The sequence below is a fragment of the Vanellus vanellus genome (assembly GCF_965231255.1).
Source record: "Vanellus vanellus genome assembly, chromosome: 14".
Classification (NCBI taxonomy): Eukaryota; Metazoa; Chordata; class Aves; order Charadriiformes; family Charadriidae; genus Vanellus; species Vanellus vanellus.
Genome location: NC_138919.1, coordinates 10765766 through 10873566, shown reverse-complemented (window position 1 = coordinate 10873566; position 107801 = coordinate 10765766). Strand labels below are relative to the sequence as shown.

Below are 107801 nucleotides of genomic sequence, written 5' to 3'. Positions count from 1 at the left end.
GTCGGTTTCATCATACTGGTGATGTCGCTTTGTAGACTTGAATATTAGATTGTCATCATTAATACAAGCTGTTGCGTAGGAAGCACGATGGCATGAATCACTTGTGTTAGGAAAATTTATGGACAGATTATGTAAGTTAGTCTCGCAAACTTTTTTTTTTTAACTTTAAATTGGGATTCCTAAAGTGAATTGGATTCATCTCTGTCCTTTATGCTGTGTATGGTTTCACTACTACCAGCTACTTTAGAGGAAAGTACTGTTCATTAATAGGCAGCTATTTTTTAATCTGCCCATAGGAAAAAGCTGTTCCCAGTCCCCAACATCTAATAATGGCTGTTATGCATTTGAGCAGGAATGAATCCTTTAAAATACAAATGAATAAGAAATTATTCTTGAATACATTAAATTGAACTTTACTTGCCTATACAAAGTTCATCTTTAAAGCAGTTTGAAAGGATGTGTTGGATGTTTGTTCCTTTTGCTGCTTAAAAATAGGTTTTTGTTAGTTTTAGTTGTGGGTTATGGGCTTAATAAGAAAGGGACTGGGGAGGGCAAGGGAAGGGAAGTCAGGTAGCTGAAACCAGCATCTTGGCTGTTGTAGTTGTACTGTTTCCTCATGAAACTGCGTTATGTGCTGTTTTGCCAAAATGGGTATAATGGCTGATTTATGTTTGTAATCCTGATTTCTGGAGAATTCATCTGCACTTGGTGCTGCTGCTCCAAGTTGGTTTACAGCTTAAAAGAGGGATTTGGTCTCAGAAGAGTTTTACCCAAGAAAGAATACAGAAAAACTGACATGACACTTATTCTATTTCTTAATTTTTCACTTTTATCTCTTTCTCTTGTTCTAATTCAGTAACCTGGAAGCAGTAAACAAAGACAGGGCAAACCCAATTTTTATGTTTGAGGCTTTTGCCTAACTGACAGTGGAGATTAAATGCAAGTAAGTGGGTAAACGGGGAATACGATAAGCAGTTGCTTTCTTGGAGTTGATGTTTCTGAGAAAAGGACTGTCCACGGCATGGCTGCATGCTGATAGGATAGTGTCACAGTGTTACTTTGGTTTTAATAGGGAAAATTTAAGAACTCTTTTCTGTGGGTAAAATATCTTTTCCCAATATGCAAGGCTTTAACATTGTGATTTATGAAAACAGGGTATGATGAAATCATTTTGGCATTTTAATTTTTAAAAAAAAAACTGAACTGGAATTACTACTACTTATCTGCATGTGTATCTGTCTGAAAAAGTTTCAATAAAAAGGCCCCCTCCCCCTGTCTGTCTTGTTACCTAAAGGTGGCACCCACTTGAAACAATGATTCCTAAACACCATCTTGCATGAAAAGTGAGTGTTGCCTGTATTCTGCAAACATGCTCTCTGTATGTTTTACGAACAAGAATCTAGATTCCAAACTCTGTTTAAAAAAACCAAACAAACAACAAACAAAAACCCAAACCAACACCTTCTCCATGCCCACCTTCACCCCCCCAAAAAACAAACAAACAAACAAAAAACAAACAAACAAAAAAAAAACCAAAAAACAAACCAAACAACCCAACCACCAAAACCACAACCAACCACTTTTGACCATTTGTTGAAGGTACAGTCTGAATCTACTGCTTCAGTCTGCCAGGCTGTCCCATCAGTGTCCCCACCCCCGCTGCTTTGTTTCAGTGTTTTATACTCTATATATAAAATGTGGGTATACTCTTAAAAACCATTTCCTTTAAAATATTTCTGGGTTAGAGTAGTCCGTCTTGATGAAGTCTGTACGTGAATCAACCTCTTTGTAACCTATGTTACAGTAAGAATTTTAGGAATTTCCTTTATTAGGACCCGTTAGTATACTGCAGCCACTGAGTGAGCTGCATTGATTTCTAGGTAAAACAGCCTGAAATTGCCTGAAATTTATGGCATATGCCAACCTTCTGTACACTACTCCTTTTCAGTATGCAAAGCTTAAATACCCTGAAGTTGGTCTCTTACTGGCAAATGTTATCCCACATTTAATATTTACAATATTCTTTGTGGAGAAACAGCAATTTGATTCTGAAACTGTTTTTCAGGTTAGTTGACTGCCGCTAATGGCATGGTGAGATGTGTTGAAGAGCAGCTGCGAGGGTGTCTGACGGCAAGGGGACTGCTCTAGAAGCTGGGCTTGCAACATCATGGGCCAGTGTGTCACAAAGTGCAAGAATCCTTCTTCTACCCTTGGCAGCAAAAATGGGGAAAGGGAATCCAGCAGCAAGTCGCATAGTAAGAGAAGTGCAGTCCACAAAGATGACCATGGTTCAGCTTGCGGGAAGTCTTCAGGAGATATACTTGTGAATGGGACGAAGAAAACAGATGCTGCTGTAGAGTCTAGTCAGCCTCCAACGTTCTCTGGAGATACAAAGAAAGACTCTGTTTCCAGCACAGAAGAATCTTCGCTCCAAAGGATTGGGGAGTTATTTAGGAGGTATAAGGATGAACGGGAAGATGCCATACTGGAAGAAGGAATGGAACGATTTTGCAATGACCTCTGTGTTGATCCCACTGAATTTAAAGTGCTAGTTTTGGCTTGGAAATTCCAGGCTGCTACCATGTGCAAATTTACAAGGTTAGTTCTTGTAGAACTTGTAATTATTTTCATATGTTAAAGTATATCCTGTCATCTGTATGTTGGATAGACAGCCTCATTAGCTTCACTTACTTATTTCTTCTAACGCTTGCATTTTGATCAAATTAATTCCTACCACTGCAGAAGGTAGCTCTGTATTGTCCTCGTTTCCCCTTCCCCTCACAGTGGGTTTCAGAACCAAAAAATGTGGTTTTGGACGTGATCTGCTAACGATGAACAGTGTAGTGAGATTCTGTAGACATTCATTTAGTCTTGATTTACCAAAAGCAGTTTTACTGTGTCCAGCATTATCTTGGTGATGAGATCAGACACTGAAATTAATTTTCGCTTTAAAGTAATGTTAGATTCCTTAGTAGTTGTTACCAACTCTGTTACCATTCTGTGAAAGAATGACAGACAGCTTCCTAAGAATTGTTCCTGCCCAACCAGTGTTACACTTAATGTCTTTTTCCAAGAGTAATCCTATTAAAGCGTAGAGAGGGAAGGAAATGCAAGGTTTTTTGACACTGGTAGCTGTTTCATATTGGTTGACAAGTGATTTGTGTTTAAAGTATTATCTGTCCTTCTGGACAAGGTGGTCAGTCAGCAGGCTTATAGCTTGTGTGATGCTACAGGAAAAGACAGAACAGCTAAAACTTACCAGAAAAAAAAAAAAAAAAACCTAAACAAAACGAAAAAACAACAACAAACCAAACAATCCAAAACTACAACAGCTTCCCCCAACTTGATTATCAATGTCCAGGTAAGAGCAAGTAAAGACTTCCTACAGGGACTTGCTGAGAGAGAATGAATTTTTTGTTCTTGTGGTCTATCTTGATTGGTTTGAGTAATGCTACCTGTTTCTACTCAGCTAATAACTTTCAAAATTACTTTGGTGTCCTGAGCCTTGAACCAAGCCTCTGCTGTGCACTGAACACAGGTAACTTTTCCAGCATCTTCAGAGTCTTTGTGGATTTGTGTCAAATGGATGGGTTATTCTGGAATGCAAATGTGGATTTATTGGAGGCTGATGGCGCAGGTATTTGCTAGTGTGGTGAAGGAATTGCAGGTAGTGTCTGTGAGTTGGCACAGCCACCATGAGTTTTAAGATCATTTTGATTTTCCTGGAAAGAGGGCAAATCTAGCGGTGAGAGGTTATATCTTTTTAACTGCATACTCCACGATATGAGTGCTGATCGACTTCTTCCATCAAGGAAAGCAGTGTGGTCTTCTGTTCTCCCGAGCGCTGCCCCATCTCCTGTCTTCCCTCCAGCCCGTCCCGCATCAGAGTCTGTTGGCTTTGGTTAATATTGGCTGGTTATAACACTTGCTCCATGAGCATTAGAGAAATCAGAGCTAACTATCTACCCACTTGGCCAGATTATTAGTATGCTAATTAGTATAGGACTAGTGCTTTGAGCAGTGTTTATATGTTGCATTGTAGCTTGTGTTACGTGATGCTGTGCTCTCTTCCGCTCTCTTGGCAGGTGCCTTCGCTGACCGTCGGTGTTGGCACCCTTTTTATTTTGCAGGCTGGAAGAGCAACCAAAAACCACAGGAAAGCCACTGGTGAACTGTTCTGTCCCTTGAGAACAGCTCGCCCAGAGCATGGGCGTTTAGACATGGGCAGTACTGAATCAAGCTGGTTTATATATGGCACTCCAGTGCATAAATGTGGTGTTTTCAAACATTTGGCATTTGTTCTGCGGTAAATTTTATTCACTGTCTGATGTGAAAGGTGCTGGATGTGGTATTATCGAGTAGTCAGAAAGCCAGACAGCAAAATCTCTTTTGAGTGCACCAGCAGATCTGAGTGGTGTCTGTGGTTCCCCAGGCCAGGAGAAATTTCTTGGAAATGTCTCCCCTTCCAGTAGCTCCCATTGCCAAGATCTTTGTGCCACCTGGGCTGAGAGCACACCTTGTCTCATCCGGATAACCCTCTTCCGATTCGGCATAGCTGAACAGAGATGGGAAGCATTCAGCACGTGAGGTCGGTGGGAAGCACTCAGACTAATTTCTTTTTCTTGCTTAATAGGAAGGAGTTTTTTGAAGGCTGCAAAGCAATAAACGCAGACAGCATTGACGGCATTTGTGCAAGGTTCCCCAGCCTCTTAAACGAAGCCAAGCAGGAAGACAAATTCAAGGATCTCTATCGTTTCACCTTCCAGTTCGGCCTGGACTCTGAAGAAGGACAGAGGTCGCTACATCGGGAAATAGCCATTGCCCTTTGGAAATTAGTCTTCACCCAAAACAAGCCCCCCATTTTGGACCAGTGGTTACACTTCCTAATCGAGAACCCCTCAGGAATCAAGGGAATCTCCCGGGACACGTGGAACATGTTCCTAAATTTTACTCAGGTGATTGGACCGGACCTTAGCAACTACAGCGAGGACGAGGCCTGGCCGAGTCTCTTCGATACCTTTGTGGAGTGGGAAATGGAGCGAAGGAAAAAGGAAGAGGAAACCAAATGTATTACATCTTCGGACACAGAGGGCCTGTGTGTGGAGGAACAGACTTAGCGGCATTGAAGCAGCAGTGACGGAAGCAACCTGTTGCCCTTCATGAAATGTAAACTCTGGATGTTTCTGGAAATTACCGAGGCTCCAGACTTTTCTACTTTACACCTTTTTCTGCCTTGTCTTTGAAAGGGCTCTAAAATGCTGTATCATGTTTTAGGCACTTTCTTAATTTTGGTTATTCCTTTTTCTCTTGCCCTGAAATATTTGACCCTGGCTACAAGTTAAGCGTTTTTGGGGTTGGTTTTTTTAAGACTTCAGATTAGTATAAGTAAGTCTGATATTTCTTGCACAATGTAGATCTTTTTAGTTAGGTTAAATTAACATCGCTAAATTATACAGTGCCAGATTAAGTTTTTCATACTACATCTGTCAGGGCAGGTCTGTACTGTGTGTAGTGCTGTTTACATTGTTGAAATTTTAGGCTGTAATAATTTTAAGGTTTTATACCAAGATGAACAGCAGTGTTAACTGTTAACTATAAATGCATTAATCCCCCCAGTAATAAGGCTCTCAAAACCAACGTAAGCAAAAGCTTTTTGTAATATGGCTAATTCCCATTTTAAAGCTAACTCTTAGTGAATGAGTCCAAATCATTCCTTTTTTTGGAGTTTCAAATTAAATGTTGGGATTGTTTTATAAAATTACTGTACCTGTCAGTCAACTGAGTGGTAGATGATGATTTGTATCTAAATCTCTTACACATCATGTAATAAAAGAGCAGTACTACCTCAGTTTTATTGAAAGTGGACTTCTTGATGGACTTCCATTTTCTCTGGAAGTTGTATTTTTGTGGTTACATGAAAATATTTTTACTTGACTAAAAGAACCAAAGGTTCTGCTTCTTAATTTTGTTAAACATTGACAGAAGCAACACACAGACCGTAAGTCTTCAAGGAAAACTGTGGTATAATTCTGCTTTAATTTGTTTGATTTATACCTAAAGTATTATCTTACTTGTCTGGCAAGCACAGTACTTCTATGTAAGGAACTATCTTTTGCATTAATATCAACAAACCAATTTTTTAAAACCTATGTTTAATTGCTAAATCGCAGTTAATACTCCACACTTTCTGGAGCAACAATATCGGCATCTGATGACAAAGTGAATTCTTAATGTGTTCTTAATGACAACAGTGTAGATGAGTCATTTTTTAGACTGATTTGATAATATTTGGGTAGGAGTCAATTTATTATTTTACAATGCCTGTATTGGGACTATTTGCCTGTTGAAACTGTTGTGACTTAAAGGGAGTTTTATTAACACTGGTTGAAACTTTTTTGGTTATTGATGCTACCTTTTTTAATTTTAGTATGTCAACTTTTTTACACCTTTTGGTAAAAGGGATGATTGCCAAGGCTTTCTATGGAGCTAAGTACTGGCTTAATGAATTTGATACACTTCCATTACACACCTTTTATTTTCAGAGCTGTTTCAGGATCATAAAACGCATTCAATTAAAAAAAAAAAAACCAAAACCCAACAAACAACAAACCGAAACAAAAAAAACCTGGACAGTCATCCACAGCATCTAACGACTTTTGTGATATAAGGGTTTTAAAGCTAAAGGGAAACAGATTTTAAGTGGCAAGCTTGGCACTGCATCCAGGATGGCATGCTTTGCACATCTGCTGTGCCCCAGAGGGGTTGGCAGAGAGAGGAGGAGGATCTGCCTGAATTCTGTCACTGGCTTTGCTGGTGCACAGCCTATGCAATAGCTTGGGTCTGAGATCATAAATCACTAACAAAATGTGGGTATTGAAAACTGTTTGAAAACAAACCCAGAAGCCACAGATAGCATCTCTTTCATCTAATAAAGAGAGTTTGGTCCATGCTGCTTCTGCAGGCTCTTGCTGGGAGACATATTAAGCTGTGGAAAACAACTGTAATTGTTCCAGAAGCAGCTGAGTCAGCCCCTTTGCAGGGGGGGAGCCCTGGACTTGCTGTATTATAGGGAAATATATCCAAAGCTTTGTCCTTGTTACTATAACCTTCCAAGCTACCATGGCACAAGCACTGTTTGGCAGCAAAATCTTATTCTGATTTGATGAGCAAAGCAGGCCAAAGCACTTGTGTTGGTATGTCTGAATTTATGGTGAGACTTTTGCTGGTGCTGTTATTTAAGAAAAAAAAAAAAAAAAGTCCCCAACAGAGGCTGCTTTGCTAGCAAAAGTTCCAAATGGAGACTTTTTTGATAGTAAACGAAGACTGTGTTTATGAGTTTGAGACTACTCATTCATTCAGCTATTAAATGCTTTTTCATCACTTAATTTTTTTTTTTTCCTAAAGGGAATTTAAAAGGTCCAGAGTGTGAAAACTAACTATTCAAATGGATAGCCAGTGCATGCACACAAAATCGTGACAGTGGCTGCTACTGATATATATGCTGAACCGCAGCAGCTCCAAAGGATGAGGGATAGAGCTCTTTAACGAAAGCGTTTATCTTGTGGTCTGAATGTGGATTGCAGTAAGGAAATCAGTTTGTAGCGAATCGAGGCTTAGCCCATTTTAGTGCATCAAATGATTATAATACAGCTTCTTTTTAAAGGTGGTGGTGGTGAATATACGGGAAGGGAAGAATCTTGTTGCCTTTTGGGGAAAGGACATACAGTTCTCGGTGGCTTAAGTCCTGTATGAGAGGAAAGCCTTGCTTTTGTTCTGCTGCTTTCAGCTGAGCAGGAACAACGCCACCCGTTGGGTAGAATACTCGCAAAAATAGCTAAATGATCTATCTAGCAAAGAACCATTTATTTTTAGCCTAACTTCGGTTTTTTAATTACCATTTACAGAATGCAAGCCAGACCTGTGTCAGTTTTAAACTCCTGAACCAGGAGCTGAAGGTGCAACTCTTTGGCAGTGGTGAAAGTGCGAGAGCGTGTCAGACCTTCCCTTGGATTGCCTGGGGATTTTATGATCCTAAACAAGACCAGACGGTACTCTGTATTGCTGATGTACCTGTGTGGGAGTGGGGGGTTGTACATGTTTCTGAGAAGTCTTTAACAATATTGGAGCCTCTGAAAATATGCTTGTTTAATGGTTAAACTGTGAATATCTGTGGAACAGGCCAAATACGTTAATTTTTCATTTTTAAATAATTTAAATCTTTATTGTATAGGGCACAGGACCGTAGTGAGCAGTGATGCTGATGGGATTCTTGAAACCATTGCAACTATGATTAGAGTATGCAGTAGAAAACTTGATGCATGTAGTGAATCTGCTGCAACTTGGGATAAATAACTATAGATAACAATATAGATAGTTTTAGTAATATACTGGAAAACTGGTCTGACATCCACAGTCTGTGGCATTTTGTTGCCGTCCCTTACATGCAGAGAAATACAACTCCTGTAAACTTTACTCCTGAGTAATAAAACGCTGACCACCTGCACCACATTTTAATTTGCAACACCTTTAAAATTTTGCTCCCAGATCAACTGGAGGTTCAGCTGTGCTAATTTTTACGTGTGTGGGTGCATTTCTGAGGTCAAAGACTATTTATTGATTCAAGCAAGGATTTGAAAGATTCCGCCCATAGCTGGCCATAAAACATGACCGAGGAAATTAGTTGAAATTGAACACTGAGTTGTGAGTTTACTTGCTGCTGGTGCTATTGTATATGGAGAATTATAGCTTTTTTAATACTGTGCAATTGCAATGAAAGAACCACAGGAAAAATAAGTGAAGGTGTGGCAGGTGGCATCAAATCAGAGAGCTGAAGCCTGTGGCAGTTCGGTCTGCCCCAGGAGGAGCGCTGGCTTCCCCCTGGCTGGTGGGGCAGATCTGCTGGTGAATCGGCCTCTGAACCTTTAGAGCTTTTCAGCCAACCACATATAAGAGCATGAAACGAGCTCACCCTGCTCTGCTGACGAGTGAGTGACACGGGGTCGGTTGCAAATAGATGCAGCCCCTCTTCCTGAGGGCAGGGTGGCTCTCAGGTGGGGGGTCAGAGTGCTGGGGACAGCAGCAGCTTTGCCTGGTGACTTTTATTTCATTCCTTGCGTGTCCGTCAGAGCCTGAAGAACCCAGAGATCCCAGGACAGGTACTAGCCTGTCACCTGTGATTCCCAGACATGGCCATGCACTGACTAGTGACCTTAGTATTTTCGTGACACTGTCAACATAAGTATCTTCCTTACAGTTCTAAGCCTTTTTTTCAAAAAAAAAAAAAAAAAAAAAAAAAAAAAACAAAAAACCAAAAAAATCAGCAAAGTTAAAGAAACACCATGTAGTTAATAGCCACCTCAGTCGTGATGTGTTTTGTTGGCTGAGGTTACATCATTCCCATTCATCAGAAAATAATAGTCATTGTGAGTTTCTGGGTCTTGGAGCCTTGTGTTCTGCAGTGTGATCCTTTTTTTAGAAGATCCTAAGTAAATTGGGCGCCCAGCTCTTCCCTTGAGCTCACTCTGCTCAAAATGTGTGCATGTGAATTTAGCCTTTCATATTAAAAAGGAAGATGCTTAGCCTGAAAGTCGAAGTTCTTCAGGGTAGCGTTTGAATAACAAATATTTTTTCAAATAAGTATTGAAAGCTAAGTGTCTGCTTAAATTTTTTTATATGCAAACAAAACCACCAGTGTTAAAAACCTTCTCTCTGGACTATTGAAGATCGAGTCTTTGGCTTTATATTGTTAACTGAAGTGAAATACATGAGACTGTAAACGGAAGGCTGTAACTCCTTCACCATGAAGTACATAGGTATCTCTACCTCTTGTTCTTAGACTTGAATAGTTTAAGGTTACCATCCTTTGCTCCCAGGATTTTATGCCTGGATGAGTAATCTTTTTTTTTTTTTTTTAATTGACCCGAGTTAAGTATTATCTATTTGTCGTACTTTTTGGTATATCGCTTTTAATCTGCATGCAGTTGACCCTTTGAAAGGGAGCCAAGTTAAGCTGCAAACAAAAGCGCCGGTCCTCCTGGGTGCTAGTTTTGGAGTGCAATAGAGTGACCAACTGGAGCTACATTGTGTGTGGCTCAGGGCCTTTTATCATCACGCATCTTCTTCCCCGGTCTGGCTACCTGTACTGACAATAAATTGAGGCTGAAGCAGCTGCTCCCCAGGAGGGAGCCATCAGCCTTTTTGTTTACCCTTAAGAAACTTTAGGAACCCAACTGATGCAGTGCCGTGAGTGTATGGTGGTGTCTCTTTTTCATACAACACGTGTGTCCCCTTGCGTTCCTCCTGCAAAGAAAACTGCCAGACAATTACTGTCATTGCAAATCCCAACTAGATGCTGTGCTGTAGCAACTGTTGCTACAAGATGATTCTTCCAGTTTGAGGGCTGCTTTTGGGGTGTGACCTCTTGCACTATCTGTACAGGCACATACCTCGAGAGAACGGCGGGGTGTGTGAGACAATAGGTACAAGGAGCATGAACGTACTAGTCCTGCTAACAGCTTGCCTTAAATCACGGAAATTACAGCGGTTCCTTGCTAATATTGCAATCCTCCATCTTTCTGTAGTTAGGTTTTAAAATCCAACAGGTTCTGGAGGTTATACAACTTTTATTTTTAAAGAGCTTCTATCTTTGCATAATTGCACTCTTCAGATAAGCCCTTTCTGGATGACATGCCACACAGACAGAAAAAACATCTGTCTCCGTTGTTCTTGCTGTAAAATTTTTTTGGTTGGGTTTTTCTTCCTCCCCCCTGTAAATTATATTTGGACTAAAGGTTGCCTACTGTTGAATCAGTGTGTTTACTTGAATGTTGCCATTTTATGCAGTTGCAGCTGCTGACTCTTGCTCTTCTCTGGGCCCATGAGAGAGGAGATCGTGTGACCAGAGATGGCAAACCCGCACAGAGGATCAGTGGAGCTGAAAGCTGGCTGCTGTTTTTATACTCCCATATGTATTACATATTAGAGGACTTAACCAAATAGTGCTTAATATTTTGAAGATGTGACTTTTTAAGTCACGCTAAACATAGTTATCTTAAAAATATGCTTGCTTTCTTATCGATAGATTTAAAACAGTCTTTAAATAAGGAGATGTGCTGGCAGGAGCGGTGGAGGGCCTGGTGCTGTTGGTTGTTGAGTAACTCCGGTTCCAAGAGACATGGATGCAACTGGCAGGATTAGGTCCTGACCCAACGCTACTGGGGTTTGTACTGGCTGGTCTTGAGGGCATGAAGCAACCGCAAGACCTTGAGAGGCTGCATGGAGGAGAAGGGTCAGCCTGGGAGAGCTACTTGATGCAGCTGGATTTCTTGGAGTACTTGCTTGTGGATCTCGGCCCCAATTTAGCCTCAAGTCACCCTCTATGGAAGGAATGCGTTCGAATAGCGTTTGCTCCCAGAGAAGTAACTAATTCTAAGGAAATAATGAGAGCACACCTTCGTGCAGCTTTCTTTGGCTCACACATGAATGCAGCTAGCTGATCAATCTCTCAGTCCCTCAGTAAACCAGCAAGGGTAGGTAGGATCAAATCTGCCGTTCTTCGTGTTGGGAGTGGTTTTTGCCTTTTCAGAATTACCCAAGAGATAACCATGTATGATCCAATTTTCTCGCTCTGGGAAACGATGAATGTATTGCGTGTCGTGGAGCAGACCCGTGCTTCCTCTTTTAGACAGCAGTATCAGAAGTGCTGTGTAACTGTAATGCTTGAAAATGGTTGGAGTAAATTCTGTTTCACGTAGGATCTTTTTTTAAAGGGATGTGGCCAAATTTGAAATGATGATCTAGAGGCAAAGTGGGAGAAGTTCAAGATGATGCATCTATTGAGTCCCATTTGGTTTGTAGTTTTACAGTTACTTTTCTTATATCAAATTTTGCTCACCGTTGTTGTCTGGAACAGAATGGAAACAGCATCTTACAGAATGTGCAATCTAAGGCACAATGCAAATAGGTTGTAATAAGAAGGTTGTCTTTACTTGATAGCAATCCTGAGTGCAATGTTTTTGTCGTGTCCCTTTTGGAAGAAGAGCATTAAGTGCAGTCTGAGGTTTTTCTTTTCTTATAAGCAAAGCGTTGGTTTGTCCATTACTGACTTCTTGTGGAATTTGTGCCAGATGTATATTAAATATTTTGGTGCTTTTTCTAATCCAAGCTGCCATTCATTTACCTGTGAGATTATTGTACTTCTGTATATTTAAATGACCAATCCCTTAAAGAAAAAAAAAAAACATCCTTTAGTCACAATGTAACCTGACTACTGTAGCTTTGTAAATGTTCCAAAGCTCCTGAGTTTCCTGTGTTCCAGTAAGGTCTGAGGGGAGGGAGGGGAACAGCTACAGAAATCTAATCCACTGGAAAGGGAACGTGCACACTGTTCTGTGCATTACTGAACAAATGAGTAACATTTGTGGTGTTTACATGACACGTTGGTGTTCACTTTTTTGTGCTTAAGCTTTGTACAAAATGTCTTATTTAAAGCTGAAGTCCTTTTTACATTTTGAATTAAAAGGGGACAAATTAATTATTTTTTCATGCCTATAAATAGGACTCTTGCTACTTTTATTTGTCATCTCCAGAGTTTCTCAAGCAGGAATCCTGGATGCCTACTGAATCCTGCGTAGTCCTTGCAGGGAGGTGACTGCATCATTTTTAAGCACATGGAATGAAAACTCGCTGTTTTGTTTTGTTTTTGTTTTTGTTTTTTTTTTACCTTTGTAGCGCCAGTATCTACAACAAGGAGACGCTGGATGTGACCAGTCTTAACAGGAGCATGTTATTTCAGAGGGATGAGTGCTGAGGTCAGTCTGCGATTCACCCCTTCCGCTGAGTCCCTGACCCCTGGTCTCTGCCGGGCTGGGGCCAGCAGTGGGGTCTGCCAGTGCTGGGCCAAGTGACCCACTCCCTGTTGCATTTTGTAGTAGCGCTGGCGTTGATGCTTATCCCAGTTTGCAAAAGCTACACCCAAAGGATGCCAGGCTCACTGGCAGTGGATTAAGTACCTTTTTAAAAGAAAAAAAAAAAACATGGCTGCATTCATCTTGCTTAATAATATATGTAATTTCAGGAGTTTTCGAGGCTTTTAATTCAGGCATGAAAGACACTGAGTGAGCATCTACTGCCTGCTCACTAGTGCTGCCTCTGGGCTAGTGATGCATTTGCCTTTCTCTCCCTTGCCTTTATTTTTGCCTGTTCCTCCACACAGCAACTCCCAATTTCTACTCTGTAAGATGCTCTTTGCTCAAGAGCCCAGTGCACTGAACTTGGGGTTGGAAACCAGGATGGTGTGAATATTCTGTCAGCTGTATTTAATAATTTCTGGAATAATAACTATTTCAACTTTTATGTCACCCTATTCTAATTCACATCAAGAAATTCTTTGTCTCACGTTCAAACCTTATAACAAACATTTCCTTTTAATTTTTCTTTTTTCCTGAGTGCCAAAAGCTTTCCTAGGCATCCTCGTGCTTGGAAATTTGTGATAACAGGACAGTCAAGCAGCCTTTATTTTAGATGACAATGGCTGCAAATCAGCTCACCCTGCTGCGGGTAGTGCACTGAGCGTTACTGCAACTCTGCGCTTCCAGCTCCCTGCTGTAAGCGATGCTGTGTGAAGTTCGCACAGACACGTGCTTGCCTTAAAATGGCCCTCGCCCCCCCCACAGCCACACTTCTTTTTTTCCCCTTTTTTGTGTGTGTGTGGGGGGGTGGTCAGGGAGGGAGGAGAAAGTGAAGCTTGTCCAAGAAGTATGAATCACCAATTCCTCTTTTCTATGGACTAAGTACAGTACTTTCCCAGAAAGGAGGCGGTGACTCTGCTTCAGAGCTGGCAGAGCGCATTTCCAGAAATCCACACAATTCCTGAGAATAGCTGTTAACCGCTGAGCAGCTGCTGCAGGTACATTAACTTGGCTTGCTGGTTTAGGGCTTGCAATGCTTCAGTGAAGACAACCCAGTTGGTCTGTCAGTCTCGGGCAATGAACAACTTGCTGAGTTACATCTTACAGGCCAATACCGATGGGCTTTTATGCAACACTCCCCCTGTCCTAAGCACTTGCCCAGCTCGCCCACCAAGGAAAATGGCCACAGCAAGAAGGTTTAATGGAAAAGGTTTTGTGCTTTAAGATGTTTTGAATACTTTTATTTTTAGACTTTGTAAAAGATACAGAGTGAAAGTCTATTGTTCTTATGGTAAGAGATCTTTACAAATACATCAATATTTTAAGTAATTAAAAATATCTTAACAAAAGACTTTGCTTAAAAACTTGGCAGTTTAACAAGCACTCCTCCCTCCGTCATCTTTTATTCCCATCAGACCAAGGCCGGATTGTAATCCATGCATGCTGCAACATAAACAAGAGGTGTGTTATTTCTGGTCAGGGCAGCCTTGATGCACACGCGCATGCTGGTCTGGTAGTGAGAAGTCTGCAACCCTCAGGGTCAGCAAGCTGAAAAAAATGTATTTTATTTTTTTTCACACAACGTTTTTTTGGTATTCTTCTTAATCAAGAAGCCTCCTCTGCGCTGTCAGCCCTCTGGGAAACAGTAATGCAGGAACGTCACTTGGCAAGAAACCTCTTCCAAGCCTGGGATGGAGCTGCCTTCCAACCCCCTCAGCAGCCTGAGAAACGTGAGCCCAGGCTCTGTGGGCGTCTACAGGCTCCTTATGGCTGCAAACTCCTGAATCCACCTGTTCTGCTAGTGGGCTTCAGACTCCTTGGTGATGCCAGATTAACAGGCATGCTTGTGCCAAGTGAGGCTATTTTGAGATGGCCCTTGAAAAGGAAATTTGGACCCGCTGAGCCAGTGAATCCACTGCAAAAGTCACACGGTGTGGACTGTAACTCCACAGCCATCCTCTCCTCAAACCTTTCTGGGGGCTAACAGGGTAGTATGCAAAGTAGCTGAGGTGACACACTGCAGCAGAGAAGAGGCAAATAATTGCTGAAAAATGTAAAAACTGACTCAGCTATGGCCCAGAAGGCAGCAGATGATCAAGGGACCATGTGCGTGACTGCCCGCAGAGGTTCACCCTCAGTCCAGGCCCTGGCCAATTTAAACTGAGGCAGTATTTGATACTGAGCTTGTGCAAGAAACCATTTACACACAGCTACATGCCATCAGCCCTTCTCTAATTAGGTAGCAGTTGCTGCTGTCTCATTTTCTATGCTATTATTCTTTGGTGCAGGGGGAAAACAGTTTAATGAGCTTTATTTAAGAAGACATTATTTTGAAAAAAAATTTTTTAAAAGTTATTAAAAACTGAACAATTAGAACAAATCACATCAAGAGTAGCCCTTGGCCTGCAACCTTGCTGAAATGGTTTGTCACTGGCATTAAGCTGAAGTATACTCTTGGCTTGGGCTGCAGCTCCCTTCTAGGGACACTGTTCAGTGCAGCATCATGATTCTTCTCAGGAAGCTCTGCAAGTAGGAGAGGGGAACCTGGGCTGGCTGCCTAGCCAGGCAGAAGAGATGCTGCTGAGCAGCTCTGTCTCCCTGCTTCTAGTTCAGGGTATGTCTTCTGTCTCCACAAGGAACGGTACCCCTTCTGTTGAAGGGAAACTGAAGAAAAGCAAGGATGGATGTGACCTTTACTTGCCTGTCTGAACAGTGACAGTGAGAGAATGGGAAGAAGACTGCTGAAGTAAGTATATACTCAGTAACTAGGGCCTTTCCTGGGAAAGATTTAACCTTTCTAGTTAATAATTAAGCAGTGAATGACTGTGGCAGTTCAGGCCCCAGGGTCTGAAATGCAGGAAGCCCACCCCATCTGGAAGTATCTCTAGTATTAGCACTGAAGCCCAATTCAACTCTAGGACTTGCCCCTTCCTATGAAAACTTAAGGACTCGAAGTCTTCTTTTTTCCCAATTTCCCTCACGTAAGAATGAGGACGTGAACCACCTCATTGATTGGCTATGGCTGAAGCACATATGTCAAGGGACCACAAGACAACAACTGGTAGATGGTGCCTTGGCTGCAGCAGTTACGTGGTTTTAAAAAATAAACCAACCCCCACTAAAACCACTTTAAAAACCTGGCTGCGGTGGAAACTTTGCTCGATGCTCCCATGGGCACATAAAACTTACCTTGTCAATAAGGATGAAACATCCAACAGGGGAAGGTAGATGAACTGAGAAGACCTGTATAATTAATCAACACTCTGTACTTCAGCCTTGCTAATCTGGACCATCAGCTACCTAAGTGCTTTCAGCACTTGTGCTTGTTCTGGATGAGGCATAGCTTATGGGCAGAACTTACTGTTCAGGTTTTATTGGCCTAACATGAAAGTCAGACTGAGTAAGTACAACAGCTTCTTCAGGCCTTCTCTCAGGCTTTCACTTCCTTGTGCAGGGTTTTAATTTTTAATAGATTTAAGATAAAAGTATTTGGCTATGTATTTTCCTTGGGCCTTTGCAAAATAGGTGGCAAGTTACCTGTTCACTCCAGGAAACAGGACAACGCACAGGGTGTTATTCTGCAGACTTCTATAAAGCTTTTTGATATGGTGGTCTAACTTCTTCACCTTTTTCCTTAGATCCTGCTCCTGCATAACAGAATATAAGCATTAAAATCCCTAATTCATCTGCAGAGCTGCAGCAATCACTTAAAAGTGCCTGTGGCGAGACTGACCCTCGGGCAGCGTCAGGGATCAAACAGTTGAGAAGAGCAGTGATTCTATTACTGGCTGGTGTTTGGCAGCGCTTGGGCTCAGCAGCAGGGAGAACCACATGCCCTACTCAAACGGCACTGCAGCTTCTGCCAGTAAAAAACGAGAGCTCTAACTAGAGCTCTTCTTCCCTGTACAGCTATACAAGCAGTCACCTCTCCCTCTGCCTCCTACACCACTTGCTACACCTGTACCTGGCTCTGTCTGCTCTCCAGGGGCAGGCTGCAGTTCCTGTGTAGCATCACTCACTGCCCTGAGCAGCTGTGCTGGTTTTAAGGTTAGATGGTACCCTGCAAACATCACATTATCTCCTGTGATATTACCTCTCCAAACTGCATTGTGGGAACTGATCCTTGGCAGCCTCTCTGCTCCAGCACAAGGAGACCCTTCTGTTACATGCAGCTCTGTGGCTAAGTCTGCTCAAAGTTACCACTCTTAGTTCCCAGGGCAGTACCTCCCCACTAACTGCAACAAACATCAGCATAGTCTTAAACTCACAAAGTCAGATAGTTGCTCCATTTTCTTAAATAAGATATTTCTTCCTTGCTTCCCATTGTTGTGATTCATTTGCGAAATCCATCTCCAAAGGTGACCTGAAGCAAGAGCATTCCTACTTCTTAGTTTGCTGCCCTTCATGGTCCAGCCATTTATAACTTCAAGGGCATCCACAGCACTCTGTGATTTCTGGAATTCTGAAACAGAAGGGGAACATGCTTTGGCAGTGATGTTGCTGCCCTGTCCCTTGGCACCTGTAAGACAGGGCTAAAGGTGTGGAGCAGGAGGGAAATGAGAAACTGAAATAATGGTGGCAAGCAGATCCTCCTCTTGCTACAGGTAAACATCAGACTAGTTACTTGCAACACCACTCACACAGTTTTCTCATCACCTTTTTAGAGGTGATTACTTGTCTGTGTAAAGCTGCACAGTAGCCAGCCCTCGCGTTGGAGTCAATGAACTATCCTGGAACTTTTCTAAGTAAAAACCATCTTTTTTTTTTTTAAGCAGGCTTTTTTTTTTTTCCTTTTAAATATTTAGCTGTAAACTGCTCCTCCAAACAATACATGCTTTCACTGGAGTATTTTAAATATCATCACTTAGAGCATACGTGAGTTTTAGTAGCTCTTGCTGTGTCTGTGCAAAGTCCCAAGGGCTGCTGAATGAGCTTATTTGAAGGAAATAAGGAGGCCGTAGTGAAGCTACTTACTGAGGAAACAGCAGTTCCTGTGCTTTCCACTCTGGCGATCCTTTGGCAGGAACAGTGTTTCCAGGTCTTTCAACTGGCTGAATTCTTCTTGCAAGTCAGTCTCTGTTAATGACTTCTTTAGACCCGCCACATAAATCACACCTTCGTTTTCTACATCCAGTTCTAATTCCTTTATCAAAACATCACAGTCCAGCATTCCTGCAGTGACAGGTCTCTGGACCTGGGGTGGATTCAGCAGGAACAAACACAGCACATCAGCACAAGCAGCTCTGTGTTCTAAGCCTCTATTTTAAATTATTTTCTCCCATTACCAAAAGTTGACAAGCTATTTTCCCTCCCTTGAAAAAAACATGACTAATGAAGGCTAACTTAATTAGTCATGAAAAAGGAAGAGAAATCATGTTTGTAATGCCGAAGCACTGTAAAATTAAGAATACCGTACTTTGTATAAGGTATTTTAACACCCTGTTACTTGGCTCTTCCTTTTAAAGCTGCAGTTGGAGGTCAGAATGCTTTCTAACCCGCTTCTGCTGACAGGCAGAAAGGAAAAAAAGAGGGCTATAACCTTTTCCTTTTTGCCAGTGGCTCTAAACTGTCCAGGGACAGGGAGGTGGTAACAGCAGAACCAGCCAGCATTTGCCCAGACGCTATGCTGTGAGTAGATGTTGAAAGAGACTCCTTGGATGCTGTTCCTACACCCGAGGTAACAGGCTTTTGCTATTTGCATTGTTTACCTTAATGCAGGATCCTGCTACCTCAGCTCCATTTAGGCTTTCCACAGCAAGCTGGGCAGCTTCCAGCACTTCGTATTGGATACAGACATAGGGCTTGAAACAGAACAGTAAGATACTTTAGCCTTATCAATAAGACACATTAACCCTACCTTTTTAAAAATCGGGTGTCAATAAAGTTGTGTTTTCTTTTAAAAACAGAATATAAAAAGGGTTGGGAGTAATATATGTAACACTCCATATACTGTAGCTGTTAAAAACAACCTTCAAGTAGCTCGTCAATTAATAACAACCTTTTTGCCATTACAGGCCTTAGCATATCAGTTCTCTTGAGAGGGACAAGAGCATCTCAGCTTCGCCAGTGCTCAAAGTCCTCTAGCTTGAACAGCACAGTTAAGCCGCGTGAGCTGTGCTTATTCTTGTCATTGTCCCTAGCAGCTTTTAGATACCCTGAATTGTTGTAGCTGATGACTAAACCACCACCGAAAAACAAAACAAAACAAAACAAACCCAAACAGAATAATTGGTATTTCAGTGGTTCTAATCCGTATCTTTCCAAGAGATTACTCGGGCCTTCCATGCCTGTCAGCAAGCTTAGTGCTTTGAGTGCTCCTCACCTGGTACGTTTCAGTTACCACTCTAAGAGACCGGATGGGTCCACACCTCCCAAATTCTTTTTTCACAGACTTCAGGCAAAAGCTTTCTTCAAAAGGACCTGCGTAAATTGTCAGCATGTCAGTCAGCTTGCTTCCCACCTGTAGGAACACAGATTAAAGAAGGAACTTCACAAAGCAAAGGAACTAACTACTTTGGTGCCTCCAGATAAATAACATCTCTTGCCAAGCCCAGCAATGAAGACTATTCTCAAAAAAATAGTACCTTTTCATGAAGTTCAGCAAGAAGGTGAGATGTAATGTTCTCTGGACCCAAACTGAACTGAATGATACTGAATGTGGACAGAGGAACATCTTCTAGGGCTTTCTGAAGAATCTGGAGGGATAAAGAGTGTAAAGGCTTAAAGAGGTACATGACAATTGTACTGCAAAGGATCAGAAACAAAGCTATTGAATTTAATTCCCGACTTTAATTTTCATTATTGTCCAAGGAAGCCCTCAGGCAGAGATTCTTCTTTAGTGAGTCATGAGAGGATGTAGAGGATCAAAGCTTATTTCCGAAATGTTAAAATGGATTTAGCTAACCTGGTATTAACACTATTGCTAACAGTACCGTCAGTCAGCTTTTTAAAATAGGAGTCATCTACCCACCCCCAGAACAAGAACTCTGAACTACTTTGATGCTTCCTTAGACAAACCCACTCGAAGTCTATTCACCTGTTTGTTTGAAGTGCTCAGGTTACTCTGACACAGGCCAGAAGAGTCTGGTTCCTGTCTGCCCAAAAGGAGGGGTTTTTGGCCAGTCACCTGCAAGCATTCTAAAAAACTAGCAGAGAGAAGAAAGCTATGAATCACAGTACTTATCAATATGGTGAATTAAAAGCTTTCAAGAAATGCTTGTCAGAGAAAAATGATACAGTTCACTAAAGAAATTTCAAAGAATATTCTTGTCCTCAACATCAAAAGCAGTCTAGAAAATGCTTTGTGAAATTTAAGATGCAACTTCTGAAAGTTCTTCACTGCTATGCTACAATTATTTGTGTCTCTCTCGGAAGATCCTGATGGCTTCTGAAAAACATAACATACTACGTTGATTTTATTGAGGATTAAACTGAAGAAAAAACATGCATATTTGAGAATCTTATTACCATGGTTTGGATAAATGTGGGGGCTCAGTCAATGGTTTCTGGACCCTACATCCTTGTGGCTGTAACGCAGCTTTTTTCTGTGAGACCTCAGCCAGTTTTTCAGTTGCCAGAAGCATCTCCAAGTTTAGTTCTGCTACCTTGGGGAACGAAGAAGATTAGTAGCTGGCTTTCATCTTAGGTAATTGTAGCTAACCAAAAAGCATGTGCTTTCTCTCTGAGTCACCTAGGCACATTCCGCAGTAGTGAAGAAACACAGGCATTAATTTCTTGCCTTATTATTTTCTGTTGTCATTTTCAAGCATGCAGCACTCACAGCATCAACCAGCAATCATCTCCGAAAAAGTTCTCTCAGAAATCAACGACACAAGCAAGAGACTCATAAAACCAGCTGAATCACTACCAAAACATACAAGGTCTCTCACTTCTTTCACCTGGAAAAACAACAGGCATTCCTGTAGGCTGGAAGTGTCTCAATCCTTTACCCAATGCTCCTCTTCAAGATCAGCAGTAATGCTGATTCACGTCAGTGTTTGAGTACTGAAACACTGGTAACGCTCAGGTTATTAAGATACCTGGATATATGCTGAAAGTAACAAGCCGTCAAAATTGAGGCCTCTATCACAGCTCCATCTTCTCTTTTAAATCAACAAGAGGATGGGCAGGAATGGTGGTTTTTTTTCCTTCATAAGCACAACAACTTGTATGTTCTGCGATTAAGGACAGAAATCTTAATTAGATATAGCTACCTTTGCTGGTCCTTGCTCAATAAAGAATTGAGCCAATTCCAAAGCAGCTCTAGCATCTTCTGCAGGATCATGCCCAATCTTCTGTTCACACTGAATCTCCTTCCTAGGGCATCAAAATTAGGTGTACAGGCAGGTTATCTGTTTTTCCACACTGACCAACATCCTGTCTTTTCTAAACCGGGTCCTTTTCAGGCAAAATAGCTTTCTGCTCTCCAAAAAGGATTTCAGTTCTGTGCAGCAGCATTCTTATGGAATATTCCCAAAAGTTACCGCGAGAAATGTTTTTGCAGTGTGGAGCAAAACACTGTTTACCAAGTTTGACAGAAGCAGTGCTAATACTTGGTACTCTGAAGCATGACTATTTTCAATTTTACTTCTTCCTTGACCAATGCCCCAACTCACAATTTGCACACAGACAGGGAGGTAACCTCCAGCTCAGTGAAGTTTGGTGCTGCAGAGTATTACTACTCACTATGTGAATGGTGAGAACTATATCGCTAAGATGTACTATCCAGTGGTAGCTAGTATGCTGAGGAATATGATTTAAGTCAGTAAATCATACTTTCATACATTAACCTTTCCTGCTTGCTAACTGCAACAGATCTCATTTGTGTGAGCTGGAGTGCCTTTGTTGCTCTACAATTCAATACACTGGTACTGCTACAGACCTGCAGAAAAGTTAGTGGTGCGAGGACTCAAATCTGGTTGGATCACAGCATCCCTGCTTGCTCAAAGACAAGCCAATTTATTATGCTGCCTGATGTTTCAAGCAGGCAGTAAATTCTTCATTACCATGTCTATTTGCTCAGCTTGCTTCTTTCTTTTGAATTTTAGTGAAAAAAATAATAATTCTGATGCTACTAGTGGAAGAGCAAGACCCTATGACCCACCATGACAGTTTCTAATATTTCCCATGACAACACAGTAATAAGCTTACCCTAAAACAGCTTTGGCTAGAAATTTTAGCTTAAATCTTCGACCTTCACTTCTGGCAAATAGCAATGAAGTATCAATAACACTGGGGTGGATCATCTGGAGGAGAGAAGCATCACCAGTTTAATTTATGAACAGCAGTCATATAGAATTGGGCAGTTGCTCCATTGTTATCTGTGCCTCTGCCTTTTCATTTCAGTTGCCAGTTTCTCACCAATACATAACTGGTCCACAACAAGTGAGCAGATGGGAATAATTAAACAAACCCAACTCTCCTTTTTAACACTCTATTGGGAAGATCTAGACCACGTTAGAAAGATTATTTGCTTCAAGCATTTTAGGTTGATTAAATTTAACACAGGAAGGATTTCAGTTCTTCCCGTGACAGAGCTATCAGAAGCAGCTGGCAGAGAGGTACAGCTTCTGTTGCAACTTTTATCTATGTCTGAACAGATTCCTCCCTTCCTTTGGGTTCTGAACAGCCCCTTGCAAGTTTTATAGATGTAAGGAGAGTCCTTCTCTTTTAAATCCTTACAGACATAAGACTAGTCATAATAAAAAGCAATTAACAAGTGTTCACTAATAAAAAGAGAAATTGTTTAGAGTTTTCAGGTCTGACGTAAGTATCACAGGCTTGGGGAAATTACTCTTAAAAGCATACTCACTTCCAAAGCCTGAAGATCAGCATTTAGAGAATGACCCACCAATACTGCATCACGGGGAAGCAGGTTTTTTAATCTGGTTTGGATGTCTGACAGTCTTGTTTTCACTGGAAGAAGCATTTTCGCTGTGATTCCTGAGAATCTTCAAAACAAAAGTTGGATGGGGTAAAAGCAACACATTAGCAACAGCGCCTACTGGAGAATATTAGAAGCAGAGCATGTAGAATATGATGAACTCAGTGTAACTAATGACAGAATGCTATTTACTGCTTTCTGTTCCAACTTTAGAGGATATACTGCAGGTATATTGAACTGCTCTGAGTGCTACCTCATCTGTTTCAAAAGTTTCTCTCTCTCAAGTATAACTTGCAGTTCTTCGCATCAGTTAGCACAGGTAAGGAAATACTGTAAGACTCATGGTGGAAGGAGATGCTTCCAAGTAACCTGAGGGGATTGGCATGTCACCTTCTGGATAAAGCCGGGAAAAGCTTTGGAGAAGACAAGGCTTGAGTTTTGCCTGCTTTTGTTATAATACTGAGCGCAGCCCTAGAGGTGGTACAAGCTGATGAGCTGCTCTATTCATTTTTTACAGATGAGCAAACTTAGCTATGGACCAGAGAGACTCAGACTCCTCAGTCCTGTACTCTTACCCTCCCTCTTATTTTATAGCCAGCAGCAAAGATAACTTGCACTGTGTAGCATTAATCTGTAACAGAACTTTTCCTAGAACACTGCAGAATGGTAATGGCTCTGCCTAGTAGCCACATGGGCACTATATAGCAGAGAGTGTATTCATAATGTTGGTTATTCTAATCACATAGCAAGGACTGTATTCTTAACACTGAGTGAAGCGCAGCAGGCATTTGTGCAAACCAAAGCCTTCTGAAAGCTCCTGTGTAACAAGCTTGGTTTGAAAGGGCTGCAGCTCTTAAAGACAAAGAGATAAGAAACTTATGTGCAAGTCACCTGGTGCGGTAGTGCACTACTGTGCTTTCAGGTTTGACTAGTTCATTCAAGAGGCATTGACCCTGTGCATCCACCAAAGAGACATGAGTGACTTCATTCCCTTTTGCAGTCAGGCACTGTCAGGAAGAAGCAGAGGCAGTTGTTGACTCAGGATGATGCTGCCACTCAAAAACCTTAGCTAACATCTGATTTGGCTGCAGCCAGCATCAATACTAAGGAGTTACTCTACTCGGAGACCTACGACTCACAACTGTTTTATACTGTAGCATGCTTCATTTTAATTGCCCACCATAAGCACAGCAAACACACAGGCAAGCACAACACAAAGAAAACCATTATAAAAAAGCACTGATTTCACAGAATCAGTCTGTGCTCCCCACTGCAGAGCTGTCGCTGAGAGCATCTTCACCAGAGAAGATGCACAATTTAAAAGCAGAGTCCAGGTTGTATCATTAGTTACGCAACGCTGATGCCAAACAGGTATCTCTGCAAGGTCAAAACTGCACTAAGGGAGGAATCTTCAGCACAGCATGCTGCCAGAACTGTGATGGCTAAAGGAAAGATGTGTGATAGGGAAGTATCTTCCCTCTCCCAAACCCTGGGGAGGGCCGGGAGGAGGAATTCCACAGCAGTCTCAGGGACTACTGCAGCGTAAGTTGATGGGCCTGGCAGATCCAGCTGCTGCTCGGACAGCCAACACACAACGGAGCTCTCTGCTGCACTGCTCAAGATAACATTTCTGTCTTGTCACCAGAACCACTTCCTGAGTCTTTCCCATGGCTGCATTTAGCACCGGTACCATCAAGGGGCTGGCAACACATATCAATGTATCAGAAGTGGTTTAGCAAATACACAAGGTGCTTGGCTTTGGAATAGCCAGTAGGAGTTTGGTTCCTTGACTATATTTTGTAAGGCCACACATTTATTTTTACCATTTCACAATCCAGACCAAAGAGGGGGCTCTTGTCCGTCCTCTGCTGATTGCACTCTGTATGTACATAGCCCTTGCATTTAGGGGAACCTAGAATGAAAAGATACCCATGAATAAGAAATGGACCTCTCACTTCTAAAACTCATCATATATCTTATATGACGAAACATATCACTAACTGTGAAAATTAAAAAAAAAACAAAACACAATGAAACAACCAAACAAATGCCCTCAAAAACTGACCTTTTATGGGATAGTCATTTTTTTTCTGCTCTGCTACTGTTAGAGTATAGCTAGTAAGGCCTTGTTTTTTTTCTCCGTATTTCCGAATGATGGGATCACATTGCAAGTCTGAGCTTTTAGGAATACATTCATTGCTAGCGGAAGTCAAACCTGTAAAATACAGAAGCATCTGTCAAGCTCAGATAGCAATCCCTACTTGCAGTCAGTTTTCTGCACTAGTATGCACACTAAGAGGCTACACCATTTCAAAGGAAAATACTACCTGGAACGATAAACTGGAGATAGATAGACAGATAGATAGATTGATAGATAGATAGACAGATATCTGCAGTTTATATTTCATTTATTGCATGTATACATATTTGCACACTATATAAATTATACACACATAATTATATATAAGCAATGCTATATATAATGTATATAGTGTATATACTACATATATAATATGATTGATATTCAGGATACTTGAACATTACTCCCAGTCCAACTACTGACACTGCTGGCTGATTCAGAAGCAAGTCACATCACAAGTCTCTGTCTCACATTCCTTTCAGAAATAGAGAGAACAAACTTGCCTCGTAAGCATGACAACATAATCATCTGTTACTTCGTGTAAGCTGTAAAAGAAGTTCTCTTTTCTTTTCTGCCTTCTCTGTGGAATTCTTTCCTGTAACTATTATCAGGAGAAAATGTGGTCTAAGTGTGGCTCAAAAAGAACCAGGCTCTGAACTGACATCAGAATTCACAACTGTATGAAGTTAAATTATCCTGTAGGTGATGCTCTGCAGATTACACTTAGAAAATACACCTGACATCTCAGATCTGTGACTGTGCACTGGGTTTACAGTCACGATGACAGAGGACTTCGTCAATACACTGAAAGTAACAACTGTTCATTCTCCCACTTAGGACTCGAATTCAAGATTCTTTGTTACACTTCAACAATTTCAGTGAAGTTGTAGTCTCTTGCAGGTTTTGTACAAGCCTGCTGGATTACAATCACTTCTATAAAGAGTACAAAAATAGGAAATCTGTTGTCAACACACCTTGATTTGCTGCTCAGTATAACAAAGAAAACCAAGAAGAAACGAGTAACTACTTAGCTTGAATCTAATTTATATTTCTGTATCTTTTATTAGATACATTTTAGAATAAAATAATCACAAAATGGGTAAAAAATCAGAATTCTGGATTAAAAATGCTAAAACCTTTCTCTCTGCTTTTTGCATTTACTTGTGATTATAAGACCAACTGAGAGTTACTGAACCAGTTCGGGTAACTAGTCTCATGGTTTAAGCCATTGTATGTTTTCCTTTGTAAACAAGTTTACCATAGCAGCATTGCAAAGGAGCAAAGTCATAATTTAATGTTGAAAGCAAATCACTGTGGTTGAAAGAAATGATGCAAAACCTCACAAGATACCTTGTGCAGTGTTTTGAGGCTTCAGGTTTGCTCCTTCTCCATACAGGCTGGCTAGGAAGTTGGCAGAAGGCGTTAATGTGAATCTCTGAAAAAAGAGATGTGTTACAGACTTTGAAACAGAAGCAGAAACATCAAGCAAATGAGATGTCTCTTGATCCCTAAACCAGCCAAATTTAGAGGAGGATGGATAGAGAAGTAGTGGAAATGTGTTTGGTGTTTTCCCAAGGAAGAATAGAAACCCAACACAAACCAAACCTGTTTTAATGACAGACAATATAGAATTCTTTGTATGACGGGACAGATTTGCCTTGTCTGGTACAATCAAGAAGGCAACTCTTAAGACTTTCCTTGATAGAAACTAAAGCAAGTTCCAGAGTTTCCAGTTAAGTTTGCATTTGCTGCAGTTCAGGGAGAATTTTCTGTCTGAATCAAAGTGCTTCTTTCTTTCTTCCTTCAAAAACTTTCCTTGTAACTCAGAAGATTAAAATAATTCTTTTAATAATCTTTTGGGGAAATGGGAGAAACTTGACATAAAGTGCAAATAGTAAAAGTGAGATTTTTCAACCAGTGGGAATAGCATAACTATTGAGAGTCTCCTCACTTACTCAAAGTAAATTCCAGATTAACGGAGATATTTTTAATCTCACTGGCATCCTGAAGGTGCAGGAAGTGTAACAGTCAGAGGACTGAAACATCAATACATGTTTCACCTGGTAAGGCTTCAAAGACATTAAGTCTTAAAAACCTGTTTCTAATATCAAAGCTTTAGACTTTGGTCTGAACTGACAAAGGCTACAAATAGATCCCCTCATTAGTTTGCTTTGAGAGTCAAAAATGGACACTTCCTATTGGAAAAGGCAGTAATTTCACTGCAGCGATTAATCCCTGGGACATAGTGTCAGGACTGGAAAAAGTTTAGAAGACCACAATACAGTTAGGGGACTTACATGCCGGAACACTTTTCTGAGATGTTTGAACTGCAAATAGAATTTGTAGAAATGAAGTTGGCTCATTTCATGTAGAACAATAACCACAACCCCAGCCAGGTGGCTTTGGTGATAAATACGGCACCAGCTGCAGTTAAAAAAAAAAAAGAAAAAAAAAGAAAAAAAGAAAAAAAATCAAAGCAAAACAATTATCAAGCAATCTTAAAAACAAACTTGGAACCAGGCCAGCTTTTAAGTCAGTGAATGGCAAAGTGCCAAATGACTTCAATGAAAAAAGACTTTATCGCTTATCTCAAACAACCATATATTCCTGGAAGCAACACAGTATGGGAGACAGAGAAAGAATGAGTTACAGCAGAATTCTGCTGTAGTACCATTTCAAGACATTTATACCTCATTTATATGCATCAGAATGAGTAACTTCAGTTGTAGTGAGGCAGTCTAGTGAATTAATGCATCAAAAGTTTCACAAAACCATTTTCTATTCACTACTGAGAATCTAAAGTAGGATCATTTTTGCCTTGAGTTTCATTGCAAGATTCATTACATTTCACCATATTTTTGCCATCTGATGTTATATACCCTCCTCAGCCTTTCCCTTCCATTGCTGAGAAGTTGCCCTGAAACAGGGCAAACACTCTATAATGCTCTGTTTCTATTATATCTAACATGAAATCTGTTAATATTTTTTGTGTTAATACTTTTAATGTGGTGTTTTGTTTCTCAGTGTGTGAAGCTTCTTCTGTACCATAAAATTGTTTAGTTTTTGATAACTGCATGAAACAAAACTATGAAATAGTAGAATTTTTGTCAGAAGAGGAATTCTGGTCTCTGGCGAAGTCTAACAACTTTATCTACATAATACAGGCTGTCATTATGGTAACTGTGTTGCACAGATTCCAAAACCAGCATGGCCAATATGCCTTTAGGTAGGTTTTCACAACACCTGAGGACGCAAGACAGGGTTGATTCCCAAATATGAATGTGTTATACCTGGGCTGTATTGCGTTGTGGCATTTTCCCAAAGCTGCATACTTTAACAACTCATACAGCTGGTCACGGCTGATTTCACAGTCTTCACCAAATAAAGCTGCTGACAAGCAAGATGACTTTTCCTGTAAAAAGGGAAACGTTAGTAAAGAAAGATTTTATGTAATCACACAAGTCCATGGAAAATAAAGTGAATTATACAGTAAAAGGAAACTATTTACTATTTGTATACATTTAAATTACTCTTCCAGTCATTACAGGCAAAAGTTTCCTTTCAGATCACACTTTAATATTAAATTTACTATCAATATTTCAGTAACCCAGATACTCTTAACTTCAAAGATTTATTTAATAAAGATTAATGTAAGCAGATGCACGTAGTAAGGAAACATAAAGTTATGTGATTTGCAAACATGATGTTCTGCTATCTCAACTAATTCAGCCAGTTGTTGCTGTAGAGCTTTGGACATTTATACAAGTGTTCTATGTACCCACTTCATGCAAGATTTTGCTGTAACCCATTTACTTAATTCACATTATGTGATCTGTTTTGGCAGATGGGTTTGCTGACCCCAGCAGGAAAAAAACCGTTTCATCCAAGGAAACTGCAGAAGAGAGGACATGGAGTGAAGACTGTACCACGCCATTTAACACAACAGTTCTTTAAGCCTAAATGTACAAATTCTTCTAAAAGCTAATCAGCAAGAAAATGCATGATTTTGGAGACCTCCACTAACCATATGGCCTGTTCCAATGGAGCTCCTTTGATCTGTAAAAATTTTAAAGATACTCTTTTTTTACGTGATGAAAAGACATCACAGCATACAGGGCAAAAAAGACCATAGAACACTACAGAGTATCAACTCCCATAGGATAAACAGGATGTCCCTGCTCATTGCTACGGAGTTGGACTAGATGACCTTTAAAGGCCCCTTCCAACCCAAACTGTTCCATGATTCTATGAAAAAACTACCAGAAGCTGTGTTTTCCCCACCACGCTAACAAGCCTTGTGCTCATTAATTTTGACAGAGCCTACCCACGTGGAGTTGAGCTGGTGCACTTTTAAAGCCATTTGTCATTGGGTAAGAAAACTAAACAGAGGTGACAACCTTTAAGGCTCAAATGGTTAAGAATCATCTGGTAGTAATAACACAGGGTGGTGTAATTGCTAGTCCTTCATCTCTCATGCTAAGTTAGACAAGTAACTAATGACACCATTGTTTTCAATACAGCCTAATTAAAGCTTTGCAAAAAAAAAACCCTCAACCAAACAGCAGGTGTTTCATCTCACCAAGCAAAGGCCACCTGCCAAGCATAGGGATTTCAGGCTCTGATCGGGTACAAATAAGCCGGACCTCACAGGTCAGACACGGTACTCTTGTCCCCTGCGGGGCACTGAGTAAGGCGTAACCCCGGCGACCGCGGCGTTACCGTGAGGTTGAAACTTTGGGTTCATTTGCATCCTTCAGGTGTGCATGTGCTGAGCAAACACGTGCTCCTTTCAAGATCTACTTTGTTTGGGAAAAAAAACGATATTAAAGATTTCATTCATGTTTTAACAAATTTCCTTAAATGTAAATGCTTAACACTCCAAATGAGCTAGTCTCCATATTTCTTGGAGCAGAAACTAGGCCATTATCTGTAGGTATCACCTTCAGCCAACCCTCCAGCTAGGCTGCCAGTAAAACGCGTTTCTGCCGAGCTTCCAGCATCCCAAACGGTGATGCCACAAACCTAAAGAAGGGGCTGTAAGAGGGGAAGGCCGCACCCCCACGGGCCCGCGGCGCCTCCCTCACAGCGCCCGGGCGCGCTCTGCTGCTCACCTCAGGGCCCGGGCCCGGGCCGCCGCCGGCCGCCTTCCTCCTCTTCCGAGCTGCCTGCCGTTCCCCCGCGCCCTCGCTCGCTCCGGCGGGCCTTTTGCGCCCGTTTACGCAGACCGCCTTCGCCATGGCCTGGACGAAAGTACCGCGGGGTGAGGGCGGACCGGGGCGATGCCGCCACGGCCTCTCGCAGCGGGCTGACGGCCCCTCCGGGCCAGGCCCCAGCGTCTGCCCAACCGCCGGGGCTCACCGGGCAGCACCGGGAGGAGGGGATCGCCCGCAGCCCCGCCGCCGTGAGGCCGATCCCCTGCCGCCCCCTCCTTCAGCGGTCCTCCGAGGCGGATCCCACTTCAGCCACGCCGCGCTCCGCGGCCGCCGCGGAAGCACGCCGTCTCTCGGCACGCGGCTACCTGCGCCTGCCTGCGGGCAAGGCCAGAGCAGCCGATCCGCCGACAGCGCGGATAGGGGCGGGGCCGATGCCGCCAGCGGGAGGTTTGAAATGGCCGCCGCGGCGCCGAGGCTCCTCCGAGAGGGTGGTCGCTGCCCGCCCGCCCGCGGCTGAGGGCGGAGATGGCCACCAAACGCCTGGCCAGGTGCGGGCCGCGGGGCCAGGCATTGGGTGGGAATCCCTCCCGCTGAGGCCCCTACAGGGACTGGGGGGTGGGGGGTGTCCGGGCGGGCGAGGCCCTGAGGGGGGAGCGGCAGCGGGGCGGGGGCGTCCGCCCGTCCCGGGCGCGGAGGGGCAGGGGCAGCGCGGCCCCCTCAGCGCGGAGGGTGCTGAGGCGGCGCCGCTACCATCCGCAGGCAGCTGGGCCTGGCGCGGAGCAGCGGGCGGGCGCGGAGCGGCGGGCGGGCGGCGGCGGGGCAGCGCTTCGGGTACCTGATCGTCCTCGACTTCGAGGCCACCTGCTGGCGGGAGGCGGCGCGGCGGCCCCCCGAGATCGGTGAGTGCGGCGGGGCGGGGGCGGGGGCGAAGGCACCGGGGGGCGGCCGCGGGCCTGGCGTTCATTGGCGACAGCTCGGAACGCCGTGTCTTCGTTGCACGGTGTTCCTTCCAGTTCCTGACATTTCAACCCCGGTTTAAAGCAACTGGAATAATTTATGGAAACAGCTTTAACCTTTCTGGCCAGACACAACGTTTTGGGGTTTTGGGGTTTGGGTTGGGTTTTGGTTTTTTTTTTTTTGGTGTTCATTTTTCTCCTTTTTTTTTTGGCACAGTTGAATTTCCCGCGGTCCTGTTAAACACTTCAACAGGAGACATTGAATCTGAATTCCACACATACGTCCAGCCCCAGGAGCATCCTATTCTCTCTGAATTTTGTACAGAACTAACTGGCATAACACAGGTATAATTGCTATTTAGTATTATTTTACACTGTTATAATTGCTATTTACTATTTTTTTAAGCATGCCTTTAAAGGGCTAAAGAAAAACAGATCTCAGATGAATTTCAGTGCATACTAACACATACATACTTCTTGTTCTGTTTCATAAAGAATCAGGTTGATGAGGGTGTCCCTCTAAACATTTGTTTATCACAGTTTTTGAAATGGATTCAAAAAATACAAAAGGAGAAGAAAATTATATTCAGTTCAGATATTCCAAGTCATTCAACTTCAGAGGCAAAAACATGTACCTTTGTTACTTGGACAGGTAAATAAAATTTCCATTTGTTTTTTCCCCAGAATAGTACACATAGAAAATGAACATTTGGTGGTGCTAGTGAGATTGTGTCTACTTCTAGGGAGCCAAAATCCTGGTTTTAGGTGTTAAAGATGTGCAATATTGGGAGAAAACTGAAAATAGGAAATCCATTGAATCCTGATGCGTTCACGACATCTTTGTCTCCAGGGTCTGACATCGTTACGTTGGTCTGCTTTATATATAGTGAACTGCGTCACCATCCTTAATGTGTCTAAATGATGTAATGAGGTGTTTGAGATCTTTACCCATCATGAAGTCATTCTTTACTAACAACAGGCATTCATTTGCCCTTCTGTCCCATGGCAGCAACCCTAGTGCTTTTCATGTACAAAGGCTTTGTTGGCCTGTGCTAACGAAGCTTGTTAGCCTATGCTTCCTGTCCAGCAGTACAGGACACTACTAGTACGTCGATGGTATATCCCTTTATGTAGATTTTAAGTCATGTTTATGTAGATTTTAGGCCAATTCTTTAGTGATGGATTATTTGTGGGTTTTTTCCTGTGCAGACTGGGACCTGGGTGTGTGCTTGCAGTATGAGTGTAAAAGGAAACAGCTGCGAAAACCTGACATTTTAAATTCCTGGATTGATCTCAAAGCAACATACAGGGTGAGAAGATGGATAGACTGTGAAACATTTATACCCATATTATATTCTCAAAGGCTAACTCTATCTGAGGTTATAAGCCAATATCATATGTTCCAGTGACTAGAGTAACCCCTTTGTTTTCTTTTTATGTTGTTATTGCTCAATAACAAATTGCATGTCCTAGAACCATGTGAATTTTAATAGAAATCTTAATGCTAGGAAGACAACATGGTGTTATTGTTGATAAACAATAATCCTAGGAGAATTTTTTGAGCTGCTCTTCCTTTCCTGACATCTTTTGTTCTCCTTGCTTCCTAACTTCCCTAGTTTTGTGTGCTTTTATTGCTTCCTTACATTGCTGCGTAGAAAAGAGTCATCATCATCTGTTTAGAGGTACTTAGAGGTCTAGCATGTGAACCGCACTTGGACCAGCAAGTATATTCTGAATAGCATGAATAATATTGAAAAAATGAATGCATATTTTATTACACAGTCTACACTGCAGTAGAGTTCTAACCTGGGGGCTCACAGCACCTCAGTGTACCTTCCCCTCTGTAGTCAAGGAAACTTTCAGAGGATGATCCAAGAGTCTCCCTGTCCCAACACTTGGAGCTTGGGGCTCCATACCTAGGTAGCAGAATCAGGTCTCTAAACAGTGTGAACTATTCCCCCCTTTCTTGTGATCAAATGAGATACTGTGAGTGAGTAGCGATACTCACTTTTTCTCATTTAAAAAGAATTTATACATATGCCAAATATATTAATGCCCATGCCTTTGCAATACGCAACACTTGAAAACATCTCAAGATATTATTTATAGTTGTATTCTTCGATGCTGCACTGTTAAGGCCTTCATCAATGCAAGTTGTAAAGTGCAAATGAATGACTCCAGAGCTAAGACAGAATGGATTAGTTTAAGTTTGAGAGAAGGGATTCATGGTTCTTTCCATTCTAATTTGTTACAGGGTAAGTCACCTACGGTCTTATGCTTATTTATCCTGACTGTAAAATGAAGATACCTGACTTACACAATTGCCTTGTGAGATTTATTATTCATAAGGCAATATTTCTGAAATGGTTTTCACTTCACTATGGAGAGGTTTTGAAATGCTTTATGTTAAGCACCTGCATTTTTTTCCATAGGCCTTCTACAATAGGAAGCCTAAAGGGCTAAGTGGTGCTTTGCAGGATTTGGGGATAGCTTTTGCAGGACGGGAACATTCTGGTAAGTATGATACGATGATCCTCACTTTAATATATATATATCTTTTTATAAAACTAAATAGCTACTATTTAGCTTTATTTAGCTAAACTAAAGCAGCTAGTAATAGCTAGTCATTACTCTAAATAGTAAGTATTGTTTTCAGATTATGCAATATTCTGTCCAACAAATGCATCAAAACAAGAAAGGCTAGATGCTTCAAAGACCAGAATTTGTTATTTCTAACCTCATTTGCTATTTCTGAAATCTCTCCTAGTGCTATTGAGTGCATGTTCAACAAGGTCAATTGCTGAGGTGCAAAAGAAAAGAGGTGGAGGAAGGATAAGGAAACTTGATTTTACCTGATAGCTCTGGACAGCATATTAGTGTAAGAGAATACCAGCACAATGTGATTCTTTTTTGGACATGATTAATAAAACAGAGCAAGGATTTTAAAAATTGCAGATATATATTCAGCTCTATGGATTGGTCCTTCGGGTGTTTCAGCACCGGGAATTTTTTGTAATTGTTTACTTCTGCTTCCCTTTTTCGAACTAGGTAACTGTATGTCAGAGTTCTGTGAATCCCTGTCATTGATGTAAGGCTTACCTAGATTACATTTTTTCCTCTAATAAGAGCTAACCCCAGTAGTAGTTTAAAAAGAAGACATTAATATAACCATACTTTTGAAGGGTTGGATGATTCTCGGAATACTGCCCGTCTTGCTTGGAGGCTGATTTGCGACGGCTGTGTGCTGAAGGTTACTAAGTCTTTGGATAAGGTTAGTGACTACTTCATATCTTCCCTTCTACTTGCTTTAATCACAGAATGGTTTGGGTTGAAAGGGACCTTTAAGACCATCTAGTTCCAACCCCCCTGCCATGGGCAGGGACACCTGCTAGGCCAGGTTGCTCAAAGCCCCATCCCACCTGTCCTTTGTAGCCTGGAATACAGATGAAAAGTGAGCTATTCAAATAATAAACCCAGCATCTTGACTACAAATTGAACAGAACATCCCTAGGCTGATATGCTTATTAATTTTGTGCATTGATTCCTAAAACTTCTGGGTATTCACTTTCCAAAATATCCTTTTGTTTACGGACTCCCTAGGCACATCTGAAGAATAATTTAATTTCCGGAACATCGACTATAAACTTCACTGACAAGACTCCACTGGGAAGTAACAGCAGACCTGAAACATCTAGAGATGGAACTTGCAAAACAAACTCTCTGGCTGAGAAAAACCACAACAGTATTGCTGGAATTAAGATAAATTCTAATGTACAAACTGAAGAACAACAGACCGCTTGTATTGATTCCTCTGCAGATGTCCACGCTGTACCTAGCAGCAGCTCAAGGACTGAGTTACATGCTCAAGCCCAAAGCTCTTTAACAGCATCCACTGACAGATTTCCTGTTCCTCTTAAGCAGGCACAGCAATCTCACAGTACTGTATCAATAGGCATTCGGCAAGGACTGAGCAACGGGCAACCTCTGTGTACAGCCAGGTATAGCCCTCCAGTACAGGGATCGGGACTAGTGCTCGTCTCCACTACCATCTCCTCAGTTAATATCTCCAGTGAGGATATCAGTACTAGTTCTGATTGCTTATCTCTGCTGACTGACTGGGAAGATGTCGCCCTAATACCAGAATCTCAATACGAACAAAATTCAGACTCCATTCAAGTAAAAGATGACTCAAGTACGGATATTTTAACAGTGTTTGAAGAGAAAACAATTTCAAAATCAACTGTGGCGAATTCAGATAATCAAACTTTGGAGAAAACTGTGGTACCTATGGAACCTCTGAAATCTATCGTTTACAAAAGTCCTGATACTACTATCTATAATGTAGAAACAGTACAAAGGCAGACTTCAAATTTTTCAGTTTTTAAGTTACCATCTGCAAAGATAAATGCTATTTCAGTACAATCAGCATTAACTGCAAATTATTCTACTCCTTCAGAGGTTCATAAAAGAAAGCCAACTAGTCCAAGAATGTTCCCACCAGCAAAAAAACAGTCTTTTGCTATATATCAAGAGAAAACTGCATCTTTTGATCATTCCTTACCTTTAAGAAGTTCAAATTTGCCCAATGTGTCTCCTGCCATTCTGAACTCCACAGCCAATTTGAATCAGTTTGTAAGAGCTGTGAAAAATGGAAAACCAACTCCCCCTCTGTGTAACTGCGGTCGAAGAGCTAAAAAACTGTATGTGTCAAATGCTGGTCCAAATCATGGCAAAGCGTTTTTTTGTTGTCCTGTTGGGAAGCACGAAGATAATAAGAAAGGTTGTGGATACTTCAAGTGGGAATCTGCGCTTCTGAAAGAGAAATCTAATGGTGTCACCCTGAATGCAGATGCTTTGACCTCTCTTGGAACTTACGCTAATAATTTAGGAAATTCTTCCAACAAAAAATATTTGTGTCTTAGACCCTCTATGAGAACTTGAAAATTGATATTTTTTTTTGTCTGACTCTTAAACTCAGTAAGATGATCATGTTTAATATAATCAGGACAGTCAAATGATGTCAGATATATGTTCTGAGAGTGGGACAAAAATGACACTGCTTGGTTAACATAGGTAGAAATGGACATTGCTCAAGCATACAAAAATACCAATATATCATAAAGTATCTCGTTAATGAAGTGTGAGAGAACAGATAAAATCATTAAGTGCTAAAATTAAAGTATGAGCAGCTGTTGCAACAAATCTTAATTTCTGCTTTGTGTTTTAAATTCTTTACTAGTCCAGTCCTTAAAGACATTTATTTACACTTTTTTCTAAATATACTTGTAATGATTATAACTCAATTTTTAAAATTTATTTAGAAGTTGTCATCCTTCTCAAAAGTTATTCTTGGAGCAATAGTATTCTCTTAAACTCTTACTATTTTTTTTAATCTTTTAAATTAAATAACAATAAAGATAAAATGCTGGTGACAGTTCATTAGTTTATTTATGTAACACACATCACCTATTGCGCTCTTGACTACATGAGTTTCCTATTTCATTTGTATTGGTCTGCCTACTTTTGTAATATTAGCTAGCCGTGGGGAACCTGGGACAGCCAAATGCTGGGAATTAGCAAAGAATTTATTCAAACCTAACCTAAGAAGGACATAGTACAATGTCTTTTACTCTAAGTTACTGTGTAAATCTGCAATATCTTACTCTTGAAAAAAAATACTATAAAAAAGCACCAGGTACTTTTAATCTTTTCTCCACTCCTTCTGGCGCAGTTCATTTCTTCTGATCTTCCCACTAATAGTTTTTGGCAACTGTTGAACAAACTCCATCTATTGGGAAAGAGAGGAAATTGCAATGCAAAAATAAGATACAGTTTACTTTTTCTTAACTTCAGTGGCACAGCCTTGTGAGCCGCAGAACATTTAACATCCACTGTCTTATGGTAGTGAAAATTATTTGAGTATTTGAGCACTCACCTTCCTGGGATACTTGTATGGAGCAGTAACTTTCTTAACGTGGTCTTGTAGCTCTTTCATCATTTTTTCTGGATCATGTGAAGCATAGTCAGATGTTAAAACAACAAAGGCTTTCACTACCTAAAGAAGTTACAGCAGCAATGGTTTAAATGCCAGTGAAACAGTATTATGCAACAGTAAGATTTGAAATTTTAACCAAACATTTGCTGACAAACTGCAGAGTAATGTCTAGGGCAGATACAGAAAGCTTTGCTGAAGTCTGTGGGTGCTCACTATTAATCTGGACTGTGCAGGCCGTTTATATACATTTGATAAAGAAAAAACCCTAAGTATTGGAATGACAGGGAAAGCTTCAAAGAGTGCTTTTGTTATATTGGATTTGCGGCAATTGCCTTGGTCTGTTTTTTCCTGTGTGGGTTCTCCAGTGTCTGATAGAGTTGAAATGCTGACTTGAATTCATTTAGTTTTATTTTAAAAATAGAAAAACAAATCCCTGGATAGACAAATCCCGTGGAAGTTGGGCTTTATTAGCTCTGATATACACAAAGCTACTTAAATATATAAGCTTGCTTAACTTGTTTACCTCTCCTCTGATGGGGTCTGGACTGCTGACAACCGCTGCTTCTACCACTGCAGGATGCTCTACTAGGGCACTTTCTACTTCAAATGGTCCAATACGGTATCTTTGAAATGGAGGAAAGGGCTTTTAGTTGTATTTGATAACACATAAACATAACTTCACATCTGAATCATCTATGTTATTCAAGTTTAATGATTTATTGTTAATCAGGCTTAAATTACCCAGCAGAATTAATGACATCATCAGCTCTTCCAACAAACCAGAAGTATCCTTCCTCATCCATAATCCCCCTGTCTCCAGTGACATAAAAGTCCCCACGTATTGTTGCCTCTGTTTTCTCTGGATCATCCTAGGAAAGATTAAATTGCATTTTACATGTAAACTACCTGAAAAAAAAAACATGAAATTGCATTCTAATATATTTAGCATATACGTTATTGTGCAAATATTAAAAAATTTCAGCTTTTCAGACTGGTCCATGCTGTGGTCACGTACATCAGATTCAAGTGGAAGATTAAGAATAATTCACCATTCATTAATTCACGATTACTAAGCTACAAAACTAGATATAAAAATTCATAAATTGCAATAAATTGAAATTTTAATCTTATTATATTATGCCCCACAGCTTTAAGAACCACTGAAGGTTGCAAAAATATGTAGGCTTATGGAACTGAGACTTTGCTTTTAGGTGATTATCCTTTAATGATTTTTTTCATTTGTATTTCTAGCATCTCCTATCCTGAGATTATTTTTTTTCACCTCCAGAAAAGTTTTGGCTCAGCACAGCACAATTAATAAGAGCAACTGATAAGCCTTCTTTCTACAGCAAAAGCAACTGATTTCTGCAAGAATTTTTCTAGGCAGTATGCATGGTGTTCCCTTCCTGCATGCTCACTACTGCTCAGGAGACCTGATTATAGGCTGATACCATCCATAAAATTTAATGAGGTTTCCTGGTGTCAGAACTGAAAGCACTATTATCACTTGTACTGGTTGTTGGACTGAAAATTCTAACCAATGTGGGAAAAAGAAAAATTTTGTTGTGTGTGAAACATTGCACCAAGCTCAAATCTGCAGGGAAGGGATCTGAACAGTGTCCTGCTTCTCAGATGAGGGCTCTAGTCCTTAGGCCAAAGAGTATTTTGGGATTAGGGGGGTCTGTCAAATGTTTTCCTTTATATTAAGGAAATAACAATCAAAACAAAGTGGATTTTAACTTGCTAGGCAGGACAATCATCGAACACTTAATTGTTTATATAAGTAGACCAAGCAGGAAAAAAATATAAATCCCTCTTTCCTCCCCACAGGTTTTTAGACCAGTAAGCAGAGTATATGTAAATGAAATGGGCACCAGATTCCTAGTGACAGAGATTTAACAGGTTATCTACTTTAACTGCAGAAGTATTCTTACAGCATAACAAGTAAAAAGAAAAAGCGATCTCGTAGGTTTTACTCTGATGGCAATATCTCCTTCTTTTCCAGGAGGCAGAATATTACTGTTTTCATCTATAATCTAAAAATAAACAAAACAGTTTTATTATCTTAGAGTCAAATTAAAAAGCATTATAGAATCTTGGTGTGCATTTAAAATACATAATCAAAGAATTTTTTCAATTGGGAAATGATTTGGAGCACTAGGGCATCTTACTCTGACAAGTGAAGTGTAAGATTATTACTAATCCACTGTACTTTGCACTATGTCTTTTATCTGAGGAACGCCAAGTACCATGCAAACACGTAATGAAGTTAGTAAGAGCCCAGGCAGGATCATAAGTAACGGGGTGAGAAAATTTAAGAACTGAAAGATACCCAAAATCTTAACCCATATTGCAAATTGATCCGGTGCTAGAATCTGCTTCAGCAGTTTTGTTATCACCAGGAAACAACATTCACTCCAACTCTTCCTTAACTCTGCAATTTCATTTCTATCATTGCCTCAACGTTTGATATCTAACTGTCCGTGAACAGTGGGCTGCCATCTATGCTGGTGAGGATGGTGCAACAGGTCCAATTGCTTATTTTGCACACCCGGTTTAGGGCAGTAACATGAATTTCTTCACTCTTTCATTCATGCTGAATGATGGTACACAGTAGAACTCTGTGTTAGAGCTTTCTAACCTCTTTAATGGAGGTAATTATGCAAGAGAGAGAGACTGAGTCACCAGATGTACGGTACCTTGACATCATACCCTGGAGACGGCCTTCCCATAGAGCCAGGTTTGATTTTCATTCCTTTAAAATTTCCACAGATCAGCACCTGTAACAAGTGTTGTTGGGTTTGGGTCTGGTTTGTTGTGTTGGTTTGTTTTTTTTTAAATTAAACTGTGGCTCGTATATTCAGTCTTTAGCTTAGGTTTAAAATACTCAGCCAATATTTTGTATTTCTATGAGAAATAATAATTGTCTTCATTATAACGATATATCCAATGATTAAACTTCTCGAAATAAAATATGCCCTTGGAATCGTGTCCACAGCTCCAAATAATGTTAGTGAGTGCTCTAAAGATAGATTCTAAAGCAGAATTTGGAATGCACTAGTGAGGAATATACCCCTTTTGTGTTAGTTCTCAATGCAAAGCCTACAGAAATGAAAAACAGTCCTTGGATTTTGGGTGAAGCTGTTATGATTGTTCTATGACTTATAAAAACTACATTTTCCCAGTGTTGCTTATTGCAATTGACTTTTCCCCTGAAATTCATAACTGCATATAAATTATTTTAATCACTTTTTCTTGGCAACCTGAGTTGAATTTATTGCTGTATCTGTAAAGCATACATTTTCACATTTGTAAAGCAGAACATACTGTTTCTGTCTGTCCATAGCCTTCATGAATATCTAGCCCAGTCTGGGCTTTCCATTCTTCCATCACCTCAGGGTTGATTGGCTCCCCAGCACTCACACAGTGCCGCAAGCTTTTGAATGTATAGCTTAGCGGGAAAGAGAAAACAAATAATTGGCAGTCATCTATCTGCTATGTCCCATTCACTACTGTATTCCTGTATTGTGGGGTCCTTTCTACAGAAACCAAATTTTTTTACTTATTCTTATTCATTCCATTTGAACTGTGTAGTGTTAAGCAAAAACAAATCTGGAAAAAATGCAAATAAAAAAGAAAAAACTGCTGGTTTACTTCTGTATTATTTTAGAAAGCCTAATGATCAATGTACTGGTTCTAACCCTAGAATCTGAACTGGGGTCTAAACCGAAGAGGAATAAAAAAGTTCACCCTAATGACAATAAAAACTCACAGAAGAGTTAAATGAGGCCGAGCAGTCTTTCAGACATTTCACCAAGTTGTGCTGACGCACACATTTCTTGTAGCTTATAGTATTGGAGGGACAAGTAGAAAAACAAAAGGAGAGGGAATGTGATTATAAAAGCATTTCTGAAGATACATTAATTACGATATCATGGGTATCCTAGTACATCCTCAGCTAAATGGCTTTTCAAAGTCTTAAGCAAGTTCACTGTGATTTATGAAACCTGAGATGGTTAAGCCATCCCTAAATCTTTATTCTGACTTTGCTCCTAATACTTAAGATTCAAAATGTTGAGAAATACATGAGCTGTGTTACTGTTACGCCATTGTAAATTTGGAATAAAATCAAGGTGACATGAGCATTTGGTCTACTGTTTTGATCAAATGCATCAATAAGGATACTCTGCTTCTGCTTACCTGGACAGTTTATGTTGCACAAACATTCGATAGGCAGTTGGAGCAGAACAGAAGACGGTTATGGGAAATCTTGACAGACTCTAGAGAATTTAGAATTAAAAAAAAAGTAAATGTTGCAAATATACTGAAACCTGTGAGGTCTCATCTTCATTGTAAGAGATAATACAATGATCTCTGCATCCAGCTTATGAAACACACGAACAAAACTTTTAAGTGTCCTGAAAGCAGTTAGCAATATACTTGCCAACACCAACACACAGCAGTTATATTTAATTAGTTTCCTCTTCAAAACAGAATGTACATATTTTACAATCAGTTCCACGCACCAAAGTTTTTTGCTTTTGAAAGCTTTACAGTTTCTCTTGCAGAATTTCTTCATAACTGCAATTTAGGTTGAAAACAAGTGAAACCATAAGGCTACTTTTTTAGATGCTCTGTAGGTGTACAACTAGCAATTTCCAGCCACCTCATTAACATGGATATGATGATGATGAAGTCATTCCATTTAAAAAGAAACATGGTAGTCTTTTTTCAAATGATGAAGAGTTGTATGTGGAGGATGTAGGAGAATATAATACTGGTTTCTTAAAGAAATTCAACCTTGCTGCCTCTTCGCTCCTTAACTTTGAATTACATGGTGCAGGCAACTGAAATTCTCATTCATCTGTTATTGTCACTTATTTTAATAACACCACCAAAGTGCTCCACAAATCCCAGAACAATTTCTTGTGTACTTCACTTTTAGGCCAATAATGGACATTTGCAGGTTTGTGCAGTCAAATCCAAAGCAGAGTGTATGATGAAACTCTTTGGATGTCTAATATGCTCTTCTTTTGGGGTACATATTTGCAGCACTCACTACTTAACTAATCAGTTGGTTACCACCCGGTGAAAGTTATAACTATGCTGCGCGCTGCCCATGTGCAGCGCCAGGGGAAAGGAAAACCTGGGCAAGACCAGCCAGAGAGAACAGTGCTGTTTGTTGCTCTCCTCACTTACCTCAAAGACAATGCTTGGGTCAAAGTGTGGCATCTTATGTGCAAATACACATGCCCCTTGAATCCATGGTGAAAAAATGCTGCTCCAAGCTGACTTTGCCCAGCCTGTGTCTGACGTATTCCAAAATATATCTGAGGAAGTCAAGTCCAGCCAGTACCTGGTAACACAAGGAAATGGTCCACAGTCTCTATTTGGCAGGAAGAAGATAAATATTAAAATATCAACAAGAGATGTGCCAGTGAAGCAAATCCATCACTGGTTGTCTTGGGTAAATGGCAATTAGAAAAGGCGGAATTTCTGAGCAAGAGTAAGTCACAGCATAGTGAAGATGTCACCAGGATAGGCTGATGTTGCGTTTTTCTAAGGGAAAAATTATACTGGTGGACAAGCTAACACCACCTCAGAGTATAATGTTGTATAAGTATGTATGAGATTGCTGGGCTTTTGTTGAACTCATTTTTAGGTATGAGGATTTTTTTTGTTTAATTCTGGTTTGGTATTTTCTGATTTGTTATTCTTTGCCTGTTAGAGTGAAGTGGACTGCCATATCAATTTTATAAACAACATTGCTTTATAAATTTAAAGATTCTGAACTATTAGCATTTTGTTCCTGCAGGAGCTATGTCTAGTCCAGACACACATGAATTCAGAAGCGTAACAGACCCATTTTTTTTTTGTCCTGTTTATGGTACAGAGTTTATTTATCAAAAGTTAAAGAAAATGTTAAAAAGAAGTTAGTGACTATATATGACTGCTACATTCTCTATACACTAGGGCAGCTGGATTCAAACTGCCTAGTTTTATGAAAAAAACCTACCACTTTCTGGGATGTAAAACAACTGTTGTTGTTTAAACTATTGAAACAAAAGCTTCCAGTAAAAACCTTGTGGTTTTCTTCCTTCTGCTATGTGACCAGCTACAGAAATATGTCTGATTTAAAGTGATATCTGTACCTTCCACTTACTGTGAGGCCAATACCATAGCTGCTGTGGGAATGTTCAGTCATTTTTGGAGCTCCTGTAGTTCCACTGGTAAAATAGATGGCCATTGGATCTTGACACTTTGTGGTGACACAGTGGTGATCAGAAGGAGCATTTCTTAAAATAAGCAAAATGATGAATAAAGTGATTTGAAAGTGTAACTTGCATGTTTTTGAAAATATTTAACCAAAATAACTGTAGCAATCAAAAGTGTCATAAACATTGGTATTTTTCAACTGTGCAGTCCAAAAAGGGTGAAAATATATCGGTGTGTGCCAACATTCCCTATTGAAAACAAACCACTGTGCTTTTCTTTCATTACTGCTGTGGTGCTTTATTTACTCACTTCAGGAGATCTTTAAAGTTCAGCCATCCTTCTCTGTGGCCCTCTGACACAAGCAACTTGAATTTCAGAGACTGGCATTCAGTCCCAACTGAGTCTACAGCTGGTGCCACAGAATCATCAGTGATGATACACTTTGCCTTGGATTTCTGTAGTCGATGAAGAATGTCCTTTGCTGTCAATTGCTGCGTGCCAGGAATCAGGACAGTTCCTAAAGGGAAGGAAGGGGAATGGAAAAACAGTCTCAATGTTTAAGAACAACACTTGTACATACAGGCAGACTTCAGCTTACTTTGTTCTTTTGAGTGGGACAGGCAGGGTGTACTGAAAGAGGACTTGGCCTTACATTTGTAAATGTGCTGATTTCTTTGATGGATTAAATGCTACATGAGGATTAGCACAAGTTAGCAAACACTGAACCGATCATGGGACAGTAAAAGAAATCAACAGAATAACTTTTCTTGTTCTGAAAACACTGCCTCTGGAACATGCCACGTATCTGGACTTGACTTCTTTACTGGTAAACATAGCCATTGCCTCACGAGGTATACTGCTAGTGTTTGTGAGGCACCAAGACATTCTGGGTTGTAAATACTGGGAAACTGAGTATTTAACAGATCCCACAGGGGAATGTGTGAAACGCTTTAGTAAGTGTGGGCTAATTTCACTACAAGTTAGCAAGGGGGGAGTGCTGGAAAGAGAAGAATGACAGAGGCACTTGGACTACGAGTTCCTTAACAGCTAGAGCACGCGCAAAAGTTCTAAAAGCACCACAAAGAAAAAACTTGGCATAAAGAGTGGTTTTGACCAGCATGACACTAGTTCATCCTCATTAGCATGTTAGTAGTTCTGAGTGCATTAAATAGCAAGGATTGGTTTAAGTCACAATTTCTGTACCTATGTACCATTTCTATGCCTTTACTAACCTGTTCTCATGCAAGCCACATTCACCAGCCACCACTCTGGGATCCGGGGCAGAATCAGAATAACTCTGTCTCCCTGTTGCAGACCACAGGCATCAGAGAGTACATTTGCCACTTTCCTGGACAGCACTCCCAGCTCCTCAAAGCTCCACCTCACCTCTTCTCCGGCACCATCTACCCACCATAATGCAGGGTTTTTAGACTTTTTTCCCTCCTATAGAACAACAGGGTACAGTAAAAATGCTTCATTTTAGAAACACATTGCCTTTATCTTAAGTCTGAGGAAGAAAAGCATTCATCACTTGCTCAGTGCTCGAGAAACCTGGGGATGCAACGGAAATTTGCCACCAATTCCAAAAGAGACAGAGAACTCTCCCTTAGAAAGAACAGCCTATAAATGTAATTTAGGAAATTAAATTCATATTCCTTTCCCAAGTTCTTCATCTTACACTCTGAAGAGGTTTACAGTAATCGGCACAGAGAATGAAGAATCATTCTGGTTCAGGTCACACCGGCAAAGCAGCTGATGAATGCAGGTGCCTCTGGGTTGTGTCCCAGAGTTTCCTGAGCTGTCACACCTCATTTTCAACTTCATCTGGAATGGGCCTGTCTGATACTTCTAAAATTAAATCAAAGTTTCAAAAGCATAGGCCCACGCAGTGTGACCTTTAATCAATGTCACACCGAACCGATGTGTGAGGTGCTTTAAAATGTATGTATACAATGTATTTTAAAAGGGGCCAATGCATTTAGCAGTAGCAGTACAGTAAGTCACCTCCTGAGCAAAAAATTCACTGGAGCAGCAAGAACATGCCACCTTATTATCTATCTGAAAATACAATAACAGTAAGGTTCATTTTCAGGGGAGCAGATTTTATCTGTGCACTTCAGAGGGCAAAACCTCTTCTCCAGAGGCTATGCCTTGCTCCATTTACAGCCTGCCAAAACCCATTTTTCCTGCAAAAGGAACAATTATGTCAGACAGGTGATACCTCTGCTCTGTTCTTGCTGCCAGACTGGACATAACTGCATTTAGCCCCTCATTATGACCAGCCTGAGCCTGCAAAGCCAGTCCTACATCCATAGAGTTGAGACCTGCGTAGTAAGAAAAGTGATAGACCTCTACTCCACGGGTTTTTTCTATATTCCTGTTCCTTGCATAAAGCTCATGTCCGGTTTGGTGTTCAATGTTGTTCAGTTTTGTAGATTCCGAGTCTCCGGATGCAAAAGATTTCACATTTGGGATAGATGGGTGAGGTTTGACATTACACTGTATTTATGATTGATTTTACAGGCAGGCAATGAACACACAGAGGTCAAGTGATTTCCCTGGCACATCCAAGTAGGGTGGCATATCACGGCTGATAGGGGAATTGATGCAAGGTTTACAGTGGTTCAGTTAAAAGTCTCGCTTATGAGGCACCTATTTACTCACACTTAATCTCACCGGAGTTACTGATTAAAGGAAAGAACAATTTGGACTCGTGGACATCAAGTGTGTGGCTTGATGGATCTATATGTTCAGCCTGCGTGAGATGATCACCAGATTATAATCAGAACATAACCCCAGTGTCTTAGTCACTGGATTTGTCAGATACTCAGCATTAATGACCAGCATTAAATACTTTGGCATCAGAGAAGCCAAGTAACTCTTACCTTTTCCACTTCAGTCCATCTATCCAGCACATCTCTTGCAAAGTTGAAGTACTCTGGCACCTCTGGTCTGTACTGTTGTTTTATGGCTTCATAGCTCAAAGAGGCGTGAACTGTGTAGCACCGGCTGCAAAGTTGGAGAGATCTTCTCAGAGGAGCCCACAGGGACATAGCACTTGGGATCTTCGGTAAAAAATGCACAGCAGCAAGAGCCATAATGATCTCTTCAAGGTTATTCCTTACTGATTATTAGCTCTCCTAGAAATACTACAGTGGTACAGATACAAACCTGGTATTAGCTATGTGGTTTCAGAACAGTTTTTACTACTACACAGTGGAATACATTGGAACAACAATCCCAACTATTAATTCCAGTAACTACTGAGGACAGCTCCAGTTCAGACCCTGCTCTCCAGTGACCGTCATGCAGCTGAGATCCTGATCCTGCATTCAACCAGCAGCACTCAGCTCTGTCACTGTGGCAGTTTCCTGTAATTCATGTTCCTTTCCTTCCCATAAGCCCCACTAATCCTGTAGATCATATTTCAGTTGCCTTATACAGCAGAGAGGCACTGAACATTACCCAAGCACTTCAACTCTGACTTCTGTAAATGAAATGTCTGCTACGGACTGACAATACAGAATACCAGCACAGACCAAGATGTTGCACTGATAATCCAGCAACCATGCATTAATTACTGGCTGACCACAGCGTCACTTGGTACAAAGTTATTTACAGTTTTTCTAGTTTACAAGCACCGGGGATATATTGTTTGCCAGGAATGAAATGAATGTATCGTAAGCCCTGAAAAGATACTAAATATTGATGCTTTAAGTGTTATTTTGGTGTGTGGTCAGCAAAAGGCATCACTTTATGAGAAAGGGTAAAAGATTCCCTGATAAAGAATTCAAAATGAAAAGCCTTACTTGTCAAAAAGAGTCAACTTACAGGAGGTCTGACAACTCTGGAGTCATTATTTTCATGCACTGTCAGCTGTCTTTTATTTACAAAATAACTTAAACACTGCTAGTTCCTTATGGAATTAATAACTATCCAGCTGTCAAATCATGTGATTTTAGTTATTCAGTGCAGCAAAGAGACGTTTTTTGGATCTGTAACATTCAGTCTGCTTACGACAAACATAGCAGAGAAACACAGCCAAATGAAAGACAGAGGGACAGGGAGAAGAGGGAATGTGGACAGACAAGAGGCAAATCAGTACTGATCCAGTGCTAGAAAATATCCTGACCAGCAGCTTGCGGGGGCAGGCGGAGGGTCAGTTACCTTGTCAAAAGGCTGTCAGTCCCAACTTACTGCCTCTCTGCCTTCCACCGAAGTGGAGCCCTCTTAGTGCTGGGATATGTCACAGCTTTGACTCCTTACACAGATCTCAGACTCTGGCTGCGTGCCCGCTCTTGCACCGTTACTGTGTCCAGTGGCTGACTCCTGTGTTCCTTACACGCACTTTGGACTCACACAAGGGTCAGCCAAGTCCAGCACAGTTAGAATTGCTGATAGGTTTTACAGAGCTCAGTGGAAGGAGAAAGTGTGAGTCCCAAATCTCTTCTGTTTCCTTCTCCTCCCCTATTCCCACCCACCAACCCATGGAAGAGCAGTTGTCAGGCCTTGCTTACAGACAAATTACATCTGTTATGCTCTGGCTGGGGCCACACAGAAGCAACAGCCTTGTGATTGGCTTTGCGACTACACTGCTCAGCGGGTAGCTTGGGGCTCCTCAGGTAACCACAGCAGTTCAGCCATGACAACAGTGAGCATCGATTCCTGGAATGCTGCAGCTGGTGCCTGGACCAGCTTTGTTAATACCTGGTGACTTGTGAGGTTCTGTAAGGGCTCTGCCTCATGTTCAGAGAGCACATAGCTATGTGGTGCTCCAGCACTGCTGCCTCCTCTGCTCTGCTCCTATGGGAGAGGCAGGAGGGAATGTGTGCCATCCCCTCTGCCACCCAGGCCACAGCCCAGCATTGCTGTGGGCATGGCTGTGGCATTGGTACATGCCTCTACCTTAGCTTCCCCTGTGAGGATGCCACTCACTAGGGAGCTAGTGACAGCCATAGCTTAAATTGAGGCATCAAGATTGATAAGTTTGCCTGCCAGAGCCCTAAATCGCTCCTGCTGTATCTCCAGCCTCAAACCGTGGCTCTCAGGTCAGCAGAGAGACTGATGACACTCATCTATGTTTTTGGGGCTGAACAGTCCTCTGGGTGCTGATCAGCGAGGGTGACGCTGTGGTCTTTCCTGGCACATGGCTCCTGCACTTTTGCCAGGACTCCTTCCTGGGGTTCTGCCTACGTCTGTTTGTAAAGAGCACACTCAAAGGAGATGTCAACAAGCTCCCTGAAATGTTCACTGCACCAGAAAGAAACTGATAAAAAACAGATTCCCGCAAACAACAAAGCTGCCCTCTGTTTAGCGTAAAGAGAGACCTACAATCAGTCTGCAGTACTGACATTTTAAACAGCTCTTTGAAATGCATGCGACACAATCCTCCCAGAGGAAAGGCAGAGGAACAGCCTTAAAGGGATTCCCTACCCAGAAGATCACATCATGAACATTAAGAGAAAATGACAGCAATGGCTTGTGATAAGAGTCAGTGAATGTACCAGGAATATGTAGGCAAGAAGGTTTCCAGTTTAGGAAGAAAACCTTAACTTCCAGACCTAATCTGTAATCTATTGTTTCTGTAGGGCATATAACTAATTTCCAGAGCACTTATGGATATTTCCAAGTCCCCCAGCACTTTTCAGCCCAGAAGTATCCTAGCTGTGTTCTGAGTGGTTAACTGTTTTTCCTCTGCACTACTCACAGCTGCCTGTAGAAATTCTTCCTCATGTTTCAAACATGTCCTGACATGCCCAGCTCCAGAGACTATCACCGTAATTCACCAGAACTTTGAGTCTTTCACACAACCCCAGCCCTGCAAAGATTTAGTGACTTTTAATTTGTGTGGTCAATAATTCCACTGATGTCTAACAATTGCTGTAGACTCGTATGAGCCTCAAAGGCTTGGCAGTAATAGAGTTTCAGATAAGATGTAAACACCACCTCCTTTGCAGTTGTAACTGATGAATACTCCATGAATTCATGTAGTTTCCTTTCTTCCTACTTTAGCCCAACTGGATTCTCTGGATGTCAATAATATGATAGTCCTGTAGGATATCATACTATCATATGGATATTCATATCATACTGGATAGCGAGGCCTCCTTAGCCGTCTCCTCTACTTGTTTTCACAAAATGTCGAGGAACTTAATTTTGTCCCCCCTTGATTGTCCAAGAAGTGCAAGAGTTCCTGCAGGGAGACAAGGCTCTTAAGGATAAGGATGCATACAGACACCTTCCTTTAGAAACTATGCTACAGACCACGTTTTTTTCTGTCAACACATGTTCTCTACTATCTCAGGCCTAAATTTACCTGTATAAAGAGTTTCTGTTTCAGCTGGTCCCTTTACACCATGACACCTCCAATAGCTGGACAGGACACCGGGGAAGCAGCCGAGGCCGGGCTGTCCTTCCGCTGGGGGTATGGGTCGGCGTTGGATGCACCACTGCGGAGCAGGACTGCCGTCTGCTTGCTCTCCCGCACTCCAGCCAGCGTCGTGTCCTGTCCTGTCCTCTCCCTGGCCCACCGTTTCTCTCAGTGCTGGAATCATTAACACAAACCCAGACTTTAATCCTGGAACTGAAGTTTGGACAAGTGAAAGCACCAAGGGCTATGAGTGACCGAGTTTGGCCACAGCCGAGTGCTCCAAGTCCAGAGTACTGTGACTGGTGAAATGCTGAACCTCCCCCCCCGGCGTGTGTCAAGTCTGAGGTGAATGCTAATTTTCACGGGTGGGGGCTTATTTGCCTTTTTGGTTTTTTTTACCTCCAAGGGCACTGTGCTGCCAGCAGCAACACCGGCCGCGATAGGAGCCTGGAAGCCGGCTGGGGGCCTCACCGGGGATCCCACCTGGGCCCGGCGGGAGGTGCGGGTGCGCTGCGCCCGCCGCCTCCCTCAGCGCACGCCGTCAGAGCTGCGCGGGGGCGACCGCCGGGCCGCGGGGGGGCGCTCTCCGCCGGCGGGCGGGCGGGCGCGCGCTAGGGCCGGGCGCGGCGCTGACGCCATCGAGGCGCGCGGCGGCGGCGGGTGGATGTCGATGGCTGCGGCGGAGGCGGCGGCGCGGAAGCGGCGGCCCAAGGGGCACTTCGCGGCGGCGGCGGGGCGGGCCAAGCGGCCCCGCGGCGGCGGGCGGCAGCTGGAGGCCGGCATGCGCGGCATCCTCATCACCTGCAACATGAACGAGCGCAAGTGCGTGGGGGAGGCCTACAGCCTCCTCGGCGAGTACGGGGACCTGCTCTACGGGCCCGAGCAGGTGCGTGGAGGCGGCCCGGCCGGCCGCTCGGTGCCGGGCGGGAGGCGGCCCTGAGGCCGCAGAGTGCGGCCCTGCCCGGTGTCGGCCGCCGCGCTCGGTTTCTGCCTCCAGCAGCCTGGCAGCGCTGACACCGGCGGGGCGGGGAGAGCAGCGCCGTGAGGCCGCCTCTGCCTTTCTATATGTAAAACAAGCCTGTTTGTGTTCACCACAGACACGAAAATGCCGGTCTCTAAGCAAACGCCAGCGCAGCCCCGCGGGCTGGCTGGAGAAAAGGCCCTTGCCCATCACCTCCGGGCCCCTGGGTGCGGTGGTGCCTTGCTGCTGGGTTTTGAGTCGTGGGCAGTGTTGCTCGGTACTCGCCAAACGAGAGACGTGCCTTGTGTGAAGTTTGCAGATCACGAGGAGCGGCTGTCTGGAAGCGAGAGGGAGGAGGATGAGGACGATGTGGAGGCGGCCCTGAAGAAGGAGGTTGGCCAGATCCGCGCCTCGACGGAGCAGAAGCTGCGGCGGTTCCAGTCAGTGGAGAGTGGTGCCAACAACGTGGTCTTCATCAGAACCCAGGGCATAGGTGGGACATCAACTGACTCGGCATAATGCTGTGGGAATAAACTGCTCTGAACGGTGTTAGTAACAGGCCACAGAGTGTGACTTCCAAACTAATATAGGGTTTCCCCTTCCCTTTGGCATCGCCACTGAATTTTGTCATTACTGGAGTCGCCGAAGGTAGAGGAATCTGCTTTGACCAAATAGTCTTCGACTATCCAAGTTTTGGTATAGTAAAAGAACTCAACAGAAAAAGATTTGAGGCTGACAGCAGTGCAGCCAAGTGTGCATTTCCCCATCTTACTATTTAGAGGGGGGAAGAAGGGAGAAAATGCCTTCCATTTGTTTCTCATACCTAGTTGTTTTTCTTGTAGAACCTGAGAACCTGGTGCACCATATATTAAAGGATATACATGCCACTAAAAAGAAGAAAACAAGAGTCATTCTGCGCATGCTACCCATTTCTGGAACTTGCAAGGCTTTTATGGAGGATATGAAAAAATACACGGAAACGTTTTTTGAACCTTGGTTCAAAGCCCCTAATAAGGGTACTTTTCAAATAGTTTACAAAGCTCGTAATAACAGTCATATGAGTAGGGAAGAAGTAATTAAGGAATTAGCAGGTATGTATGGATGTCACACAAAACTAAGAACAAGTATATAAGCAGCCCACAGCTGCATGCATAACCTAGGTCAGATTATTAAGTGGTCTTAATCGGCATATGTATTTGTTGCTTAAAATCTGTAGTTGAATTACAAAAGCTTCTCCAAGACTTAAAAAAGCTTAACATCAATATTCCTTGTTGATGTTGATGTCTTAAGAGACAACAAGCAGAAAAGAATACAGCGTTGAATAGGATTTGGGGGGTCAGTTATACGTGCTTTGAAATGACTGCTATTAGGCTTTCTCTGTGGATGGTATATTGAAATAACACGTTACTATTTCCACTGAGTATGTGACTCATAAAATAGCTCCACCTTACTCGAGTATTTTGGTTGTTGGTAATTGTAGTGGGATAGTTTTTCAGTTACTTCAGTCCTACTGCTGGTATATTCTAAGAATCCTGCCCTGTTCTGCTATTTCAAGCAATTAAAAAAATGAGTAATTGGTTACAACTAAGAGGGATGTTGCCTTCTCTCTCTTAACTGATTCTTTCAATAGGGCATGCTTACGCTCTGAAACAGTTTTTCCAGCATCTTTTAAACTACATCTTGTTTTACAGGAATTGTGGGAAGCCTCAATCCAGAAAACAAAGTCGATCTTAATAATCCACAATATACAATTGTGGTGGAAATAATAAAAAACGTCTGTTGCTTGAGTGTGGTGAGAGACTATGTTCTGTTCAGAAAATACAATCTACAGGAGGTGGTGAAGAGCAACAAAGACGACACACAACAAAACCCGTCAAGTCTGACAGAAGAACAGAATTCAAAGGTAGTAAAACCAGAGACCAAGGAGGAGGAGAACAGCTCAAAAGAAGTAAAACAAGGAAACAAGAATCAAGGTGAAATAGAAGCTGAACCCAAAGGGAATGATGCACTGACAGTGTAGAAAATGTGGTAGAAAGAAAAGATAAACACAATTGAAACCTATTAAAAAAAAGGTGCCCTAGAGTTCTGAAAGGGCGTTTTAAAGAGGAGAGTGGGTTTTTTTTTGAAATCTTGGTTTTAAAATCCACATGTGTAAGAATTTTAATGCTCGTTGCAGGTGGAGCTGACATTACAGCAGATGTAAGAGTGCTCAGTAGTGCATCACCTTTCTGGTGAAGCTTGCTGTCATTCTTCTACAGCTTTGTTCTGCATTGCCTTTACCTAGCCAAAAAGCAGGAGTGTGGACACGCATATGTAAATGTGGCCATTCTGATATTGACTCTCCTTTGTTATATCTGATGGCTACAGAAATAAAAGGCAATGCAGAATCAGCTCTTATCAGGAAGAATTGACAGAAGTGAGAGATCTGAAAAAGACAGTTGCTTGCAGAGGGTTTTTAAGGAAGTGATCTGACAACTTGTGTGACTGCAGAACTCGGATACTTTTTTCTATGTCAACAACGGAATGAGCTAAAACTGATCATTTCCTGTATGATGGAGGTTTTTATGTAAATTTATATACACGTCGCTTTACAAGGATATGAGAAGTCCTGAAAGTGAATGGAAAGAACTGGTATGATCAAAATACTTGAATACTATAAGACGAGCTAGAGTAATAGATTTGACTGTTCTAGAACAGAAGTACAGCGCAGGCATTGCAGATGGTTTTAGCAAAAACTACATGTGTGTTTACATTAGCTGTGTATACAGCAGTTACTGGTTTATAGGAAATACTGTAGTCACTGAACAGAATCCTTTTGAGTAATTTCCTGCAAATAGCCTTTTGCTGCTCTTTCCAAAGACTTAATCCTTGGGGGGGTTATAAAGTTTTTGTTTGTTTGTTTTTATTTTTTTCTGAGGTCTCAAAATTTGAATTTAAATACTGCTTGGAAACTTCTTATGAAAGAAGCTCTCCATTATACCATACTGGATAAGGGTGATTAAGTTTAATTTTTGGTAGTTTTAGCTTTACAGTATTAATTTTGTTTCAGATTGAAAGTAATGTTAGTGAGTCTTTCTGTTGCCTGTTTGTTACAGAAACTCTTTTGATATCCCAATGATTTTTAAAAAACAACCAGAACCAGTGCAGCTATAACCTGCTTTCCAGTAGGGTTTTGAGTATGCTTCCTGTGCACCTGTCTAGCTTTAATATTTCATTTCTAGCATAAAAGCCTGTGGGTTACTAATGGGAAAAGACTGATCTTGAAGAACACCACTTGTTACTTGCCTTGGTTTAATAAAAATGATGTGTTCGAGTCTCTCTCAACACTGTTTAATTTATATTTTCCTCTTCTCTCAAAATTGTTATAGAAAGTGTAAAATTAAGACAACTTTTTTGTCTAGTCCTGTCTCCCTTACCACCCATTTATTAAAACTCCACTTTCTTAACTCCATTGGTGTTTTCTTTAAATTTTAAAGCTTTTTCTGTGTGGATTAAAACCAGTAATATCTAAGTCACACGTATGAAAGAACCATTGGAGACCAGACACAAAGGCCAACAATGAATGTTTATTGGTGGCTGATGTCAGTGATCACCATTCAAGACAGCCTACTTATTTTACTAAGGACAAAGATAGACTCATGGATAGTTTGTGGCTTTTTTTTTTCTTATACCTCTCACTCATCTATGTGTCTATAGGATCTACAGCTCTTCAGAAGAAACTGCTGAATGGCTACCATCCGTTTGTCAAGCCTATATCTGACATTTCGATGCTGCCTATGCAGCTATCTTAAAAGATGTCTGCATTCTTTTACTTCTGATTTTTCATAATTTGCACTTAGTAAACTTTCACTGTCAACACATTAATTCCTAAATCTTGAGGCTTTCAAGATTCATACAAGCAGGGTGCTTAATTTGGATGCATGCAAGATCTATGGCTGTTTCTGGGAACTTCATGACATACTATCATGATTTCCTCATTACTAAGCCTCTTGTGGGTTAAAATACCTGGTCTCAAAGAATGAACACACTGCTCCTTCACCTGGTAATCACTCACTTCTACTTGTACTGTAATTCTGAAAAGCATTAGGTGGCTGCAAGATGTGTTTGCCTATGCCTTGCTAAGTAGGCTTGATTTTTGTTAAGCAAGAACCCAAGCATTTAAAAACAATTGGAGTTTTTAAACCTTGTGCATTATTGCACAATTGCTGCCTAATGGGTGAAATATAATCCTATGTTGGTGCTTACGGTTGTAATAGAAAAGCTCCATTATGAATGAAATTGATAAGGACAGGTTTTTTTTAGACTGCTTATCAAAACTAAAGCTGCCCCCACTCCTTGTTCCTCAGCTCATTCCGTCTGATTTTCCCAGTGATTGTCTTTGGCAGCTGCTGGACAAATTCAATCTGATTCAAAAGAGGAAAAAAGTAAAATGAGTAGATGTAATTTTTATTTTTATTTTTTTCAGAATAGCATAGGTCTCCATCCTACTTAATAAGAATTTGGTGACTGGGGAAGTAACTCCAATGTGGTTTTAGATTGTGTTTTATCTATTATTTTCCAAAATCATCTTTAAAATATTATTTGTCATTTTTCTTGCACAGTACATATTTGGGCTTTTTTTGTTACTGAGTTTGAAGTGAGTCTAATCTTTCTGTTTCTAGCCTCTCCACAGTTAAAACAGGTGTTGGAGATTTATTATTTTTTTTAATACAGTCATGTTTACTTGCCTTTCTGGGGTACTTGTATGGAGCAGTGACGTTCTTGACATGATCTTGCAATTCACAGGCCAGTTTCTTTGGATCTTGTGACTTAAAGGAAGGAGACAAGACCACAAAAGCTTTTACCACCTACAAAGGGAAAATAAACAAAAAATACAGCATTAATTAAACTACAACAACCTAACAAATGAGGCAATTAATTCAGAATAAGTGAGTATTGCCTGCAGTACAGGCTTGCTTTATCATACCTCCGCTGTAGAGCAGAATTTGCTTTTCTGTAAGCAAATTTAAAATTGGGATGAAAGACTGTTTCTACTTTACATTAGTAAAGGTCAGAAGTAATATATGACAAAAGTTTCAAACTCTGCTTCCAAATTTGTAGTTCTGTAAAGGACTGTTCTAAAGTTCTTAGATGTTGGTGCCTTTTCTGTAATTTTCCAGACAGTGGGTCAAAGTGTACATCAGTTCTTACCAGAGGCACCTTTATATTCAGTGTTATGTTCTTTAGGAAACTAAGATTATGTTTTCATTTAAATAAATTTAAAAAAAAGGAATATGGGATACACAAACTACTGCTCCCCTCACTTCGGGTAAAGTGACAGGAAAGTTTGTATAGCTATATTAAGGGTCTGATGAATTTGATGGAAGTTGAGTGTAAGATCTGCCACACAAGGCACTTCATGAATCGAGGGTGACCACTAATTACCTCTCCTCTGATGGGATCTGGGCTACTGACAACAGCTGACTCAATGACAGCTGGGTGCTGTATCAGGGCACTCTCTATTTCAAATGGTCCGATACAATACCTAGGAGAGAGAAACTAAATGCTTAGTAGGTGAAAGGTATATGGTTATTTTTTAGACATTTCTTGGCATTTTAACTGAAATCTACGAACCCAGAGGAGATGATGACATCATCAGATCTTCCCATAAACCATATGTATCCATCCTCATCCATGCTCCCTCTGTCACCAGTGATATAGAAGTTCCCACGGATTGTGGAAGCAGTTTTCACTGGATCATCCTGTTGAACAAGCAACAATTAAATGTTCTAATTACTGAGAAGCCTTAAGCTAAGAGATGAGTTTTGCCTCGTTGGACACCACCCATAGTATCTTTCATCGCTTGTTTTCTGTTTCAAGAATGTAAAGGCTTGTGCTTGCTTTTTCCAAAGGGGAAAACTGATCACAAGGGCAGATACAGACCTGAAGACTACACAATAGGTCTGCAGAAGAATGGGGGAGAGAATGGAAGTTTCATAAGTCAGAACACTGTCAAGTCAAGAAGAGCCACAGCTCTTTGGTGTTGCACCTGTTCCTGTTGGTATAAAATACGTACCATGCCGCAGGCCTGAACTGGCTCTCCAGAAATTCACTTTTGGCTTACCAGGTATCGAGTGAAAAAAGTAAATGGCCGCTTGGCATCCATTTTGATAGCAATATCTCCTTCTTTCCCAGGAGGCAGAACACTGCCATTTTCATCTATAATCTGCAACAGGAAAAGCAAATGGGTGATTATAACTTCCCATTTTAAGAGACCCATGCTCTAGCACTAACCAGCAGCCAACACAGCTCAACTAAAAAAGTCAGCCCGCCCTGTATAGTACCAAAATACCACTGTATAGTACTGAAACTTGTACAGCATGTTGTACTCTCTTGTATTTTACTTCCTATGAAATCAACAAACAGAAGAGGGGACCACCATACCTGAACATCGTAGGGGGGAGTTGCTTTTCCCATGGAACCTGGCTTAATTTTCATTCCTTTCATATTTGCACATATCATTCCCTGTTGGAAAAGACAAACAACCAGCCCAGGTATTTTTCACTGTCATTCCCGAGGCCAGTTCCTTTCTTGTACTATGCCTAGTGTTGAGCTAGCATAAGATCTAAGTCTTTCAGCTGTATGAGCCAAAACATTGTGAACTTCGCTGGCAGTCTTGGACAAAAAGTTCCAAGATATTTTACAGCTTAAGTAGTCTTAGAAGCAGTATCATAACCAAGCCGTAATTCTAAGCAAAACAATAAAACCTCTTGTAGGCAATTGCTACATATTCTAATGCCATCATTCTTTTTAGTCAAAAAAAAGAAAGAATGGCCAAGTTCCAGATTTACCAAGAGGAATGAGATATTTTAGTCCCCTGAAGTGACAGCTGAGTTGTAACTTTTTACAAAAACGCTGAACGTACAATCTCAGTTTGGCCATAGCCTTCATAGATAGTCAGTCCTGTTTGGCTTTTCCACTGTGCCATCACTTCTGGGTTGAGTGGTTCCCCTCCAGTCAAACAGTGCTTCAGTGTCTTGAATGCATACCTTTGTAGACAGAGGACATTGCTGAATATCAAGAGGACAGAAAGGAACACATTCTACACTCCCGGCGACATCCCTATGTCCAACCCCATGACTTCAGGACACATTGGACTCTCTTAGAGTTAGGGTTAGGGTTAAGAGAAAGCCTATAGCTCCAGTTGGAGTGTGGCTGGAAAGGGACTGCCAAAGCGGTGAGCTGCGAAGACGCACAGCACTGATGACAGTGCAGCCACACATGTGCCTTCAAGGGCTGAATACTGGCCTCTGTATTTACTCTCTGTAACACCTCAGGGCAAAATTTGCTCTGGGTTGGAGGTGCCTAAGGTGGATTTCATCACCTCTCTCTGCAGTGCTACGGAAAAAGCTCTTCACAGCCGCTGCCTACAACACAGAATTTCCACCACTCTGAGGGTTTAAGTGACTATGACGGCCTGTAGAAATCATTGTTAAAGAGCCAGGCAATAGCTTGAACAGGCACGGCACAGTCACTTGTTAACAGACGCGCGGTACCTGGTGAGGTCATGCTGCACCAGCATGCGGTAGGCAGTTGGGGAGCTGCACAGAGTGGTCACTGGGTATCTGCACAATGTCTGACAAATTAAAAAAAAAAAAACAAAAAAGAGAAGGTTAAACAATATTGTTTTGGGGAAAAAAGCTGCTGCTAACTATTCCTTTCATTCCATACTAGGGCACAAATTACAAGACCTGATTGTAACCTCATTTACATGGAAAGCAAAGTAATTGCCATCACTGTTCAGGAAAGCTGTTACAGTGCTCCGAACACCAGCTGAAGAGGTGATACATTGACTGTGGTAAACCACTGGTGTACCTAATTTGTCCTGATGCTCACTTGAAGCACAAGGACCATCCCTTGGTATGAAACACTGGCCCTGGAGGTGCAATGTAAGCTTTGCAGGCCATTTCAGTAAAGCTCACATCTCACCCTAAGACAGTCTCAGGCACCTCGAAATGGAGGCACCTAACATTACAGGTTTCTTTTCAACATTTTGCCTGTGTCAGTCTTTTATCTAGCCCCACACTTTCTGAAACAGATTGTCACAAATCATGCTGCATGACATGCTGCCTTTCCCTCAGCTGTCCTGACAAAGGGCCTGACGCGCAAAGCCAAGTCTCCATGAACCCTGGCTGAGTTGCGAGTAATGCTGTATTAAAAGGCTGGCTTGGACTGGCAAATTTATATATCCTCCTTTACCTGGGACAGAACACAGGACATCAGTGCCTTGCTAGAAAAATAAAGATGTCAGCTGAGCCTCTGTTTTCTGACACATCTTTATTTCTCACCCATAACACCTGCAGATCATTCACAGTCATGCAGGTAGAGCGAAGCCTCACTTTTTCTTTTTTTTAACCTCACTTCTGCCTGCAATGAAAATCTGCTCAGAGAGGGGGACAGGTAGTGATAAGTAAAAGCAAGGGGAAGACCTCTCATTCACCAGTCTTCACTCCAGCCACACCATGGGTAAAGCAGCCTCTACTATCAAACTTCATTTTGTGCAGAGATGTGAAACCCCACGCACATTGTGAGCGGGTGTTTGCAAGGCCAAGAAATTTATACAAAAAAAGAAACCCAAACTGTCAACTACCATTTTAGAAAGGAAATGAAATGAGATTAAAATCCCCAAATAACCCCAACATGTTAGGAAAGTACACTTTTCCACGTAGGTGCTTTGAACCAGCACTCTTCCCTTTGCATTAGATTAAAATTCAAGATTGGCTTGTGAAGCTTGAAAATAAATTCTTTTAAGAACAGGTCAATCTCACAGCTTCAGTGTTTTCCAGTACTGACTTGCCTTTCTTAAGGGTCACAGCAGCATAATAAAAATATTAATTTACATGTAATTCAGCACATTTATCATTTCAACAGTGAAATACAGTAGGGGAGAGGTTTAAGTAATACCAGTAACTCCTACTGATCGGAAGCAGCTGGTAATATCCTATGCCCAAAAGGGTCATGCTGCAAAATCCTTCCTGTATTATATTCCTACTCAGAGAACAATCACCTTGTGGTTATGCCATCTTAAACCAGCTAATCCCATAAACCTAAGAGGCTTAGTTTTGTGGCCTGCCTGGAAAACAACATGAAATATGAGTAACTGTTCATTGTGAGCATGGTGTTCTTACATTTAAGATTGCTCTTGGATCAAACTGTGGCATGGCATGTACAAAAACACACGTGCCCTGGAACCACGGACCAAAAACGCTTCCAATAGCTGCCTTTACCCACGCAGTGTCCGACATGTTCCACATGATGTCTGAGGGAGTCAAATTCATCCAGTATCTGTTGAAGAGAAAGTTGGCACACATAAGGGAGGCTGCAAGTGGAAATTAAGAATGTGAGGGTTTGTTTTTTTTTTTTTTCCTTAGAAAGGCACTTGGTAAATTTGATCCAAAATTCAGGAACTCAAATAAATGCCTTTTGCCTAGCCTTTATACTGATGGCAAAGATAAAGAAAATCAAACAGTATCCTAACTCATTATTTAGCCCGGATTAACAGGCAAGTAGTTTCTAACATGGAGCCATATACCATATTGATCAAGATCCTTGCTTCCTGGGTAAAATTCAGCTAAGAAGACCAAAAGAAATGACACATACAGTATTGCAGAAGCCTCATCATCTATCATAATTTTATCACATACAAAACCTCTTCTGTTTGCTTCATCTTTCAGAACTGCAAAGGCATGATTAGCTGAATACATCACCTTCCACAGAGAAAAAACCCCAAACCAAAGCTTCCATAGGAATGTTCAACCATTTTGGGAGAGCCTGTGGTGCCACTGGTAAAATAGATTGTCATTGGATCCTGGCTTTTTGTCTTCACGCAGTTATGGACAGCAGGGGCAGCCCTTAAAAAAAAAAAAAAAAGGTTATATGGAACAATAGCTGTTCAGCACACTGAGCTTGGATCTCTTGTGCTCAGTATATGCAGGACTGTTTGTATAGTGAGATGTGCGGGTGTTGTGGTTTGGGCTGGACTGGCTACTGAAATGAACCACAGATGCCCTTCCCAACCTCTCTCTCCAAGGAGAAGAGGAAGAGAGAGAGACATATGAGTTTAGAAAAAAATAAACTATTTTAATTAAAATATTAATAATAAAATAATAGAAAGGAAATAATGAATCATATACAATATATATAAACCCGGGATCGAGCTCCCAGGATGACTATCACGTCACCGGCTGGCACTGGGAAAGTCCCAGACTGGACTCAGCGATGGACAGGAACTGGATTCTGGACCTGGATTCAGGAACGCACAGATCAGGATCAAAGGCAGTCCTCTTCAGATGCCGGCCACTGAAGGAAGAAAAGAGCCGACCCTTTGATCCCTCAGCTTTTATACTGAGCATGAGGCAGATGGGATGGAATACCCTGTTGGTCACTTCTGGGTGACCTGTCCTGTCCACTCCTCCCCGCAGGTGGGACCCCTCTATGCTTTTCCGATTCTGACCTCCAATGGGGCAAATAACAAAGTTAGCTGGCCTTGGTTGTTGTAGCCACGAGTATAAGCATACTATGCCTTGGCATAATTATAAATAATCAGGTTTTATCTCCAAGAGTGAAGTGTCTCCACAATATGCTGTTAATTTCAGGGCATTCAGTTAGTTAGAAGAGGCTTAGCTGCAGAGTAAAATTACTGAACAGAAAAATGTTTCTGTTTTATCTCAAATCAGGACAGAGGGATAGGAAACTACTGAGGTTTCCCTCACTCTTGCACTGCTAGTTCTGTATTAAAGTGTTGCTGATCTTGCTCTTTAACTGTTCTCCATGTCTACCTCCTCCAGAGTAAAAATGCCAACTGGATCTCTTTTATTTGCCTCCCTTAACAACCACCAAAAGTCCCAGCATCTTGTGTTTGACCAAAGTGCCCTCCAGAAAGCATATCTGACACCTTAATCTGATTTGCTGAGGGAGGACCCACCATTTGCCCATGGGAGAAGGACCTGAAGGTGTTGGTATATAGCTGGCTGAACATGAGCCAGCAGTGTGCTCAGATGGCCAAGAAGGCCAATGGCATCCTGGCCTGTCCAGAGAAGGGAAACGAAGCCGGTGAGGGGTCTGGAGAACGAGTCTTATGAGGAGCAGCTGAGGGAACTGGGGTTGTTCAGCCTGGAGAAAAGGAGGCTGAGGGGAGACCTTATCACTCTCTATGACTACCTGAAAGGAGGGTGTAGAGAGGTGGGGGTCGGTCTCTTCTCCCAAGTTATAAGCAACAGGATAAGAGGAAACAGCCTCAAGTTACACCAAGGGAGGTTTAGATTGTCTATTAGGAAAAAGTTCTTCCCGAAAGGGTTTTTAAGCATTGGAACAGGCTGCCCAGAGAAGTGGTAGAGTCGCCATCCCTGGAGGTATTTAAAAGACGGGTAGACGTGGTGCTTAGGGACATGGTTTAGTGGTGGTTTTGGCAGTGTTAGGTTGATGGTTGGAGCTGATGATCTTAAAGGTCCCTTCCAACCTAGACAATTCTATGATTCTATGATTTCTTTTGGCAGGTGGTCCCACTAGTTAATTATCCTTGCCATGTTTGCTAAGTATGTGGAGGCTCAAACTCTTGTTGTCTGGCACATGAAGGGAAATACTTCTCATCTCTTACTAGGATGAGAAAACAAAGCCGTTTCTTTTTCTCTGCCAGGACTGATGCTCAAAAAGGTTTTGCTTGGCATGGAAACATTGCGCATGCCTGCAAGGTTGGGCGTGGGAAGTCTGTCTCCCCAGGCCAGCCGTCTCCCCGTGCGGGCTGGCAGTCGGACAGGCTGCTCGGGAGCCCTCACTCCAGAGCCCCGCAGCCTCCTGGCCAGCTCAGCAGTCAGCGAAGGCAGCCGAGGACATGGGGAGCTGGGAAGTCTGGGCAATTAGCCCACTAGGTAGGCAGACTGCCAGTGATCTGCGAGGCAGCGAGCCAGGCAGGACAGCAGCCCAGCGCTCTGGGAAGACTGGGAGCCTGACAGCTGAGCAACCCTGGAGCCAGACAGCCAGCACTTTCCAAGGCAGCCATTCGGGGATACCAGACAGCCTACCTGCCCGACTGCCAGAGACAGCCTCTGCAGGAATGACACAGTGCCAGAATTTAGGTTTTATCAAATCAATTTTACCCTCTGCCATGGAACTGAACCATGGAATATTAGCCCAGCATGAAAGAGGATTCATCAAATCGACTTGACGCTGTTTTAGTAGCTCTAGGAGGTTTGAGAATGCAGTGTTACTGCTTCCTCCATCTTCCAGTTTAGTGACACTGAAGCGCGCAATTGTTCAAAGGAGCAGATGGAAATGCAGCGAGACTACAGTGAGCTGCACAGGTAATGCTAGTTCAGACACCTGTGAGAACACATGGTACATCCCATAAAGCTCTTAAGTGACTGAAGAGCTTGTATCCCTCCTTGAAAGAATGGTGCTAGCTACATTGATGCTTTTAACAAAATATCAGCTGGTAAAATCACACCTAGGGCCCTGAGCAGATTGCAGCAGGGTATCTGCTTCTCTTCCCCACTCTGCCTCTTCCTCACTCTGCCTTCTACAGTGCCATTTTAGCAGCTGCTTTTCAGCAGTGAGGTAGGTGGATTCCTAAACACATTAGGTTCATTTTGCAGTGCCCTTTTTTAGTCTTTCATAGTGGAAAGCTATTCACATTAGCCTCATTATCATTAAGTTGTAGGAATATGGATTGGAATAATTTGTATAGAATATTTTTCTTTGAGCTTTAGAGGGTAAATAGGCCACAGCTGTCAATAAAAGAGGCTTTCCTGTCCATTTTTCCATACTACTTCATAGTCATAAGAAACCTAGACGTCACAAGACTGTACTTATTTTTTAATTAGCAATTTGGCTATTCCCAAATATTCCCTTTCTTCATAGAAAAGAGACTAAATTACCTTCTCTCCCACCCCCTCAAAGGTATCTAGTTCATTAATGAGACACAAACGCACAAGTGTGTTTAAACAACATGAGAAATTTTCCACTAGAGATAACTATGATGGAGTTAAGGTAGAAGGCACTTACTTGAGCAAATCACCGAAGTTCAGCCACTCAGTCCTGCTACTTTCAGATACAATTAGCTTCGTTTTCAGAAACTGGCACTTGGATGCAACTGAGTCCACTGCAGGAGCAAGCACATCAGTTGTAATAATGCACTTAGCCTTGGAAGCCAGCAATCTATAGCAAATGTCTTGTGCTGTCAGTTGTGTTGTCCCTGGGATGATGATAATACCTGAAGGTGCAATAAAATGGGAAATTTACTAGGCATTTTTCACTTTCAGTCCCAATGACTTCATAGCTTCCCTTGATTTGTTGAATACCAGCACCATTCAATCTAGAAATGAGAAGGAGGTAAAGGAAGTCCCACACACGTGAACTTGAATAGAGATGTACAGATCTGAAGTACAAAATAGCTTCTGTTTCTATGAGATCCTTTGCTCCAGGCACAATGTAAGTAGAAAGCAAAATTTTGGGGCAGTAAACACTAGCAGCTTTAACTTAAGGCTGTTGAAGTTAAATCAAGTTGATTTAACACAACAAAATTGATTTAACACAATCAACACAAGCCACAGAAAGTGAAAGAAAAATGATGAAGGTAATTCCATTAGTCGTAAGAGACTACCCCTGTCAGCCCCTTTGATTGTCAAATGTTCAAGGTATAAAGTCAAATAAATGTAATTGTTAAATGAATCGTTAGGCAACTTTTGGCATAGAACGTAACAAACAATCTACAGACCCTTAGGAATGATACAATTCACCTGTTCGCATACAAGCCACGTTCAGCAGCCACCACTCTGGGATTCGGGGCAGAATCACTAAAACTCGGTCTCCTCTTTGCAGGCCACATGGGCCTGAGAGCACGTTGGCCACTTTTTGGGACAGGAAGCCCAGCTCTTCAAAGCTCCATTTCATTTCATCTCCTTTCCCATTTATCCACCAAAGAGCTGGGTTTGATGGTCCCTTTCGTTCCTATACACAACGCAAGGGTAAATAGCATGCTGGTTACTTCTGAGACTCCTGTAGTTCCTTGCAGAGGTTTTGGGATGCTCCAGGCAGAAGAATCTGATAGTGTTACACATTGTAGGACAGGAATATTAAGCATGTTTTGTTTAAAAGAGCCCTTTTCCAAGGCACATATAAGCTGTTGTGTATATCTACCTGATTTGCAATGCTCGTAAATTACTTAGAGGCTTTTACGAACACAGCACTGCACACACTGCTGAATCAGTCACAGAGACAAAGCACCATGTCCCTTCTGAGATGCTCTAGCAAATTGCCTCTCCTTTCTCTACAATGTACGATTATATTAAAATAGAAAGGGGAAGGGGGAGGGGGAAGGAATCCTGGTTCCACTGAAGCCAATGGTTTTAGGCTTGACTTTGGGGATAGGGGCACACTAAAAATACTTAATCTACAGGGTCAGAAATGCTACCTTTTCTATTTGAGACCACTTGTCCAGCACATCACTTGCAAAATTAAAGTACTCAGGTACTTCCTGTTCACAACAACTGATAGCTTCGTAATCTGAGAAATTCAAAGCTGCAAAAGTCTTGTGATACTGGTGGAACAATCTGCAGACTGTCTGGATGCTCCATGCGGACCGCAACACTTGAAATTCAAGTAAAATCTTCATGGCACAAAAGCAGATATATGGGGGCTTTTGGAGACGATAACCACCAGAACTATTTTTTAATGATTATTTCCCTCCTACAAGAGACAGAAAAATCAATAGTATTATGATGTGCACATTCCCAGATGACCTGTTGGCTCCAAATGGAACAGATGTATACAGAGCAGCAAGTCCACCTCTTTATGACATTTTATCCCACCTCTCCTTATGGGTAAGCTAGAGCTCTGGTAACCCTTTTAAGTCTCCCGCTTTTTCATCTGTCCACAGGTTTCTCAGGGAATTCCCCTTGGAGCTGACAATTCCTATTCTGTCCAAAAAGTAAAAAAAAAAAACCAACAGGAACTTGTCAGGACGTGTAGCCACTATTCCCATGTTTTAAGCACTACAGCAATCTCACCCAGCCCTAGAAGGCTACTAATAGAAAACGCAGATTTGGTTGCAGGACGGATGCCATCTTCTGTTCCTGGCTTTTGCCTCAGAATCCAGGATGTAACCGTCACACACAACTACTCAAGACCAGGGTAGTCAGTAGCAAGCAGGGGTGAGGGGTCTGCATTTAGCCAATATAGAAGAGATGTGATAAACATCCTTACTGTCGCTTTTGTTGCTAAAACAACAAATGTTAACCAGAAGTATGTTCCACATTGCACCATTTGCCCTGCCTTCCTTTTGTTGAAAGAAAAGATTGTGCTCCCTCCTCCCCCGGCATTTGCCTTGTATTAGTTGGATAGCAAAGTATCACAAATAACTCAGATGTGTTTTTCCACATTCTATGATTGATTTGTTTACTGGCCTAATGCTTTTGCCACATCTGCATTTGTCCTTTAATATACAGAGTTGCATTTGATTTCACAAAATACCATTTGTAGTTGTGTACTACTCTGAAAACACTTTGCAAAAGAGTGAGGTTAATTAGAGCTGTACATATGGGAACATGGTGCTCAGGATACATTCAGCTTCAGAGACTAAAAGATACAGATGCAGTCTTTTTCTTTTTTCATGTAGTCTGCTTATAACACGTTGCTCCTTATCTCTCTCTCTTTAGCAGGTCAATACAAAAAGCCTGATTCCAGAACTCATGGTTAATCAGTGAAATCTTTGTAGAATTGGCTGCCATGTTACTTTTCCCTTAGATCTGAGCCAGCGATTGCAGACTCAGACCGAGAAGATGTTCTTGCAGAAAGTAGCTACTTCTTCAGTCTGCTTGATACAAAAGAGAAAAGTGTAACTGCTCTCTGGTAGTCCACCCTCCTTCATAAAAGTGAGAATCATGTGAAGAAAGCGGAACAAAACGCAGCATTATAGAAGACTAGGCATTTGAACAACTGCTAAATAGAAACTAATTTCTCAGGGTGTTTAAATAGGTTGTGCTTACCTGGAGATGTTACCTGTGATCAGGTAAGACTTCTTTCAACTCCTCCTCATGTATCTTGCCTAGTACTTAATTGGCGAGTATTGCCTCCTCCTGGCTCACTCTAGTTCTCCGAGCAGTTGTAGTGCTTCATTAGTATCACACGTCACGTTCTGTGGTGGGAATTATTTCCCTGCGAGAGCACAGATTTAATTTCTCCAATTACCTTCTGAAGAAAGGCACAATCACTGAAAAAGTTGGGAGAAGATGGAAAGAGCACTGAGTATGAATGACTGCATTTCTGGTTCACTGCCTTTGGAGAATGGATAATCCACCATACATTAATATATAACTGTATTCTATGGCACCAATGACTTTGGAAATAGCAAGAGTGGGACTTTATTTTCAAATTCTGGAGTCAAACACAGTATGAGAATTGGTATGATAAAGATATGAAGGTTTTCATAAGGCTGTGCCAATAAATACCACCTGACACTTCTGTGGAGAAAATACATGCAGTTCAGATGTGGGCCATCAGCTCTGAGGAGGACAATGAAAACTCAAACTATGGAGTCATTGCTATGAAACAGGGCGACAAAGGGATGAGACAAAAAATCCATGCTCTGGAAGGCAGCAACATGATGCAGGAACTCCAGCTATTATGAGACACTTTGTTTAGGTGAATCTACTACATTCACAGTACAGTCTGCTAGTATTGTTACCGCAGGCAATAAACCCTGCAAGGGGAGAATATTTTTAAACTTAGACCTAGATAAATAAAGGCTATACATAAGCGTACATATAAGCTATATGACATTTCTAGTCCATTTATAAATATAGGTATTTAAAAGACAAGTAGATGTGGCACTTAGGGACATGGTTTAGTGGTGGACTTGGCAGTGTTAGACTTACAGGTGGACTCAATGATCTTAAAGGTCTTTTCCAACCTAAATGATTCTATGATTCTATCTGGAGGCAATAAAGGGTATAATAAAGGATCATAGTAAGGAAAAAGTCAGAGATGCTGCTAGAAACAACAAGCACAGATAGCAGCCATGGAAGTAATGGACTATGGAGAAGCAGAACCAGGCTGTTAGAGCCCACCTGTGGAATCTCTGCAGGTGTGAATGCACGGCCAATCTTCCAGGAAAACCACCAAATTGCTGTGTGTTAGGGGTATCTGAAAGCTTTCAAGTCACTTTTGCAAACTGAATGTAAGCTCTGAAATTATTCAGAAGTAAACTATCCAAATTGGCACCAGTGTCTTTGCACAAGTCATGTACAACCTCTCTCTCCCTGTCTTCTGTGTCTCGTTGTTGACTTGGAGCTAGCTCCCCTGACCTGCTGCTGAGGAGTTCACTGTTAGGAGATGACCCTCTCCAGCTTGGTAGATCATGCATGATATTCTGGAAAAGTAGATAATCAAAGCTAAAGTAATTATAGGCTACCTGTCTCATTTTAACACTTTTTAAAAAGGGCACACAGCAGACTGCCTGAAGGGACAATGTTTACTGATGTTAAGGTGATCTGAAAAGAGAATTACCCCATTATTCTGATCTGACTGCTATTTAACTGGTTCTGCTTCTCCTCTTACCATTTTTCAATCAAGATTGGGAGCAAGGATAACTATGTCTTAAGGTGCCTGGAAGCCCATGTACTCAGTCAAAGAAATTAAAATGGACAACCACAATGACAACCACATGAAATCCCCAGTGAAACACAGTGCAGTGCTCAGTTCTTTGAATTTACACTTCAGGAGCACATACAGTGAGATTCAGAGCAAGAATATTTGGATCAGGGTTTGAGGAACTTCATGCCTCTGTAACAGGACACAATATATTCCATCTGCTCTCCCCATGTTACAAATGACTTCTCCCATTCCTCACTTTACTGTGGCTGTTAAGTGGCTTTTGAGCTGTGTAACACACACACAAAGAGCCATTCTGAACACACGGTGCTTCTAGTGTATGTACACGAGAGGACACTGAGCCCATCTTCAACCCAATGTGGAGAGACTGAAATCAAGGAGTGAGTTTGCTCACAAGTTTGCAAGGCAGCCAGATTTGGCCCTTTTCTCAGGGTAAAACAGGGTAAATTCCTTAAAGCACTCAGGGATTTACAGCAACAACTCTAGTGACATCCTCCTGGCTGCCTGTGCCATGTAAATACATTTTGAGGCACACAACACAGCTGCTACTGTTTTGAAATGTCATTAACCATTATTCAGTGCAATAATGATGGGTGATACACACACAGATGGATAAGCCTAACTTATCCTCAAAGTCCTAGAACAAACAAGTAAGTATGACAACCCCCAAACAGTGAGTGTACTATAGCAGCCTTCCACCAGCACACATGGAAAAAAACCCCGTTGACCAGTGATTTTCATGGCAGTAGCAATGCAATCCAGAGAAGTTTCTCATTTGCTCACCAAAATGTAACTACCTGCTCCCAGAAAGTAGAATTCAGAGCAGCTGTTGATGTGAATGTAGTAGAGAACCATCCAAGGCAGATGACGCAGTTCCTCTCTGGCATGTTTGTTGCTTACTTCAAGTACACCACTTTGGACAGGAGGCAGCCTAAAGACTTTCTCTGTGGAATGAATCTCCAAAGGACTGATGAATAAAAAATAACCAAAACCACCTCCTTTCAGTTACTTTTGTAATTTCCTTAAAAAATGTAACACACTCAGCACGCAAATACTCCAGAGACTGCGTTTGCTGTTTTGTTGTTTGGGTTTTTTTTTTCATTTGAGGTCTAAGTCTGCTCCTAAAGAAATAAATTTTCAACTATCCCCTGGTTTCAGTAGTGCAAACTCAGATTTATTTAGATTGATGTAATCTACACGGCTGCAGCATTCTGTGCATTTGTTTTCTCTTTCTTTTTGACCTCAGGCAATTACGTGCTTTGTAGGTGGAAAGTAAAGCAATATCCATTTCAGAGCTTAAGGGTATGAAAGAGGTGAGATCCACCCACAGAATCCTCCTGGCACAGCCTCTCCTGGGACTCGTGTTTGTTTGCCAGTTAATAACTCAATTAGTTGTCCTGAAAGGTCATCAACAGCTTTACTACTCAGCATGTTTGCTATTTTCCCAGGTTCTTGGTACAACAGCAGATGTGTTCATAGGTACTGCATAGTGGGTTTACAGCAGAACCAGGAAATTTTGAGATAAATAACCCTGGGGTTTTTTTTGGTTCACTGGTGTTTTTGTGCTTCCAGTAAATACAGCCTTGGTCATAGAGTTCAACTACTACTTATATCTTCTGAAGCAAGAATAAAGAGTACACAGGCTGTGCTGTAGCAGCACAGTGAGAGGTGCAAATGCTACAGAGGGGTAACAAGAAACGTGAGATGTGACCTAACAGGGATGATCTAAACCTCTGCTGCACCCATATCCACGTAACTGTGCTCGACTGTTATGGAAATAATAGTCTGAACTGACTATTCAGTCCAGGAAGTCCTTCATTATATTTAATCCTGAAACTATACGTGACCCAGACTGGCTAAAGCTGCAAGTCTGATTATCAACAATTATTAAAAAAAATTCTCACAAAATAATATTTCACACATAGTTGCATACTTCGTGGCTTTCAGTGATAACAAGGCACATACAAAAACAAAGGCAAAAGCTAAAGGCAGCCTGACTTCTTCTCTTTTATCATTATTTTCAAAACAGTTTCTCCCACATACACTTAAAATTATAGGGAATACATTGCTTTAGAAACACCCCAAAGGACCAGAACAAAAATTGGTAGCTTCTACTGTTACTCGGAAGGCTGTTCAGCACCTCTTAAGACTGATAGGGAACAGGATGCCAGGAGGCAGAAAAGCAGTCCAGGATGAGCCCGTTCTGATCAGGAGCTCAGCAGCAAAGCTAAGCTCTTCCCCTCTCTTTGTTCCTTAGTTTCTTCCTTTGGATTTTCCCGGAGATCTTCTTTGGTAGTTGTTGAACAAACTCCAACTCACCTGTAAAGAGAAATAACAACAACACTTTGCAGTTTGACATAGCTTGATTGCAAGCTGTGTTCTCTTCTGTGGCAAGCCTGCAGTTTTAAAAGCTACGGGCTCTTTCAAGGATGAAGCAGTCAGGCAGCACATCAGTCCCAGTGCCCAAGAAAAAGAACAAGTTATGTTCCAGAGAAACAGAGCTCATCAGTTGGGCGGCTCAGTAATTCCTCAAATCAGTAGTGCGGGACAATCACGCGCCACTGAATTCGAATGCAACTTGGATTTCAAAGGGAGTAACTAAGGGGATTTATTTGGTTGTGTGAAACCCTGGCCGATGAGGCAGAGCTAGAACTCCTGCCCACACACCAAACAGCAATGTTTTGATTCACCTGTTTGTTTCTTCATTCTTTTTTCTGGTGAGGTTCAGGTTTTATATCATTACAAAACTGCACTAACATGTTTGTGAGTTTGACTGACCCAATGTACAGCCTGGGAAGTCTGTGACCACAGCAGAGAGGAAAACTCCTGAGCAAGACCTTTTCTCCTGTAATGAGCAATTTACACCACTAGAACAGGGCTCAGGGGAAAATCTAGTCAGATCTGTTTAAAGCCCAACATAGAGCAGTACCAAAACTCAAGAAGCTGTTCCAGGGTTATATTTTAAGATTGCTTTAAAAACGATTACTTCCCAAGGTCATAATTAGATTATGTTAAAAAACTTATTACTTACGTAAAATAAATGGATTACATGAACAATCTGATTACTTCAGACAAAGTGGATTACTTTGCCAAAAAGTACTCAATCATATTTGAAATCTGAATGTGCTTAAAAAGAATCGGATTCTGAAATTGTGACCAGATTATATTTTTAAACATTTTTATGATTGAACTTAATCTAATGCTATTTCTAGTTATTCCACTCCAAAAATGGGATTACATTTAAAATATCCAGCCTGTTTTCCCTCTGTTCTGATAGAATCAAGGAGAGAAAAATTAATCTCCCAGAACAAAGATGTTACTCAAGGAAAGGGAAGGGAAATTTAAAACCCTGCATCAGTGTTGTTGGAACCCTGTGCAGAAACTGAGGGAAGCCAAAGACAGACAGCAAAGTCTTTTCTGAAGACTTTTGGTGGGAGCTGGTGCATCATTGCTTAGCCAGGTGGGGCTTATCCTACTACTCCTGATGAACTACTCATGTTTAACTCTGAATGTGGACACTCTGGGGTTCTTTCCAGACTCTGCTAGTGGAGTTTGCCACCAGTAATAAGATGTGAAAATCATGCTGAGATTCCCCCAAACCTGCTGTACCCTTTGAGCCTGATAATCAGCAACCACTGCAAACTGTGATAACTCTGCCGAAGAACTTGACAGGCTATTGATTGTTGCCAGCTGAGGCTTTCGCCCACGCTATAGTATTCAAACCCCCTGTTACTGTAACAGCCGAGCATTATCTTTCTCTGTTCAGTTAGTCTTTCAAAATGTCTAGAAATACATTTAATATTTTATAACTGTATTTAATTTGTAAAATCTGATTCTTTTGTTTAAAATAATTAGGATAAATTTATGCTTATAGACACAATTTGATTAGGTGAAGGAACATTTCATTTCCCTGTACATAATCACAGTGAAATCTAATATAGGTTCATCTATAGTTTCAATGTAAGAAGACAACATCAGATCCTATCAGGATAGGCCTATGATGTTCAGCTAAGCAGTGTTTACTTAGGTAGCTAGGATGGGGTCAGATTTTCAATGTTACATTTCAAAACCTTATTAAAAGAGGTTCCAGGAGAAAAAAAGCAAAATTCTGCTATTCCAAAATATAACCCAATTGTATTTCTAATCTGATTTTTATGTTTGATTAGAGGTGTTTTAATTTTAGGGCGCATTGCCAGGAACTACTTTTATATTCAGAACTCAGTGATACTTGCCTTTCTCTGGTATTCATAAGGTGCAGTACTTTTTTTTTCACATGCTTTTGCAGCTGAAGAATTAATTTTTCAGGATCATGAGATGTAAATTCAGGAGACAGAACAATAAAAGCTTTTACCACCTAAAGCAGAGAGCTAGAGTAAGGCAACACTCAGCAATCACTAACTTGATAAATAATGTTCAATAGAAAGACTAAGATGAATAACGCAATTTTCTACAATCAAATTTCTTTCAAGTCAGTTGAAATATCAGTTTCCAAGCCAGACACTGAACAACTTTCTGTTTTGCATCGCTTGTTGAGCTCCACATACGGGCCTTAAAACTACTCCTAGTGAGCATAGTGGCATCGCCAGCAGACTGGAATTCTTCACTGGTGTCTGGGCAGCTACATCATGTCCTCACAGCGTTCAAGGAGAGGTGATGTAGGTGGGCCACATTTGTTTCATAGCTTTCCTGAGAAGAATAGCTAGGGAACGTTGCTTCAAGGTATAGGATCTCATTGGGATTCAGAGAAGCCATTGTCAGAGTTTCAAATTTGTCTAGGTGCCCCTAATTTTCTGAAATCAAAAGAAAGTTAGATGTCTTTCTCCTCAAATGTATTTGAAAACACTGGTCTGCATCTTTACAATGTTAATACAAGCCAAGATTTCCCTCACAGGCATAGCTATTTCTCAATATACAAATATCTTAGAAGTTTTAGGTAGCTCCTAATATCAATGTTCTTACCTCTCCTCCAGTGGGGTCTGAGCTGGTGACAGCAGCTGTTTCAGCTCCGGGTGGATGCTCTGTCAGAGCACTCCCTCTTCTACTTCAAGCAGCCCAATGCAATACCTGGGAAAGAAGAATTTGGTATTAAGAAGCAGAGCTTGGCAAATAATTCTGAAATCTTTGGTTCAGTGGTAAACCAAACCCAGTGCTTCTGAGATGAGTTATGATGCCTTCAGAGCTGAGTGAAAACCCCAGGATTTCAGAAGCTAAGCATACCTGTTTGGAGGGAGGCACTTCAAAAGTCACCAGCGAACTGAAAATATTCCCCAAAATGGGTTTGATTCCTTACCACATATCTAGCACAAAGACAGAAAGGCTTTGCTGGTTTGATCTGGATAGCAAGGTTGCCTTCTACTCCCGGAGGCAGAATGTTACCATTTTCGTCTATTACCTAAAATGAAAGAAAGCTCACTCATGAGTAGTTAGGTGATACGCTGCTAAACAGAGAACTGTCCTGCCATGACCTTATCTCATTTCAGACTGAAATAACCAGAATGCTTTACGCTCATCAAAGTACCCGAACGTCGTAAGGTGGAACTGCTTTTCCTAATGCACTACGTTTAATTTGCATCCTCTCATGAGCTGCACTTGCAATACCCTGTAAAAGAAATCTGAGTTTATGTGGTTTGTTATTCTGTATAAGTGGACAATTTTGCAGCTGACTACCTATATGATCTACAATTTTAGAAGAAGTAAAAGATGTTCATTTAAAGACATGTTTTGTTACTCTGATTTTAAAGTCAACTTCTCATTTATCTAATGGTGTAAATCAGCACAGCTGAGAGAAATCCATACAACAGCATTGACGTACATCAGTGAAAGATCCTACTCAGTGCGAAAAATCCTGTTTTCATTCAACATGCTGTTCCAGATTAAATCAACTGGGCTTGAAATGCTTCTGATTTAGATTTACTTTACAGTAATTTGGCTCCATTTACTTCTTAGAAATGTCCTCTGATTTATATCGGTGTGAGCGAAGCAACAGAGCAGCGTTCTTGGCTACACTGTCATTACTGTCAGCATTCTATTGATATTTCTTGGAGAGGGCTGAGCAAGTCCAAAAACTTGGGACTTGGGAGTTTCTCCTCATCTGAACCACTGAAGTGGCACCACGGAACAATCTGGTCTGAGCTAAAAATCTTCTCCAGGGAACTTATACTCTACACATTTGTAATGGTATTTCCATGTGATAGGCGCTGTATGCGAGTGACTGCAAACATACTGATTCGGTCTGGCCACAACATTCATAGATATCTAACCCTGTCTTATTTTTCTACTCTGCCATCTTATCTGTTGGGAAAAAAAAAAAAAAAAACACAAGAAATAAATGCATTAGAATCACTGAAGGAAAGAATACGGTTTGAATCTAGGGTCCAGCTGCATACAAGCAGAAATGGCAATTTTGCAGGTCTCCTTGAGGATCCCAGCTTCTGAAAGTACTACACTCTGACAGTGCTCAACACACTGTGTGGGATGGGACTACGGCGGAAAGCTCCAGCCTGCAATGTGGCTCTGGCGGAATGGATGCCTGGTAAGATTGTGCTGCAACATCACGTGATAAATAGTCGGTGATAGGAAATGTAGACAGACTCTGTGTATTAAAAAAAGGAGTTCTATTTGCTGCAAACTCACCGAAACTTCTTGTCATGAGCACTCCAACAAGCAAACACCAAGTAAAAATCAAAGAGACAGTGACATCATTATTTGGTGGGAACAGAGCATGCCTCAGGATGGTTTATGGTGGAGAGGGAGATTTCATTATTCATTTTCACTAAGAAAGAATCTGTGGTATTGCAAAGAGATGTGACTTGTCCTAGATCAATCCATATGTCTGTGGGTAGTACAAAAACTGAATCTATGTTTTTGAATTTCCACTCTATTGAGAGCACTGTCTCCTCTCATGCCTCGCATCAACAACCCACTAACGCAACAGCTTTTGCTTTCAATTACACATCATTTTTATTCTTACATTTAAAATAGTTGCTGCATCATACTGTAGCTTGCCACGTGAAAAGATGCATGACCCCTGAATCCATGGAGAAGATGAGGAATAGTCAAATTTTATCCAACCTGTATCAGACAGACCCCATAGTGTACCAGAGGAATTCAGATTCATCTAAAGCTTGGTAATGACGAGAAAAACATTATAAAGGAACTTTTTAATAGGAAAAAAGAATTTTCAAATGGGGTTAAGTGGATGCAGACATTGTGAATTTACATAATCCTCTTTCCACTCATTAACAGGCCTGATTCTTTCAGGAATCTCTCAGGAGCATAGCTTCATGTCACCTAGTAGAAGGGGTTTACCTTTTGTGTTGTTTTGCTGCAGATCATAAGCATGGGTAAGGGAAAAAAGACTCTGGAAGTATTTAATCTGATTAAGGGAAACGCACAAAGTCCTCTCTGCTTCCTTCAAACTTCTGTTATTTCATTTACTAAGAAAATAATGCTTTCTATCCAGAACTAGCCAGTTTGACCATAGTAATAATAATAAGAATAATAGACAATGAGGTTTAAAGAATCTAGCTGTGAATTCCCTGGCCCCTCACCCAGTAAATAACCTCATTTCCACACCTGACTGCCTAGGAAGTACCACAGGAAAACAAATATTGATCTTTTATGAAAGGATCATAAAAGGCCGAGATAAACATTTTTTTTTTTAAATGTATCCATATGTTGTATCACCCACTGGAAGTGTAAACATCCAAATTAAAGAGGCAAAGTGTGTTGCCTTCTCCAATTGACCTATTTTTCCGAAATGTGTGGCGCTCACAGAGGCCTTAGAAAGCAGAGGACTGTGGTGCCCGCAGCCTCCCTCTCTGAAGGGGAACCTGACTTGAGAGCAGAGAGCTGTGTGGAGCACGGGCTCCTCGGCAGACAGACACTGCTGCAGCCCGATTTGACCACAACCTTATTTTGTTCACTTTTCTTCTGGTAGAATGCCATTAAACAAACCTCTTGCTCTCATGGGGGAGTTCATTTTCTACACCCACTAGAAGCCTGTGAGATTGTGCCTGAAGATAACTTTATTTTGGATTTTAGGACTGTAAAGGAATCCATTAGGAAACAAGCAGCTGCTGGACTCTGTTGCTCTGCCACAGCTGATGGGAGCTCAGACACTGATGGGGAGTTGTGGTCTGCATCTTAAATCTAACACTTGAATGTGATGGCTGAACTTGTCAAATTACCCCTTCTTTAACTGATCTTTTCAATAGGGAACCCTTCTCACACAGATATGTTTACATCCATTTAATTTACAAATTGTGTTCTTTTTTATTCTTACACGGGGACTATTAAGACTCAGATCAAGTATTAGCATAATAATTGGTTTTACATCAACAATCTGAAAAGCCTAAAGCCAAACTCACCTAATGGCTGCTCTGCTTTTTGTTACAACTTTTTTCCAACTTTTTGTAATGTGGGAAAGGAGATGAAGTTGTAGATCACTTATAAAATGCTCCTGCTCAATGGACTGGCTAAAATAACACGCGCAAAGTCACAAAAATCACCATCCAGTAAATCTGCAAGACCAAGTTCCAAACACATTCTGGAAATGTATTAAGGATTTCTAGACATAAAACTAAATATTAACTTTCTTACTAATGCAAGCGGAGCAATTTTATGTGCCAAAACCCAGACACCCTATGTATATATACACACACACACAGAGAATATATAGGTATACATGCAACATTAAGCACGTACTATGAATTTCTACAACTTATTAGTTTCTCATAATGTATGATAGCATCTTATATGAAAGGATTATTTCTCACATACTGAATATAATCTCAGGTCTCATTTCATTTCCTTCAGAGGGGTTCTTAAAGCAACAGATGAGGTCCTATGTTCATCCCTATTTCAAAATAGTCTTCAGTATAAATACACGTTGCTTGTACAATTTAATAGTCTTATACTATACATAATAACATGCCTCACAGTTTAAAAACACACCAAATACTCCCAACCTTTCATTGAGAGTTCTGCTCCTGGCTAGTGGCTGGAAGACAAGAAACATGCCTTCAAAAGAAGGGGACACGTACACATAGTTCTCATCCTACCACCAAAAATGTGGATTTTGAGTCTTGCTGGAATAAAACTGCTGGTCCTTTGTCTGTAGCAATGCATTTTTAGGACTTGTTCTCCTACTATCCCAAATCAGAAAAAAAATTTATATGACCACTAAAGAGAAAACATTGAAGAGGAAACGTGTTCCCTGTCCCCAGCTGAAACTGAAGATTTCTCTCTCCTTTATAAAACTGCGAAAGTAAGAAACAAGTCCTCTAAAAGAACTATAATAATTTGTTTTACTTATTTGCTGTCCTTAGAACAGCTGTGTTGCCCATTCTAAACATACATAAAATACCAAAAGAAAGGGCTAATTATCTTTTGAAGCATGAGGTTGAAGACCAGAGTGTCCCAAGAACACAACAACTTTCTCCTTATGATCCATTTCTGTTTCCTTGTTATCCTGACACAAGTGAGAACAGCGTTGTCTTTGCAGACATTACGTAAAACGTGCAGAGGCACCAGCAGCATTAACACCTGGGTGAGGTTGTTTTACAGCCTCATCATAATGTTGCACTTCCGTAATACCAAAGTCACCACGTCCCTTCCACAGGCTTTGGATGAGAGGCTAAACTCTCAGGAAATAATGCATCAAAATATATTTGATACAGAATACCTTTTATGATGCGGGTATTACCTTTTCTATTGTCTCTGAGATTAACATCAAATTGAAGCGGGGCTGGGGATGAGAGGAGGTCTCAAAGGGAAAGGCTAGTCTGTTGAAAATTATATTTTTTAGCCAGAATGATACAATTCAGTCAAGTTTCAAACTGTGTGGCTCCAAGAGCAAGCCATGTGCTAAAGAGATGTATATTGCTTTCAACTGTTTGTAGCAGCAAGCCTGTGTCTCTGAAATCATTCTGCACAGATCAGAGGAAAGGTATTGGTGATTCTCTGATCCTGGGCAGAGGAAGAGAATTAAACAAACCATCTACCTTTAACACAAGACAGAAAAGTGTACTGAATATCAATGATAAGAGGTTGCTGCAGCATGGAGCAGAGCGCCTCACAGACTACAGCCACCGCACGTGGCATGAATAACCTGGCAGTCTGCTTGACTTTGATCCCAGCCTATTCATGCAAAAAACTGGGTACTAGAGCACAACAGAAACCCCATTTCTAAGGTCAGCTAACCAAGGGATCACTGTAGGTGACAGTTCTACCGTTGAAGTCTGGAGCAAATTATTCTAATGAGCCACACTAAAATTTAGAGAGTCAAGGGTCATGACCCCACTGAAATCAGTGGTAAAACTCTCGTCTTCTGTATGGTAGTTTCATTTAGACCTTTTATTTTGAAGGCTCTGAACTTTCCCAACTCTGAATTTAGTTGCTTGATTTTAGGTCCTTAAATTTGGTCGGGAGGGGGGGGGGGGGGGGGGTAGGGGGGGGGTGGAAATCAATGTTCCAGTCCTCCGACATTACTGGAGTTTACCTGGCCAAACAGCTAACTGCAGAGACAAGGATAGTTTCCAGGGGCTCTGAATTCCAGTTTGCACACTTGTTTATCATTCCACTTCCTGACTTTTTGTTGTTCTGTCCACTTTTTGTTATTTTTAAATACTTTTTTGTTTGAAACCAAGCAGAAATATCTAGAAGATCTTTCCCTGGAAGGTCCAGGAATACATGGCTTTTAAAGGAAACTAAACTGGGTACAGAAAAAGAGCTTGAGGCAGTGACAAATGACATGCCCAAACAAGTGCATTCAAGAAACTAATGATTAGTTTTACATTCATGTAATCTAATGCTCCTAGAAACCTTAGGAGTGAAATAGTGAAAAGTGTTCTGAAATCGGTGAAATACTAAGGAGCATTACAAAAAATGAAGCTACTGTCAAAAAAGAATGAAGTAAACATTGTATTTATTGACAATTGCTTTCATTTCAGCAGTTGCTAGCACAGAAAATGTTTCACTGACATAAACAAAGTGTTTACTCTCAAGAAATAAAATGTTTTACTTTCTCAAAATTAGAATCCTCCAATACTTTACAGCTGCAGTAGACACAGAACTCCAGGCAGTGACACGCAGCTGTAAAAGACCTTCTTTCCTGCCTAAAGATGCTAATGTTCTTCAGCAATCTCTTCTTATTTAATGAACAAAAGAGGACTCTGAGGCTTGAGATGTTTTTGTCAACTAATGAAAATTCATGCCAGAAAATGTAATCTTCTTTGAGTACACAAAATTAAAAAAAACTGAGGACAAACATCTAAGAACTGATATAGCCTTAAAGTTTGGCCCACTATCGCATGTGCAACTGTAAGAAGTAAGGGTGTGTACGCTACAGTACATGTTTCTTCATAAAACTAAGAGCTAATTGTTAAACAGAGATGTAATCATGCAAACCAGATCAAGGGAGTTTTTTCACTGTTTTCACCTCTAAGTGGCTGCAGAAATAGACTTGTCCTGTAGCAAGCGTGTACTATGGCAAAGAACCATGGTCCATTCTACAAATTGGGTCACCTGCCCAACAGCAAATTTCATTTTAAAGACACCAGAAATGGTACAGGAGTTTTGCCTATTGTGTGCAAAGATCAGAACAGAGGGCGAGCAATGAAGCTACTAGTATGAGAGAGTATTTGTTGAAAAAGCATGGGAGAAGCTGGCATTGTATGTCATCAACACACATATTAAACAAGAAAGGTTTATGAAGGTCATATGGTGGGATCAGTAAAGAGGAGTCTTTCCATCTTCTGTAAATGACAGGAGGGCTGCATTTAGTTTAAACGTGCTGCATTTACAGAGAGAGCATTTGAACCACTCAAATCCACGCCTGCCTCTTCTGCAGCTTGGAGCTAGACAATCAATATCAACAATATCTCTTCACTGATCTTGGATGTTATCTAAAAGAGATGGGTTATCAGCAAAATTCTGGTGAACTTGTGGACATTCTGGACTACAATGGAGTTGTATGGTTTGTTCCCTTTCCCAGCAGTGCTTCAGGAACTGCAACCATAGTACTGACATTAGAAGCTTTGCATGCAGGTGCAACCATCACATCTCAGTGTTATCTATCATTCTTGATGTTCAGGCATTTAACAAAAATAGATCAGAAGAAGGGCAGTTGTATCAAAGAAATTTATATATAGAATGAAAGAAGTTCCCTTAAATTCCAAACAATCCTACATCCGTCCCCACTCTTTGTTTCTTAATTCGTTCCTCTTGATCTTCCCAGTGACTGTCTTTGGCAGCTCTTGGACAAATTCCACCTAAATAAAATAAGACAGAAAACAATGTAGCATGTTCCACAGAGTTGGTTTTCCAAGACCAGCTCTCAGCATATGTGGAAAACTAAGAGAACACCCACCATTAAGAACTGCTTGCTTAAAGGATCAAGTCCAAGACAAATCAAGACAGCACATTGTGCCACTTATGAAACAATTTCTTTGGCTGCCTAGATGGTCAAACATCTGTGTAGCTGCCTCCCAGCTAACTAAACTGACTAGTGTAACATGAGTACTGTAACAGAAGGACGAATACAGAAATGGTATCAGAGTTCAAAGATGAATGACAAAAAGAAGAGCAAAGGGATGTTATTGGCAGTCTTTAAAGGTCCTTTGTTCCTTTGAGTTCTGCGCAAGTGAACTAAAGCACTGCTAGTAGGTCTTTTCCTGTAGGGCTGGGATTACTGAGAAACACCAAGTGTATCCTCCTGGACTTTCCTCTTATTTATTAACTGTGAGGACCAGTAGATAAAATCTTACTCAGATTCAGTCAGGTACCACCCCCTAAGGTCACCAGAGAATGCTTGGTTGAAGATTAAAATACAAAATGGAGAATTACGATTGTGAGCCTGACTTAGAACAAGCAGATTTAACTGGGATATCATACAAAGCCTAGAAATTTTTGAGATTTAAACAAGCACTTTACTCAAATACATGAAGAACAATGTAAACTAACGTTATTTACGAAAGATTTTCTGGAGCCAGTGCTCTAGCTGAATGTTTACCACTGTCTCTTTCAGGTGAACCATGAAAATTCAAATAGTAATTCTCCTCAGATTTATGGAAGGGTGCCCTGGTTTAAAGTTTCTCCTCAGAAGCATTTACCTTTCTAGGGTATTTATATGGAGCAGTAGTTTTCTTGACATGTTCCTGCAAGTCACAGGTTAAGCTCTCCAGGTCAGTGGATGAAAAGGTGGGGGACAGGACCACAAATGCTTTCACAACCTGTGAGGCAAGGTCAACAAAAGTGATCTGACATCATCCATCCAACAACCACCACAGGTTACCAGTGAGCAGTACTGCTCAGAAACATGACATGCAAACAGGAGGAACAGAGAAACCAGTGCAATATAAGAAATGGTTGTACCCAGCTTCTGCACACGTATGTGCGGAAGGAAAAGCTGAAAGCACAGTTTTCCTGCCCTCATTACAAAGCACGAGCATTTGCTGTATCCCCTCAGCAGGGGTCAAGAAGAAGGAGTAATAAGAGGTGTCTCTGCAGAGTTCTCCCTGAAGCTGAGGGACATTTTGTTTCCCTCCAAAGTTTACACTGAGGACAGTAGCCCCATATGAGCCCAGCACAGGACTGTGCTTTTGTCCATAGGTGTAACCCAAGTCTAATGCTAGGGCAATTATACTACAACTTTAGCTACACCAAGGCAGCCACAAAAGGCAATTTCAGTGTATAGACAAATGCTTAACAAAAGGGAAAGTAAACATCACTGTAATGTTCTCCACAGAGGAGATCATCTTGGGGTGAAAAGAAAGTAAGAAGAGGCAAAGGCATGTAAATGGGAAGGGATTTTGCCTGTCACCACAAGTAGGATTATCCATGATGACATGACTGCCTTAGAGCTGCATGTTATTCAGTAAAGTAGGAACTGCTTTATATAGCTCTATATTTAAACAAACATATTACTTCCCCCACCACTGTTCAGCATCATTACCTCTCCTCTGAGGGGATCTGGGCTGCTGACAACCGCTGTTTCTGCTACTGCTGGATGCTCTATCAAGGCACTCTCTACTTCAAATGGCCCAATGCGGTATCTAAGTAAGGAAAAAAAAATGTAGGATTTGGCTTTATCAGCTGGAAAACTAATACCAAATGCCTTTTAATTGTCATATTTAAGAAAAAAAAAAAAACAACACAAAAGAACCCAACAACCAACTATAGAAACTTTAGGCAGAATGGGAAAGTTGGCTGTGTTAGAAGGTAGGAGCATTTCATGTGGTAGAGGACTGCTGGGGCTGACGATACCTCTACATCTCTCCCCTTTCCTCATGGTTCCTAAGCTGGAGCTCCATCCCACCCTGATAGCTGGGGTCTGCAGTACCAGCTGATGCCCCATTATAGTATCACATCATACAATATCAAATAATTTCATTTCAACATGTAAAAAATAAAATGTTTCAATGCTCTTTGAGTCTAATAGAGATGTCCTTCAATTTTAGTCAAAAACAAACTAGATTAAAATCCCTCCTCTGCCAATGGAAGTCTCTGCTCTATTGAAGTAGATGAGATGTTGCACGGGAAATGTATACCGAGATGCCACTGACATCACCAAGATGACACTGCAGGTCTATGAAAAGCTAATAATAGAAGCAAGTATTTTTAAGTGAAGAGGTCAATACATTCATCACAGCACTATGACATCAGAAGCTCACCAGGAACACAGCATGTAAGTCTATACAATGGCATATTTAGGAAGGAAGCATGCAAACTGACCCTGAAGAAATGATTATGTCATCGTCTCTTCCAATAAACTGAAAATATCCATCTTCATCCATAGTCCCTCTGTCTCCAGTGACATAAAAATCACCACGCTCACTTTCTGCAGTTTTCTTAGGGTTATCCTCAAAGTGGTTTACAAACAGCAGTTTAGATTTTGAGCATGCATTAGCTATACATGATGCTATAATGCAAATAATGTTAAATGCACTGGAACCTTATTTTTCAGTCAAGGATGTTCAAGAATTGTACTGACATTGCTCTAAAATACAATAAAATAGGCTTAGGAAACAAAAATATTTTGATTATTTAAAAAACATTTTAACTCAATCTTGAGCAAATTCTTCTCTTCCCTTCTCTAACATCCAGCAATACAAATGAATTACTCTGTTAATAAATAATAAACTGGTGAAAAATATTCAGCATTTTGAACCACTATGCAATTGTAGAGATTCTGGGGAGATTGTTGGTGGTGAGGAATAAAATAAAGTCCTTACTACATATTCAGAGAATAAACCAAGTGGTCTTATGGGTTTGCTTCTGACAGCAATTTCCCCCTGTTGTCCCGGAAGCAGAATATTAGCATTTTTGTCTACGATCTAGAATGAAAAACAACATGTATTTTAGTCCAATGGGGATGCCCCCCCCACCCCAACCGCATAAAAAACCCCAGTGAAAGAATCTAAAGAGCTGCCAACAAACCTGAACATCATAAAGGGGAGCTGCCTTCCCCATTGATCCAGGTTTAATCTTCATTCCTTTAAAAACAGAGCAGATTATTCCCTGTAAAAATCAAAACAAAACCAAAGTTTTGCAATAAAGTGCTACATTCACATTCAATTCATTAAATGTATTTTCTAGAATAATTTCAAAGCGAGGAATTTAGATTCACAGGATCCTAAATGCCAGTGCTGTATGGTACAGATAAGCAAAATCAAGAAACTCCCTGAAAGAATCCTGTTCCATTATCTGCGAAGAATTCATGCCCTCTGCTAACCAGTCTTCTTCCTTAGATTCAAACTCTTGCCTGTCACTGTCACTTGAAATTTGCTTAAGGACATTTATGGAAATATTAGAGCACATCTCCTCCCAGCAATCCATCTTTCCAGCAAGTTCTGTGAGGGAGCCATGAAAGGGTGTTCTTTCAGAGGTTATCAGGAGAGGAGTTGACTGAAACATTCACAGAAACATGAAGGAAGAGACAGGCTGTGTTCTCTGAAAACAAACATTAAAACTTCAACTTCCCAGACGTCTGCTGGAAATACAATGCAGCAGAGAGGGAACAGTCATGGAGGTTCCTGGAGTGTGTGGAAGACAACTTCCTAACACAGCTGGTGAAGGAACCAACTAGGGGAAGTGCCCTACTGGACCTACTGTTTGTTAACAGAGAAGGTCTTGTGGAGGATGTAAAGGTTGGAGGTCGCCTTGGGCAGAGTGATCACGAAATGATAGAATTTTCAATTCTTGATCACGTAAGGCGGGGAGCCAGCAGAACTGCCACCTTGGATTTCCGAAGGGCAGACTTTAGCCTGTTTAGGAGCATGGTCGAGAGTGTCCCTTGGGAGGCAGTTTTGAAGAGCAAAGGTGCCCAGGAAGGCTGGGCATACTTCAAGCAGGTGCTCTTAAAAGCTCAGGAGAAGGCCATCCCCTTGTCTCGAAAAACGAGCAGACGGGGAAGACGACCAGCCTGGCTAAATAGAGAACTTTGGCTGGACCTCAGGAAAAAAAGAAAAGTTTACATTCTCTGGAAAAGGGGGTTGGCAACTTATGAGGATTATCAAGATATAACAAAGCTATGTAGGGGGAAAATGAGAAGGGCCAAAGCTCAATCAGAACTCAGCTTGGCCACTGCAGTTGAAGACAATAAGAAAAGGTTCTTTGAGTATATCAATAGAAAAAGGAAGACTAGGGAAAATGTAGGCCCACTGGTGAATGAGACAGGTGCCCTAGTGGTGGAGGACGCAGAGAAGGCAGAGTTACTGAATGCCTTCTTTTCTTCGGTCTTCACTGCTAAAGCTGTCCCTCATGAATCCCACACTCTGAAGGCAAAGGGGGAGGTCTGGAGAGTGGAAGATTTTCCCTCAGTTGAGGAGGACCGGGTCAGAGACCACTTGGCCAAGCTGGACATTCACAAGTCCATGGGCCCTGATGGCATGCATCCGTGAGTGCTGAGAGAGCTGGCGGATGTTATTGCTAGACCACTCTCCATCGTCTTTGAACGGTCATGGAGAACAGGAGAGGTGCCTGAGGACTGGAGGAAGGCCGACATCACTCCAATCTTCAAAAAAGGCAAGAAGGAGGACCCAGGGAACTACAGACCGGTTAGTCTAACCTCTGTCCCTGGGAAGGTATTGGAGCGACTCATTCTGGATGTCATCTCCAAACACGTTGAGGAACAGGAAGTTATTGGAAGTGGTCAACATGGATTTACCAAGGGTAAATCGTGCTTGACCAATCTGATAGCTTTCTATGATGTTATAACTGGTTGGCTGGATGAGGGGAAAGTCGTGGATGTCATCTACCTTGACTTTAGCAAGGCTTTTGACACTGTCTCCCATGACATCCTCATTAGGAAGCTGAGGAAGTATGGGCTAGATGAGGTGACAGTGAGGTGGATTGAGAGTTGGCTGCGGGACAGAACTCAGAGGGTTGTGATCAGCGGCACAGAGTCTAGTTGGAGGCCTGTAACCAGTGGTGTCCCCCAGGGGTCAATACTTGGTCCTATTTTGTTTAATATATTCATTAATGACCTGGATGAGGGGACAGAGTGTATCCTCAGCAAGTTTGCTGATGATACCAAACTGGGTGGGGTGGCTGACACCCCAGAGGGCTGTGCTGCCATCCAGCGTGACCTGGACAGGCTGGAGAGCTGGGCAGAGAAGAACCTAATGAGGTTCAACAAAACCAAGTGCAAGGTCCTGCACCTGGGGAGGAAGAATGCTAGGCACCAGTACAGGTTAGGGGCTGACCTGCTGGGAAGTAGCTTGGAGGAGAAGGATCTGGGGGTTGTGGTAGACAGTAAATTATCCATGGCCCAGCAATGTGCCCTTGTCGCCAAAAAGGCCAATGGAATCCTGGGCTGCATAGGGAAGAGTGTGGCCAGTAGGTCGAGGGAGGTCATTCTCCCCCTCTACTCGGCACTGGTGAGGCCACAACTGGAATACTGTGTCCAGTTTTGGGCTCCCCAGTTCAAGAGGGACAGGGAACTGCTGGAGCGAGTCCAGCGAAGGGCAACTAAGATGATTAAGGGCTTGGAGCATCTCCCTTATGAGGAAAGGCTGAGAGAGCTGGGACTCTTTAGCCTGGAGAAGAGAAGGCTGAGGGGAGACCTTATTATGGCATACAAGTATCTAAAGGGTGGGTTGAAGGAGGATGGAGCCAGGCTCTTTTCATTGGTTCCAAGTGACAGGACGAGGGGCAATGGGCACAAGTTAGAACACAGGAAGTTCCGTTCAAATACACGGAAACAGTTCTTTACGGTGAGGGTGACAGAGCACTGGAACAGGCTGCCCAGGGAGGTTGTGGAGTCCCCTTCCCTGGAGATTTTCAAGACCCGCCTGGATGCAGTCCTGAGTAATGTGCTCTGGGCAATCCTGCTTTAGCAGGAGAGTTGGACTAGATGATCTCTAGAGGTCCCTTCCAACTCTGATAATTCTGTGATTCTGTGATTCTGTGAAAACATTGTAAAGCAAAGAGGAATTACGAAGATTTAATAGAATATTGACCCTACAGAAGTACCGTTTCAGTCTGGCCATATATTTCATGGATGTCCAGCCCAGTCTCACTTTTCCACTGCTCCATGACTTCTGGGTTGAGTGGCTCCCCGCCACTCATGCAGTGCTTCAGGTTCATGAATTTGTACCTTCACAGGGAGTTAAAAAACAAGAGAGGCGGAAATTAAATCTATTGGGCAAGGCAAGGAGCATGCAACTATAAATAAATAATACTGGAGAGCTATTTACTGGGAGTTAGTCCCATGAAGTGGGGAAATCAGATTACTCCTGATCCTTTGGCTCCTGATACAGTAAGGATATCAGTCTATGCTTAACACTATATATACGAGTTCTAGTAGTCAAACACAGATGAATTCAGCTGGGATTTAAGGACATGTCTATAATTATCATATATATATAATTATCATAAAACTCAGCAAAACTCACAAATTTGGTATGACCGTCTTTTCATGAAGGATATTTTAAACTAAATTACTACCCTATTTTGGATTAAGCAGCTAGATCTGGGAGATCACTAAAGTTTAGTTAGGGTAAATTAGACATTAGTAAATAATTTCTTTACATACTTGGAGAGATCATTTTGCACCAGCATGCGGAACAATGTTGGAGCACCAACCAACGCGTCAATAGGGAATCTGCAGAGAGTCTAGTGAGTTAAACAACAAGATGGATATATGAAACGCAGACAAAAAACTGCTTTGTGGATGTACAGTAAACAGGTGATATAGCAAGCAAACGTAGTTCTCCTTTCTACATAAAAACACCATACGCTGTCTGTTGGGTAAGAAACCCTCCTACAGTTGGTGTAATATGCAGAGATTCACAATATATTTGATCGGACAAAATCCCATGCTAACATGGCACGCGGACTGCACAGCTTGGAGCATGGCCAGAATAAGTGTCTCTGTCTACGTTATAGGGAGGTTTTCACTTTCCAGTGAAAGGCCAGCGTAGGCAGAGAAACGCTTCAGTTTCAGTCTGCATTAATACCAGCTGATATTACTTCCACAGTCACTCCAACAAAAGGCAAGCAATTAGTGCTGTTTTCGGATGATTTTCATTCAGGTGCTCACTAGATATGAGCAAAAAGTATGAATGAGCTGCAGGTTGGGCCCCTTCTGTGTACGTTAAAAATGCTAATTTGGGTTTTACGCAACAGATACAGCATCTTGAACACAACTATGGACACAACCCTCATGAAATCTATGGATGGTGTTAAGAATTATTTTTTTGGTGCCCCTTCTGCAGATTAACACATCTCTGAGTTTTTCCTTACGTTTAGTATGGTTGCTGATTCAATCTGTGGTAGCTTATGTATAAAGATGCACGATCCAAAAACCCAGGGATCAAAAACAGATGCCAGTGAAGCTAGTATCCATCCTGTGTCTGCTGTGCTCCATATCGTGTCTGAGGGAGTCAAATCCAACCAGTACCTGATAGAGCAGAAAAAAATGAATGAAAAGATAATGCAAAATTTTTCTTCAACTCCCCACCAAATCACAAAGAAAACAAAAAAAAAAACCAACAAGCCCAAGATTTCCAACAAGATACACAGGCACTGGACATTCTGAATAAGTTTATTTCATAAGATAGGTCTAGGATAAAAGGGCACCCAACTGTGTTTGCTTAAATATATATACACACACACATATCTCATATATGTACGATGTCAGTCATAATATAAGACAGAGTAAGGGAAAGAGAGGAGTCTGAATTTCAATAAAGTGACTTTCCACTGGGTAGGAAGATAGGGCCGAAGTGGCAGCATTCATGGATGCTGTGTCGCACACCAGGTACTTCAGTTCTAAGGCTGCTGAGGGACCAGGGTTATCTGTGCAACCAACATAAATTCTGCCTCTGCTCATCTACGCATCACAAAGCTTTTTGCAGCCCAAACAGCATGGTATCTCTTGGTTCTTTGCACTATATTCCCAGCTGATGGCCTTTGAACCACTTTAAAGAAAGGGTAAGAGATATTCATAGAAACATGGAAACACTAGGGGTGATCCTAATCCCCTAGAAATCTGCTGGAGATTCCAGTCCGGTTTCAGAGAGAGAAGGATTATGGCTGTACATTGGTATTTCTTATTCAGTAATTTTTCACCAGTTTTACTATGCAGCTTCAATTGTCCCATGTTCAACCAGGCTCAAACTTTTCATACCTTTCACTTAAAAGGGGTCTGAAACCAAGACTACCCTGGGAATGTTCAGTCATCTTTGGAGAACCTGTGGTTCCACTGGTAAAGAAGATACTCATTGAGTCTTGAATCCTTGTTTTGACACAGGAATGGTCAGCAGATTGGTTTCTTTAAAACAGAGAATGCAATTGTGACTTCAATAGTTACTTTACACAGGCTTCAGAATGTAATGAAGTATTGCATATTGCATAATTCCTACCCCAAATAGGCTTCATAGAAGCTTTTCACCAAATTAGACTAAAATAATGTGGAGTTACACTTCCTTAAAGATGGACTTCCCCTTAAGAACAACAGGATGGAAACTTCCCAGAACAAGACCACTATTGGTAAACAACTCTGATGTGGATCAGCACTCAAGCAGTCATGATTAACACCTTAATGTTGGCATTTGATGAGTATTTGTAGTCGACGAGTACTTGTAAATGAGCACTTGTGGAGAACAGGTCTGCTGCCTGCATCATGACTGCGGCGTCACTAACTCATACTCACTTGTACAGGTCAGTGAAGTTCAGCCATCCCTCCCTACTGCCTTTGGACACCATTAGCTTGGTTTTCAGAAACTGACACTCAGATGCCACTGAGTCCACGGCAGGAGCCAGTGTGTCATCGGTAATGATGCATGTGGCCTTTGATGCCTGGAGTCGATATAATATGTCTTTGGCTGATAACTGGGATATTCCTGGAATTAAGACAATTCCTGGAAGAGCAATAAAGTTAGTTTGGGATGGCATTTTTTACATCTGATTGTTTTCTAAGAAACTAAACTATTAACTATTCCCAAACTGACCTCCGAGATAAATTTGCCCTGGCATTCCCAAGCCAAACAGTTATAGTGCAGTAATGCAGCTGCTTGTGCTCTCTGTAAGGAATGAAATGCAGACCTGTCTGGTGACTTCCATGGCTCTTCCCTGCCTTCTGTCATCTCCAAGCCTGCGGCACAGGCTACCTGTCCTACGGGACCTAGTGCGAGTCCTTCAGGACTGCCCGTGTAATTGGTAGCTAGGCCACGCACTAGATTATTACGTTACTTTTCCTTTATAAACCATATAAATTCTTGACCTTCTCAACCCATTTGCATTAACCAGTTTTACCAGTCTCAGATATGCTCACTGACCTGCTCGCATGCAAGCCACATTCACCAGCCACCATTCTGGGACTCGCGGCAGAATCACAACAATTCTGTCCCCCTTCTGCAGTCCACATATTTTCGTCAGTACATTGGCCACTTTCCGAGACAGGAACCCCAGCTCCTCAAAGCTCCACTTCACTTCTTCTCCTTTTCCATTTATCCACCAAAAGGCAGGGTTTGATGGTCTCTTTCCAGCCTACAAAACACAGGGATTCAAACCCAAAACATTTCCTTCTGAAAGACCATGTAATTATAATGAACAAATATCTGCAAATTATGGAAGATCTGAGTATTCCTTAATGGACTATTTGCTATGGATCAAGCTCAGATATTCCCAATAAATTCTCCTTTTCTGAACCTGAAATGTTTACCAGCCCAATTGTCTTCAGACCCAAGTCCTAGTCAGGGTCTTATTTCAGTTTAAGCATTAATGCTCCTACAAAGTAACAGATAATGTGAAATACTTCACCTAATACTCATCATAATTTGACAGAGTTGTGGAATACTATTAAACAGAAGCAGCACAGGCAGAGGACAAAATAAAACAGGACAACATGGTATCCCAGGACTCTTTCCAGTCTGATTGCTCAGGAAGAGGGGAGTCAACCCTGTAACTACAGTGCATCTGGACAAATGCAGAATGCACTTTGGAGCAAGGCAATTAAACCTTAGTGGGAGAATTCTCCCTATCATGCAATGTTATTCTTACGTTACCTGTCTTTTTATGATGTGATTATCTAATATTATAGTATCCAGAAGGAATAAGCACAGCCATTTTGAGGTTAAATCAAAGTCAAAGGGGATTTATCATTGCTTTTTCCACCTACACAGGGAACCCCAAGGGTCAGAAACACTTTTAAAATAAAGCAAGAAATGAGATTTTGTATAATTTCCTAACGCAAATTTGTGCATTAGGATGGATTTTTTTTTATATAAAGAAAAAAAACAACGTATTTTTAAATGAAATTTCAAATTAAAGTATCTCATCTGCACAATAAAAGATCATCTACCTTTTCAATCTCAGACCATTTGTCCAGTACATCACTTGCAAAGTTAAAGTACTTTGGTATTTCCTGTTCTCCTCGCCTGACCGACTCATACTGTGAATATACATCACAGGCAAGCAGCCTGGGCTGTCCATGGAAAGTCCTATTAGGAGGCTTCAGAGTCCACAAGGATTTTAGAGTCTGTAATTTAAACAACAACTTCATGGCAGAAGATGATGTATGTAGATGCTGTAGACTATTATAGGAAAATTTGCAGAACTGTTGCTATGAATCCTGCAACAACAAAAACAACAACAACAAAAAAAGAAAATAACCTTGAGATTATCCAATGACAATTCAGTTATGAATTGATGGCTTAGTAACTGAGGTCACTTAGGTTAGCCACAGCCAAACTGATGTTTTTATCAGTTCAATTATATGTAAAGTTCCCCATTCCGCTTGCTTATATATTTTACCACCAGCTTTTAAAGGACTGATCTGGCATCTTGTCTGTAGCTGAGCTGATCCTTATAGGTTCTCGATGTGTCTTTTGGGCTGCTAATTGCTCACATCTCTCCTTAGTCAAACACAACATCAAACGTTATTGTTTGCATTATAAGAAGGTTACTGGTTCTTATACCAAAGCATTCAGTAGCTGATTCTCTATTCCTTTTCCTTCATGTGGAGTGAATATATCCTCTGACCAATATATCCATTCACCACATATATCCCAAGAACCTTCACTTCAGTAATGCCTTACATAGGCCCCCAAATTTGATTTAGACATTTCTACATTTGCTCGCTGTAAATGCCCTTTTTCCACCTGTACTCACCACAACCCTAAAAGCTCTCAAGTCCAATTACTTTCTTCCTTTCCATTGCTATTCTTTTTTTTCTTTCTTTTTATATTATTACCATTAATATTACTATTATTAATATTACTATTATTTTCAGCTGTCTAGAAGATTGCTTCAGAACTGTGCTCAACTCTAAAAATTTTAATGCTATTTAGAGACTTCTCGTAAGTGCACATGAAGATTATCAAACATGGAAAAAAATTGCCTCGTGTCTGGAAGAGCCCACAGTCAGAGCAGGAGCCACTGGAGTCCTGGAGGCCTATGATGATTCTAAAACCTGAGTCCATCTATTGATTTTCCTTCTTCAACCACTAATCACAAGCTACTAAACTCAACACAAAGTTAGGTGAGTGACTGTTGAAATACAGGTTAATTTTCTTTTCTGTTCTTACAAAGGATCAATCTATCCACAAACTAGGAACAAAATTATAGGCAAACTCAATTAAATTCTTTTCCATGTGGAATTTCTGTGGCCCAAGCAAAGCTTCAAAGTTTTGCTCTTTGTCCCAGGTTTTTAAGTTCATTTTGTGTTCATTTACCTCTTGTCCTGTGTCTTCAACTGTAACCATTTATCCTTACATCTCTGATGCATGCATCTCAGTTTAGGTGAAATTTTATTCCTCAAGAAAAAGTAACTTATTTAACAGTGGAATTATGTCCTTATTCCTTAGCAGGACCGTTTACAGTAATATTTAATCTGACTATCAGTCGAATAAACTGAAATACCTTGAACTTGCACAACCTAATCTTTTCAGTGATATCTGACAGCATAAAAAATCTGGATGCAGATTTTCCCCCCAGAACAGATACTTTGTCAAAAGCAACAGCAAGTCACAGTGTTCTCCATGCTATGTGGAGACTGTGGTAGAGAAATACTGACCAGCTGTAAATAATCCTATAGGATATCATTTGCTCCTGAGAACGAATCACATGGTTATAAAATTAAATATTATGTCCCTAAATGCCATCCACTTCAGGATCAGGATAACAGAGCAGAAATTTATTTAGATGGCACTTACATTTTACATCAAAACTCTATTAACAGGATCTGGTGGAAAAAAAAACAATCTAAAAAGGTTTTACTGGTGAAAAATGGTCTTTTAAATATTCCCTAAATAGGTCCTATTTGAGGTTGTGACCTACACTGTTAATGCTAAAAACCTGTGGATCCACTTTCATTTCTTCTACAGAAAAGTTAATAATTTTGATTATTCTTTTTAATAACATAGTAAGATATTACTTATTCCTTAGTCTGCTCTAATTCTATGCTTTAACTATAATCTTCAGATTTCAGAGCACTGCAATGACAAAATCTACACAATAGCCTGTAAAGAAAAGAGGAGAGAAAGAACATTCAGGAACAGTATTCAAGATTGGAAATGGTATTCAAGACTGGTAAGTTGAAAAACATTTTAAATCCAGGATTCCCTTGTAGTCTACAAAAATGTCTGCAAAGTTTTGTCGTGACAGCCTTCAACAGTTTTTAGCACTTTTCCACCTGCAAACTTAGAGGTGAAAATGAAGTAAGAAAATTGAAGAAGACTCAGTAATGGCAAGGTCCTCTGAACTGCTGCAAGAATCAGAAATTATTTTTTCCCGATTTAGTACCATCTGCTTCTTCTTAATGATCAGCAACACTAGGAATTCAGACAAACGTTTTCCTGACCTGTTTGCTGTGGACAGTACAGATTGAGAACTGACTGGGGTAGATCCTCTTCATTCAGTTCATTCAGCTTTCAGGACATGTGTTTCCCAAATGAGGCACTGTAAAGATTAGCCTTTCATGTCTCCAGATACACCTGGACGCTCTGTCAAAAAGGATTTGGAGTGAAACCCTTTCTACTTTATCATTTGCTTCTTTGAAGTAATGAGAACAGAACATAGCACAAAAGAGACCAGGCAGCACAATTCTTTCTGTGGAGTAACTTTTTTCTTGTAATCATTTACAGCACTGTTAATTGTGCATAATTTGCACCTTAACCTAAAGCACTTTGAATCTTCTCTTTTCCCTCACTTTAACCATTTGAGTAGATCACAAATTCACCGAGCTGAAGTAGTTAAAGAATATGTCTTTCTCCTTCCAGTTGGAAAGAATTTGGGAATGTTATAGTGACAGTTTTTGAAGAGAGAATATCACTTCACTGCTGATACCCAGTACAGGACAAAGATTTTTTTTTTAATTTCTCATTTATTTGTAATTATCAAAACGCTGTAGTTACACTTTTTTTTTTTTTTTAAGGAAGCTGTTTATACTAATTCCAGTAAAAAAATTAAAACTTTGTAAGCTCCCAGATCTATCCCTTCTCTCTCCCATTCCTCATTCTTAATTACTTGCACCTTCTCCCTTCTGAAAATTTGCAGGTCGATGGCAAAAGTGGTTCTGATACCACACATCCTCAAGCCATAAGAGTGTTATCTCCTTTTTTTTCCCCCGTAGCTTGTTTTTCCATGTGTTCTCCTAGTGCTCTGGGACATGACCACATGCCAACTGTGATGTGCAATGGCTGGTATGGCAAATTTTCTCTCCTCAGTTTCCAGATCATATTATACTCTTCCCCACTCTTTGTTCCTCAGAACCTTTCTCTGGATTTTCCCAGTAGCCGTCTTTGGCAGATCCTGAACAAACTCCACCTGAAAGGCAAAAATGCTCACTTATAGCTAAATACATTCTGATTAATCTCCCAGGTGCAAGGAAAGGCACTTTTTTTATGGCTGGGGTAAAAAGATGGGAAGCTGCACAGCTTGGGGCCGGGACGGTGAAATTCCTCACTACACTCCCTCGAACAGAGCTCAAGGGAGGAATTGGTAAGCACTGAACACCTTGTCCATTTGAGTCACTGTGAAAACCCTACTATTTCATGAAAGGAAGACTGGACTCTGATAAATATAAGTTATATTACCATTTCCTCCCTTTGGGTCCTTTCCAGGACGTACAGTGAACCCAAGGCTACAGATGCAACAGACCTGGTGATTTACTTTTATTTTATTTTATTTAACTATGGTTGCAGTCTTTGTCAGAATGCAGTTGAAAAGAACCCAAGGCAGGACAAAAAATGTTCATTTTTGATACAATTAGAAGACCCATCTTTTTGTAGTGTACTTACCTTTCTCGGATACTTGTAAGGTGCAGTCACCTTCTTGACATGTTGCTGAAGCTCACGAGTTAATTTTTCTGGATCATGGGATACAAAAGCAGGAGCTAAAACAATGAAGGCTTTGACTACCTGTGCCACAAAAGTTAAGGGACTCCATTAACTTCCAGACTTGGGAATAAAGGGATACATTTGTTGCCAAAACTGAGCATCAAAATTCAGAAGTGTTTTTCCTTTCCCTTTTTCCTTGGCTGTTTATTACAGAATGCAATGTTATGAAGGACATATTCCGTAGCATAGGATTTTTTGTATTTTTCCACTTTTTTTTCTTCTTAACTTTATACACTACTAAGCTTTCAAAAAGTTGTAGAACAGAAAAAAAGACAGTTGAAAATTTCACCCCAGTGCTCAAAGAAACGTTGCAACATTGAAAAACATAAAAAGAAAATTAAACATTCTGGATATCATTGCCACCATGTGCTTAGTGACAAAAAAAGAAATAATCTGAATTCTATTTCTTATACAAAAAGATGCCACAATAAGTCTGAAGAACCAGACTTTTTTTCCATATCAAACCCTGCAAACAGGGAAATAATTCTGAAATTCCAAGCTCTGTCAAGGTATGGTTTTAAAATTTTTTAAGCCACCTTAATTTCAAAAATCTGCAACATACTTAATTCCAAGGAAGCCTAGTACATATAGGGAACTTGACGCTTAGAATAAAGTGCATTCCTTTCTGTATCTTTTTTTTTTTTTCTTTTTACCTCCCCTCGAATTGGATCAGGACTGCTGACAACAGCTGACTCTGAGACTGCAGGGTGTTGTATTAATGCACTTTCAACTTCAAACGGGCCAATACGATACCTAGGACAAAACGCAGATAGGACAGCCGTAGCAAGCGAGCCATTCAGTTGGTCTTTCCAGATTGAATTTTAACAAGCAAATGAGCAAAGCTAAAAGCAACTGACTTACCCAGAAGAATTAATTATATCATCAGACCTTCCAACAAATGAGACATATCCTTCTTCATCCATAATCCCTCTGTCCCCAGTGACATAAAAATTTCCACACACAGAGGCAGCGGTTTTCTCTGGATTATCCTGACAACAATCAGACATTTCAAAAAATGCATCCAATTGTTAGTGAAATGTAATGCATTTTCTTTGCAGTGGTGCTAAAAATGATAAAGACAATTTTTAAAGTTGTTCTCAATATAAGAATGTTCAATACTATTTTATGCCTTCAATTAAAAAAAAAAGACAGCCACAATAATTAGCAGTTTTGTGGTGGAAATATGTGAGAGGTGGAAAAGAGTATTTGTGTATATATGGATTCATATTCTAGGGAAGAAAGGGTGTGCTCTATCGAAATGCTCATCTATCACAGCAAATTACTAAAATGTATAACCCACTCTTCAGAGAAACAATTAATTATTGTAGGGCGTTGCCACAATAACCTCCTGTCAATGGAAACTTTTCACCTCTAACCTTCAAGACGAAAATACAAATGAGGTGACCTACAGGAAAAACTTAATTATCTACATTGATCTATTGGGTCTAGATTACACAGGAAAACACCTTGACAACAGAAGACATAATGAAAAATTGAAGTAATAGTACTGAGTCAAAAGAAGGGTTTTTATCACATAGTGAGCAATTACTTTGTGCAAGTTGTTGTTTGGGGTTGCTACAAATATCCAAATATTATGGGGATTCAGAAAAGAATTAAACACACAGGTAGTTTCCCCAAAGCTTTTCCAACACGATGATTCAAATGTAAAGATACTCTCCACTACATTTGCATGATTCTAGTGTTTTCTTAAGTATGTACTACAACTCAGCACCACCACAGATGGAATGGTGGGCGTTTGACCTGAACCAAAATGGCCATTCTTCTGACACAGTTTTTTAAGCCTGTTCTGCTTTCAGTGGGTAGAGCATTCCTATTTGAATAGTAATGCTATACTACATATGCCACTGCCACAAAGCCATATGATCATCTACGTCTGAGGGGTTTGTGCTGTAGCTTGGTTTTGTGCTGTTGACCTTGCACACATCATCTGTGTGACGGGCAACTGTACAAAGGGTCTCTCTGACAACAGCAATAAATGCATGCTGCAATGGGTAACTTTTAAATATTTACAAGATCAATTTGTGGGTACTTCTGACAGTGGTTTGAGGAAATATCTGAGCTCTTTGGAAAGCCTCCCTGAGCTCATGGCATATTACAGCAGCCTTTATGGGTTCCTTCATTAATCCATAACTAATGATAGGAGTTGAATGGAAGGGAAGGAGTGATGTACTGAACATAAAGCCCATGCTAACTGCCAGGTACAGGTTTGGAACAAGTTACACCCTACCCATCAGTCTGATCCTGGAATAGTGGAATAACATACTGATTAAGCTCAAACCCTTAAGCAAACTAGAGAGACCTTGTGAAGATGCTGGATGAAATTATGCTCCTCAGTGAGTCAACAGTACTTTGCCCTAGGTCTCTCTTAAGCTTCTCAGCTGGCACAGACAGGCCAACTCAAACTTACCAAGTACTCAGAGAACAGACAGAATGGTCGCGTAGGTTGAATTCGGATAGCAATGTGGCCTTCTTCTCCCGTAGGCAGAATAGCCCCATGGTCATCTATGATCTGCAGAAAGGACGTATCACCGTTGCTTTGATTAGTTCAGTGAAATATGTGCGTTATAGCAATGTGAAGGACAGAGAGGGACAAAGACAGTCGTCCGTTACTCACGTACCCACAACTGCAGCTGAGCTCAGATGTAACATATCGACATACCTGCACATCATAAGGGGGAACAGCTTTTCCCAAAGAGCCAGGTTTAATTTCCATTCCTTTCATATTGGCACATATTGTTACCTGCATAATAGAGTTGTTTTTTTTTTTTTTAGTTTGTGCAACATCTTGTAGACTTTATTATTGGCTTGCAATAGGCTCAACATCTCTTTGTGACTCTGTCACGACAAGGACTGAATCAGGACTAAAGCACATCAGAGAGGGGCTGAGAAGCGTTTTAGGTCAGTCCTGTGGAATGAGGTTGCTTGTGCTCAGCCTGAGCCAGTGGATTCTTCTGCAAACACTTGAATTTGCAAGACCACACGTGAAATTATTACAGATCTTATTTCAATAATGGGACAATTAATTTGGCACTATATCGGGGTTAGAGGAGAGAATGCCTGAAATCTGACTCCTAATAGCTTCATTAATGTTCACTTACAGAGAAGTCTAGGATGTGAACCAATTTCATATTTTTCATTAAAACCTCGGACAGGCCAAATTGATACCCAGAGCAAATTTTTTTATTTTTTGTTTTTAGTTTTGCCTTTTAAGTAAAGATTATGAAAGGATCTACCACAAGTTATCTGATCTGAGGTAATCTCTGGCGTGATTTTTGCAGGGGGCTGAACTCTGTCGTCATAGTATTTCCTATAAACATTAAAATATGCAGCTAATTGATTTTGAAACTATGTAATCATAATTATACATAGCTACTTTTTAATAAAGTTCATTTAAGTGATTCTTACCTTTTCCATTGATTTATCAAGCACGGTGTGCCTCTGGTACTGTTATCTTTGAAAGGGCATACTGCAAGAATTAATGCAAACGTACCGTTTCAGTCTGGCCATAACCTTCATAGATATCCAGCCCTGTCTGGATTTTCCACTTTGCCATCACTTCAGGATTGAGTGGTTCCCCTCCAGATAAACAGCGTTTCAGACTCATGAACTTGTAGCTTGACAGAAAGCAAATGAAATAACTTTCTTAATTTCTGAAAAGAGTAGTGAATGGTCTTAACTGAGCAGCCTCCATCAACTTTCAAAGTATGCCTAAAACTTCACAAGCTACTTTGGGAAATGACAATAATTATCCTGTTACGCAGTCTTGGACTGAACTCCTAGATTGCTCGTGTTACCACTAAGGATAATGTAGTTTATCTGTGTGACACTGGAAGTAGGTATTTTTGCTGGAAAAAGACTGAGCAAAGGTGTTTTCTTGGAAATCTGAACAAGCACATCAGATGTTCATGGAAAGCCAAGTTATGTGCTGACATCCAAGATCAAATAAGACACTGAGAATTTTCTAGAGCAAAAGGAAGGCTGAATAGGAACACAGAGCCTGAGCTCTCTGCTAAACCAGGGTTGGCTTTTGTCAGGATGTGAGATGAATAAGTACCTTACTGAAGGTGTGAAAACTCCTCACAAATCACACTGACTACTCCTCATAAGCTGAGTATTTTACGGTGTAAAAAAGTGGTGGGAACAGCTGCCAAATAACCCAGCATGTGGAAGTCCTCTAACTGCTCACTTCATTCTCAAGTATATGGGAACAACGCCACTGTACTCCAGTAATTCCTGGATCCAGTGCTGCCTGAAACCTTGATTTAAATTTAACTGTGAACCATAAGTTCAGAGGAAGCGCTGACTTAAAAAAACCCTCATTTGTTTCCTCTGTGTTGTCTTTCCAAAGACCCATTCCTAAAGCCTGATTGGCCTAACGTGTGATTAGTCAGTCTCATATTTCATAACATAGCTTTCTTTTCTGAGAGCAAATTTTGCTAATTAGATTTCCTTTAAATGAAGAAAAATAGGCACCATAAGGAACTAAACAGCCAGAGCTGTCACAGCATTATATCGCAGCCTCCTTCTGCTACCCCTGCAACAGACAAATGTGTGGTACCTGCTCAAATCATGTTGGACCAGCATGCGAAAGGCAGTGGGAGCAGTGCAAAAGGCAGTGATGGGGTATCTTGAGAGAGTCTAGAAAAATATAAAGTTATTTTGTTGAAAAGAAAATGTAATGGTGGGTCTGACCTTGTAAAAGTGCAGCTAATTAACACAACTTGTGTGCTCAAATGTCTGCAAAATAAAAATCATAAAAATGCAACACATATTCAACACAGAGAACGACTATGGATTAGTGCCTATGAATCCCGACTGTGGAGTGGCTGGACCAGTCAGTCCCACTGCTGTAGAAAATATAGTACTTTCTGTCCAACAAAAATGACTCATGTACATGAATGACCACTGAGAGTAGTAGTTTCAATTAAGATTGTTTTCTGCTTCCCAAAGCAACTGTGTCTCAGGCTCAAGACTAAGTGACAATAGTAAACTAGACCAAAGCTTTTCCAGTTTTATTCTTGGGAAAGTCTGGGTCTCCTCTCCACACAAGAGACCAGTGTTGAGGAGAATAAGCCAGCTGACTGGTTTTGCAAAATGGCAGAGAGGAGGAATAGGCATTCTGGCGACTCATTGAAAATTCAGGATAACAGGACCCTGACTCAGGTCTATGCCATGCTCCGATTACTGGCTCGTGCTCACCCTGAGCCCAAAGTAGCTGTAAGTCCGTACATGAAGTGAGCTCTACGCTTAATATGGGACAAGACAGCAGTGATCCTAAATTCTTTTTATCCTGCACTTTTCACCATATCTCCTCTACACTGTAGCTATGTCACATGGCCTAGCCAGGAGGGAAAACACTTGTTCCTCTAGCTTACTCAGCACCAAAAGGAGGGGTGATTGCTTGGGATGTGGGAAGTACTATGCCTGCTGCTACAGAGCAGTGGGTACCTGTGCACTGGAGCCCAGCTTGTTTGCTTTATTTACGCAAAATGGAAATAAAACTCACAGTATAAAATGTTACACTTACCTCTGCAATAACTGCTGGTTTAAACTGTGGCATATTGTGTACAAAGACACACGATCCACAGATCCATGGTGCAAAAACACTGCTCCAAGCTGATTTTACCCAGCCAGTATCAGCGGTATTCCACATTATATCTGAAGGAGTCAAGTTCATCCAGTACCTGATGATAAAGCAGAGATGAAAAAAATGTTTCACAGAGTGTAAGAGACTCAGGCACAGGTCACAGCACAATTAAAGGAAAGGGCAGGAGGCTTCCATTAGAAGATGCGGCATCAGCAAGTGGGCGGTCTTTAGACGTTTGTAAGAGTTGAAGAGAATCTTGAATATTCTCTTATTTTCCCTTCATTCTCTCATGTTTAACATTTCAAGCATTTGCTTGGCCCCTGAACAGTGCAAAACATCCTTGGCTTGTGTTGCTGTATCTGGATCTAGAGCAAAAATCAAACAGATCATTTGGAGTAGGCTTTCCCCACCTTGTGGATTACAGACATCAGCTAAATCACATGTTATTTCCCTAGGAAACTAACCAAATAGTTCTATGGACTCTACTCCAACTTCCAACTCAGAATGCCTCGGGAAATGTAACCTTTGATTTTCTCACGCCTTGGGAAGTATAAATAAAAGATGTTCAATGAAAGCAAATCAGTACCAAGCCACAGATTCAAACTGAACTGTAACTTTTAAGGTATACTTCTATGATCCAAGGTTGCTTTGGTTCTCAAGGGAGGTTTACATAATACTAAAGCACTCAACTTTATCTGGTTTTGCTGTAAGGAGACCATCCTTATTGCTACTCTGCAGTCAGCCCTCTGAGCGACAGAACACTGTGTTTGGTGATCTCAACTGAGTCTTCAAGAAGCTTTTAATAATGAGGGTTTCACCATGAGAGGGGAAACGTGAGGAAGAAGCAAGATCCTACACTCATGAAAGGCCTACACTTACTGGAGTTTTTGCAGACACTTTTTCAATTTAATTGTGACCATGTCACTAAATCAGGACACTGGGAGCAACTGCAAGGTATACCTGCCACTGGTTGCAAATCCGATGCCGTAACTGCTGTGGGTCTGCACCACCATTTTTGGAGAACCTGTACTTCCACTAGTAAAATAGATCAGCATTGGGTCTTGACTCCTTGTCTTGACACATTTATGGTCAGCAGATGTCACCCTTCAGAAGAAAGAGTATACGATGGTTACTACATGTAGTTTTTCACAAAAGAAGCAGTATCTTTTTAAGGTTTAGGTGATAAACAGGAAAATGGTCCAAAACTATATGATCTCACTAAATAAATAGTTGCATCGGATACCAGAGGTAAGAATTAGAGAGCACATTTTGCTAGTCACAAGCGTGCCCTGTATGCCATGACTTTGAAGATGTGAACACCTACAGCATATTCCAGTGACTTTGTCAACAACCATTTGGCAAGAGCACTCAAGGTGCTTGTTACGGAACAGCAGGTAGATGCAAAACCAACTTCTGCCTCAATACATATTGTGTCCCAATTTGAAGTCAACGGGGACCATATTCAGGCTATTATGCCAGGTAAGGTAATCTTAGATATGTATTATACCATTTATGTTCAAGAGACTGATGAACAATTCAAATTGTCTGGGCAACCAAGATAGTCAAGGAAAGAAATAATTGATGCCATGTTAGCTGAGCACCAAGAGCTGGCAATGGGTACCTTCTCATTGAATACAAGAGGCATTAGGCTGGGCTCTAGAAGACAAGCACAAAACAACTGCAAAATTAGTACTCTGTGTGCTTGTCTTGTGATCGTAGTGGAAGCAAAGAGCTTTCAAAAGCTAGCAGACTGTTGAGTAAGGAGAAGCTGAAAGATCTGAATACAGTTCCCAAAAAGAGTGTTGGAGGGATTTGTACTTAATGCAGTGATTACAGTGAGTTGGCAGAGGGATGCAAAAATGTATTTTGGAAATTAATCCCAAAACTCAGGAATACCACCTGACTGATACAGCTTCCTTCACCTCACAGGGATGATGGTAAAACAGCTGGATACTCACGCAAAGAGTTCTTTGAGGTTCAGCCACCCATCTCTGCTCCCTTTGGCTACAATTAGTTTGCTTTTCAGAAACTGGCAGTCAGGCATGATAGATTCCACTGCAGGTGCCAGTGTATCACTGGTAATGATGCACTTGGCCTTCGAAGCCTGGAGTCGGTATAAGATGTCTTTGGCTGTTAATTGGGATGTTCCTGGAATAAAGACAATTCCTGGAAAAAAGCAACAAGCAATTTAGAAAATTGACCATTTCTCTTTATTATGGTCACAGGACATGATCCCAGCCATAGAAAAGCTGAGCTACTTGCCAAAAACTTATTCTTTGAGAAATGGGAGGCAGATATAACTCATGTTTGAAGGCAGAGCTTGGGTGAATTTGTGGCCTAGGAATGACCTGGAATCACCTCGCTCTGAAAGACCTCCAAACACTGTAACACTGATGCACCTCATATCACCCTTTGTGTCATCCATATCAAAGGTATCTAGATCATGACTAAGGCCTAGATTTAAAGTGTTTTTGAGCACTTCCTTCATGATTCATAACTCAGGAAGGAAGCGTTGAGATTATCAATGCCGTAAGTATATGAATAAGGCCAGCATTTGGATTATATATACACCTGGAATAAAGCCATTATTCATTTCAATAAGGAATTAATACCTCTGATATGGGATAAATAGACTAAGGCCAGGTAGCTTACATACATTGCTCAGTCAACATATCCCTCAAGCCTGGATTCATTTTGTAATGGGAACAAACGTAAGCTTGGATACAGAGTACAATGTGACTGAAATCACATTTTCAGAGCTGGGGGCGGGGGAGGAATCAATTTAGTGCATTTCTATACCTCCTTTTCCCCAGGATTTCAATAGACTTGATCTACAGACTGATTTCAGTTTTCTTGGACTTTCAGAGGTGTCTAACAAATTTTACAATTGGGAAACTAAGGCACTGAGATACTGACTAATATTCCCATGTCATAGTCCAGAAAATCTTGGATGCAATAGAATTGGATTCCCTGAGTCTTAGCCCCATTTACAACCTGCAAGAATCACAGAGCTTAAAAGTGTGATAAAATACTTAACCATGTCCCTGTTGATGCTGAATTTTTCACCATGGATGTTTAGCAGTCTAAAAATGCAATGGGTCAAATTCTTCCTAAGAAATTACAATTTCTAACAGCTGAGCCAAAAATATACTGTCTTGATTTATTAACCAGTCTAGTCATATAACTTACTGCATTAAAACTCTCCACACTGATAAGGTATCTGGTCAAATTTGGCCTTAGATTGTAACCACTTGTCCTTCACTGGCTTCAGCTGAGGATGCTGTTTAACTGGACCGTATCTGTTCAGCACCTAGTACGATGTCACTTTGGTTCCTGTGTGGGTGCTACCAATTCTCCTACGCAAAAGCTGAAGCGTACAGGGCGTAGTAGCATATTCCTCCTTACATTTTCTTCACATTATTTTAGCATATTTTTCATATCTTCTATTTATTTTCTTTCTGCACCCAAGAGATCAGTAAGGTTACTCACCTGTTCGGATACAGGCTACATTCAGTAGCCACCATTCAGGAACACGAGGAAGAACTGCTATAACCCTGTCTCCTCTCTGCAAACCACATGCCTCAGAAAGTATATTAGCTGCTTTCCTGGACAGGATTCCCAACTCTTCAAAGCTCCACTTCACTTCCTCTCCCTCATCATTTACCCACCAAAAAGCTGGATTTGCTGGTCGTCTTCCATCCTACAACGCAACAGAAGATATTAAAATAAGACAACCCTTAAAAGGTTTAATTTCAATCCAAAATAACTTCAGACTAGGCAAGTCATCCCTGGCAACTAGTCTCTTAAAGTGAAACCTATATTTCTGTCAAAGAAAATAAATTAGTGCATTCTACTCTGCAGCTAATATTATCCAGTATCCATCAGGAAAATTTATTTGTATCATCTGAGATTTGTTCCCATGTCTATGAAGTAAAAGAAAAAATATTACCTTTTCCAGTTGTGACCACTCATCTAAGACATCACTCGCAAAGTTGAAATATTCTGGCAGTTCCTTTTTACACTGGTTTATAGAGTCATAATATGAAATAATCTCAGATGTAAGAACCCTGTTGCATCCATGGAATAATCTGCAAGGCGACCTGAGAATCCGCAAACACTGAGGAATCCACGATTTAATAAATGTTCTCATGATAAATGATGTTTTATCAGACAGTGGGGAAAAAATCAGATGCATGCCTACAGGAATCAGTCATCTGAAACAAAAGAAAATACATTTAAAAACCGCCAGGTATTGGATGCTGTCCAGTTTGTGACATTGGATAAATTAATCCAAACCAGCTTGAATAAATAGACTGTTTGTGTGCCTCCCTGGTTTTCCCCATTATTTTATGTGGTTCTTAAAGTAAGTGTTCCTCCTTTTCTGGCAAAGAATTTGTGTACTGTTTTTTCATTATAATCTTTGTCCTCTACTTTGCCACCTGATGAATGAGTCTCATATCGCCTCTCTAAATTTTCACTTGCCAGTCCTTTTCTAAATATCTATCTCGATTCCTTTAAATTTTATATTTTACTTTGCCTACCTACAGAAATAAAATGCCACTAGTTAGAAAGTGCTTTGAGGACACTTCGTTTATCCCCTCGATTTAAATCAGTCTCTGTAATTATGCTATGTCTAAAATATACACTAGATGGCGATTCACACTGAACTGACGCACCAGTAAAACTGACGAATCTCTGATTTATTTCCTTGTGAGTTCTATTTTCACTGAGGGCATGGAATAAACACTAGGCAAGCAAAGGTGAAATGCCAAAGACTTCCATTTGCTTTGCACCTCAGCTGCAGTGTGCAACTTTGAGAAAGATACATATTGTAAAACAAACTTGCAAAGGAAATCCCAGCACTTCCAGTTTCTCTAGTATTTCCAACACAACATACAGGTAGTGTGGAAGATGTGGAAGAGACGGAATGGATGATACTCCTGTTATTTAAATACCAGCCTTGGAAGTCAAGAAAACTGGATCTGTACTCGTAGATGCAGAATCTTCTGATAAACTTGTTTTGAGTGTAATCAAGTCCGTAAGAATCTACCCACCGCATTAAATCTAAGGGAATTTTTCCCTCAATTCAGTGGAGCCAGCTTTGCTTTTAAATCTTTCTGTGCCGTGGCCTTCTCCTTGTTTAATAGCCAACAGTATGTACCTATCTCACAGGGATACTACGCTGTTACTTTCACCTTTGCATTATATATTGCAAGCACACATATAGTGACAGCTTAAAGTGTTCAATGCCAACAAATAACAGTTACTGACATCACTCTAAAATCACTGTATTTGCGAGGCAAAACAGAGAAATGCAAACAGAAGGTGCTCACATGTGAGGCATATGTCAATGGCTCTCGACCACACAACAATTTCCAGGGTGTGAGTGGTAACAAAGCAGAAGGCCCAAGAATTGTATTTATCCTGCATCCAAGGTTTCCTGCTGACTGGCCTGTGACTTCTGCAGAAGGCAGATTTTCCATAGCTCTCAAACTGCAAAGCACAAAATGAAAGAGCCAGAACTAGTTAGCACTGAGGCAGAAATGTGCAGATATGTGACCTAATGTGCTGTACGGCTGAGAGAAAACATTGTACTCCACCAGTTTCATTCTTCTGTTCAGTTCTGCTAAATCCCACTCCACTCCTCATTGCAAATCTGTCATGGCAGGACTGACTGCTGAATGATCCTCCTTTTACTCCAGTTTCCTTCCAGGACATAGAGGTTAAAACCCTTTCCAAAATGGTGCCTATTCCCTGGCAGGAGGTTTCCAGGAGGGATCTGAATTGACCGCTATTTCTTTCAGTGGCAGACAGGGGAAAACTAGCTCTCTAAGCAAATGATTTTGTCGTCCTACCTGTGCTCTGGGAGCCTTAGGCTGCGTTATGAGCTTACAACACAGCCTGTTCAGATCAAACAGGCCTTGTTAGTTTTTCCCTGTTGTTCTGAAACATGCTTTTTAACCCTCCTAGGATGTTACTTGAAAGACATCTTTGGAAAACAGCCTGTTACGAAAAGAAAAAGACCACAAAGTCAAACAGGAGACTCTTATCTTTCAGCTTTTTTTTTTTCTTTAGTACCTGATTGCTGCATCTGTATTTACGTGTGATCTTATCTTGCAACCAGCCTGAATACACAGCTCCCTCTGATTTCATTAGGCACCCTGCACAAGTGCTAATGGAACACGTCTCAAGGTGCATTACAACCCAACAGCCTTTGAGATTGATAGGAAAGAGTTCCCTTAAAACCCAGCCCCGCTCATATCAGCCATGAAAACAACCTGAATTGAAGCAATCTGCCACCCAAGATCCTTCACCGCCAAGAAAATGGAGGCTACCACATAAACCACCATTACAAACATCCCTTCCTTTTAGCAGTACCCTCCTGATACCATATTTTTCATCCTTTAGTCTAAGGGCATGAAGGAGCAAAGCAGCACTTACCACTCCTCAAGAGGAAGGAAGAGTCATTATTGAAGGCAATTTCTTTAACTATAAGTTCGGTTCTACTAATCTGAATCCATCTGTCCTCAGGTCAGCTCTTTCCTTGCCTGTGCCAACGGAACAACCACCAGAACACCTGGTCTGCTCCAGAGAGGCCAAAGCTTTGGGTGTAAAGCTCACAAATTTCAGCACCATTTAAGGGTCAAAGATGTTTCTGCTACAATTACAGACTGGCAGATACTTATAGGAATAACCATTTCTAGTAAACAGCAACTTCTTAATCTTTTTGTAAGATATTTCTTAACATGTTCTGCAAAGACTATCAAGTGACGCCTCATAGTTCACATAGCTGATAGCTATCCTAAGGATGAAATAGTATATTTGGTACCTTAAGTTTACTGTACAGATATTAGCTGCATGAAATTGTGCTACCACTGAAAATCAATGGCAAAATCTTCTGGTTTAACCTACAAGCATTATCTTACTTGAGCTACAATTTGGCACTTAAGCAGAGATGGGAGCCTCACAGACAAGGCACTGAAGAAATAAAGACATTAAAATTACATATGCAAAGCAATGAGAGTTTTTCCCTGATTTCAGCATGCTCTAAATCAAATTCATAATAAGTATCTCTGTAAGTGCAACAGACAACCAAATATTAAGCAGAGGAGCAGCTCTCAAATA

General features: G+C 41.1%; 6 protein-coding genes across 7 annotated transcripts in view; 3 read left to right on the top strand and 3 right to left on the bottom strand.

Moving 5' to 3' along the window:
• Nucleotides 1-5389, top strand: part of DCUN1D3 (defective in cullin neddylation 1 domain containing 3) — a 10208-nt gene extending 4819 nt beyond the window's left edge. Inside the window, exons 3-4 of the mRNA XM_082490519.1 lie at nt 2066-2598; nt 4634-5389. Of these exons, the coding sequence (XP_082346645.1) occupies nt 2168-2598; nt 4634-5117 (915 nt within the window). The 5' untranslated portion in view covers nt 2066-2167 and the 3' untranslated portion in view covers nt 5118-5389. The remainder of the gene's footprint in view (nt 1-2065; nt 2599-4633) is intronic.
• An 8739-nt stretch (nt 5390-14128) lies between these two features.
• Nucleotides 14129-30471, bottom strand: REXO5 (RNA exonuclease 5). 2 transcript variants are annotated; one of them, XM_082490650.1, is made up of 20 exons: nt 30290-30471; nt 30043-30171; nt 28222-28343; nt 27229-27355; nt 26282-26366; nt 24857-25006; nt 24615-24703; nt 23683-23798; nt 22720-22858; nt 22059-22153; nt 21122-21224; nt 20376-20512; nt 19945-20053; nt 19493-19603; nt 19231-19368; nt 18617-18709; nt 17883-18102; nt 17177-17370; nt 16446-16555; nt 14129-14351 (listed from the first exon to the last, which is right to left on the bottom strand). In XM_082490650.1, the coding sequence occupies exons 2-20, from the start codon at nt 30166-30168 to the stop codon at nt 14282-14284; spliced, it is 2334 nt and encodes a 777-aa protein (XP_082346776.1). In that variant the 5' UTR covers nt 30169-30171; nt 30290-30471; the 3' UTR covers nt 14129-14281. The 2 variants fall into 2 exon arrangements, with proteins under 2 accessions (XP_082346776.1, XP_082346777.1); XM_082490651.1 differs by lacking the exons at nt 27229-27355; nt 28222-28343; nt 30043-30171; nt 30290-30471 and adding an exon at nt 25435-25532 and having other exon boundaries at nt 26282-26311.
• A 138-nt stretch (nt 30472-30609) lies between these two features.
• On the top strand, nt 30610-36414 carry ERI2 (ERI1 exoribonuclease family member 2; the record flags this gene model as incomplete). Its single annotated transcript, XM_082490731.1, has 8 exons — nt 30610-30632; nt 30844-30983; nt 31258-31385; nt 31536-31692; nt 32250-32350; nt 33473-33554; nt 34223-34311; nt 34641-36414. The coding sequence occupies 8 exons, from the start codon at nt 30610-30612 to the stop codon at nt 35979-35981; spliced, it is 2061 nt and encodes a 686-aa protein (XP_082346857.1). The 3' UTR covers nt 35982-36414.
• A 327-nt stretch (nt 36415-36741) lies between these two features.
• LOC309677834 (uncharacterized protein) lies at nt 36742-91233 on the bottom strand (the record flags this gene model as incomplete). Its single annotated transcript, XM_082490730.1, has 39 exons — nt 36742-36828; nt 36976-37095; nt 37559-37658; nt 37777-37904; nt 38970-39071; nt 39735-39815; nt 40363-40486; nt 41236-41315; nt 42235-42391; nt 43188-43331; nt 43561-43768; nt 44484-44694; nt 46137-46260; nt 54900-54985; nt 55310-55429; nt 56007-56106; nt 56196-56323; nt 56686-56787; nt 57006-57086; nt 57487-57610; nt 58118-58197; nt 59750-59906; nt 60329-60472; nt 63621-63828; nt 64355-64565; nt 65029-65253; nt 70459-70539; nt 81338-81457; nt 82180-82279; nt 82959-83086; nt 83459-83560; nt 83664-83744; nt 86700-86823; nt 87262-87341; nt 87972-88128; nt 88858-89001; nt 89383-89590; nt 90008-90218; nt 91033-91233. 39 exons carry the CDS (start codon nt 91231-91233, stop codon nt 36742-36744), a joined length of 5169 nt encoding a protein of 1722 aa, XP_082346856.1.
• THUMPD1 (THUMP domain 1 NAT10 acetyltransferase adaptor) lies at nt 50292-54009 on the top strand (the record flags this gene model as incomplete). Its single annotated transcript, XM_082490868.1, has 4 exons — nt 50292-50507; nt 50895-51075; nt 51425-51673; nt 52274-54009. The coding sequence occupies 4 exons, from the start codon at nt 50292-50294 to the stop codon at nt 52600-52602; spliced, it is 975 nt and encodes a 324-aa protein (XP_082346994.1). The 3' UTR covers nt 52603-54009.
• Nucleotides 91234-94409: 3176 nt separating the features above from the next.
• LOC309677959 (acyl-coenzyme A synthetase ACSM4, mitochondrial-like) lies at nt 94410-104826 on the bottom strand (the record flags this gene model as incomplete). Its single annotated transcript, XM_082490867.1, has 13 exons — nt 94410-94496; nt 94970-95089; nt 95722-95821; nt 95930-96057; nt 97497-97598; nt 97749-97829; nt 98580-98703; nt 99648-99727; nt 100617-100773; nt 101637-101780; nt 102635-102842; nt 104166-104376; nt 104626-104826. 13 exons carry the CDS (start codon nt 104824-104826, stop codon nt 94410-94412), a joined length of 1743 nt encoding a protein of 580 aa, XP_082346993.1.
• Nucleotides 104827-107801: the final 2975 nt, after the last annotated feature.

What these genes read in the sequence shown, in the direction of transcription:
- REXO5 (XM_082490650.1), bottom strand. Translation starts at nt 30,168, where the DNA reads ATGGCGAAGGCGGTCTGCGTAAACGGGCGCAAAAGGCCCGCCGGAGCG. An exon ending in GCCCGGGCCCGGGCCCTGAG is followed by an intron (nt 28,344 to 30,042) that starts GTGAGCAGCAGA and finishes CCCTTTTTACAG; the next exon opens with GAAAAGTCATCTTGCTTGTC. An exon ending in CCACATTTATCCAAACCATG is followed by an intron (nt 20,054 to 20,375) that starts GTAATAAGATTC and finishes TCTCTCTGCTAG; the next exon opens with TTTTTTAGAATGCTTGCAGG.